The following is a 142,121-nucleotide window of genomic DNA, read 5'->3' on the forward strand; positions in this document are numbered from 1 at the left end:
GTTAGAGACGGGAACAAGCGCTGTTCAGCCAAAGTTTCATAATTTCATAAAAAGAACATTTTTCCAAGTGACACATCCCTCAGAGAGACCGGGTTTCCAGACTGTTTCAGTGGGAGGAAATCTTACCGCATGCGCCGTGGTTCTGCACTGCGCTGCGAACCCCTCAGATCTTCAGCCCACTGTCCACCGTGGGCGCTCCGAGCCGCACTGAACACAGTGTCCAGTATAAAGCTCTGATGTTCTGATGGGAATCAAGTTACCTCTGCGATGTGCGTATTAAAATGTCAGCTCATCCATGCGCATCAGTGTGCGTCGGGGTAATTCTTTCAAAACAACCAACATCCTTGAGTTTATCCGTCAATATGTGGCAAGGTGCAGAAACGAGGGTCCGGGCGGGATTCGATCCCCAGACTCCCGGGTGAGAGTCATACGCTCTAACCAGTCAGCCAAAGGGACATCCCCTTGGCCAAGTAGCAGGGCGCATTATCTATCAGGACACTGTGACAGGACACTCACACTGCCACACCTGATTATGAAACTTTGGCTGAATAGCACTTGTTCCTGTCTCCAATGTGGCGACGCATCCAGGAACCTGTCTGAGGAGAAGCCCAGAATCTCACATCCTCTTCAGCTCAGGAAGCGCCTATATGATTACGCACAAGCGTGACGCGTCAACCCGGTCTCACAGTAAGACCGGGTTGGACCTGTTCAGGTTTACGCAGACAATCTTTACATTTAGAATTGGCATACAGATGTAAAATTAATGCAGTAAAATATAAAGCTTTTTATTTAAATATCCATTCATTATTTTACAAGCACAGAGAGCCGCATCAGATGGATGGAAGAGCCGCATGCGGCTCCAGAGCCGCCGACCCCTGTGCTAGCCTACTTTATTGTCCCCAACAATTTTTAAACCCCACTCAAGTGTATGGTTATTGTCCCCAGCAATTCTGAAAACAAACTGACGCCCTTGGGTGGGGGGACCAGGTAGAGGGTTAGGGTTTTGGTTGACCTCTCAAAGGTTCGACCTACACAGCTTTTAACAAGTATAGGCTTGAAGGCGCAAGTTCCTTTGAGAGTTTTTAATTGACTTCTGTCCAGTGAGCACCTCTGTTAAAAATTGCATCTTAAGTAGAACAAATCGTTCTTCATTTTCCAACTCCCACATCCAGGCAGAGCCTCTAATCCTGGATTTACGCGACCTCTTCACGCTTATCTACGACATAAAACAGCGAGAGGAGCTGGAGAAGAAGGCCCAGAAGGACAAACACTGTGAGCAGGCAGTCTACCAGGTAAGGCTTCCTCTGAGCTGTTCAGCGCATTTTTTTTATGTGAACCATTTTGAGGTGAAATCACACAGAAATCAGCTCCTGATCGAGATAAAAACATTTTAAACATGGATTCAACAGTGCAGCTAGATGTAAAAAAAGATCTTTCACTTTTCTTCTGTTTTGTCTTTTTCACTTGAGGTTTTCAGATTAACAAACATGTTTCAGTATCAAAGATGACCTGAGTAAGCACAAGATTCAGTCTTCAGATAATAATTTTATTTATTTAAGGGAGCCTGTGTGTAACAGATCGCTAAACTTTATAGCTTAATAAGAGCCCTAAAGCAGAAAAGCAGACCGAACCATCATACTGCCACCACCGTGTCGGACAAAGGAAAAGACTGAGATGATCGCATGGTTTGGGTTTATTCGTTTTCTATGTATTTTCTGATGAGACTGAAAACCAAACGGTGTCATCTGTCCTTTGTTCCACCAACACAGACCATTCTGGAGGACGAAGTGGACGATCCCGTTTACCAGGTGGGTCTTTCGGCTCTAAGTAATTTTGTTATGTTATTAGTTCTTAGAGTTGCCTCTGTGTGTGTATATATAATTTAGACTGGGTTCACTCTTTATTTGATGTTTCTTTCTCCTGCCACTGATCTGCTTGAATTAATATTGCATAATCTTGCACCATTGCAGTAATACAGTAGATCACCCTATAGCGGACCGTTTTGTTCAACCATCCAATCTCATTTTGCAGTGTTGTAGAATCATATTTAAGTGAATCTGTGTCAGTGTTCCTATTTTTCCCAAAGACATGCCCTCTCTTTCCCTGACTGGATGTTACCCCCACCACCACCACCACCACCCCCACGTCCACTTCTTCTGCCCTGCATCTGTTTGGCTGACCATGACTTTGTGTTTTTTCTGTTTGCTCACACTGAATACAGACAACTCTAACTCTTACCCTGAGTGTTGGTAGGACAACTGCCTCCCAGATCATCAAGCGTGTTTCACGTGATGTCATTCCATTTGTAGCTATCAGATGATGTTTGTGTCGGTTGACAAAACTCCAGGAACTTTGAAAAAATACTTTGACATTTTGAGAAAAGACACTTCCTAAAGGGAATGTTGAGATGATCCATGCATTCCTTACATGTGGGTTGGATGGAAAAGATGCAGAAAGCCTAACAGTTTATAGAGCTAATACAGTATCTGTGTTTTCCTGCCCCCCATTCCAGTTTTGCGTGGCTGCAGTTGTCACATGAGTGAAACCTGGAGGGGGACCCATAAGTGTGTGTGTGTGTGTGTGGGGGGGGGGGGGGGGGGGGGTAAATATTAGGGTAACAATCGGTCACAGCAGGGGTGGGGAACCCTGGTCCATCGAGGGCCGCTATCCAGCATATCTTAGTTTCAACCCTGCTTCAACACGCCTGATTTCAATCAGCAGGTGATTAACAGGCTGCTGCAGAGCCTGATGAGCTGCTGCACAGGTGTATCAACCACTGAATCAGAAGTGTTGGAGCAAAGACGTGCAGGATACCAGGCCTTGAGGACCAGGGTTCCCCATGTCTGAGTCACAGGAAGTTCTATTCACAACTGGACAAACAGAAAGGCGTGCCCTAGGAGAGATGCTGGTGAAGGTTCTCAAATGGAGGCAAGTTTCCTTCATTTGAACCCCTTTGGGTTGTAGGAGACAGAAATGAGTGTGCATGAGGACGTGATCCGATGCTAACCCGCACAGACTGAATTAACCATCACCCGTCCATTTCCTCACTCTAAGACGACATGAAAACTTGTTGCTATTAACCGTACGTGAACATTAGAGATTGTTTTGTTTTGACTTTATAGTGTCAAGGCTGAATTCAAGGTTATTTACCAGTGGTAGTGTTCAGAGGAACCGGTGGTGCTGGTGCTCGGCAGCCTTGCTTCTGTCAGTGAAGCTCACCACCACCAGTGTGTGAACGTGTGTGTATGTGTGTGTGGGTGGGTGGATGACTGAGGTGTTGTGAAGTGCATTGTAGAACCCAAGCAAGCACTACATCAAATCCAAAACATTTACCGCTAAGCATTTATTTGTCGAGCCAACACCTCAACGTTGCATATTTTAGCCAAGAAAGAAGAGCAAACAGAGTCGTGTTAAGCCTGGTTTATGCTTCTCCGTCAGCTCCGCAAGGACAGACACGCACGGATTGACGGAAGCGTTTTGCTCTCATACTTCTCCGTCTCCTGGAGAGTGTTGCAAAGCAATTGCCCGGCAGGACAACAGAGGGCATAGCGCTGTTCTGTGGTATCCTGTCATGTATCGGTCCAAGATCGTGTGTTTATATTGTGTTTTTTTGTATATAAGAGACTTTTTAGCACGGACAAATGTGTCTCTCATTCTCCTCCTCCTCTTCATGCGCTCGCCACCCCTAAACCCACGTTTCCTGTCCTTTCCGTCCACAAATAAAACGCTTGCTGCGCATCGTTTCACTCCTCCAGTCACGGGGAATTAAACGTTCATATTTTTAGAGTTTTTTCGCGAGGTATTCTTCAAGCTATCTCCCTGTCTGCCGCTAGTTATTCTTGGCTCTCTTTGCAATGGCGGCGCTGTAAACAACAGCGGCGTCCTGACCAATCACAAGCTTGCGTTGTCCGTCTCAACTGATGGATGTTTAGAAAAGAGAGCTCGACTCCGTCCGTCCTTGCGGAGCTCTCCGGCAGGCACGCAAGGACGGATAATGGCGTTGCGTGTCTCCGCGCTGACGCAGACGGAGAAGCATGAATCAGGCTTTACTCTTAAGCTTGGTTTATGCTTGACACATTAACTTTCCGCTTGGTGATGCGGCTCGCGGATGGAACGCGCTTCACAACTTGCAGCGTTTATAGTTCATGCGGCTCGTCTCTGCAGTGAGCCAATATTCTCCCAAACTGTAGGGGGCAGCATGGAGCTCTACGGCATGCATCCAACACTACACCATAGTAGAAGTAAAAATTACTGTTGTTTACAACATGGCATTTCAGCATTTTTTAACAGCGTCCTCGTCTTTTCCGACAGTGCGAGCTATTTCTCTCCAAGAATTATTAACAACATGTTGATCGCGGTGATCTCTGAGAGCTGAATCATACAAATGTCTGTATTTACGAACCTCTGCCGTACTAGTTCTTGCTGGTCCGCCATGTTTTTCCGCGTCCGACCGTCCGCGTGGTTAGAAAATTTCCTAGGTGCGGAAAGTTTTGGCCGTGCGGAGGCGCGGTGGAGGGGCGTGGTTGTTAAAATGACGCAACTTTTCCGCGCGGAGCCGTGCGAACCTCGCGGACGCGTCAAGCATAAACCAAGCTTTAGACAGTCAGAGGTGAGATGTTTGCGTATCATGAAAATGAAAGACTCCTGCCATTTTCCAACCCAACACACTCCAACTATCTTCTACCTCCTGAAACAGGCATTTACTCACACTAGACCACAGCAACATTTATTGAAACGAATAAATGACTGCTTTCACATATTACTGGAAAACACGTTTTTTGGTACAATTAACCAATGTAAAAGACTATGTGGGTTATTAAACTGGTGAACAGCATCCATACACACATCTAAAAGTTTAACATTTCTCCCAGAATGTCAAACTATTTTGTTCTGCTTCATGCAAGATGTGCAAAGATGGTTTTCTCCATATATAATCCCATTGTTGAGACATAGTTGGAGAGAGGGCTTTAGGTGGGGAAACCTACTGCTGGGGTTGGAGGGGGACCTCTAGCTAAGACCTCCACGTTGCTTGAACTACTGCCTGACTTGTTGTACTTGTGCTCTTTTCTCTTTTTCTTTCTCTTCTCATCTTCCTCGTGTCCCACTCTTCACACCCGTTTCCTCCTGATCTCATTTCACTTCCCTCTCAACACAATTGGTGCTGCTACATGTTTTCATTTATTACTGTCATGTCTGTGTTTTATCCCCCCCCCGCTTCCCCCTCCCCCTTTCCCTCTCTTTCCCACACCTCCATGCTTTGTCCACACCTTCTGTTTTGTAGTATATAGTGTTTGAGGCCGGACACGAACCCCTCCGTGGCCCCCAGTCAGAGGAGAGCGTTTACCAGGTACCAGACAAGCTCTGCCCCGTTTCTTCCACCTCTTCCTGTAGCTGCTCCACCAGAAACACTAGCTCATGTTTGGGTAGCTGAATGCTTTTGAGTACCTCCGACATTCCTTAACAGTAGGTGGTAATCATGAGCTCTAGTGAGGCGATGATGGACACCTTCAGTAGTCTAACATGAGATGTGAGTAGCCAGTAATATAACAGATGTGCGACAATCATAGATAGCAAAACACAGTTTTATACATTTATTGAACCCCGCAGCGTATACAAGCTAATGTTAGAAAGGTTAAAATAATTCAGTTATGTCTAATATGTGTTTAGCAGAGAAGCACCAAGAACTGATCTCAGAGTGAAGCCAGATCAGGAGACGTGGGAGGAAACAACCAAATATTAAGCGGTTGGAGAGGTATCGGGGCCAGGAGCGACAGCTGTAGAAATAGACAGCAGCGTTCCAGAGTCATCTCCATAAGTCAGATGAAGCTGCTTAGATCGTTGCTGGGTAGACGTCTTCACACAGCACGTTGCTCCAAGCTTCGTTAGTGATCGATGCTGATTTAAGCAGAATCGATTCAGCAGCACATCGGTGGACTTAGCATAATCCCACTCTGCATCTAAAATCCTGACCTGGATAGGAATTGATTCAGGGAGACTTTTTGTGTTTTTAATAGACATGTCTTAATCCTCCTGTGTTTAAGTGCCCAGCCAGTAAAGCAAACCAAACAGTTGTTGATCTGTGACTTCATTCGACGTCTAATCTAATGCAGGTCCCCACCAGTCAGCAGAAGGAAGGGATCTATGATGTCCCAAAACGCCATTGCATGACTGTAGGTGTTTTCATTTTTATTATCATTTTATTTTCTTTACTGCTTGCAAACCTCTCTCTAGAATCCTCTGGAAGGAAGTCCCGTAAACCTTCCTTGACAGCTTCTATTCTGTTTGGCAGCCAGTGGGCTCAACACAGCAATTTCCGAACATTAGATGATTCCGATGGGATTTTTATTGGCTCTGTGTCATCCTGACCTGTGAAGAGTTAAAACCAGCCAACTGGTCTGCCAGTCAGACACATCAGTAATTACACAGAACATTAGATAGGCAAGCTTTGTGCACTAAATCCAATCTTGTGCAGAATTAGATGCATATCATCACCAGATGGTCAAGACAAAATAAAAATCTGTTTCTCGGTCCCACTGGACCAGAACACGGGACTGGTGGTAAAGGAGTGCCTGTTTCATCTTCCTCAGAGGATGAAGATGAGAGGTTTGTAGGTGGGGGAGCACTGACTTACGTTGCATGTGTTGTTCAAGGTCACTCCTTAAAAACTATGGCATGGTACGGGGGCCAAAATTATGACTACTGCCCAGCAGCAGGAGGCTATATAAATTCCGAAGCAAACTACTGATCCTATTGATGATAAGCTGGCGCCAGTAACTGAGAGGCTGGCACTGCTTACTGAGGAATAGCACCTTTACCGGCGTTATTACTAGATACGCTAGGGACTAGCAGCCCTCGGCAGGTCATTGATAGGTTCAAACGCTCCCTCTGCTGTCTATTAGCATGGATAGGCTAGCGTTAGCCTGGACGGGCTGGTGTTAGCAATGGAGAAGCTAGCCATTAGCGTGCCTAGGCTGGCCACTAGCTGGATTTCCTACCCCCTTGATGGACCATTAGCATGGATAGGCTGGCGTTAGCATCGGAGAGGCTAGCCATTAGTGTGCCTAGGCTGGCCACTAGATGGATATCCTACCCCCTTGACGGACCATTAGCATGGTTAGGCTGGCGTTAGCATCGGAGAGGCTAGCCATTAGCGTGCCTAGGCTGGCCACTAGATGGATTTCCTACCCCCTTGACGGACCATTAGCATGGATAGGCTGGCGTTAGCATAGGAGAGGCTAGCCATTAGCGTGCCTAGGCTGGCCACTAGATGGATTTCCTACCCCCTTGACGGACCTTAAGCATGGATAGGCTGGCATTAGCATTGGAGAGGCTAGCCATTAGCATGTCTCGGAGAGTCACTAGTCAGCTAGTGGCCAGCCTAGGCACGCTAATGGCTAGCCTCTCCAATGCTAACGCCAGCCTATCCATGCTAATGGTCCGTCAAGGTGGTAGGAAATCCAGCTAGTGGCCAGCCTAGGCACGCTATTGGCTAGCCTCTCCAATGCTAACACCAGCTCGTCCAGGCTAACGCTAGCCTATCCATGCTAATAGACAGCAAAGGGAGTGTGTGAACCGGTCAATGACCAGCCGAGGGCTGCTAGTCCCTAGCGTATCTAGTAGTAACGCCGGTAAAGGTGCTATTTCTCAGTAAGCAGCGCCAGCCTCTCAGTTACCGGCGCCAGCTTATCATTAATCAGGTCGGTAGTTTGCTTCAGAATTTATATAGCCTCCTGCTGCTGGGCAGTAGTCTTAATTTTGGCCCCCATACCGCGCCATAAAAAACTGCCATCAAAAACAACTTGAAGACAATTCAGTCAAACATTGACCCAAAGATAAACAGTGCCCAGCTTGTAGTCTCTGCTGTTCGTGAGCACATCAGACCGGCGGCCAGCCGCGGCCCAGTGCTATCTCACCTCAACAGCCCATGCCGGGTTAGGTTGCAGCCTCCATATCTCTAAGTGTTACTGCTTGTCTGTTGATTCAGTCGGAGCTTTCTGAGAACCTGGAGCTTCTCTGATCTGTTGTCAGTGTCTGCAAGGAGAAACCTGTGTACAATGTTTGCCTTTTGTTACCTTTTAAAATTTTGACTCGGTCTGTAATGGTTCAACGTGTCATGCAAGCAGAAACGTATCTGTTATGTCTGAGCCTTTTGGAGAAGAGCATAAAGCCCGTGTCAGCAGCGACTGCTGCCGTCCCTTTGTCTTTCTCTTTACCTGTTCTGGGTTTGTATGTTTATTCAGAGCATGCTAATGTGCTGTGTTTTGTCTGTTTCTGTGCTTTTGCATTGATTCATTGTCTGCTTGAGCATGGCCTCAAACATCCCATGCAACTTTTTCATTCCATGTCTTCCACAGCCACTCTGCTTTTGTTAAGTCTCACTGGGCTGCGACTGTTGGAAACAGACTCTTAACGACATCCACTGGGAAGTTTCCTAAATGTCCTGAAACTTTGGAGCTGTTCTCCATAGATCTTTGATCCATAATCGTTTACGGCAGCGGTAAACTAAACTTCTAGAGGTGGCGACCACGAGAAATTTAAATAGCCTAAAATAAAGGTTGTTTCCCTAATCAGAACCTCAGGGTAACTGTATCAAAACTTTGCAGCATGCACATGTCTCTCCACCCGGCTGCACAAGCAGGCCACCATAGGTGTTACCAGCATATGTTCTGTTTTTGTCACGTTTTAGTCGGTGAAAGAGCATACATTTCTGATCTAGTATGCTGGTTCTGCATCCCACAACCAGCGTCCCGTGCTGGACCAGCATACCAGCACCAAACACAACATATGCTGGTAACCAGCGGTTTTCTCCAGCAGGGCATTTCACCAGGCCAGCCAAAAGGACCCCAAGCCATTTCAGGACCCACAGGAGTGCCTGAACTGGGGGAGCTACTTGCCCAGTACAGCCACTGAGCACAACTTTTGGTAACCTGCTGATTGGTTGTAATTCAGCAGACGAGGCTCAAAACAATCAGTATTTGTACAAGTGGAGGAGTTGCTGGTGAAAAATGGAAGGAAAAGAAAATAGCTAGTGTTCACGCTGCTTTAATTGCTGTTGCTAAACTCCCAACAATGAAAAGTGCAGCAGAAATTTTCTCAAACAGTATAAGGCCAGGGACACACCGGCCACCGAAGCGCCACGAAACGGGGACCGCCGTCCTTTGGCGCCCTTGTTATCCTATTCTATAGACCACATGGGCTGCCGAAGCACCGTGCGCCGGCGCGTGCCGGCGCTCCAGCCCGCGCCGTGCAGCGATCGTTCGGCATCTGCTCTATTTTTTTCGCGAGCCGCGGGTGAACCGTGTCAATTCTGGCAGGAAGTCAAACCTAGACATAAGAGGCAGGCCGGTAAATTTAACAAAATAAAGCATTTCAAAATACAATTCCGCGATAGTCGAATGTGTTCGTAAACATACACTGCATAAAAAACACACACACACGTGAAGGGGGTGTGGTTTTGGGTGTCTTTCAAGCAGAGCAAACAGGACAGAGAGGCAGAAAGTCAGGACAGCTATTAATAACTGGTTCACATCATAGGATCACACACACACACACACACACACACACACACACAGCAAGGGGGAGGGGAGTGTAGAGGAAAAGAGCAGAGAAAAGGCAGAGAGGAAATGGAGGACACCAAGTGGTTAAAAGAAAAACTACGAGGCGCGCCTCGACCGGAGCGGAGAAACAAGCGTCTGGTCTGAACTGAGGAGCAGCGAGCAGCGAGCAGCGACCGAATTTCGTGAGCGCTTTGCGGCGCTTTGGCGGCCGGTGTGTCCCTGGCGCAGAGCACTGTAAAAAAAGACGCATCTTCTGGTCATTGAGCACCACATTTTATGTCACACAGCCACTCTCCCGGTCCTCCAAACTGAGTAAATTATGACGCATTTTGACAGAATAAAAGTTTTGATGTCAGTGGACATTTTTTAGTACTGATCAGTGACATCTCTCTCTGCCAAAAAGGCTGCGATGTGCTGATGTCTTATCAAAGTCCTAAAATGGCTGAATTTGTATGGAGACAAAGTGGCAGCTGAGAGGACCAAGCACTCAAATCTCCAGGCCAATTTTCCCCTTCCGAGAAATTTCCCTGCACTCCAATACAAGGTTTCACTGTTGGTGATTTATGTTATTAAGGATTTCATAATTCATAACAAAATAATTCTGTTCACCTAATGATGAAATAAAAAAGTTTAGAAGGAAGCTTTGTATCTAATTCTGATCATTTGGATCCACACTGGGGAAAAGGTTTGATCAGACTGATGAGCTAACGGCTAATTCTCAAACGTATCACATAAATGTTTTATAAACCCGTACACCAGCAATCAGTTCAAATTACAAGACAACCAAGTCCAAGTCGAGTCCAAAGTCACTGATGTGGAAGTCCAAGTCCTTAACTTTGAATTTTCAAGTCATATTCAACTGACCTGTCCAACTTCAATTTAATGACGATGATAAATAAATTCCAGAAATAAAGTTTCTTAAAGCTTCATTTATTTGCTCAAACAAGCAGGAAGTGCGACTGAAACTGATCATAAACAAAGTGCTGCTGCATTCAGCAGTAAACCAAACCCAGAACCAAGAATGATTCATGATTTTTGTCCATGTCGTGCCTGCGCTTTGTGTTGAAATATCAAATATGCTCGAGTCATCACCAAGTCAGCAGATGCAAGTCGCAAGTCATTGGCGTTCAAGTCCGAGTCAAGTCGTAAGTCTTTATAGATTTTGTCAAGTCAGAAGTCATTAAAATAATGAGACTCAAGTCTGACTCAAGTCCAAGTCATGTGACTCGAGTCCACACCTCTGTAGTGACGTGTCTCCAGCCAGTCGCCAACAGTCGCAGTTCTGTGAGACTTTAGGAGATAGCTATAGGAGACCACAGAGGGGACTGAAGCGGGGGTTACATGGGGTGAGGTGGCCTCATGGTCTCAGTTGGGCGGTTTGAGGAGGTGGACGAATTAAACACACCCCTGTGAGTTTTTATCAGCTGGCGGAGTCTCATCTCTCTCGTGACTGGCAGACAGAAGAATCATCAGAGTGGTTGATAGCCTTTTACCACCTCAATTAGAGAAAAGCATGACAGATCCATTATCTGCTAATAAAACGAGGGGATAGTTGTTGCATGCCATCCTCAGCAACAAGCGAATAGATCCCCTCCCCACCACCACCCACCTGCCACGCTGCCACCACGCCTGATGTAAAGGTAATTTGGGGTTTCCTGACTGGGAATCTCATGAATCACTGGACTTTGTCTTCTCTTTGTCCTACGGTTCACTTCACAGAATATCAACCATTTTGACCTGTTTGGAGACATGTCCACCCCGCCTTCGGTGAGTACCTCTAGTCCAACCTCTTTCGGTCTCGCAAAGATGCTGGTGGAGGTCTAAGTTGATCTTCCCTTCCCCCATGTGCCTCCCACTCAGATGCCCCCATCACCAGCCAACACGCTGGACCCAAGCAGGAGCAGCCGGCAGCAGCAACACACTCCTGCTGAGCTGTACGCGCCCTTCAGCCCCACCTCCGTGCCGTCAGGTACCAATCTGCTCGAAGCCTTACTGACAAACCCAAATATTCCATATTATGCCATCATTCTCTTTCATTTATGTCATATTTATGCTGGTCCCGACAGTAACTGTAATGTTTGTTATCCATGTTTTGGTGGTTTGTTCCCTCTGTCCCCCCGTACTCCAGGTTACATGACAATGGGTCCGGTTCAGGCAGCTCAGTGGGCCCAGCAATCGTTTCCTGCCCAGGCTCAGACGCTAGCCTTCCCCGTGCAGGGGCCCCTCCAGGTGGCTCAGGTCCTTCCTGGAGGTCAGCCGCTCATTTGGAGCCAGGCCAACATCTTCCCAGCCACTCAGCAGCAGTGGGCGGCCATGGCAGCATACATGCCAGCCCAGACGGTGGGCGTGGGGGGCCACGCCATCCCAGCTGCCATGCTCCAAGGCTTGGTACCCATCACCACAGTGTGTCCCCAAGCCTGTGACCTCTCAGCCCCCTCCTCAGCCATCACTAGCCCCCAGCATACAGCTGACCCCATCCTGCTCCAGAGGCAGCTCAGTCCTGGGAGAGAGGGACTCGGTGTGGACTCGGATGCTGGCGAGGTCCCGTCTACGTCAGGCGTAGGTGTGGCTGTGTCAGCAGGGCTGAGCAGGTGTGGAACCCCGGGTCTCATGGGTGTACCTGACACCCTGATCTGCAGCCAGCTGCTGCCTCCTCAGGCTGCAGCTCATCAGGAAGAAGAAGGGAGTTGTAGTGACCTTGATCTCTCCAGGATGACTCTAAGCCCAGGAGCGTCTACTTCGCCGTCTACCGAGTCCCGTAAGAACAATGATTACACATTTTTAAAGATCAAGTTCATTGAGAAATAGTTTTAATTGTCATTTTACAAATATAAAATACAAATACAATCGGTCACTCTGAGTTTAACGTGCAGGTTAAATGTGAAAACACCCTTATTTTCTTCATTGGCCGGTGATAGAAGATAAACGAGGGAATTACTCGGGTGCACTGACCGTTGCTTTGTCCAACTGCATGCAGAGACGGTATGAAAGACAACCATTGATTCCGGCCCACGACTGGGTGGTTTCAATGACTCGTGGCCAGACTGTGTATCTATACGTCTGACACATCCGCAGCGTGTTAGCGTGTCTGCAGCCTTTTGGCCCTGTTCTAGAGAGAGCAGGATGTGTGGAACCAAACTTAAAGAGCAAGTCACCCCCAAATAAACTTTTTTTTTGCTGATAAACTAAATAAACGAGTGTCTAATCGTGCTGCAGACACGTGTCGTCAATAATTTGGCACTTCAGTGCATCTTAGTTAAAATTTAAATATTCTGCCTAAAACTGGCAGTGTTGTGCCGTTGTCAGGTAAAAACTCTGCACTGTATTTGAATTTAAATCTGCCACCGCTATTGGCTAAGAGGTATGCTATGATGTAAACTGGTACATTATGATGTCACAATGCTGTCGTGAGCCTGAGTGTGTGTGTATTTGTTAGCGGCTCCGCCCTCTCGGTCTGCCAGGCAACAGCATGTGTTGCATTTTTCAAACATGAAGTGGGAGTGGAGTTAGACTCTGGTAGGGGTTGACTTGCTCTTTAAGGACAGATAGAGCCTTACTTCACCTCGCAGCTCAGAGCGCTTATTGTCAAGGCATGGACGTAATTTTCACTTTAGAAGTAGAGGGGGCACGGGGGGGGGGGGGTATCTTTACAGTATGTTCTAATGGGAAACAGGCTTCAACACAAACGGTCATTTTCCGCTTGGTCCTGGAGCTCAACCAGTGTCAATTTAATATGGCGTAATATAGTTGTTGGATGGTAAAAAGTGCAGGGGACAAAACTTGACTTTGGAAAGGGTGGGGGGGACATGTCCCCCCCCCCCCCCCCCCCCCCCCCCAAAATTACGTCCATGTGTCAAGGGCATCAGAACATCAAAGCTGGGGAGAGATGGGCATAAAGGTCGTGATCTAGATTTCAGTCCTTCTGTCCATACGTTTACTGGACATTTATCCTTCCTCCTTCACAGCATCCACTCCAGCCCCTCAGCAAAGCTCCTCCTCAGACTGCCCCCCCTCCCAGGCCAGTGACCCCCCAACAGATCACTCCCTCCCATTGGAGCAGGAGACCCAGCAGGACCAGTCGGTACGTGCCAGCCTCCTGAGATGTGTTGGACTGAATGATGTGTTCTCGTCTCTGGTTTCTTGAGTTTACACTTTTCTGTCTTAAAGATGAAATGTCAGATCAATCAGACGCGAAAGGGCAGCTGTGATTTTAGCGTGCTGCATTAATCATGCTTCATTTTCAGGGTGATTACGGCTGTGTTTCAGCAGCACGTGTGAGTCTCTTTTTGTCTGTCTCAGGGTTGTGTTGCTGCGGGGTCGGCGTCTCCGAATGAAGCTGCTGAGCCCGTGGATCGGACCTGTCCAGAGGAAGACCGCTAGAGACATGCCTTCATGGAGACGGTGAACATTTCATCTGCTCCTTCTGTCTCTTTATTTCCCACCAATCAGCTGTCTACACGCATGTCTCCGTTTGTCTTTCTGTCCTTTACCGGCTTCATGTATTTATCTGTCATTTCACCTCCATGTTTGTGTTCCTGGTATGAACTCTGGAAGGATCCAGAGTCTCGTGTTCAGTCAGCGATGGGCAGGCACAACGCTGCCACCTGGTGTTCAGATTTGGATCTGCGCTGACTGGAGTTCTTCCTGTTTGTCTTTCAGAGGACGGAACGCCATGAAGGCTGTGACTGGAGCTGATGTGAGGAGAGCTAACAGCTGCTGAATAACACAGACTTGCTCTTTTATCCAACCTTTAAAGGATATTTATGGCAGTTCTGGATTTCCTAGCAACTGATTTTTACCCAGAGGCCGCTCACTGTACTGTCCTGTCCTCAGCATCTCCAATCAATGACTCTTCAACCAGGAAGTGACCTTTTACCTCTGGCTGACCGGAGGTGTTTCGATCCTTAACCAAGGACACATCTGAGAGTGTGTTTGGAAAAACACGAACAATGCAAATTATTTTTTGGAAACTCTGGAGCGTTGAAGCGTCCCAGCGCGTACGGAGGAGGATGCTGTGTCATCACTTTGCATGAGCAGACCACGACCGGACTCGGCGGGCTGAACACGGCATCCTCCAGAGACCAGATCTATTCTTCTTCTCCTTTTATAAGCTGTGAATTTCCCGTTGATGATCCTGAGTCGTCACAGATATCAGAATGATTCTGAGGCATCGATGTTGAAATCAAAAATTTGCCAAACCTGTATTTTGTAAATAAGAACCCCCCCACCCCCCGCCCCACTGCCTGACCTGAGCCTCTGTGCCATAAGATCTGCTAAATAACACGACGCAGCACTCTACCAGCACCTCCACTTTTATTTTGATCCGGGCGTTTGTTTTTCAAATTAATTCATTTTTACTCACAACATTCTCGACTGGGTCGGTGAGGAGTGACCTGTGAAGATGTGTTACATGTTCATCCAGAAAAAAGCCCGCTCTCTGTCTTCTTCTGTTTAAACTCGACAAACAAGCGATAGCTTCGAACTGAGGGCTACCAGTCGAGGACACGTTGTTTACATTTTGCCTCCGAGGGTCATGCTTGTTTTCGGTTTCTCAAATGAAGGTGAGTGGAGTTCCCGTCATCGATGAGTCAACAATCAGAGGAGATTTGTGAGCATATTGGGTTTGTTTTTGTTGTCTAGTCACTGTTCTTGTTGGGTCGTTGTAAACAGTAACGGGTCATTGTAACTGAGCACTTATCACTGAAACGGTCAAAAGGACCACTGATCTGCCCCGCAGCGGCGGGCGACCCGGCTCCTGTCGGACTAAATGTGACGAATTGTCCAAGATATTTTGTAAAGTTTATTTATGGAATCAAGAACTGTCATTAAAACTAAAAAGGGATTTTTCTACGTCTGTGACGCCCCCAGCATACTGCACCCGTGCCACAGTTCAGTCACTAATGAATAAATAAAACTCCAGTTGGTTCCCACTGATGTCTCTGGTTTCATTTCAACCCTAACAGTGGCGTGTCCAGATCTTTTAAACTGGGGTGGCCCAGGTGAGGCACAACTTTGTGCTTGGGTGGCACCAATGGTTATGCTTTTTTTGTTTCACCCCCAAGCCTTATGTGGACAATGAAAAGCCTTTTTGAAGGTAAATTAGTGTGTTGGCACCTGGGGTGGCCAATCAGATTCCAAGGGTGACATGTGCTACCCCAGGTGACTCCCTGGACACGCCCCTGGACCCTAACACCCTCAATGGGACCAAGTTCAGAGAGTCACACTAGTTTGCTGCTCCTGTCACTTTATAGCTTTTTTCTAATGTTTCTATGGTTACTGAGACATAATTAGAACATTTCAGAAGGGTTTGTTAACGTTTACATGATATTTATCCAAAGAGTCCAAATCCACACTGCTGGTCCTCCTGCACCTCCATAGTTGGGCCTGACCTGCTGTCCACAAGCTTCTGATCCAGATCCTGACTGATGGAGCTCATTCTTCATCGTCCTTGTTGGGTTTGTCCTCCTGCCTCTGGAGTATGGACCACAGGTTCTCAGTGGGATCAAGGTCTGGGGAGGTTCCTGAACCTGGACCCAACATATTGCTGTCCTGTTCCTGATCCACTTAGTTCTGACTTTATCCTTCCGGCTCGGTGCTCCATCAAGCTGGAGAAGGCATTGTTCATCACCAACCTGTTGTTGGATGCTTGGAGGAGTTCCTCTGGGAGGATGTAAATGGCCTGCATTTGTATATCACCTTCTTAGGGTTCTATGACCCCCCCAAGGCGCTTCACAACACAATCGGTCATTCACCCAATCACACACTGATGGTGATGAGCTACGATGTAGCCACAGCTGCCCTGGGGCGCACTGACAGAGGCGAGGCTGCCGAGCACTGGCGCCACCAGTACCTCTGACCACCACCAGCAGGCAAGGGGGGGGGGGGGGGGGGGGGGGCGGTTAAGTGTCTTGCCCAAGGACACAACAGCAGAATTCTCTGGTCGGATCGAACCTGCAACCTTCCGATTACTGGACAACCCGCACTACCTCCTCAGCTACTGCTGTCCCGGATGTTTAGGTACCTGAAGCTAAACTGGAAGTGAGAACACTCCGTTAGCTCCCTTCCTCACACATATGAATGGTCTGAGGAGGACACAGGACTGATGGGAGTGCTCACCTGTTCTTCTCCAGAAGCTCTTAACAATCATGAAGGAGATCCATCAGAGAAGATGGCTTTCCTCTAGTCCTCAGCAGTCTGACCCCTGGGCCTTCAGCAGGACATCAGTCTGTTCCTGGTGAGTTGGAGAGAAGTGGCTTCTTTGCTGCCCTTCCTGAAACCAGAACATCCTCCAGAAGCTCCTCACTGAGCTTCTGATGCTCACACACCTGGTAGAGCCTCGAACCCACAGCTGGATCAGCTTTAGAAGACGGTGCTGGTGCTGCTAGAGGATTCCTCACAGATGCAGTAGAAATTGTGATTGATCTGACGATCCTCGGGAACATTCAGTTGGTAAAAACTGATTTGTGTTATTTTTTAAACTTTGGCCACAGCTGAGGAGCAGCATATTATGAGTTTGTTATCCTGATCCTTTCAGAATAAGGTGTGTTTTTATTACATTATGATGCACAATCAGACTGTTGCTCCTGCTGAACTCAGATCAGTCTTTCAGGGCTTTTGAACTCTTCTCTGAGAAAGAAACTTCTGCTTCTTTTTCTCTGAACCAAAAGAATAATTTTTTCCCTTAAAGGGTCATTATGGAAGTGTGACAGCCAAAACATGTATAGAAATAATAAATGTCTTCTTCATACATTCTCCTGCAATGCCCTGGTCCTGTAGAATGCGCCCTGGCATTTTTACTGTGATTGCCTGTTTTTCTGTAAAATCACAGAAAAAGAGAGATGCTCGGGTCGAGCAGGCTGCTTCATGCGCGTTCACGCTCAGGCATCGCCCGTAGCATTTGCTATCCGTAGCTTTAGCAGCAGAGAGAGAGGCAGTGCCACTTTGTCGCTGTTCCTAACGCCTAGTGACAAAGCTAGCTACATTTCTGAGGACCCTTAGCTACTTTCTGTAGAACTTTCTTCTAGATATTTCCTGCAAATTAGCAACAAAATAGCCATTTTCACTCCGAACCGTTCTTTGAACGTTGTTTCAGCTGTCATCAAGGATATAAATGTTACAGATACAAAATATGTCACTGGTGCTTTAGCTCACCTAGTAAGACGTTGGACTCTCATGCAGAAGACCTGGGTTTGATTCTGGATGTGAACATAGTTTATTTAGAGTTTCTTTTTTACATTAATGGTATATTTTTTTACAGTAAGATGCCCAAATTTTTATTTGAGACTCGCCGAACGGCATTGAATTCACAGATAAAAAAGATGTGGGTTCAACTTTCATTTTGGAACAATTTTTCAAGCAAGGGAAGGGAATGATCTGAGCATGCAGGAGGACTGACCCATCATAAACCTTTGTCGGCTGTGCTGAAGAGAAAGGTACAGAACCACATTATTTAATTACTTAGCTGCGCGTTCTCCTGTCCTCTGTCCTCCGGGCCCCCCCCCCACACACACACACACACACACACACACAAGGGACTGTCTCAGCTGTTATTTTCATTAAGGAGTGTGCACGTACAGCATGCGTGCCTTGTGCACGAGCCTACTATTGAAGCTGCCGTTACGCTTTTGGCCTGAGGGGGCAATCGCGAGCATAAAAATGTTAAACTCCGTAAAGTCCCTTTAAAGACAGAAAAGTCTGAAGGGATTACAGATTTTGCTGAAATCGCTAACAGCTCCTCTGGTTTTCCTGAGCAGTCGTCACAAAACGATACAAGTTGGCAGGAGGGCAGAAAATAATCGGACTAATGAAAAGATGCATTCTACCTGATACTTTTACCAGCAGCACTGCACACACCACTGAGTAAATGTCCTGCAGCTGAGTCATGCGATTGAGTCATTCTGTGATACCCCAAACAACAGGGAAGATAAAGTCTAAGGGTCAAAGGTCAAAGTCAGCTGGGTTCAGGAGCAGGAATTTACTTTCAGCTGAATCAAAATGAACTTTCCTCTCCCTCCCACATCCATACTCATCATACATGATAGATTTAGAGTAGATAACCTGGATTAAGCATCTGTAAATCTAGCTGTTGCTGTGGAGAACCCAGCAGAACCTGGGCACCTGAGCAGGTTCACGGCTCTCATGTATTCAGCCAAAGGCAGCCGTGAGTTCATATAAAGGCCGATATTGATCCGTGTGTGTTTACACGGCCAGCTGAACACAGTCCTCTGCTGCATCGCACTCAGCTGTAACACACAACCACGATGACACGGGTGAGAACGCTCGTTACTCACAGCTGCCTGCTCTGTGTGGCCCTGCTGCTCCTGAGGTAGGACGACATTAGTCTCCTGTCTGATATCAATAACGTTTCTTAGACGTTCACATTTCACTGAAAGACCGGCGTGAATTTGATTCTCGTGCCCACGTCACAGTGAAGCTGGTGAAACCACAGGGAGAGGCCGCGGCGCCCGCTCAGCCGATAACCGGGTCCTGGTCCACCCGGTGGACTGTGCTTTATCAGAGTGGAGCAGCTGGTCACGCTGTGACACCTGCACAAGGAAGAGAGTAAGTATGACAACACAGAGAAGTTAAAAGGCAGCACTTTGAACAACCTCAGCCTGGAGAAACAGAGATTAGTCCTGACTGGACAACGACTAGGGTGAGCGGGGCCAGATTACAAAGAGTTTCAATAGTTCTCTGATATCAAAAATGTTGAGTGAGTTCCTGCAAATGCTGATTTATACACCTTCATGTATTTATATGTAATTATGCGGTTAAAAGGAAGCTAACTGTTGTTGTATTTATTTCAGGAATTCCTTAAAAAATCTGCATAATTACCGTAAAGTATAAATGCGAAACAATGAAAAGTAAACACGCTGTTTTACGGATTATTCTCATGTCATGTTGTGTTCTCATATATTTATATTTTAGAGACTTACTTGTCCGTGAAAAGTTCATCAACTCTGCATCAGCCGAGGTATTCCTTAAATTTGAAGCAAGTAAGCGGTAGTCTAACGCTATTGGTTAGTTCTGGTCGGCGCTCGGTTTCCTGTTGCGGTTGTCCCTCTGCGGGGCAGGGGAGGTGCTCAGCAAAAAAAAAAAAAAAATGAAGACGTATTGCTCACATTATATCACGGTACATGATAAGATAATCACTTTTACGAATTTCTGACAAATCATACATCATTTCTGGAAGGGGAAAACTGCAGAAAGCTGCTTTAAAGTGACAGTGTGTATTTTCCCTGGCAATAAGGGCAGTAGATACCTAAATCCTTGCAAGCAAGCATTATTTTTGTGGTCAAGTAAGACCTTACCAACCGATGGCCATCCATGCATCCATCTATCGTTTTTCTTCCGCTTATCCAGAGTCAGGTCCCGGGGGCAGTAGCCTAAGTCAAGACGCCCAGACTTCCTTCTCCCCAGCCACTTGGGCCAGCTCTCCCAGGGGAATCCCAAGGCGTTCCCTGGCCAGGTGAGAGACATAGTCCCTCCACCGTGACCTGGGTCTACTTTTAGGTCTCCTCCCAGTTGGACGTGCCCGGAAAGCCTGATCAGTGAGGCGTCCAGGAGACATTCTGACCAGATGCCCAAGCCACCTCAACAGGCTCCTCTCGATGGGGAGGAGCAGCGGATCTACTCCGAACCCCTCCCGGACCACTGAGCTTCTCACCCTATCTCTAAGGGAAAGCCCATCCATTCTGTGGAGAAAACTCATTTTGGCCGCTTGTATCCACGATCTCGTTCTTTCTGTCACTGCCCAAAGCTCATGACCATAGGTGAGGGTAGGAACGTAGATCGACCGGTAAATTGAGAGTTTCGCCTTCTGACTCAGCTCTCTCTTCACCACGACAGACCGGTACAACGCCCGCATCACTGCAGATGCAGCAACAATCCGCCTATCGATCTCACGCTACAGTTTTCCCTCACTCGTGAACAAGACCCCGAGATACTTAAACTCCTCCACTTGTGGCAGGACCTCATGCCTGACCCGGAGAAGGCGTTCTACCCTTTTCCGAATCAAGACCGTGGCCTCAGATTTAGAAGAGCTGATTCTCATCCCAGCTGCTTCACACTCGGCTGCAAACTGGTCCAGCGAAAGCCGAAGATCACGTTCTGATGAAGCCAACAGGACCACATCATCTGCAAAAAGCAGAGACCTGATCCTCAGGCGACCACAACGGATGCCCTCCACACCTTGGCTGCACCTAGAAATCCTGTCCATAAAGGTTATGAACAGAATCGGTGACAAAGGGCAGCCTTGGCGGAGTCCAACTCTCACTGGGAACGAGCCCATCTTACTGCCGGCAATGTGGACCAAGCCCTGACACCGGTCATACAGAGACCTAACAGCCCGTATCAGAGGGCCTGGTACCCCATACTCCCGGAGTACCCCCCACAGGGCCCCCCGAGGGACGCGGTCAGACGCCTTCTCCAAATCCACGAAACACATGTAGACTGGTTGGGTAAATTCCCACGCACCCTCCAGGATCCCCCTAAGGGTATAGAGGGTACTCGGGGCAGCAGTAGCTCAGCAAGTTGAGCGGGCAGTCCAGTAATCGGAAGGTTGCAGGTTCGATCTCAGCTCCAGTCAAAGAATTCTGCTTTTGTGTCCTTGGGCAAGACACTTAACCCACCTTGCCTGCTGGTGGCAGTCGGAGGGACCGGTGGCGCCAGTGCTTGGCAGCTTTGCCTCTGTCAGTGCGCCCCAGAGCAGCTGTGGCTACATCGTAGCTCATCACCATCAGTGTGTGAATGTGTGTGTAAATGGATGAACGATACACTGTAGTGTAAAGCGCTTTGGAGTCCTTACTCTGAGAGGCGCTATACAAGTGCGGGTCATTTATTATTTATTACACATTGCTGGTCCAGTGTTCCACGGCCACGACGAAAACCGCATTGCTCATCCTGAATCTGAGGTTCGACGATCCAACGGACCCTCCTCTCCACAACCCCTGAATAGACCTTACCAGGGAGGCTCAGGAGTGTGATCCCCCTGTAGTTGAAACACACCTAACGGTCCCCTTTTTTAAATAGGATGGCCATTAGGGTAAAAAATCCTTGGGAGTGCAACCTCCAGCAAAATAACAAGAACATCAAATTCCCTCGCAAGGAGTGAAGAGGTAAATGTGTTAAAGAACAACTTTTATTAATGCTGAAAGTTTTGTAACCATTTGTTTCGGATCAGTAAATACATTCTGTCCTCATGGGCTTCCGTAGAAGGAAACATGGCATTCAATATGGCGTCACCCAGAGACTTAACGCTCCCGTGTATTTTAGACTCAATTTTTATGCTTACACGTTATGAAGCCACCAATATCTTTCAACAACTGGGCATCTTTTAATTCATTTACAACAACATTTCAATGGATATTTCCAGGGATTAACAGTCAAAACTACACATTGTCACTTTAAAACAGTTCATGTGTTTTTACAAACTGAGGCTGCTGAAAGCACTAACTACAACAGCTTTAAGTGTTTCTAACATTAGTACAGAGGTCCAACCTCTGGCCCCAGATCTGCTGTGCTTGTTGCCAAACTCAGCTCACACTGAAAGAATGACAGCTGATGATTAGACTAACAGATATACATATTTGTTCTGGAATTAAATTTTAGGGACAAAAATGTGAACATTTTCTTGTGGGTCTGAAATGTGATAAACTGGTTTTCTAATTTGTTTTTAGTGCATCGTCATCATCTAGAAAAGGATCTGGGCCCCACTTTCTTCAGTAATAATTTTACCTTTAACTTAAAGCCAGTGAGTGTTTGTGGTCCCATTTATCCTGATCGTTTGGATCAGACTTTACCTTAAACATTTTTAAAAAGATCTTAACTTGGTAAAAAATAAAAATGTCACACTTTGGACACGCCTGGCATTAAGCATCTGAATGTCTAATAAATCAGGTAAAAGCACAATCAGACACGTGCATTTAGCTGCTTTAGCTTGTGAATGGATGCAGGATTAAACCTACAGATCTAATATTGTGTCACCCTCCTGCTCTATTGTCACTGTTGTGTTATTGGTCCGGAACCATAGACATATGGTAATGTGGGCGGTCCACGTCTGAAACCGTTATGATGTGTCACAGTGGGAGCCAAGAGGAGGTTAGGACCCAAAAATGCAGAGATGCCAGAAGGCACGGGTTGGTAGAAATAACGTAAAATCCTTTATTAATGACTAAATCCAAAAAAAAAAATCAAAAAGTCCTAATAACAAAACCTAGAGAATTCAAAAACCAAAATCTAGAGGGGAGGGGAGGGGAGGGGAGGGGAGGGGAGGGTGACAAGAACAATGTCCCAACAACACACAGAGACGCAGACAGGGTTAAATACACCGGGACATGATGAGTGGAAGATCAGCTGCAGGTGCGTGGGGAGGGAAACCGAGTGAAAACAATTAACTAATCAAGGAGAGGAAACTAACATGACCTAAGAGCAAAAACAAAACCTAAAGACCAGAAGAGCAGCTAAATAACTAATGTTCTAAGGGGGGAAGGAAAGACAGGAAATCAGACGTGGAAACGGAGCGAAGCTTTCCGAGATTTTCAGAATAAAGAAACGTACTGCCTTCCGGTTGCTTTACTTAAAAAAAAAGTTACTAACTGTGTGGCCCCGTGAGAAGTTATCACCTAGCTAGCGGTCTCCTTTGTTTTTCAGGTCCGTATTGGCGATTATAAAACGGACAGAACATAAAACACAAACCTTTTGGAGCCATGTTGTAGTTTTCTCCTGCTTGTTGTTGTGTTTACTGACGAAGTCACTCGTGTGGCTTCGTGCTCGGTCGGTGACAGCTGCTCCCCTGCCGCTTCGCGTCTCGTGGGAAGGGCCAAGCAGCAGCTTACGCGAGCAAGACGTGCTGCTGCAGTAATGTGCTGCTGACGGCTCCTGTGGAAAGAAGGGGTTAGAGGGGGGTGGAGCACACAATGAGACACACGAGGGAGACGCAGACGCAGACCATGACATGGTGACCGTGGGTCCTCCCAACAGACAGAAATTAGATCTTATAAAACACACACACACACACACACACACACATACAGAAGACATATTTAAAACATAACATCAATAATAACATTGGGGCTAAGAGCTACATTATAAACTTTACAAACCCAACCAGTGTTTCTGGTCTTCATGCTACATGTGTTATCAAACTGGATTTTGGTATTTAAACAAAAAATGTTCACCCATTTCTTGCCAAACCCCATTTCTCTTAATAAAGCAGACTTCTCTGATATATGGTGCTGTTATTTTGTTAAATTACTAATCAGTTGTGGTTAATCTGAAGACGTTCCACTCGGATGGAGGCAGATTAGATAAATAATCCTCACAGAGAAACACTTCACGGATAATTCAAGGCTTTTAAACATTTAAGAGCTGCTTTTCTCTGTGGACTGTAAAGAGCTCCTCTGCTGCTGATGTACTCCAGCCCTCCATCTACCCACTTTACTAGAGGGGGATTAATAAACTTGACATGACAAAGTGAAAACAGCCCACTAATGTGATTTCAGCTCTTACAGCTCCCTGGAGGATGGTGGTTGTGTGACCCTTCTTGTTTTTATGTCCCTGCTCCCATCCAGTACCGCTATGCTAGACTGGACCAGCCTTCCCAGTTTGGAGGGGAGCCGTGCAGCTTTCATGGCAGGCAGAAGGAGGCTTGTGAGGTTGCAGCTCGCTACGCCTGTGATAACATTCCTGTGTGTGAGGGGTTCCTGTGCACTCAAACAGGTATCTCCAAGCCAATCCATCCCTCGATGCAGGAGCAGCAAACATTAATGCTAGCTAAAGGCTTTAGAGATGCATCTGGTAGGGATCTGTCCCATTTGTTGAGAGAAACATCCAAGGACGTAATTTGGGGGGGGGGGGGGGGGCATGTCCCCCCCACTTTTTCCAAAGTCAAGTTTTGACCCCTGCACTTTTTACCATCCAAAAACAATATTACACTATATTAAATCGACACTGGTTGAGCTCTAGGACCAAGCGGAAAACAACCGTTTGTGTTGAAGCCTGTTTCCCATTAGAACATACTGAAAAGATCCCCACCCCCACCCCCCTACCCCGTGTCCCCTCCACTTCTAAAGTGAAAATTACGTCCACGGAAACATCAGATCTAAGCGTTTGCTTTCAGGTCGCTGCATCCATAGAACTCTGCAGTGTAACGGTGAGGATGACTGTGGGGACATGTCTGATGAAGCTGGCTGTAATAAGGTCCCCAAGCCCTGCAGGGTGGAGGCTGAGGAGTACTGGGGAATCGAAAACCTTGCCAAAGGGTGAGTCATTTTCCCTTTGCGCTGACGCCTGTGTAAGTCCAGCATGACTTTTACAAAATGTAATTATAAGAACATGTTTTCTCAAACCAGCTGCTGTACCGCTTCCTTCCCTGCTGCGGCTCTTTCAGGATAAACGTGCTGAACAGTAACCTGGAAGGTGTGGTGCTCGACAACAGATTCTACGCAGGCAGCTGTCTGCCTCAGTATATCCAGGATGTCCCTTTCAGGAAGCCGTTCAACCTGCAGCAGTACACATTTGAGGTCAAACGAATAACTTCAGTAGATATTCTGAAGAGTGTTTCTGAGTAAAGTTGTAAATAACTGTAGCTTCACCTGTTGTAGATGCATGGCGGTACCAGGGTAGATGTGTTCACCAGAAATATTAAGCAGTTAGTTTAAAGCCCACAAATCCACCTTGGGAATGTCTCCCAAAAAATTCTTAGATTTAAATATTGTAATCTGTCCTTAAGAGGCTCAACAAAAGGATAATCCCTCAGAATGTAAACTGGTGAAGAGTGAACCAAACCAGAAGAGGGGGAAGCAGCAGCATCATGCAACAGGGTATAGATGGGGTTCCTGTCGGGCCACGCTTCTGCTGTGGGTACCCGAGAAAAATAAATAGATTTATTAGACAATGCATGGTCTCTCCTACTACATATTGTAATGAATTAGATTATGTGTTATTTAATGAGCCTTGAGGCGTGGGATTCCATAGGAAATATGAAATCCACCTTACAGATCTGTGAGGTTATTTAAACCAGAAGATTGGATCTTTTTATTGCAGGGATTAGATAACCGCTTCGTATTCACTCAGAGACAACAGAAGAGAGAGAGAGTCAAGTTCAAAAGTTAAGAATTGTGTTACAAACAAATTAAACTAGACTGACTTTAAAACTAGTGATGGGAATTACGGCTCTTTTTAGAGAGCCGGTTCTTTTGGCTCAGCTCACCAAAAAGAGCCGGCTCTTTCGGCTCCCAAGTGGCTCCTCAGATTTTCTGTTGCGTAGAGTGCATTTATAACCAAAATAATACTAAACATATGTAAAATAATTTACTAATGTAAAAAAAGCAATATATCAACTGTTTATCATTTCTATGGATTTAATAACTGAACACTTTAAGAAATCTCCACTTCCCTACTGCTGGCGCTCATTTTCTCACCGTCTTCGTCGCACTCTCCTCTCTCTCGCTCGCCTTTTTCCTCCTCCTCATTCCTCTCGTCTCCCTCCTCCCACATGTGCTCTGCTGTGTGTCTGTCTGAGTCTGATCCTCCCTCTTCCCCACCCCTACTGCTCTGTGTGTGGACAGTCTGGACACGCAGTTACACATGTTGACCAATCGCCTGTAGCTTTCACCAAAGCGGGGGGGGTGGGGGGTGGACGGTTCCCAATGATGAGCTGGCTCCCGTCGTTCACTTCAAAGAGCCGGCTCTTAGAGCCGGTTCGTTCTCGACCGACACATCACTATTTAAACTAAATGTATGGTCTAACTAAAGTGGATGAGATGGTGAATGGATGACGTGTGATGTTAATCAGAACCAGCAAATCCGAAGAAGCGATTAGTTCTGACAGGAACTGAAGGTGATGTCTTCGCATTAAGCTTTGGTTAGGAGGTTCATAAACACATGAGACACCATTTGCCGGTCTACCTACCCTTCAGGAAGTCCCCGTTAGATCAGGAATGTCGAGGTCTAGCTTGACCCTCTCTGGAACCGAGCCGGTAGGAAAAGCAGCGGTTCCGATCAGTCCAGTCTGTGAGTTACTTCCGGGTACACGACAGGTTGTTGGCATCTGGTGAGACCCAAGCCTGGGTCTTGATGGTTCAGCTTTTATTCTGAAAGGAACTGTTGCCGCAGTTGGTATAGCAACGAAATTTTCAGCTTGTCGTTGTTCTTTCGGTTCAAGAGTTTAGATCAGGATCGACCACTCCGTCACTTTCTCTGGAACGCTTTGAACTGGCGTTAGAGCTGACGTGGCATAGTTTTATACTTCGGATGTTTTGGTTTATTGTCAAATGAAAAATTACCAAACACCATCAGAACCACGCCTCCGTCAGATCTGTAAGATTCTGATTGGATCAGTGAAAGTAATATGTCATGTCTTTTAACGCTACGTGAAATGAGTCCTGTAGGAACATTTAAAGTCATAGTACCGTTATATTTTATAGGATTATAATAAAGTAATTAATATTTTGATTTCACAGATTGGTCACATGTTATTTACTGACTAACACTTTGATGGATTAGCTTTATTAAAATAGAGTTCTTTGATTAATTAAAAGAAAAGAGTTCATTCTTCGTTCTTCTGTTGAGCTGAAAATAAGCAGGTTAGAAGGAATGCACGAGACCTTGAGACCATATCTCATGCAGACTAGTCCTGTACAGAGGAGGGAAAAAAACTGTCATTCCGTTCCGTTGCAATATGCAGAGTGCTGATTGGCTGGCCAAATAACTGCCACCGCTCAGTTTGGAGAAACTTTTTGTCATTTACTTTCTTTAATAATGAAAAGTGAACCAAGATTCCTCTGCTCCAGTTTTCACGTTGAAGACTTTATTTTGTTTTCCAGACAAAAGGCTCGTATGACTTCACCCTGCAGGCGTTTGAGTCCTACGCTGACTACATGGACTACACTATGAGTCAACGTACTTCCAAAACCTCGTTCTCCATCGGCTTTGGCGTCCCAGGTGTTTTCAATTTTGGGTTTAACTTCAGTGAAGAAAAATACAAAAAGTCTGTTAGGAAGATTCGACGTTCCTCTGGCAACGTGAGACGCCATCGTCCTTCTGCTTTTCTTTCCTGATGCAGACGTTTTTGAAACAGGATGTTCCTTTAAACTGTTGGATCTGTGTCCTCCAATCCTTAGACCAACAGTTTCATCAGAGCCAAAGCAGAGCTGCAGCTGGCCAGGTACATCCTTAAATCAGAGGATCTGGTGCTTCACCCTGAGTTCCTGCAGCGCCTGCGCTCCCTGCCTCAGGTTTACGTTTACGGAGAGTATAGACAGATCTACAGAGACTATGGCACCCATTACATCACCGAGGCCACCCTCGGGGGGGACTATGAGTACACCATCATCATAAATAAGCAGAAGCTGGAGAAAACAGGTTGGATGAGCACACTGGTGCTCCACATTTTGATCAGATTGGCCAGGAATTACTTCTGTCATCTGCTATCTCTGTCCTCCTTCTGCATGCGTGGTTTCCAGATTACTCTTTGGAGGACTTCAAGAACTGTGTGCAAGCCGGCCTCAACGTTGGAGCAAACATAGAGGGTGTTTATGTGTCTTTGGGAGTGAAAGGTGGTGGATGTGAAGGTCGTCTGAATGAGATGGGAGGTGAGGGTTCCTCTGGTTGACTCTCAGTTTGATGTTCCACAGTTTCATACCCCTAACACATCCCTCTGTCTCCTGTCAGAGGACACAAAGAAAGGCAGCGCGGTGGAGGACTTTGTTGCCGTTGTCAGAGGTGGAAGTAGTGAATCCATCACTGCTCTGATGTCTAAGAAGCTTCCGACGCCTCAGCTGATGAGGCTGTGGGGTGAAGGTGTTCGCTTTAACCCTGACTTCATCCAGAGCACGGTGAGTTCGGTCAGAGCAACAAAGGAAGGAGAGAGGAATAAATGGAAGGAGGTGCAGCGCATACAAAACACTGACCTGGTCTTCACCGGGGGTAGCATCCAACATGAAGTAAGCAGGTCCCACCACAGCATCTCAGTCAGATTCAGGTCCACTGATCCAGAACCTTGATTCTGTTGTAGACTAGTTGCTCACTTTGGATCATGGTTCTGTTTCATGTCCCAGTTTGGTTCAATCAGCTGTCAGACAGATGGCCTCACCACAGAATCTAGATACTTTGGTCTACAGGAGTTCATGATGGACACAGAGACAGTTAGGAGCCCAAACCATCAACCCTCCACCTCTTGGCATAAAGCTGGGATCAGATCCCAGAATACGGAATGCAGAATATCAGCAGGGGGGCAGATTGAGACAGAATGTCCTGTCACTGTGACCCGATTGATCATGCGCCCTGACTACTTGGACAAGGGAGATCTCTGTTTGGGTGACAGGTTAGCGCGTGTGACTTTCACCCGGGAGTGTGGGGATCGAATCCTGATTGGACCATTTTTTTTTATATCCGCCACAGATCCCTCTGAAGAACTCAGTATTGACGGCTTCAGCAACGCTGCGCCACTCCGTGGATTTTCTCTTATTTGTTTAGCAAAAGCACTTCCTTTCATTTCTCCACCTCACCCGCAGGTTTCTCAATTTCTGCTTCTGTGAAATTGCACTTCCTTGATCTGCCTTGATCTACAGTCGCCATCGTCATTGGCGGAGCGCGGCAACAGCCGGCTTATGTATATGCATGAGATCCACAAGGCACTTTGCATTGACTATTTATGGCAGTAAGTGGGCGTGGCGAGGGCGGGATGTGACTAAAATGCAGCTGAGAAACATTCTCGTTAGTCTACGATTTACGAAGCGGAGATTGCGTGCAGCTGTGCGTACTCCATGTTTGATAGATCACTAACCTGCTTGGTGTAAGTACATTTTTTTGGCTGAGCTTAAGTACGGTTTTAGTAAGGATTCTACGCAATGTTTGATAAATGAGACCTCAGATCTCTAAAAGTCCTGACTGGGAGAAGGTGGTCGTTTTGTTTTTCCTGTTATTTTTCCGCCCATCTCCTATCATTTCATGTGACAGTACTCCCGTCAACACACAATGTTATTATTTGTCTCTTCTTAGTTTCCAGTTATAATTAAGCTGCGCAGAAGGAATCAGAGCAGTTTGCCGTACCAGGATCACACAGAGTCAAAGTACAGCTGAGCTAATCAAAGGCAGTATGGAGAGCAAACCGCTAAAAGGTCCAAATGGTCAACGTGCCAAAAACCAATCTGCAGCTTTCAGTACCACGAGAGCTCTCCAGTCGGCTCAGTGAGAAAAGAGCTCATCCTAAGAGTGGAAACAAACCGGTTAGTGGTAAAATGTGTGTGTATCATCAGACACGGCCATTGTATGAGCTGGTGACGCCCAGAGACTTCACCAACGACGCCAGCCTGAAGAGAAACCTGAGAAGAGCTCTGTCCGAGTACCTGGCGGAGAGCAGCTCCTGCCGCTGTGCGCCCTGTCACCACAACGGGGAGGCTGTCCTCAAAGGTGCTTCTTCTTTCTCATCACCTTTAATAAACAATACATGAAGCCAGTAACATTATTAAGGCGAACTGCTGGGTTTTGAGGTTTTGGTTGCTTGTTAGGAGCATCTCCAGGCTGATATCTGATAGCGGCTTCAGCGATGTTAACAAAACTGTTCCTGGGTTAACAGGCAGTAGGTGTGAGTGTCTGTGTCCCTCTGGCTTCACTGGGCAGAGCTGTGAGATCAGTCAAAGGCCAAAAGGTCAGCCAACAGAGTGATTTTATTCTTGCGATCTCTGAGGTTCTGGCACGACCAAAGATATGCTCCTCTGTTGTAGACATGGCCATTGATGGCAGCTGGAGCTGCTGGGGAGCCTGGTCATCGTGCAGCGGGGAAAGAATGACGAGAAGTCGGCAGTGCACCAACCCGGCGCCGGCCAATGGAGGCCTGGCATGCAGAGGGCTGCAGCAAGAATCTGCTGAATGCTTTTAAATTTCTATTAAAGGTTTTATAAAGCTCCACCTGAGCAGCAGAAGATGTGTTGTCGGTTAACTGATATGGTGGAGGGGGTGAGGGGTCTTCAGAGGGGTCCTAACCACGTGTATCACATTTCTTGAAGCAACTTGCTATCATTTGAGGTATTTTTTTTTTTTGGGTAAGAGTCACAAGAAATCAAGAACTGCTTTATTTTAGATTTTCAGTTCATTGTTGCAACAAAACCCAACCGGAACAACAACAGACCATCAGTTAAACACGTGTCCCTGCAGCTCTGAACACTGAATCCTTGTGAACAAAGCTGTGAACATTAATTATACTGCAGAGGCGAGGTGTCAAACTCAAATTCACACTGGGCCAAAATGAAAAACTGGGATGAAGTCACGGGCCAAACTCAATATTTATTGGAAAGTGACAGAAAATGTGCACATTTTCCACAGATGTGTTGTTGAACCTTTTCATTAGGAAACAAACTTGTTTTTGCATGAACACTGAATCTGGTATGACCAAATTACACACGAGTAAGTACATTTCAATCAACCAATCAATCAATACTTTATTAATCCTGGAGGGAAATTAGAGTTTCAGTACACACAATTCAGAGATCAGACGTACATGGGCAAGACACATGACAAGAATTGGTGACTGTGGTCATTCGCAACCTGAGTCGCGCTACCTTAACAGAGATAAGAGGGTAACATGAGGATTGGTTCAGGTAGAGGGAAAAAAAGGCTCTTCAGAGTTACCCTCCACCGGGAGGGCAGCTTTGCTCTGCAAAAAAACACCTCAAACAAATATGCAACAGACTTCAGACAACACAACTTAACATGAGACTCCAATAGGAAGGCGGGGGGGGGGCATCTACGGTGCTTATCTCCAGTACAGTCAAGCCAATTTTGGGTTTTTAAACCTGTCCATACCGTCCGGTGACTCTCTCCGAGATGACATCCATTTTGCACACTAATACCGGTATCGCAGCTAGAACATTGTCCAGCTTACGATTCACCTCGAGTAGCGTCCCAGTCTGTGAAGTCTCCACACGGACGGTGCTTTCCGCGGGTGCGGGTCGCCCTCCAATCGCTTCCGTCTTCCCAAATTTCCAGAAAACCAGATATCCTCCCACTCCAATCAGGAGAAATCCAGTGATCATCAGGCCGAATATCCACACGTCTTCGATGTCCTCAATGGACAGCTGGCTGAGGCATATGATCTTCCACTCCTTCCGGGAATCCAGCATATATCCTCCCGGGTGTGTCCCCTGTGGACATGTGGGAGCCCCCTGCTCCGTTCTCATTGTTGAAAAAATGTTATCAATCGCATTGAATGACGAGTTTATCAAATCCATGGTTAGTAAAAATAGGGTTTTTCAGAAGAAATGCAGAGAAGCGCTCTGTGGGCAGACAGGACAAAGAGCCTTGGGAAAAAAAGATAAGGGAGCGAAAGAGAGAAGCGTCTGTACTCCTCGAGCGCCAGAAGAAAACAACACATCAGTCGTTACTTATGTCTCTTTTTTTAACTCCTATTCATTAAAATGTGTGTATTTTCAGCAGCTTAGAATTTTTAGCCCTTTGAATCTCTGAAGTATTTTTGCTTTCTTGTTGTTTACTCTTTATTCTTATTGTTTACTGTCCTTTTCTGCTGCTGTAATGAATGGCATTGCTGCCGTGACATCAAAGTTTCCCCACTGAAGAGATTTTCGATTCTATTAACTGTGGCCTTTCCAGTTCCCATTTTAGAATAGGTTTAGTCTTTTTAACAGACCAACAACACAAACCAAAAAATAGCAATGCTTTTGAAAATGTCCCATCTATTAACTTTCATGCTTGGGAGCAGAAAAAGTGCATGAAAACAAAATATTTCAAGTTCAGTTTGCTCCTCTGATTTACTGTGATGGTCACCAGGGGTGGACTGGGACCAAAATTCGGCCCTGGCATTTTTACCAATCGTCGGCCCTCCCCATTGGGAGAGCAGTGGGGGTGGGAGGTGTTGCCGCCCACGGAGTCATCTCTAGGCCAAATGTGAGATCTAATATGGACAAGGACTGTTAAATGCCAGACCGCTGAGACCAGGAGCCCTGGCCTTCCAGATCTGCTCGTTCTCCACGGGCGGAGATCAGCGGGACATTAGCTACATGCTAACACGGTAAAACTAGTCCTACGTCATTGCTCTACCGCGTTTTTCTTGCTAAAAATGCCTGGAAAAACTGTTAGCTTCGGGTTACCGTGTAGCTAATGTTCTGCAGATCACCAGCTGTGGAGTAGTGTCGGCCCAAGCTGGGCAAGCAGCCCACTTGGCTAAGCGGCCCACCGGGACAGTGCCAGAATGCCAGATAGGCCAGTCCGCCCCTGATGGTCACCTGTCCAGCCAGAAACCTGCATCCCTGGGGCTGGGCTCTGAGCTGAGGAAGGAGTTCATCAGTGAGACTCCGGTGCTGTTCGGTTCATCTTCATCACAGACAACAGCAGCACACGTAGATATGTAAGTGCTGCTCAACATGGAGAAAATCTGAGTAGCTAAGGCTGGAGTTGGGTTGGTGTGTCGGTGAGGAGAGTTAAAAACTGCAGCCAGCTGCAGATAAAGATGCTCAGTTTGGATCATGGTTCAGCTGTAAGACAGATGGCCTCACCTCAGAATCGGTGGTGAGCTTACCACGTCAGCTGCTAGCGAACTACTGAGTGGTTAAAATCTCAATTTCTGGGCTTCAAAGTCGCTGAGTAGACTCGGTGTTTAGAGGAGTATTTTGTTTCAGACTGAGGGGGTAACGCTGCAGATGCTGATTCTAGTGTGGATGCTAATAACTGTAAACGGAAAGGAGGGGGTGCTTCGAGTGACGCGCTAACGCCGCAAAATCTACCAGCGGTCCAGTTTTAATATTTATTTGATATTTGATTTTGTGGGCCAAATAAAAATATGCCGTGGGCAAAATTTGGCCCACGGTCCTGAGTCTGACACCTGTGCAGTAGAGGGTTGAGCTAACAAGCTAAAAGGCTATAAGAGCAGCCAGAACCTACGTTGTTGCCACCTTCAAGCAAAGAGCATCTCCCACGTATGTTGTTTAAATGTATTTTATTAACTTTCACAACACCAATTTCTCTCACTATCTGGTTATTTGCATGGACTTCTGTAGTTGTTTACAAGTGTAAAAATCAGAAGCCGCAGCAAAATGCAAGACTTTCTGTGCATGCAGGAGCCAAATCTGGCAGGAACTTCCGTCTGCTGAACGTTCTTCACATGCTGTGACACTGATAGCATCAGTCAGGTGATAATTAACACACAAAAACATCTAAACTCACTCTTCAGTTTTTTTTTTATGTTTCATATGCAAGTTTTTTTGCTCATTCTTCACAGCTTTTAGCTGAGCAAAAAACCCACTAATCTTCAGCAGTGTAGCGACTGAGTGGATGAGCCCAAGCAGGTGGCTCCGCCCCCTTCAGGTGCAGGATTGTTACAGAGTCTGGTCCTGGTCTTCCTTCTTGATACACAGGAAGACCACACACCCCAGCAGGACCAGGAACCATCAGTCCGGATATCTGTATGAGACACACGTGGTGGAGCCTTGCAATGTTCAGATGTATTAGCTTGTCTGACTGTTAGCATGATCTGCATTTTAGCTTCAAATAAAAACATTCCATTTTTACGACTACATGGCTAAATAGAGGCTTAAAAATGTGTGTGTGTGTGTGTGTGTGTGTGTGTGTGTGTGTGTGTGTGTGTGTGTGTGTGTGTGTGTGTGTGTGTGTGTGTAAGTATTTGTCTGTGTGTGTGTGTGTGTGTGTGTGTGTGTGTGTGTGTGTGTGTGTGTGTGTGTGTGTGTGTGTGTGTGTGTGTGTAAGTAAGTATTTGTGTGTGTGAGTGTGTGTGTGTGTAAGTATTTGTCTGTCTGTGTGTGTGTGTGTGTGTGTGTGTGTGATCTATCTATCTATCTATCTATCTATCTATCTATCTATCTATCTATCTATCTATCTATCTATCTATCTATCTATCTATCTATCTATCTATCTATCATCTCAGCTTATCTGACAAGTCGAAGGTCTACTATGAGGTTCCGTCCCGGAAAAACTTTGCAATCTATCTATCAACCTCCCACCCCAACATAGATCCTTCTGGTGGTGCATGGTGGCGCAGTGGTTAGCACTGTTGCCTCGCAGCACGAAGGTCGCAGGTTCGAAACTCGGCTGCGGCCTTTCTGCGTGGAGTTGCGTGTTCTCCCCATGCATGCGTGGGTTTCATCCGGGTACTCCGGTTTCCCCCACAGATCACGACATGCCCTATAGGTTATAAATTGTAAGTCGCTTTTGGCTAAAAGCATCTGCCAAATAAATAAACATAAACATTCTGCATCGGGAGCAGTGGCTCGTTCCTAACACAGATTGTCCATTAGAAATCCACCCTCTTCCAGTTACAGACCAAGGCGTCAAATTTGGAAAAGCTGGTTCTCATCCCAGCTGCTTCACGCTTGGCTACAATCTCTTCTAGAGCTAGTTGAAGGTTCTGACTCAACGAGACCAAGAAAAGCTGTGGAGCAACCTGGAGCACCCCGTCTGAAGAGCTCCACAGCAGCAGATGCGGGTGGCCACTAAACTGATCTTTTTTTATTATTATTATTGTACAAACCCCAAATAGATTCAGCTTGGATTATTTGTTTCCAGGATCTGCATGGATCCAAACGGAGGAGGTTTTGCTATGTTTTTTAACCGTAGTCTCACCTCTGCCGAGCGTCTCCTCGCATGCCTCTCCCCAGTAGCCAGACTTACAGATGCAGCTACAGGAGGTGCCCGAGAGGACGGGGATCCCATTATTTCTGCAGGGGGCGCAGCGACAAGGATTGAACATCATCAGATACTCATCCACAGCCCTCTGCAGGTTGGCCACTCTGGCTCCTGCGTGGTCAGCAGCTGTGCTGAAGCGCACTAGCTCATAAATGGGCATGACCTAGAAAAAAAGGAGTCAAGATGAGCAGCGCAGGAAATGATGGAGACCAGCTGACCAAATGTGAAGTGTTACCTCAAAATCCGTCAATGCCGGGTTGTACTTGAGAGAAGCGCCCCACTTTTTGTACGTATCAGTGCTCCTGATGACCTTCAGCCCAGAGCCGGTCTCCGTGACGCCCCCCTTCACCAGAGTGACTACATCCTCAACAGCACTTGAACTGGAGGAGGACTCTAGAAAAGCCAAATCCAGCAAGATTCTGATCTTTGACACCAGTTGCACGGATGAACTCAGTAATGCTAGAAAATGAGAATTTCTCACCATTTTTTGAATTCTTGTCATTGTCACAGTAAGTCCCTTTGACCCTAGCACCAGCTGTGAATCCTTCTTCAGTTGGAGGACCAAAGCCAATAGAAGCACCGAAGCAAGATTTGAACCTGTCAGCGCTCATTTCTGCAGGAGTTCAAGGACAGAATAAAGGATTATTGAATAATAAATGTCACTGTTATGGCCGCCAGCCTGGCCTCTTCAGATGCAGGAGCCATGATCACCCAGCCCCTCCTCCTCCTCCTTCTCCTCTCCTCCAGGCAGCTGAGGTGAATCCCTGTAATGAGCTACACCTGGGATAAAAGGCGGTGCCATCCAGCAGTCTAGGAGGCAGCAGTGCAGGGGTTCCGCTATCCTCAAGGCCTCGTTTTGTCAAACGCCTTTGTTTTGATGAGTTTAACTATTTGAAATGGGTTTAATTGTCATAAAAAGGTTTGAAAAACAAGTGAGCAAACAGATGGAGGGCATTACAAGACTAATGCCAAACAAAAACATCACCAAAAGTTTAACATTAAAAGACAACTCATCAACAAATAAAACACCTGGTTAAAAGTTTTACTGAAACTAGAAGGTGCTTTAAGATCCACAGAGTTGACACACGTTTTAAAACCAGAACAGAGATCACTAAGATCATGACTGCCGTAAATCCTCTAATACAGGCCCGGGCCTGTATTTGACTCAAGCTCATCAAGCTCCAGGCCTTTATTGGAAGGAGGGCCAGAATTAGAGGCAGGCCTCAATTTCTATTTGAGCAAAATGAACTAATGGTTTGCTGGAGTTTTTGACAATTAAAAGTGCGCCCACATTTTCAAAGTTAAACACATTTCTTTTAACAACGGTAGTTTCTGCTTCAGCCCCCTCCCCCCTCCCCCTGCGCAGCGGCCGCAAACTCACTGATGCGCCCGCAGCCTCTCGGAGTTCCTGCTGCTCTAAACATTAAAATAAGTATTTCATTTTCTGTTCCTCACTTCTGATTACCTTCAGTGGTGTCTGTTTGTTGCCACCACCAGGTACAAAAACTAACTTGTTTTTATTTGACTATTTTTCTGTCCTGCCTGTTTATTATCTTCCTGCATCTCCTCTCAATCCTAAAGAAAAACTGCTACCTGGGTTCATATATATTCACCGTATGAGTTACCTTTGGACTGCAGTTCTAAAAGATCTACTGACCACAAAAACAGCAGAGTGCTCGCTGCTTGGCAGCCGCATCAGTGATCGTTGCGTCACCGGAGGACAAGGTGATGCGCCCCGCTCCACAGCAGCGAAACGCATCAGGCGCAAATAAAAGACAGAAAACATTAAAGGAAATGAACCGACATGAACGATCGCATGTCGGTACCGATGCTCTGGCACAAAGCGTTGCCCCCCCCCCCCCCCCGAGCGCAGGAGCTTGTCACCAGCTGACAGCAGGCTGGTGTCTTTTCCGAGGGCTGCATCTTGCCGGTCATTATCACGTGACAGCGACTAGTCGACGACAGGCATAAAAAGTCACTATAGTGAAGTCGACTAGTTCATACAACCCCTGCTACTGCTCCCCAGTGTTCTGCAGCATAATCAGCACGTTCTCTTTGAACTTGATGTCAAATTTTCGCCGCCTCTTCGTCTCCGCACCTGCCAAATCGCGGTCTATCGCTGGCAAATCAAAAGTGAGACAGATGACACAACCGCCCCCCGTACTTGCTTGTTACCACATTCCACCCGGCCACAATAACAAACTGGTCACTATTCACCTCCGCCGACTCCGACACCGGCCAAAATATGATACCCGGCCGTTAATTGAATACCAATATTAGAGGATTTACGGTAAGTCAAACATGAGTTGACATCCAAGAGGGAATTACCCTCACCAAGACCATCAAGTGGTCATGCCAAAAGATCCTTCTGAATCATCTGAGTTCTACTGTTTTTAGTTAAAACTCATCGCTCTCAGAGTTAAAACCGTTACAGTTAAAACGCTGTGCTCCTGATCTATGGCGCCGTATGGGGGCCAAAATTAAGACTACTGCCCAGCAGCAGGAGGCTATATAAATTCTGAAGCAAACTACCGACCTGATTAATGATAAGCTGGCACCAGTAACTGAGAGGCTGGCGCTGCTTACTGAGAAATAGCACCTTTACCGGCATTACTACTAGATACGCTAGGGACTAGCAGCCCTTGGCTGGTAATTGACTGGTTCACACACTCCCTCTGCTGTCTATTAGCATGGATAGGCTAGAGTTAGCCTGGACGAGCTGGTGTTAGCATTGGAGAGGCTAGCCATTAGCGTGCCTAGGCTGGCCACTAGCTGGATTTCCTACCTCCTCGACGGACCATTAGCATGGATAGGCTGGCGTTAGCATCGGAGAGGCTAGCCCCTAGCGTACGTAGGCCGGCGCCAGCTTATCATTAATCAGGTCGGTAGTTTGCTTACGAATTTATATAGCCTCCTGCTGCTGGGCTGTAGTCTTAATTTTGGCCCCCATACCGCGCCATATTCAGCATCCTGGAGGAGAGGAGGAGGAGGGGCGGAGTCTGGTTTATCACCGGGGATGGGTGATCCCGACTCCTGCATCTGAAGAGGCCAGGCTGGCGGCCATAACAGTCACATCACCTGTTTACTTAACCATAAAGGTCTCATTACCTGACTTTGCCATAGCTTTTTTGTTGATGATGAAAACATATTCCATAGTCCCGCCCATGGTTCCTTCTGTCACATAGTGAGTGCCAAATGTGTTGAGGAAGTGGGAGTACATGCCAAAGTCATACTGCTCAGGAAGCTCCATGAGAGTCATGTAGAAATCTTCATGAAGCATCAGCTGGTTTGTTCTCATCTTGAAGTGAGCCGTTTCCACTTTGGACCAAAGTCTGACAAACCCAACTTCCTGGAGGGCAAAAGAAAGATTGTATTGTTGTTACTGTTTTCTTGTATCTATCTAACAACTGCAGGTCGCAAGTGTCAATTTCAATGCTTTATTTGTATACGTGATACACATGCGTGAATATGTATTATTCACCAATATTTTCTGACAGGTCACTTTATTAGGTACAGCTGTTTGACTGCTCATCAACACTAAAATCCTATCAACCAATCAGATGACAGCAGATTCATGCATTTATTCGGCTAGACGACCTGCTGATGTTCGAACCAAGCATCAGAATAGAGAAGAAAGGAGATTAAAGGGAGTTTTTGGTACAAGATGGGCTGGTCTGTGTATTTCAGGACCTGCTGACCTACTCGCATTTAAATCATAAAATGGCCTGTGAGTTTATATGAATTAAAAATATATCGTATAGAATAATATAAAACGTACATATATTACCAAGAACATTTAAATTTTATATCAGGTTCATACAGAGAAAATAATAAAAATAAGTACTGAGCTTTTGAATCAATTTAAGCCCTCTCCATACCCAACAAAGATTAGAGCCACCAGGCAGGAGGCTGAGAGTGAGATTTATGGATGTGGTGATAGAGGACATGAAGTTAGTAGGTGTGAGGGCAGAGGGTTAGGGTTAGAAGATAGGACTAAATGGGGACAGATGATTGGATGTGGAGATGCCAGAAAGAACAATCCAAAGAAAATGAGTAGATCCAAGAAAGGCAACAAGTATTTATAAACTCTCATTCCAACAAATATTCGGTCATTAATATGCATGAAACCAATATCAAATCATTGCCTTTGGAGGTGCATATTTACCTTATTTTGATATTTTGTTACGTTACTCAGAAACTCTGATTCCTGGCTGCCTTCCAGTCCGAGTTTTACATTCTGGATGCCTAACGTGACCCCGGCATTGAAGGACGACAAGGATTTTCTAGCTTTCAGAAGACTTTGCATGTCTTCAAAATACTCCTCTGAGCCCCGGGAAGTGGCCTCAGCCTGTAACAGATACCACTTAGGTTACAAGGAACATTTAGTGCAGTTGCTTCTAAACAAGAGATAAGTTGGTACCACGAAACGGTAGGTGTGGTAATTGTACGGTTTCCTGTAGTTTTTCTCATCTTCGTTGTAGTGTAGACTCTCACAGAAGGCATCATATTTGAACTTCCTCCATTCACCATTGTAGACGTATTCACACTCTCCACCAAAGTATTTTGGGTCAAGAACTTGATTCATAAAGTCTCCAGTCAGGATGTTGAAGCTTTAGAAAACAAAATGGTAAAATGGTTCTCATTAGTCCGTTCTCATGCAAAACAAAAGTCATTTTCATGTGTTATTTGTAGTTTTCTCTTAACCCAGAAATCTAGACCAACCATAGAAGAATTTGCTCTGCAGGTTGGTCTAGCCACGCTCTATTGCATTCTCGGCAGGTCTGCCATTGGCCTGAACAGTATTGTGTCAAACCAATCACAGAGCTCTATTTTTGTTGGGCAGGCTTCACGCTAGATTTGAGACAAAGAAAAACTACAAAGATGGTGGCTGCTCAGGAATGACGCTCATTTGAAATGGCTTGGGCATCAACTTTGGATGATTTAGGCTTTAGTCTTTGAGTACTTTATTTAGATGTCTTGCTAAGCTAGTTTTCTCTTGAGCATGAGCAGAATTAGAGTAAAACTGTTACGGACGATATTTCAATGTTTGCATCACGAGATCTTGGCCTCTTGTGAGGAAACGTTATTAGAACTCGTTTTAATTTGGATTCACAGCCGTGCAACGTTTGCCCAGCTTTACCCCTGTGTGCCTCGTTCAGATCCAGGAATGGTGATCAGCGTGGAACACTTATCCTCTCGCCGGTTAAAACTTTCACAATTATTTTCATCAGAAAAGTCATCACAGTCCGGTTCTCCATTACAGCGAAGGGATGGTCTGATGCAGCGGCCTGGAAGGGAGAGCAAACGTGGCGGGTACGGTGGTGGGAGCTGAGATGGTTAGGTGTTTTCTGGGACCTGGATGAGACTCACCTGTGCCTGTGCAGGTGAAACTCTCTCCACAGTAATCAGGTACCAGACACTGTGTGGCGACTGTTGGACATGCCAGCCTGTCCCACAACAAATCCACACACTCGCCCCCGCCAAACTGTGAAGGCTTTTCTAAGCTTCTCCAACGAAACTAAGACAGATTGTAAAAGAGGGTGAAAACAGAGATCATCCCTTTTCCTTCTACATAATTAGGACTCAGATGTTAGACCCAGTATAAACCGGTAAAGCTGAGAGAGGAAAGGGGTGTGCATTCCCACATCCTCACATTTAAACTCAGATCTTCTTGTGTAGAGAAATGATGGAATTACAGCTGTTTTGGTCAAACTGTGAAGGTCACTTTACGGTGATCTACCGTATTTTCACGACCATAATGGGCTCGACACACGGGAGGCGAATAACGACCGCGATCAGCGAAATGTGTTGCTGTCGCTTTTATTACCTGACACATGGGAGGCGATCCGCGGCAGCGACAAAGCCGTCTACTCGTTCTGTTCCATGGCGAAATCGAAACTTCCGTTGTTTTGTTTGGCTGTGTCAGGTTGGAGGGAATTAAGGTTATTTAAGCGGTTCAGAGTTAATAAAGTGGTAGATATGATGTTTCACAAGGTGCTGCTAGAGTTATGAGAAATCTTACTTCTGATTTTACTATAAAACATAATAATGATCAACTTCTCCTCCATGTTTGCTCGGAGATGTACGGAGCATCCTGCCCGCCCATTGGTCAGTGAATGAAACCTTCGTTGATTGGTCCTCGTCCGAGCGACAGCGATGAAAAGTTGAAAATGTTTCAACTTTCTGGGATCGCGTCGCTGGGTCGCCTGTGCATGACACGTGCACAAGCGCAAAATTTCACACGCACGTTTTTCGCGTTTCGCTTGGTAGGAGGGAGACCTGCGATTATCGCTTTGTCGCGCATGTCTCGTTGAAAATGAATGGAGGAGAGGCGATGTCGCCTCCCGTGTGTCGAGCCCGTAAGGCGCACCTAAATGTCTTACATTTTCTCCTAAATGTACGCAGCGCCGTGCGGTGCGCCTATTGTGTTGTTTTGAAGACGTGAACGTAGTTGAAGACAAGGGGTGTGGCGAGAATGGCAATGGGTGTGGCGTGAACGTGCGGACGTGAGCGAAGGCAGACCTCGAATAGTTCAAAAGGGCAGGTATGCGCGGTATGCTGAACATTGTTCTGACAACCCTGAGAATGGCACCTGCTAAGAGACACGCCTGTGAAGCACAGTTTAAACTGCAAGCGATCAGCTACGCGGAGAAATACGGGAATAGAGCAGCGGCGAGAAAATTCAGCCTTAATGAGTCCATGTGTCATGATCCGCCCCGGCCTCCCTGACTGTGTCTCTCCTGCCTTGATTAACCTTATTGTTCTCACCTGTCCCTCATTACTCTGCCCATGTGTTCCTGATTTCCCTGTGTATTTATACCTCCCTCCATGGATGTAATTTTGGGGGGGGACAGGGGGGACATGTCCCCCCCACTTTTTCCAAAGTCAAGTTATGACCCCTGCACTTTTTATTATCCAAAAACAATATTATTTATATTAAATTGACACTGGTTGAGCTCTAGGACCAAGCAGAAAACAACCGTTGGTGTTGAAGCCTGTTTCCCATTAGAGAATACTGTAAAGATACCCCCCCCCCCCCACCCTGTGTCCCCCCCACTTCTAAAGTGAAAATTACGTCCATGCCTCCCTCCTTGTTGCTGTCTTCGTCGGATCATTGTTTGTTGTTTGTGCATGCTTGTTTTGTCCTGTCGCTCCCGTTCTACAATTAAACCATTTTTATTTTTTCATCCGTGCCTGCTCTTCTGCCTCCTGGAACCCACCACCACACTTGGTCCACCATCTCCACCCTCACAACATGACAGAATGATCTGACCAACCTGGACCTGTGGTGAGCTAACATTCTGTTCTGGAGGATTATATTTTCTTTTTTGTCCCTTTTAGCGGAGGGAGATTTCGGCCTGGAGTTTTTGGTTTTTCGGCGCATCCTACCTGTTCTCGGGGTGGTCGAGCCCTCTGGGAGATTCCGGCGCATCCTAGCTGTTTTCGGGGTGGTCGGGGTCATTCTCCTCTCCTGCTGTTTCGCCCTGTCCTGTTCTTCATGGAAGCTGCTGTTCCTGGAGTACTCTGATGGAGGTAAAACCCCCTACGCACGCCATCATTCTCCGGGGTGGTAGGGCTGGTCTTCCTGCTCCGTTGTCTGCTTCCCTTCACCCGAGACTGCCTGAGGATCCTGTCGAGTCACGGTGTGCACCTGCTCAGAACCGTGGTCTAGTACCTACTGCCGCTCCTGGTTCCCTCGCGTCGCTCCTGCGGTTTTTGTCCCACTTCCTGGTCCACACCTGCAGGGTCTATGCCTGCAGGTCCTTCACGCGGCAGTTCCTGCTGGGTCCTATGCCTGCTGCTGCAGTTCCTGCTGGGTCCCACGCCTGCTGCTGCAGTTTGTTTCCTGTTCAAGTCAAGTGTTCGTGGTTCAAGTCAAGTGTTCGTGGTTCAAGTCACGTGTTCGTGGTTCAAGTCAAGTGTTCATGGCCCAAGTCAAGTGTTCGAGTCTCCTGGGCCCAGTCTTCGAGTCTCCTGGGCCCAAGTCAAGTCTTCGAGTCCGAGTTTCCTAGTTCGAGCTCAAGAGACCCTTCGTAAGTCGGAGTTGTGCCGCCTGATCCCAGAGGCCCCTGCTCCGCAGCCCCGGACTGAGTTCTTTGTTCCCTAGTCATGTCTTCTGTGTTCCCTAGTCATGTGTGCCCGAGTCTACTCTTCGTTATTCCCGAGTCTCCTGTGCTATGTGGCATGTAGGCATCTGTATCCGCTCCTTAAGGGGGGGGGGGGGGTACTTCATGATCCGCCCTGGCCTCCCTGACTGTGTCTCTCCTGCCTTGATTAACCTTATTGTTCTCACCTGTCCCTCATTACTCTGCCCATGTGTTCCTGATTTCCCTGTGTATTTATACCTCCCTCCTTGTTGCTGTCTTCGTCGGATCATTGTTTGTTGTTTGTGCATGCTCGTTTTGTCCTGTCGCTCCCGTTCTACAATTAAACCATTTTTATTTTTTCATCCGTGCCTGCTCTTCTGCCTCCTGGAACCCACCACCACACTTGGTCCGCCATCTCCACCCTCACAACATGACACCATGGTTCACAAGTGGAGGAAGTTGGAAAACGAACTCCGACAAGTAAAGAAGACGCAGCTGTGTTTCCGCGGGCACAAAGCCAGGTGGCCTGAGCTGGAAGACCGCCTCGAGCAATGGTTTAACGAGCAGAGGACAGCTGGGAGAAGCGTCTCTACCGTCACCATTCGTCTGAGAGCAGTAACTCTAGCCCAGGTGTTCTTATCAGATACAGAAGATACTTTGATGGATTTGACGATTAATTAATAGCACTCAAATAAAGCACCACAGAACTCATATTTGCTCCCGCTGCTTTTTTAATTCAACACAATTCAAATCACACTAATCTCTTAAGCCTATTAATAACACACATATGATTTTGTTCATGTGGAAAGTTTATGTGGTTAAATCCACCAACTACCGGTGAACACATTCTGAACTTCAACACAGCGCATAAGAAGAGCACGAGCCGTCAGCGCACGCAATGAGGAAGTGCACGTGCGCTCTAAACCAGGTCTGAACCAGGACTAGACCAGTAAAGTGAAACATGCTTTTGGCGCCATGTTGTCGTTCTTTTTTAAAACACAGAAACGGTTTTGTTACCTGTTATTGACGCTACAGTTTCGCGTCAGCCTGAAGAAGCCGGCAGCCGTCGGCGAAACTGTAGCGTCAATAACAGGTAACAAAACCGTTTCTGTGTTTAAAAAAAGAATGACAACATGGAATTAGAAATAACACACAGCAAGAACACACCTAAGATGCTTTTGGCTGTTTATAATTTTCACAATGTCTGGTTTGCAATGATATGTTCCGAGTTCCGAGCCCGCACAGATGTTTTACCGGTACGTTTTACCGTGCCCGCGCCCGCGCCCTATAACCCGGTGCGCCTTTTGTGTTACATACCAAAAAGACACCCGTAACTGAAGCTGCGCCCTATAACACAGTGCGCCCTATGGTCGTGAAAATACGGTATATTAGAAGAATACAGTTCAGAATGTGTGCGGTGGATGACTCTCAGCTACACCAAGCTTTAGCTCAGCATCAGTAAATGCAACTGGATTATTTTTTGTGCTGATGATGCCGATTGGCTCTGGTGGCCATCATGATTCAGGTTGATCACGTTCCCATCCAAAGGCTCCAGAGTTAATATGTTAGCAGACTGGCACTGGTGGTGGGTAATAATTATCAAGACTGTAGCTTTTTTTTCCTTTGACCTCCAAACATTCCTGGATTATAGAAATTAGTTGGGAGGGAACAGCATTTATGGAGCAGAACTTCATATGTATTGATTGTTTTATATGTAGTCTGATGGTTTTCTACGTTTTGTATTGATCTGATTACATGCTCGTGCTCCGTTCAAGAGATTAGAGAGCATTGCATCTCAGCATCTCACCTTTTCGTCTGTACATGAGTCACACGGTGTCCAAGATGACCAGCTCCCCAGTACACAGTTGATGGGCACCGGTCTGCTCACAGCTCTGGCTCTTCTGAATGTGGACCAGCAATAAATCAACATCTCATTTTATTTCGTCAGTTACTCTTCAGGCACCATGCTCCATACAGCTGAGTTACCAGAGTGAACGATACTACACCTAGAGTTAGCTGTTGTCCATGGTCTCCTTGATGCGTCCACATTTGTGTCTTCGTTCACAAGCACATTCAGCATCCACATACCAAGAAGCACATTATTGAATAGAGCCATTATAAAAACGAGGAGCTACCTGAAAAACCTCAAATGTACCATAAAGAAAGCAGCTGTTGTGATCCTGAGAGGACTTTTGACCCAGCAGTCCAAATGAATGATTGATAAAGAGCAAATACAAACTCTTTCAACAGCTGGGGAAGGTTTGATTATTTTGGAGGTTAAACTCTCATTATTTCCTCTTCAGAAACAAGCAGAGCATACTGTCCCAAGCATTTACTAGAAATCATCATCGACAGCAGCAGCATCATTGTTATCGTCATTGTGATCCTCATCGTAATCATCATCATCGTCATTATCACTATTGTAGTCATCATTGCTAACATCATTATCATCATCAATCATTATTATTATGATAAACATCATCGTCATTGTTATTATTGTCATTATCATCGTTATCATTATAATTACCATCATCGTCATCATCATCATCATCATCATCGTCATTATCGCTATTGTAGTCATCATTGCTAACATCATTATCATCATCAATCATTATTATTATGATAAACATCATCGTCATTGTTATTATTGTCGTTATCATCGTTATCATTATAATTACCATCATCGTCATCATCATCATCATCATCATCGTCATTATCGCTATTGTAGTCATCATTGCTAACATCATTATCATCATCAATCATTATTATTATGATAAACATCATCGTCATTGTTATTATTGTCGTTATCATCGTTATCATTATAATTACCATCATCGTCATCATCATCATCATCATCGTCATTATCGCTATTGTAGTCATCATTGCTAACATCATTATCATCATCAATCATTATTATTATGATAAACATCATCGTCATTGTTATTATTGTCATTATCATCGTTATCATTATAATTACCATCATCGTCATCATCATCATCATCATCGTCATTATCGCTATTGTAGTCATCATTGCTAACATCATTATCATCATCAATCATTATTATTATGATAAACATCATCGTCATTGTTATTATTGTCATTATCATCGTTATCATCATCGTTGTCGACATCATGATTTAAAAAAACTGTGTGGGAAATGTTCTTAACATCAGTCTCATGCTGTCAAAGATCAAGTCCCGTTGATTTTAGAGATTTTTGAAAGCTTTGTGTCAAAATAAATGTGACATTTTCCTTTGTTATCAGTTGTTTAGAATACAAAATTCTGCCTAATGAATCAGTATGCCAATAAAATAAGGAAATGGACAAATGTTTTCACAGACTGTCAAAAAATCCAGATGAAAAACCAAAACTACACACACACCAGGGGCTATGGCCCATCCACTGTGTGCTAGGGCCCACCCAATCAAACGGCTTCCTTAAAAAAAAATTGTGTATATTTATCTTATTTTTGAGAGGTGCCCTTATGCAATAAAACGAAACGGAATAAAATTCCAATGAACAGTATTTCTGATACGTCATTCTAAACAATGAAGTCAAAATCATCCCCTTTACTTTTATTCTTTAAATAATAATTATTAAACATTGAATACCATTGTATTTTCATTTAATTTCATTTTTAAATTATATTTGCAGTTCCCTGCAAATATAAACTGTTCCTCATCTGTTTTATTTACTAGCATGGCTGTGTATAAACACTGCAACTTAACAATTCCAATTAAAGTTTTGCTGTCTGTTGCCTCGGTAGACAAAAGCTGAAACTGCCAGCAAGAAAAGTATAAACAAAGCTTTTACAGTTCTGCATATATAAGAACCAAAGTAAAATGGAAATGGAACAAAAATCATTATAAATATCAATCGCAGCATGGTGGTCAGGATAAAAAAATGCTCTTAATGTGACAAGTTAACGGGCTGTCTAATCCAGCCATCTAAAACTTCAGCAATTGTCCAAAATCGGGCACTGGAAATATCTTGTTTTCCATTTGAGCAGTAAGAATGCAATTTGGACCTGGATAATGAAGTTATTGATGTGTAGAATTAAATGTTAATTAAACGTCAATTTGGCCTACCATACTTTTGATCAGTCAACGTCACTGATTCGCTGATTGAAGTAGCAGAAACGTAAAGGACGCGCAGTAAGCGCATGCGCGGCGGACAATTAGCATGCATAATTAGCATGAGCGGTTAGTGGGTCACTTTCAGTCATGAAAGACAGTTGTTGCGTCGCGTTATCTGAGTTAAACGGCGTTTCTGAAATGGAGCCACAACAGTGATTGAGAAAAGGAGTGAGAATGGAAGAGGTAAAATTAAACTGTTCCTCATCTGTTTTATTTACTAGTATGTTGGTGAAATACAAGCTAATTAGCCGTTCTACTTACTATGCTAGCTTGATATTTAACGTTATCTCTTCTAGTTTTAAAGGTTGAATGCTCTTTAGTCACTTTTGTTGTTGCTACAATATCAATGTGTTCAGCTGCTCGACAGATCGCTTTATTTGCCATGGCTTAAATATTTATGCTACTATCTAAACCATTCATTTACAAATCTGACGGTTGCAATTCTGTTTTATCTCGTTTAAGGACCGAGCTATTGACTTCAAAGCCCTGAGGGCTAAATTCCAGGATGAAGGCCTCCAGGGTCGGTCAAAATGCAGTCGACCAGCTGTTGCTGAAAAACCTAAGCACGTTCCACCTTCTGGGGGTCACTGCAGCGCTGTGCTCTGCGGCATCAACATGGCGGTAGAAAGCAACACACCAGTGGTACCCCGAGTCTTCTTCAGAGACAGGCTCCGCGCATCTGGAGACAAGCGGCCGACTTCCGTTCCACCTCAGCCTCTTCAGACTTCTCCCTCTTTTGAGCTTGCAAATGGAGACAGAACAACCAGGCCTTCTCTCAAAGACCGAAACATGCCTTTGGTACTCCCTGTCCCATCAGTTAAAGAACAGAGGTTGGGTGCACCTTCTGAAAAAGAGCTCAAACTGGAATTAGAGTCAGGAAAAGAAGCCCCTACACACGATATATCTGAGAAAAAGGCAATGCTGCTTCCATTCAAGTCAGTCCAGGCGCCACAGGTTGGTGGAGAAGATGGAGAGGATCTTACGGATGCTGATTTGACAAACAGGCCTCTTAGTGCTCCTGGTGAATTGCTCTCAACAGAAAAACAAACAGAAGATGGGGTCTCCCTTCAAAGTGACCAGTCTGCCTCCGAGCACCCCCTCTCCAGTCCTGAAATCTCAATAGCTTCTTCCTCAGAGTCTCATGCAGACTCTGACAACAGAATCACTAGCACATTAGAGAAAGCCATGAAAACGTTCTCAAGGGGGCAGATGTTCATTTCCACCAAAACGAAGACATTGCTTTCCCCTGACTTCACTTATAGAGACAAGATATTCCTGTCTCCTCGTAAAAGCCCAGAGGGCCTCACATCCCCACCGCTGGGCCTTTCACATCTGGCCTGCATTTCTGCTCGTCCTTTTTTCAAAACCAGCAGCTCTTCTCGGAGTAAGTCTTAAATGATCCCTGCAGTCTTAATTTGTTGTCATTTCTATGTTTTCCATTATTTAGATAACACATTTTCATGATTTTGTTTTTCCCCTAAAGAGTCCGCATTTGATAAGCAGCTTGTAAGAGATAAAGCTGACGGGCCATCAGTGAAGTCTGCTGGACGTAATCCATCATGTGTTCCATTAAAAAAGCCATTACTGGACTTGCAGAAGCTTGGACCCGCTCCAGCGAAGCCCCCCAGACCCCCTGTAGTCGATCTAACATGTTATCACACACTCACAGTTAAAAGCACGTAATTTCCTGATCTTTGCTTCACTTATTGCATATCTGTCTTTGAAGCAACGTTGACAGAAGTCTCGTTTGTCCTCAGACAGTTTCTGTTTGCCCTCCGTAGATGGATCACCTGGTGAAACGTGGAGGAAAAAGGAACGTCTCGAGGGCCCACCAGCCTCCAATCCCGTGCTGGATGCTCCTGAGTTTCCTGACTTTGAGAACGTGGAGGTGGATGCTGCTGCAGGTGACGCTGTTGACATCTCTGCATTAGAGCTGGGAGCGTTGGACAGAGTTGGTGCTGAAACACACGCCGAGTTTGAGGTTACAGAACCTGCATTGTCAGTTTGTGATCCTGCAGAGAGCAGTAAGAGCTCCATCGTGCACGGTCTGAACCTCGGCAGTCCACACATAATACCCCTTGATCCAGCCAGCTTCCCTGAACCTATAAACCTGTTTGAGTTTCCAGAGCTGCCTCTAACGAAGCAGCAGTCCCACAGCCAGGAGGCAGCTGTAGACTCTTACGAGGCTTACTTAGGGGTTGCTGAGAAATCGTCTTTCTTGGAGGAACCTGAGCTTAGGAGCCAGACGACATCAAATGACGAGAGTCGCACACAGCCGAGGTGAGTTTAGAAGGAAACTCTTGGCTCAGATGTTGTTTCTGCTCCAACAAGTGGATTTCTTCTCTGCCTTCTAGTGACCACCAACAGGACAGCTACTATGAAACATCTGATGTGTATGAAGATGTGGGAGGCATCAACAGATTGGTCTCAGGTCAAATTTCAACTAAACGGAAAAGCAAACTTAAAAGTAAGAACATTTCATTCTGAACTAAAATCCTTGCAGAATTTTACTGTTGTGGTTAAACGTCCTCTCGTCGATGTCTTCCAGATCCGTATGCAGACAGCCGCCCAAAGGTAACTTTAATACAGATTGAAATAGTCGGAGTAGTAGGAAAACCGCTCCAAAAGCATTTCTTAAAGGGACATTATGGAAGTCTGACAGCCAAAACATGTATAGAAATATTAAATGTCTTCTTCATACATTCTCCTGCAATGCCCTGGTCCTGTAGAATGAGCCCTGGCATTTTTACTGTGATTGCCTGTTTTTCTGTAAAATCACAGAAAAAGAGAGATGCTCGGGTCGAGCAGGCTGCTTCATGCGCGTTCACGCTCAGGCATCGCCCGTAGCATTTGCTATCCGTAGCTTTAGCAGCAGAGAGAGAGGCAGTGCCACTTTGTCGCTGTTCCTAATAGGGCTGCAACAACGAATCGATAAATTAGATGAAAATCGATTACTAAAAGCGTTGGCAACGAATTGCGTCATCGATTCGTTGTGTTGCGCAACTCTTCCAAAAGCCCCCCCCCCCGCTCCCCGGCCGCCGTTGCGCACAGACCGGAAGCAAGTCAGATCAGCGCGAGGGAGAGCCGGGTGAAGCAGCGAGACCCAAAAAAGTAAAAACTTCTAAAGTTTGGGAGCATTTTCAGTTAAATCAGGCGAAGACATTCGTTACCTGCAACATTTGTAGGTCAGACTTAGCATGGCACGGGAGTACTACAGTGATGCAGCATCTTAAACGCAAGCATGCCGAATCGGCGAGGAGGGAGAGCTCTGTGTCCGGGTAAGTTAAAAACTTTTCAAAAGTGATTCACCCAAGCCCCGGATTATTACACAGGCTAGACATGCCCTAAGCTCGTAAAAAAAAGTCTATAAAATCGTAAGCGCGACGCTATTAGATAGGCGGGGGGGGGGGGGGGGACTCGCGCTGCTGCGAGCCGGTTCAGCCATCACATTCCCGCAGAAACTGGTTGATCACTCCGGGGCCAGACTACTAGTGTGACAGTGTGAGCATCTTGTCACGATGCCCGATTGATCATGCGCCCTGGCTACTTGGCCAAGGGGATGTCCCTTTGGCTGACTGGTTAGAGCATATGACTCTCACCCGGGAGTCTGGGGATCGAATCCCGCCCAGGCCCTCATTTCTCCACCTTGCCACACTAGCACCACAATGTCCTCAGAAGCGAAAACGTTTTTAAAAGGGAGGGAGTACTAACTCTCGCTGCAGGCGTGTTGTGAGAGTGTAGTTATTTACTGGTTAATATATTTTTGGGTTCAGTTGCTTTCATGTGGCCTAATGTGAGTCTATTTGGGATCATTGGAATGATCAGCAGCATTTCTTGATGTGACTTATGGCGGTTGCCCAGGGCATCATCACAAGGAGGGTGGCATTCATTTACTTTTGTTTTATTTGGTATTTTTTCAGTCATTTTTGGAAATAGTGATTAATTCACAGCCTATGTTTAATTAGATTTAAAAATTAGTTGTTTGACATCTCCAATTATAATGTTGATTAGAGGATTAGATGAGATCAAACAAAACAGATGAGAATTGCCCTTAAAGAGCAAGTCACCCCCAAATAAACATTTTTTTTTTGCTGATAAACTAAATAAACGAGTGTCTAATCGTGCTGCAGACACGTGTCGTCAATAATTTGGCACTTCAGTGCATCTTAGTTCAAATTTAAATATTCTGCCTAAAACTGGCAGTGTTGTGCCGTTGTCAGGTAAAAACTCTGCACTGCATTTTAATTTAAATCTGCCACCGCTATTGGCTAAGAAGTATGCTATGATGTAAACTGGTACATTATGATGTCACAATGCTGTTGTGAGCCTGAGTGTGTGTGTATTTGGTAGCGGCTCCGCCCTCTCGGTCTGCCAGGCAACAGCATGTGTTGCATTTTTCAAACATGAAGTGGGAGTGGAGTTAGACTCTGGTAGGGGTTGACTTGCTCTTTAAGCTGTTTAACTTGGACCAAGCATTTTAGGTCACAGATAGGTGTAGCTTAGGGTCTCTGTCTATACACCTTATAAGACAATTTAGGTGATGGCATGTTGTTTTTCTGCTATTGAACTGTTTTCTAATAATGTTGTGTTTAATAAAGTGAAGGAAGGAGAGAAATAACGTTTCCCTAGCAGTTTTTAACAATGTCCCCATGTAATCCGATTAATCGATTAACCGTGTCGAGACCCCATCCGATTCATCGATTATCCAAATAATCGTTAGTTGCAGCCCTAGTTCCTAACGCCTAGTGACAAAGCTAGCTACATTTCTGAGGACCCTTAGCTACTTTCTGGAGAACTTTCTTCTAGATATTTCCTGCAAATTAGCAACAAAATAGCCATTTTCACTCCGAACCGTTCTTTGAACGTTGTTTCAGCTGTCATCAAGGATATAAATGTTACAGATACAAAAGATATCACTGGTGCTTTAGCTCATCTAGTAAGACGTTGGACTCTCATGCAGAAGACCTGGGTTTGATTCTGGATGTGAACATAGTTTATTTAGAGTTTCTTTTTTACATTAATGGTATATTTTTTTACAGTAAGATGCCCAAATTTTTATTTGAGACTCGCCGAACGGCATTGAATTCACAGATAAAAAAGATGTGGGTTCAACTTTCATTTTGGAACAATTTTTCAAGCAAGGGAAGGGAATGATCTGAGCATGCAGGAGGACTGACCCATCTTAAACCTTTGTCGGCTGTGCTGAAGAGAAAGGTACAGAACCAAATTATTTAATGAATTAGCTGCACGTTCTCCTGTCCTCTGTCCTCCGGGCCACACACACACACACACACACACACACACACACACACACACACACACACACACACAAGGGACTGTCTCAGGTCTTCTTTAGCTCTGTGAAGCTGACCCCCAGCTTCAAAAGTGCAGGCAAGTAGGCTGCTCGGTTAGTGCTTTCGTTAAGGAGTGTGCACGTACAGCATGCACGCCTCGTGCACGAGCCTACTATTGAAGCTGCCGTTACGCTTTTGGCCTGAGGAGGCAATCGCGAGCATCCATCCATCTTCTGAACCCTCATGTTCATGTAGGGTCGCAGGGGGTCTGGTGCCTATCTCCAGTGGCCAACGGGCAATCAGGCGGGGTACACCCTGGACAGGTCACCTGTCCATCTCAGGGCAGCACAGAGACACACAGGACAAACAATAATGCACTCACACACACACACACACTCACACCTAAGGACAAGACAGACCAGTTAACCTAACGGTCATGTTTTCTGGCTGTGGGAGGAAGCCGGAGTACCCGGAGAGAACCCACGCATGCACAGGGAGAACATGCAAACTCCATGCAGAAAGATCCCAGGCCGGGAATCGAACCCAGGACCTTCTTGCTGCTTCTTGTGCAACCCGCAATCGCGAGCATAAAATTTCAAAACTCCGTAAAGTCCCTTTAAGAAAACATAACGTGGTTAATGACATCATGTGTTTGTTCCTAGAAGGAGGGGGTGTATGTTAACAAATGGCCGCGGCATCCATGGTATGTTCCTCCCAACATGCAACACCCGTGTTTCTGTTTTTGTCTTTGATGTTGGCCAGAAGAAAGTTGTCATTGATTTTAGTTTTCTACCGTGGTAATTCCGCTGCAGGATCAACACTTCATTAGAACATCCCGCTCATCTGGCCCACAGGTGTGTTGCCCTCCGGTCACACGTTCCATCCCCTTTGTTCTCACCAACACTGATTTGTTTTCCGGCAGGGAACACCTGAGCCCCAGCACGGCTGACCATAAAGAGCAGAGGAAGAGGGAGAAACAGCGAATGGAGAGAGAGCGAAAGGAGCAGAAAGAGAGGGAGAAGAAAGAAAATGAAATGAAAAAGAAGTTCAAAGTGAGAAAAGTGGTTGCTTCATTCTGGTAGAGCTGCTAAATCTCAGATCTGCCTTCAGCTTCAGTGACTAAACTTGTCTCAGAAGGTCACCTCTAGGCTCTGATAAACCCAGCTCCTGCTTTAAGCTGGAGACTTTTTCTCTGTCTGCTAAAACGTCACTCGTAGGTGAACGGAGACGAGGAACCGATGTACCACGCCAGGGTAATGGTGGCCAGTAAAGTTCGCAAGAACGACCTGCCGGTGAAGAGCGGAGATACGGTCGGCATCATCCGGACCACCAACTGCCCCAAGGGCAGGTGGCTGGCCCGGGATGTCAACAACAAGTGTGAGTCGTTTACCATTTTGTGTGTGTGTGTGCGTGCGTGTGCGTGTGGGTGTGTGTGTGCACGCGCGCGCAGCACTGTTTAACACCAATATACTTGTTTCCTCTGCAGCTGAAAACTCCCCAAAAAGCATTTAACACACATTCTCTGTGTTCAGTTTACCAAAGATTTCCATCGTTTTATGATAAGTCGTTGAAAGATCTCCTCACCGTTCTGTTTTAACTACAAACAGGTTCTCATCTTCAAAATAAAACGTTTTAATGTTTTAATTTAAACTATTTCTGATTCTAGAAAGCCTGAACATCCAGGACTACAGTTGCCCACCTTTGTCAGCAGGGGGCAGAGCTGTGCTGTGCTGTTGTGATTTAGATCAGTGGGCCTGTCTTTGTTTTACAGGAAGTTTTCACTCACACACACTCATACACACACTTGCTAGGCTTGAACATGCCCGCTTCGCACATAAACATGCAGACACATTTTGTGTTCTATGACCACTAAAGGTTATAAAGCACCTCAAAGCTTTTTTTGAACAAATAATAAAAACAAAATTCATCTGAATAACAAAACAATCCACCATCACACACATTTGCACCACTGGCCCGAACAGCTTTGGGTCCAGCCACCCAGTGTTCTGTTTGTAGAGAGACACTGGGCGGGCCTGGCACCATTACGGCTGTAGCGTGGTTAACTACATACTAGGATATAACGCTGTTTGCTGTCAGCTTTGTTAGATCCTGAGAAAGATCGAGCAAATTAGCATATGAAGCTTATATCATGTATAAATATCCACGATATCTATTAAAATTATTATTGGACTTGAAGTGTCCTTCAGCCTGGGACGGAACAGCAGCAGATGAAGATGATTTTCAGCAGACATCACGGCTCCTCGCTTGTTTAACCTGTGGGGCAGAGTTACAGTCGACCCAGCTTGACCCAGCCGGGAAAATGTGACCTTTGTCACAAATTAGAGGCCATTCATGACGCTACACGGCAGAGCTTAAAGTAGAGCTGGGACGGACAAACTTGCATACAGGTGAAACTCTAAAAATTAGATTTTGTTATAAAAGTTAATTTATTTCAATTCAACTTGAATTTAATATCTGAGACAGACTCGTTCCATGCAAAGCCAGATATAACTGTGAATATGGCTTACTAGGGGTGTAACGGTACGCTAAAATCGTATTCGGTTCAGTTCAGTGTTTTGAAGATCTCGGTCGATTAATTTTCGGTGTATTATTAAAGTTAAAGTCCCATTAGCTGTCACACACACAGGTGTGTGTGCGAAATTTGTTCTCCGCATTTGACCCATCCCCTGGGGGAGCGGTGAGCTGCAGACACAGCCGCGCTCGGGAACCATTTGGTGGTTTAACCCCCCAATCCAACCCCCTTAATGCTGAGTGTCAAGCAGGGAGGCATTGGGTCCCATTTTCTCTAAGTCTTTGGTATGACCCGACCAGGTATCGAACCCATGATCTCCCAGTCTCAGGGCGGACACTCTACCACTAGGCCACTGAGCTGGTTATTGGTTATTGTGGTTATTATTATTACTATTACTATATTTTTATTATATTTATTTATTTAATATGTAAAGCGGCTTGCATAGTGAGCAGAACCAGGCGTCATCACAGGCTGCTGATCTAGCGTGATGTCTTTAACTATTTCCCAGGTTGTTTGTGCAGCTATGAGTGTCACGCTCATACAGACAAGTGTTCTTTGAAATTCGTATTAAATAACGAGATTCCCCCGCTCCGTATTTTTCGTCATGGGATGAAAACTTTGCATCCGTTGTCCCAGGGGAAAATTCAGCAGTCGTGTTTGTTTACCGTTTTGCCGCTGCGTGCCTGCGGTGTGAGAGAAGGGAGGGAGGGGCGACGCTCCGTTCAGCGTCTCTACAGGCTCCACAGTAGCAGCGACAGCCAGCTGGTTTGGTCCGCTCTGAAAGACGTTGATCAGAATTTGCGGATCGCATTTATTAAACGGAGATCGGGCACATGCAGCCATCATGCTTCACTCAATACAGCGTCCGAGCGGAAACTCGCCGAGGAACTTTTATCCGCTGCTCTTAAATCACGAAAATATAAATTCATTAATTAACATTGCCTTTGGTGGTGCGTCAGTCGCCCTCATTGGGGGGTTTTAAGACTCGCCTTAAGACCCATTTTTTTGTCAAGGCTTTTCAGGTTTAGCAAATTTTACCCAGTTTCGATACCCCGGCCTCTAAATCTTTTTCTGGATTTTATTTTTTGCTTTTACTCTCCTCTTTTAATTGATTTTATGCTGGTTTTACGGTTGTTATATTTTATTCTGATGGTTTTATGTTTTTATTGTGTTGTGTTCAGCACCTTGGGCATTGGTCACAGAAGGGGCTTTATAAATAAATGAAATTAAATAACGTGAAAAATAAACAAACGGTACACAAGTGGACCGAACCGAACAGGCCGAGCCGAAACGGTTCAACACCCCCTGTGATCCGTTGCACCCCTATGGCTTACAGCTTATGACAACCTCACATTCACAATCTCAGACAGTTAGAATATTGTGGAGAGTAGGGCTGGGCGATATGGCCTCAAATCTATATTGCGATATAATCTGAAGCATGTGCGGTAACGATATTGTCAGGGACTTGCATAAACCAGCCAGGAGAGCACGGATGATTTTCTTGACGTCTTAATTCATTACTTTTTTTCTTTTCTCTAAAGAGGGTTCCAACCAGCACTTGACATTCCATAACAATGGACGTAGTAACAAAGGAACCCAAACTCAGGACCTGACTACAGACATGTACAAAAAATAACCTCCTACAGACACAACAGGATCATCTTAAAGAGCAAGTCACCCCCTACAAGAAACTTACTTCATTCCTTCTTCATGTTTAAAAAATGCAACAAATGATGTTGCCTAGCAGACCGAGAGGGCGGAGCCACTAACAAATACACACACACACAGGCTCACAACGGCATTGTGACATCATAATGTACCAGTTTACATCATAGCATACCTCTTAGCCAATAGCGGTGGCAGATTTAAATTCAGCTGCAGTGCAGAGTTTTTACCTGACAACGGCACAACACTGACAGTTTTAGGCAGAAAATTTAAATTTTAACTGAAATGCACTAAAGTGCTAAACTATTGACTACACGTGTCTGCAGCACGATTAGACACTCATTTATATAGTTTATCAGGGGAAAAAAAGCTGATTTGGGGGTGACTTGCTCTTTAAATAGTGGCTGATCAGACCACTGCCAACACCATAGGGTGGGGAGACATCAGTAAACGAAGAACATAAATAAGCTACCCCTAACAAATTCATACTAATCAGTCCATGCTGTTTGAGTTACTTCAAATGAAAACATATTACTGTTAAAACCCAACTACTATTTACAAAAGAGAATAACTAAATACACAAACACAGGAATCTTCTCCCTTGAGAGTTGGTATGACCCAATGGTGCTGATTAGGCCAAGTGATCTGCTACAGCTGCTCCAACTCCAAGGCCACTGGCAACTCAAGGAAAACATATTAATCATACTAACCCCTACAGACTAAAACCGATGAGTAACTGAATGTGTGCGCTTCATACAGTCACCCAAACAGTCAATCCATAGAAAAAAACACCTTTATTCAAAATAAAAGAAACATTAACAATCATTTACTTGAAGTGTGACAGCAGGGCAGCTGTCACAGATATTTATTGCGATTTATTTTGTCCTCTGTTTATATATGTCAAAATGACTTGCTTTAAAATATCCTCATGTGGCAAATATATGCCACTTGAGGCATATAGGCCTCTTCCTCCACCCACCAAACCTTCCGTCAGGAGTCTTGGCGTGACCTTTGACCCAGCTCTCACCCTGGATTCTCATGTCAGTTCTCTTGTTCGCTCTTCCTTCTTCCATCTCAGGAACGTTGCTAAGCTGAGTCCCATTCTGTCCCGCTCTGAACTTGAGACAGTTCTCCACACCTTCATCTCCTCACGCTTAGACTACTGTAACTCTCTTTTCACGTGTCTGAGCAGAACCTCCCTGAACCGTCTACAGGTGGTTCAGAACGCCTGTGCTCGGCTTCTGACCAAGTCCTCCAAACACACCCACATCACCCCGCTTCTCCTCCAGCTTCACTGGCTGCCAGTCAACTTCAGGGTTCATTTCAAGATCCTGGTTCTGGTCTTCAGGGCCTTACATGGACAAGCACCATCTTACATTGGTGATCTTCTTAGTCCCTACACCCCCAGCAGGTCCCTGAGGTCCAGTGATCAAAGCCTACTGGTTGTGCAGCACCAGGCTAAAGGTCAAAGGTGACAGATCATTTGCTGCTGTGGCCCTCAGACTCTGGAACTCTCTCCCCCTGAGCCTGAGATCAGTGGACTCAGTGGTCTCCTTTAAAAAGCAGCTGAAGACTCGCCTGTTCAAGCTGGCTTTTGTATGACCTTCTTCACCTCTCTCTCTTTATTCTGCTCTCCCCACCTATTCCACTTTCCTCAGGATCCACCGATTTCCCTCTTTCCTGTTCACTCTCTCTCTTTCTTAACATTTTTTCTTTTAAATCGCAATTGCCTATTTTTGCTAATTTTACATATATTTTTAAACATTTTCTAAATGCTTTTTTATATTTTTACATTTTTATTTTTTGTTTTTGTGAAGCGCCTCATGGTTTTTATCTTGAGAGGCGCTATAGAAATATTTTCTTCTTCTTTTTTCTTCTCCACGCTTGCAGTCACTGCCATTCTGTTGCCCCAATGTCAGCAGGGTGCACATCTTAGTGACGTCATGTGTTATCGCAATATAGCCAAAAACTCTTATCATTACCCAATTTTATATCGTTTGTACCTTATATCGTTTATAATGCCCATTCTTAGTGGAGAGGTTCAATATTCTAGGATCAGTGTTATAATCTGAGTCTGTGTGGAGCTAATGCTGCAGTGCCGGCATGTGTAATCCGTCAGCCAGCAAAAACGCAGTAGTGTTTAGCAAATATGGTGAGGAGCGACCCAGAAGAAGCCACGGCATCTTTTTGGTTTACTCTAACATGTCTAATAATGTCGGCTCTAAAATAATCTAAAACTACTTTTTCTGTTAGCAACAGCTCAATGTTGCAGTGAAATGTAATGATCCACTGTGGTTGACTGGCTAGGGTCATGAAAAGGACAGAAGCCTTCCCCGATTTTTGTCTTTCATATTAAATATAATGCTGCTGTTTTTCAGACGGATATATTTCAGTGATGAACGTGGAGCTGAACATACAGGAGATGCTGGAACTTGGTAAAAAGGCTCAAGCAGCTGGACGGGGGGGGAACCTGGACGCTGATACTATCAGCATTGGGAGCAGGTACCAGGAAAGTCTAAACTGGTGTTCTTGGATTTCTCGGTGAAACAGCAGATTCTTCTGTTTTCTCTCACAGATCCTCAACCCAGCCGTTTCTCACAAGCAGCTGTAAGTGTTCCTGCATCAGCTTCTGGTTCCGTTTAACTAAACGCCAGAGCTAAAGGCTCTGTGAAACCTGACTGACGCTGCCCAGTTCGTCTCGCCAACATGGCTGCTGGTCATCTGCTTCCCAGCCATATTATTTTTAGGGCCCGACCGATATGCTTCTTTGGGGACTGACACTGATATTAAACTTTTAACAAAGGCCGATAGCCGATATAATGACCGATAAATCTTCGTCTTCGTCTTCGTCTTCCTCCGCTTATCCGGGTCGCGGGGGCAGCATCCCAATTAGGGAGCTCCAGGCCGTCCTCTCCCCGGCCTTGTCCACCAGCTCCTCCGGCAGGACCCCAAGGCGTTCCCGGACCAGATTGGAGATGTAACCTCTCCAACGTGTCCTGGGTCGACCCGGGGGGCTTCTGCCGGCAGGACATGCCCGAAACACCTCCCCGGGGAGGCGTCCAGGAGGCATCCTGACCAGATGCCCAAACCACCTCAACTGGCTCCTTTCGATCCGGAGGAACAGCGGTTCTACTCCGAGTCCCTCCCGAATGTCCGAGCTCCTCACCCTATCTCTAAGGCTGAGCCCGGCCACCCTACGGAGGAAACTCATTTGGGCCGCTTGTATCCGCGATCTCGTTCTTTCGGTCATTACCCAAAGCTCATGACCATAGGTGAGGATTGGGACGTAGATCGACCGGTAAATCGAGAGCCTGGCTTTCTGGCTCAGCTCCCTCTTCACCACGACAGATCGGCTCAGCGTCCGCATCACTGCAGACGCCGAACCAATCCGCCTGTCGATCTCCCGATCCCTCCTACCCTCACTCGTGAACAAGACCCCGAGATACTTAAACTCCTCCACTTGAGGTAGGACCTCTCCCCCGACCCGGAGTTGGCAAGCCACCCTTTTCCGGTCGAGAACCATGGTCTCAGATTTGGAGGTGCTGATCCTCATCCCAGCCGCTTCACACTCAGCCGCAAACCTACCCAGCAAGAGCTGAAGGTCAGAGCTGGATGAAGCTAGGAGGACCACATCATCCGCAAAAAGCAGAGACGAGATTCTCCTGCCACCAAACTCGACACACTCCACACCACGGCTGCACCTAGAAATTCTGTCCATAAAAGTGATGAACAGAACCGGTGACAAAGGGCAGCCCTGGCGGAGTCCAACCCTCACCGGGAACAGGTCCGACTTACTACCGGCTATGCGGACCAAACTCACGCTCCTCTGGTAAAGGGACTGAATGGCCCTTAACAGAAAGCCACCCACCCCATACTCACTTCCCTTCCATTGCTTTATGCTAAAACAACTGGCTACAAAATGTTTTTTCTGACTTGGCTAACTCTGGGGAATCTAACAACACGCACAAGTTTAGGGACAGAAGATCCCTATAAGAATATTAAAATAATAAAAACGCAGCAATAAATAAAACGTAATATTTGTGCTTCGTAACTAAGTAACACTCTGTGGAAGTTCACTTGGTGAACTTATTCACAAAACTTATTCATAAAGCTGGCGCCATCTGCTGGATAGGTAGCGCAATATCGGCCGTCTTTTTGGCCGATAGTGTTAATGACCCGAATATCGGCCGATATATCGGTCGGGCCCTAATTATTTTATGACGGTGGAGGAATTCTGTGTGTGCTGATGGTTCTCATCAGTGCTCAGGCTGACCTGAATCACTCCCGTTTGCTTTTCAGTCACAGATGACAGCGAGGAGTGGGCCTGCGAGGACGACACCCTCTCACCCCCCAGCAGAAGCCAGTAAGATGTTTCCTTTATGGAGTCACTGCTTTAAAATGTTGGTTCTAGATGAGGAGGTCGTAATGAGTGAAAGGATTTCATCTGAAGATAAATCGATGTTCTTCTGTCTGACGTCTCTGTGCTGCAGCATTCCTCAGCAGACGGCCTCAGAGCCAGAGATGGGTGAGTGTTTTATATCTGCTCCTTTTAAAGTGGGGAAAACACACACACACACACACACCAGCTGCTCCTAGTGGTGGTTGGATCTGTGTCGACACTTCCCATTCTTCTAGCTTTGCTAATCGAAGCTCCTTCATCTGTTCACAGCTCCAGCATGTGTTCACGTGGAGACCCAGCCCCCCCTGAATGAGTCCAGCTTGGAAGACCTGCACACACAGTGAGTCTGGAGCAGAGGAAGCTCTTCTCCTCTAAAGGGTGGGGGGTTGGAATAAACAACGCTCCGGTCGGCAGCCACTCTAAATAATAAGTCACAAAGGCTAAATGCAAAGTTTAGAGCAGAACATGAAATTTGCTCTGTCATGCCAACAGGAGCAGACTAGCAAATGGCGAGACTTGGCTGAGAAAAAATGGGCCGGTAGACGCGTCCAGAAATAATGGGACGGGTGATGGAACACAAATAGACGGTTCTCCGGGCTTTGGTAGATCGTCATCACTTTATAATTCTTAATGATCTTAGATCGTCAGATCTCATGGCCCTAGATGCGCCCCTCGGGGGGGTAAAGCTTGGTTTATGCTTGACGCATTCACTTTCCGTGCGGTGATGCGGCTCGCGGATGGAACGCGCTTCACAACTCGCAGCTTTTATGGTTCGTGCGGCTCGTCTCTGCGGTGAGCCAATATTCTCCCAAACTGTAGGGGGCAGCATGGAGCTCTACGGCATGCATCCAACACTACACCATAGTAGAAGTAAAAATTACTGTTTACAACATGGCATTCCAGCATTTTTAACAGCGTCCTCGTCTTTTCCGACAGTGCGAGCTATTTCTCTCCAAGAATTATTAACAACATGTTGATCACGGTGATCTCTGAGAGCTGAATCACACAAATGTCTGTATTTACCAACCTCTGCCATACTAGTTCTTGCCGGTCCGCCATGTTTTTCAGTGTCCGACCGTCTGCGTGGTTAGAAATTTTCCGAGGTGCGCGTCGCGGAAATTCTGGGCCGTGCGGAGGCGCGGTGGAGGGGCGTGGTTGTTAAAATGACGCAACTTTTCCGCGCGGAGCCGTGCGAACCTCGCGGACGCGTCAAGCATAAACCAACCTTTACTCATGATAAAATACCAGGTGATCAGTAAACAGTGAAAGCTAACCTGTATGCTCCACAGAAACAAAAGGCAAAAGCTCCAATGCCCCCTAGCCAATCAGCATCCAGAATCACGGTGCTGAATGATTCAGCCTTGCCAGGTACCTCAACAGAGCAGGGACTAAACATAGAAGAGAAAGTGGAGGTAAAATACCGAACCGTGCCCATGGGAACAGTGGTGGGCCGAGCTGCATCGGTCAGAGTTACTCTTGAGTAGTGCTCCTGGGAAAACTACCATAGCAGGGTAGCTGAGAACTGAGCTGAGGGAGCTGCTGTCCATCTTGATTCAGTCTCCTTTGGGAGTACCAACCCCACAGGTAAGAAGGTTACAGGGAACGGGTATATAGGAGGTAGGACTACAGTGTGGGGGTTATTGCTGAACTGACACTTGTGTGAGATTTAAAATGAGATAATTTCATTCTGACAAGTTGCTGCTGTTAAAAATGACTGGAGGCAGATCTCTCCCACTTGAAGATGCTGTGGGACCTGTTGGCGCTTGGAGGACACTTTGGGATTGATTCGACTACACGTGATGGTTTGAATTTTGACAAGCCTACAGTTAATTAGCATTAGCCATGTCGTTGTTGTCCTCTTCCTCCGCTTGTCCGGGTCGCGGGGGCAGCATCCCAACTAGGGAGCTCCAGACCGTCCTCTCCACAGCCACCTCCATCAGCTCCTCCGGCAGGACCCCAAGGCGTTCCCGGACCAGATTGGAGATGTAACCTCTCCAACGTGTCCTGGGTCGACCCGGGGGCCTCCTGCCGGCAGGACATGCCCGAAACACCTCCCCAGGGAGGCATCCAGGAGGCATCCTGACCAGATGCCCAAATCACCACAACTGACTCCTTTCGATCTGGAGGAGCAGCGGTTCTACTCCGAGTTCCTCCTGAATGTCCGAGCTCCTCACCCTATCTCTAAGGCTGAACCTGGCCACCCTACGGAGGAAACTCATTTCGGCCGCTTGTATCCGCAATCTCGTTCTTTCGGTCGTTACCCAAAGCTCATGACCATCCTCAAACCGGTGATAAAGGGCAGCCCTGGCAGAGTCTAGCCCTGACCGGGAAGAGGTTTGACTTACATCCGGCTATGCAGACCAAACTCACGCTCCTCTGGTAATGGCCCTTAACAAAAGGCCACCCACTCCATACTCGTGGAGCGTCCCCCACAGGGTGCCCCTGTGGACACGGTCATAAGCCTTCTCCAAATCCACAAAACAAATGTAGATTGGTCGGGCAAACTCCCATGCCCCCTCCATCACCCTTGCAAGGGTATAGAGCTGATCCACAGTTCTACGGCTAGGACGAAAACCACATTGCTCCTCCTCAATCTGATATTCAACTATTGATTTGACCCTCTTCTCCAGTACCTTGGAGTAGACCTTTCCAGGGAGGCTGAGGAGTGTGATCCCCCTATATTTGGAACACACCCTCAGATCACCCTTCTTAAAGATGGGGACCACCACCCCGGTCTGCCACTCCACAGAAACTGCCCCAGATGACCACGCAATGTTGCAGAGACGTGTCAACCACGACAGCCCTTCAACATCTATAGCCTTGAGATACCCAGGACAAATCTCATCCGCCCCCGGGGCTCCGCCGCTGTGTAGTTGTTTGACTACCTCAGCAACTTCTGCCCCTGAGATTGGACAGTCCATCCCCAGGTCTCCCGGCTCTGGTTCCTCCTCGGAATGCGCGTAGGTGGGATTGAGGAGCTCCTCAAAGTATTCCTTCCACCATCTGACTATAACCCCAGTTGATGTCAGCAGCTCCCCATCCCCACTGTAAACAGTGTGAGCGAGTTGCTGCCTCCCTCTCCTGAGGCGCCGGACAGTTTGCCAGAACCTCTTTGGAGCCGATCGATAGTCTTTCTCCATGGCCTCACCAAACTCCTTCCATGCCCGAGATTTAGCCTCGGCAACTGCCACTGCTGCACCCTGTTTGGCTGTCCGGTACCTGTCTGCTGCCTCCGGTGACCCACAGACCAGCCATGCCCTGTAGTCCTCCTTCTTCAGACTGACAGCTCCCCGATCCTCTGGTGCACACCAGCGGGTACGGGGGTTGCCACCACGACTGACAGCGGCCAACTTGCGACCACAGCTAGCAACAGCCGCCTCAACAATCACAGAGTGGAACAAGGCCCACTCGGAGTCAATGTCCCCCACTGCTCTCGGGACGCGGTCAAAGCTCTGCCGGAGGTGGGAGTTGAAGACCGTCTTGACTGGTTCTTCTGCCAGGCGTTCCCAGCAGACCCTCACTATGCGTTTGGGTCTGCCAGGTCTACGCGGCATCTTCCCCTACCATCTGATCCAACTCACCACCAGGTGGTGATCAGTTGACAGCTCCGCTCCTTTCTTCACTCGGGTGTCCAAAACATACGGCCGCAGGTCAGATGATACGACTACAAAGTCTATCATCAACCTACAACCTAGGCTGCCCTGGTACCAAGTGTACCAATGGGCATCCTTATGTTCGAACATGGTGTTCGTTATGGCCAAACTGCGGCTTGCACAGAAGTCCAATAACGAAACACCACTCGAGTTCAGATCAGGCGGGCCGTTCCTCCCAATCACACCCCTCCAGGTCAAGCTGTCATTGCCCACGTGAGCATTGAAGTCCCCCAGCAGGACAATGGAGTCCCCTGATGGAGTACTATCTAGCACTCGTCCCAGGGACTCCAAAAAGGGTGGGCACTCTGAACTGATATTTGGCCCATAAGCACAAACAACAGTCAGGACCCGTTCCCCAACCCGAAGGTGCAGGGAAGCTACCCTCTCATCCCCTGGGGTAAACCCCAACACACAGGCAGAGAGTCTTGGGGCTAACAAAAAGCCAACCCCAGCCCTCCGCCTCTTACCCAGAGCAACTCCAGCAAACGAGAGTGTCCAACCCCTCTCAAGAACTTGGGTTCCAGAGACAATGCAATGTGTCGAGGTGAGTCCGACTATATCTAGCCGGTACCGCTCAACCTCTGCCACAAGCTCCTGCTCCTTCCTCGCCAGAGAGGTGCCGTTCCATGTCCCAATAACCAGTTTCCTTGTCCGGGGATCGGACCGCCAAGGTTCCCGCCTTGGTCTGCCACCCGATCCACACTGCACCGGACCCGTCATGTTCCTCCTGCGGGTGGTAGGGGTTGTATGAACTAGTCGACTAGTCGACTTCACGGCTCTGTAGTGACTTTTTATGCCTGTCATCGACTAGTCGCTGTCACGTGATAATGACTGACAAGATGCAGTCCTCCAGCAGGTGATGAGCCCCTGCGTCGGGAGGCGGAGGCGACACGCTGTGCCAGAGCGTTGGTACTGACACCGGCGGTAAAACAGACATTTAACCAAACTGTGACCTTTTCCCTCTTGCAATTTTACCTTCCCCTCATCCCCATCCTAACCTTAACCAGCTTGCGCATGCAAAGCTCTGATCGTTGACGCGCTCCAGACATCTGCGTCCTGAGCACCGCCAAATCAGGTGTCACCACCTCAAAAACAAATTAAACATGCGATCGTTCATGTCGGCTCATTTCCTTTCATGATTTCTGTCTGTTATTTGTGCCTGATGCGTTTCGCTGCTGCGGAGCGAGGCTCTTCACCTGTTTTTTTCTCCGGTGACGCACCCCCAAGATTCCACTATCTCCGCTCCGGCACGAACTCCGCAGCAAAAACGGTCCCGTTGTAGTCGGCCGGCGAGCAGCGGCACTCCGCTGTTTTTGCGGTCGGTAGATCTTTTAGAACTGCAGTTCAAAGGTAACTCATGAGGTGAATATATATGAACCCAGGTAGCAGTTTCTCTTTAGGACTGAGAGGAGATGCAGGAAGATAATAAACAGGCGGGACAGAAAAATAGTCAAATAAAAACAAGTTAGTTTTTGTACCTGGTGGTTGCAACAAACAGACACCACTGAAGGTAATCAGAAGTGAGGAACAGAAAATGAAAAAATTATTTTAACGTTTAGAGCAGCAGGAACTCTGAGAGGCTGCAGGCGCATCAGTGAGTTTGCGGCCGCTGCGCAGGGGGAGGGGGGAGAGGGCTGAAGCAGAAACTACCGTTGTTAAAAGAAATGTGTTTAACTTTGAAAATGTGGGCGCAATTTTAATTGTCAAAAACTCCAGCGAACCTACCGACCCCCCCCCCCCCCCCCCCCCCGCTTCAGTTGTATGACGTCATCGACGACTGGTCGAAGTCGACTCGATTTTCATTACTTGACTGTCGACTTTAAAAAAAATTAAGTCATGCAACCCCTAGCGGGTGGTGGGTCCACAGTTGGGTGAGCCCATGTATGCGGTTCGGGCTGGACCCGGCCGGGACCCATGGGCGAAAGGCCGGCCACCAGGCGCTCGCTCACGGGCCCCAACCCCAGGCCTGGCTCCAGGGTTGGACCCCGGTAACCCTCCGGGCCGGGTACTCCGACTCTTTGTTTTTACATCCATGAAAGATCTTCTGAACCAGCTGTTTTTGATTACAGTGAATTGGTTGTTGATGAACACCTAGACGTAAAACACATGAAGTCACAACACAGTAATGCTCCCCATGGTGCTTCAGTATAAGATGTGGCTGTGATGTGGGTGCAGCGTCTACTCGATTAAAGAGAAAACGAGATGAAAACGCTTACGCTTGTTTGGGCCAATAAATGCTGTAGCCAAATGTCCCGGTTTAAATGAGTCCGTTGGTTTATTTACACGTTTTCTTCATCATTATAAATATCTCAGATTTTCTTAGACTATTGTGATAATTTGGAAACTATACCCCCAGACACACACACACACACACACACCAAACTCCGATGCAGTGAATGACTGCTAACAACTGCTAGCTTTAGCTATTATTAATAATGTGAAGTAGCTGCACTGACCGTGTTCAGTCAGCTCAGTTGTAGATCTTCAGAACAGGTATTTAGTTATATTTGTTAATGGTTATTTTAAAATATTCAGATTTATGTGTATAAAACATGTAGGGTTGCTAGTTTAACTCTTAACTGAAGGCAGAGAAGCTCACCCTTTTGTCTTTATATCCTGTAATCAGTAATAATCTAATGAATTTACCCTGCAGAACCAGACATGAAGCTCTGCAGAAACTGGTCTCCTTCTTCCAGCTCAGCAAAGATGAAGCTGATGGAGGAGCGACTCCGACCAAGTACGACCTCCGTAGCCGCACATGGATGTCTCAGGCTGTTTGTTTACTTCATTAATGTTTTTATTCCTTGTGTTTTTGTCCCAAGTTCTGAGACATCACGTAAGTAGATGTGTTTGTCTCTTTCCATGACTCCAGTGCTCTATCATCACTGATAACCGTTAAGCTAATGGTGTGGGTGCTTGCTGACCACTTCAGGGTGTTGACGGTCTAAACGTCACTCGGGTTCAGAAAATGGAAAATCCCTGGAGCCAAACTTTTATCTGCTCTTAAGTAATCTGGAGACGAGCTGGTGTTGCATATTTTACAGACAGCAGTTGAACGTTGATGTGATGTTTGTGTCTCCTGGTCTTTATCTAGACTTCCTGAGCTCCGTGGAGGAGCCTCTGTATCCGTAAGTGTTGAGTTTCTGCCTGCTCAGCTGGAGACGCTTGGCTCACTCAGCATCATTTGTTATTTCCATTCAAAGGAAGCTTTCATCTTTCTGACATCCTCTCCTTTAGCTGATGTTCTGTTTTGTTTTAAGTGACACTGAAGAAGAGGTTGACTTCACTGAGGTGGAGCTGCTCCCCCCACCACCACTGTATGCCGACTACTTCTGATCGACTCCCGTGAATCCTGCCGTGTATTAAATGAACTTCCTGTGGGGACAGGAAGTGATCATGACACCTGAATCAAACGATTGCACCACCAGTGTCCACTACTCACTAATTCTATCTTTGTTCACTATGAAACACAGACGCTGCACTGGAGCTGTTAAAAAGGGAGAAGTTGGCGATAAAAGTTCTGATTCTGTACTAAAATGTTCTTTGCTGTTTCAAATAAATATTTGACTTGATGTTTTTGCCACATTCCCGGTGCGTGTCTGGTTTTTCACTCAAACTGATCGTGTTGAGTTACTCAAAGTGAGGAAACGGAAAGCCATGAGTTATTCAGGCAGGATGGTGCTGCTGGGGTTTCTGGGGAAGAGGAGGAGGAGGAGCAGGAGGAGGGGTTTGTTACTGCAGGACTTAAAGCAGCTCAGCGAGGAGCTGGGAAAGATAGGAGGGCTGACCCAAACCGAGACTTGCATGAGTGAGGACTCATGTTAAAGCAGACTCAGCAGAACTAGTGGTTTATCTAGTTAGAGCTGAACTAGTGGTTTATCTAGTTAGAGCTGAACTAGTGGTTTATCTAGTTAGAGCTGAACTAGTGGTTTATATAGTTAGAGCTGAACTAGTGGTTTATCTAGTTAGAGCTGAATTAGTGGTTTAGTTAGAGCTGAACTAGTGGTTTAGTTAGAGCTGAACTAGTGGTTTATATAGTTAGAGCTGAACTAGTGGTTTATCTAGAGCTCAACTAGTGGTTTATCTAGTTAGAGCTGCACTAGTGGTTTGTTCTGAGCTCAACTAGTAGTTTTACTCCCCGTTAGTTGGAAACCGAGCGGTTTAAATGCAACGCTTTCTGATTTATAAGAAGACGATGGCAGCAGAGATGAAGAGCGGCGGGACCTCCTGCAGCAGCAGCAGCTGTAAGGAGCAGAGGAGCAGCAGGCTGCTGGTCACTGTGGATCTCTTCTGCCTGTTCTTAGGTAAGAACATCCTCACACACACACACACATCTCTACAGCCGCTCAGTCACGTTTAACCTGAACCTAAAGGTTTTATTGTTCTTTACTCATCATGGTCTCCACAGCCAGGACATTATTCTCAAACGTTGCACTGAACTATTGAAATGTAACCCCTTAAAGCCGTAAACTAATCCTCTGTAACATGTTCTAGCGTTGGATCAATAACCTGATGTCGTAAACAAAATCACAGCGAACCACTCGACATTCAAAACCACTCATTTATCATATATTAGTACGGAAACGATATAGACTAAAACAGTCTTGTAAAATATTCTCAAATATTGAACAATTAACAGTTATTGAAGTATAAATATTTAGTTTATTATTAAATATGTTGCCAAACCAGCTTCAAAAGCAACAAAAACGACATTTAAGTTACAGAAACAGTTTAGGACTAATAAGAAATATGTTGAGCTAATGCTTTCAGGTTTTTAAATTTAATTAGCAATGTAGTTGTAACTGACTGTTAGAATGGCTGAATATAATACTTAAGCTAAATAAGGATTTTTCTTTTTTTGTTTGTTTTTAGGAAGGCTTTGTGTTTTCCACATCTGACATTATCCTGACTCCTGGTTTTCCTCAGTAGGAATGTGTCTACTTAGTGGAAACTAATAATAATAATAATACATTTTATTTAAGAGCGCCTTTCAGAACACCCAAGGTCACTTGACAGAAAATACGTTCAGAAAATACAATAAAACAGCAATAATACAGCAATGAAACAACAATAAAAACGCAAAGAAGAAAAAAAGAAGAGAGAAACAGTTCAATAAAATCAGAGGTCATTGGCAGATTTAAACATATGTGTTTTGAGTCTGGTTTTGAAAAGGGTGAAACTGTCAATGTTCCTGATGTCTGGGGGGAGTGAGTTCCAGAGACGGGGAGCAGAGCGGCTGAAAGCTCTGCTCCCCATGGTAGTGAGACGGGCAGAAGGAACAGCAAGATGGATGGAGGAAGACGATCTGAGCGAACGGGAGGGGGTGTGAATACTTATAAGGTCTGAGATATGTGGAGGAGAGAGGTTATGGATGGCTTTGAAGGTATGGAGGAGAATTTTGAAGATGGACCTGAATTTAACTGGGAGCCAGTGAAGCTGCTGGAGAACCGGGGTGATGTGGTGAAAGGAAGGGGTTCTGGTGATAATACGGGCTGCTGAATTCTGGACCAGTTGCAGTTTATGAAGGAGTTTGTTGGGGAGACCATAAAGAAGTGAATTGCAATAATCGAGACGGGAGGTGACGAGGCTGTGGACGAGAATGGCGGCAGTGTAATGAATGAAGTAGTCCTGGGGAGAGGCCATGACTCCCTCCTCTCCACCCACACCTGTACCTTATGAACCTCTGTTTTGACTTATGTTCCCATGGCTCACATTCCTCAGCAGCAGGAATTCTTCTGATGTGAACATCTGGCCTGGTATACTAGAGTGCAGCTTAATTAAGGGAAGTGGTCAGAGGTTTGGACCGTGTGTGTGTGTGTGTGTGTGTGTGTGTGTGTGTGTGTGTAGTTGTAGGTGAAACACTTTTATTCTGGCGGTCTGCGATCACTCAGACTTTGTACTTTTTGTCGTGTTTTTTCTGTGGTATAATCACACATTTACAGTAAAACTTGAGTATAAAACCTGAATACAAGAAGTAGCAACTTTGCCACATAACTAAACATGTGGCAACATCATAGGAAATCCAGTTATTGTCAACAGTCTCGTAGAGGAGCCACAGAATAAACTATCTGTTTCTGACTTGTTATATTTAGGTTTGTTCCAGTTTTCATCTCTGGAAGGTAAATTCCCATCCTTTGTTCTGTAGACGTCCCATGGAGAAACACTAACAAACCAACAGTGTTTGTCTAAAGAGGACAACCGCCTGTCCGCTTTTCATCTGCGTTTCCGGGTTACTGGGGCAGCAGCTCCAGCTTGGAGGCCCAAACCATCTTCTTGGTGACCTCCACCAGTGGGATCCTAAATAGTTCCCTGGCAAACTTCTTCCACCAAACATGTCACCCTCCACCCCATGGCAGCACCCAGAAATTCTGTTCATAAAGGTAAGGAACAGAACGAGTGACAAAGGACATCCCTGGCTGAGTCCAACCCTCACCTGGAACAGGTCTGACTTGCTGCCAGCAGTATCCAGACTCACTTTGTACAGAGACTGGATGGTCTTTAACAGGACCATCAACCACACATCTCCAGACTCCAGAGTAGTCCTCCGCCAGGACCAAAACCACATTGCTCCTCGTTTGAGATTTTAACTGTCAACCAGACCCTCCTCTCAAGTACCTGGTAGCAGAGACGAACTGGCAATCTGAGTTCTGGAAAATCCCAGAAAAATTGTCCAGCCCCCCATCAAAGATTCCCCGTCATAGGATCAAACAGGCTGTAACAACGTCCAGCTGCTCAGACAGTTAGTTCATGAAAGATCTGCGACGGTCAGACACATGGAGATCCTCCAGGACTGAATGGTGCATGGTGGCGCAGTGGTTAGCACTGTTGCCTCACAGCACGAAAGTTGCAGGTTCGAAACTGCTCGGCTGCGGCCTTTTTGCGTGGAGAAGTGGGGATCTTTACAGTATGTTCTGATGGGAAACAGGCTTCCACACAAACGGTTGTTTTCTGCTTGGTCCTAGAGCTCAACCAGTGTCAATTTAATATAGCGTAATATTGTTTTTGGATGGTAAAAAGTGCAGGGGTCAAAACTTGACTTTGGAAAAAGTGGGGGGGGGCATGTCCCCCCTGTCCCCCCCAAAATTACGTCCATGGAGGAGAGACCCCCTGCGGTGTGTCCTCAATGGAATTTGTGTCTAGTGATTGAGGAGCTCCTCAAAGTATTCTTCCATCATCCAAGGTGACTTCTTCCATCTCTATAAACAGTGTGGGTGATTATTTATTGAAGCCCCCCCAACCCCCACCCCACACACACACACACACACACACACACACACACACACACACGAGTTTTGCAGACACATGAAGTATGAAGTAGAAACAACCACACGCGTGTGCACGGCAGCCTCAGACATGTTGATGTTCACATGTTCCCACAGCAGACGGGGAGCCATCCCCGCGAGTGGAAAATGAGCGCAAGTTTGTTTTAACAGTCACACTTGGTGTTTTGGCGAACGTCCCCAGAAGACGGCGAGCATTTAACTGTGCATGAGGTGTGTTAGTTTCCACATGCTGCAGCAGCACGAACACGCCACGCTGCTGAGAAGGTCCTCGTCGGGCCACCTTTGCTTGTTGCGTGTGGAGACTTTAGGTTAATGAAGCAACCCATAAACAGAACAGCTGTTGACGCTGAGCTGAAGCTGAACTGGGATCAGGACCACCAACATCACTGCGTTAGATGTGGCCTGAGCAGGGCGAAGGTAGGAGGGGGAAAGTCCCATGATGCCGCGGTGCTGAGGCGGATGCTGGAGGTCAGAGTACAGAGCCGGGAAGAAATCCCCGTCCGAATGCCTGGAAAACAGGATCTGACTGTGACTTTCTGCTCCAGGTCATCATATCTTCTGTTTCCAGAGTCGTGTGAAACATCTGACCCTCTTTAGGGTTTAAAGCCACAAACACTAGTTTGCTGTCCCTCCGTCTGTGCTCATCTCTGGGCCTGTGGTTAGTCTGTCAGACGGGGGGGTCCAGGCTCGTGTTCTCCAGCATGGGTTCCCGAGTTCTGCTCTCGGACCAGATGAACCAAACTGGGTCAGAAGTTCAGGACTGAGTCCAGGGTTGGAGTATGTTTTTACAGTTTTGCAGTGTCTGTGGTCTTGCTTCAGAGTGGAACGCACCCCCGTTTGGGCGTTTATTTAAAGAAGGAATCAAAGCAGGAACGTTAATAACGGGAATCCTGCTGAATGTTGAGGAACGCATAAATCCTGGACTTCCCAGAGCACCAGGACTTAGTCTGTAACATGAGCTCAACCCAGCTGGATGTTTAAAGACCCAAGTCAGCCATGTGTGTGTGTGTGGAGGGGGGGTGTTGACACTTCGTCTCAGAGCTGGTTCCCCCTGCCCCCGCCACCTCTTCTGCTTGTTTTTCTAATATCTGCACATCGCTGACGAGTTGAAGGCTCCATGTGGCTTTGAAGTGATTTGAAAGTGGGATTTCCAGCTTCTGTCTGGAGTTTGGAGACGTCTCCTGGGTCCGCCGTCCACCCTCACATATCCAAGTCCTCCATCGTAAAAAGCTGTTGGTTTTAGCTTTTGGGTTCTGTTTGTCTGGAGATGAGAAGATCCTTGTGCTACTTGAAGTGGTGAAAGACCGATCAGACACAAACGCCCCAGAGACGTCCAGAAGACGGCCTTTTGAAGGAACCTCAGAAGACAACAGGGCTCACAGGTTTTTCTGTTCAGCAACCTTCAGTTTTCAATCTCAGCTGAAAATGTTAATTAATCCTCATTTAGTCTTTATTCACCAAGCAAGATCTAATGTCTATGACTTTGTCCCTCTGTAAGATGTCCACCTCTGACCGTACTGGACGTCCACAGGCTCCTCACATCAAACATCCTCGGGTGCCCGACTGTAACCCAACCCGGATTTGGTTGTTCTAGACTAAAATTTGAGATTTAAGAACAGTTTCAGAACAGTGATTTTTCTCCTGCTTCTGGTGAGGTCCTGCTCCGAAGCTCCGAAGTCTTCCCGTCAGGACCTCTCACGGTTCTAATCCTGTTTTACACAATTCTCCTATACTATAGAATAATGAATCTGTCTTTCCTGAACTAGAGCAGATCAAAGATGGAAACATTCAGTAGAATTTTGTATCTGAGACTAAGGTTGTCCCAAAGTGGTCACCATCCTGCCTTGACCATCGACATATAAATATTGGACAATGGGTTTCCATAGGCTCCAATAACACGTTTTTGAGGACAAATGGGAGAAATGGGAGGTGGCCACCACCGCCATTTTGACCGTGTCACAGGTTCCGTCAAGCCCAGACAATTACACAAAAGGGAAGAGAGGTGGAGCTGAGGGTGGGGCTGTAAGGCTGGGATCAACTGACGACACCCGGTCGAACTAGCTACAAGCTAACCTGAAGCTAACGTGGAGGTGGGAGCTAACCTAGCTGCAACCGGAGTTAACTGTGCACAACACCAGAGCTTCTGAGTCAGAGATACGCCGGGCTGGCCACTGGGTAAAACCAGGTGGAACACAGAGGTCTCCTGAAAGCTGCTGAAAGCCGGCAGCCGCGCAGTAGACAGAAGCCGCGATCAGACAGAGATGCGCTGAGCTGCGGGGAGGGGAGAATCGGGTGGAACACAGAGGTCTCCCGAGAGCTCCACAAGCCGATAGTGGGAACCCAGCTCCACCAACATGTTAGATTTCAACCCATTTTCTAAAGTGCAGCATTATGTTAAATGCACTGGGTTTTACCCTATTACATTTAAATTTCATGGTTAAACAGTACATGTTAAAATCTAAGCTCAGCTCGGCAGTGACCTAAAATACATAAATATAATTTTACTTACCGAAAAAAATGAAGTGGAGACTCCTTGGACGCTCTATTAGTGCAATTAATGCCACAGCAAGTCATTTTGTCCAACAATTGCACAAAAAATATCCCAAACAGAATACACACACAGAGACTCAAAATCCCGGAACAGTTTCCAGGCCAGACCGAGGCTCTACTGAGGCCTTTCCACGGAGCTAGCTCTGTGGTCACGTGGGTCTGATGCTCATTAATTACACAGAATTTTAGGCTTTTAATACACTTAAACAGAAGAGTGAGAAAAAAATTCACCCCCCTCAGAGTTGTCATGAGTGTAAACTAGATCATTTAAACCAAAAACATGTGTTGGTACCAGGCTGTAAACATGTTTATTTCTGCTGTGAAATTGGTATTTTTAACATGGGAGTCAATGAGGATTTGCTCGCTTCTGACACCAGCCCCTAGTGGATGAGCGTGGAACTGCAATTTTTGGTACTTCCGGGATTGCTTCAATTTTTGAGCCGCATTGTGGGGGCTTGGCCTTGACCCAGATGAATTCAGAACTTTCCGCTGTGTTCCTGAGCTCCTGCCTCATGTGTCTGTCCAACCACACAGTGATCCTTGTGGGAGTGTTTTTGCACAAGTCTCCCTACCCACCCTACCAGAGAGGGTTCTTCTGTGACGACGACAGCATCCGTCTGCCGTTTAAGAACAGCACGGTGTCCACCGCCGTGCTCACCGCGGTGGGCGTCGTCGTGCCTGTGGTCTCTGTAAGTCCTGGTGTGGGACAGCGGCAGGACAGGACGAGCATATGCTGGAGCGCACTCGGTTCATCAGTGGCTGGCTTTCAACACACAATAATCAAACCCCCAGAGGCCCTCGCCTACTGCACCCAGCATTCAGACTGAGCCACGACACTTCAGGCAGCCATTGTTTCACCACTTTTCCACAATAAATCAGCCTCTAATTCACCAGGACGCACCAATGAAGCGTAGCGTTTCTGTTGGCTCGGGGTCAGGTGTGACAGGTGTGGTTCCTCCAACTTTCCACATCAGCTGAACAGTTCTCTGGCTTTCAGGAGTGTGGAGCATCCACAATCCTCAGCTGATGGAGAGCCTCACATCCAAGAACAGCCACAGAACAAACCGAGTCACTCCCAGATGTTCTCCTGCCACCTCCTGCTGGTACCACCTCCTCTGTATTCTGCGTTTAATTAACCCACCACCTCCATCTCTCTCTCCTTCACCCCCTCCCTCCCTCCCTCACTAACTAGCTGGCCTGCCTTTCCTGGTCATTGAGACCTGTGCTGTCCCACCCTACCGTAGAGGCTTTTACTGCAGCGACCAGTCCATCCGCTACCCGGCCAAAAACGGGGACACCATTAGCGACGGTGTGCTCAGCGCTGCGGGCATTCTGATCACCATCCTGTCTGTAAGTCACCTCACTCTGATCACTAATGTTCACCATCACCGCCTGTTTCAGCAAGCCTCACAGCTACTAGCAGCACCTTAGATCACAGGATGGTTCCTCCTCATCCCTCTAGGTGTCGACTCTTAAACCAGCTTCATTTTTTTTGTTTTAACTTTCATCCTTTCTTTAATCTGACAGCTGATGTGTAGAAACTAGGATTATTTTAAAAGATTAGTAGACCGTCTCATCTTCATACACGGACCATCAGCCCGTGTTTCTGGTTTCAGCAGGTTCTAGATAAAAACCTGTCATTAAAGGGTTCATCCGGAGGAGCGAGATGATTCATCATTGGGTGAATCTGAAGGAATTTTCCTCTCAACATCGTCACACACAGTCATCACCAACGTTTTGAACTCTTCTCAGTTTAGTTTGAGTGAAAATGTGTAACAGATGTGAGCCAGCCGCGAGAAGGGCTAGTGACCACGTTAAAGTAAACATCAACTTCAGACGAGCTGAGACCCAATTAGACAAAGTCTCTAACATCCAGAACAGATCTAGGTGGTGCTCTAAAGAGGGCCGCATTCCATGTAGAGGCTCTGCTTGTCATCAGTTTTCCTGAAAACCCAGCTGCAGGAGTGGAATGCAGCCCTTGTTAGTACACCTGTGCTTTCTTAACCTGTCTGATGAAAGTAGAGCTCGAGTCGGCTTTCTGTTCTATTTTCTTCAAACTAGCCACCCATTGGTCTGATTACTGCTTTACACACTCTTGGCATTCTCTCGATGAGCTTCAAGAGGTAGTCGCCTGAAATGGTTTTCATCACTTATCAGGGTTATTATTAGAGGTGCTGAAAAAAATCAATTCAAGTGTGAATCGGGATTCTTATTTATAAAGATTCAGAATCGATTCCAAGAACTCAAACATTTGGCATGTTACAGGTCTGAGATGCACTTTTTTATCTTTGTTAGGAGAGCCAGTACTGCGTTTACTTTTGTGCTCCCATAAATTGAGATGATTTATGTTTGAATCTGCTGATAAGAGGGCAATTGAATGTCATTTTTTTCATACTCAGAAATTTGAGATATTCTCTTATTTATTTTCTAATTTGATAAATGAGTACTCAGGATTACTCATGTAACTTGTTTCTACACATACTTGATAAGTATTTGACCGTATTACTTTCAAAACTACCGTTAGGTAACTACAGATTTGCTATATTTTACAAGGTAAGCAAAAATAAATGTTGCCTTTTGGTCAAAAGATTGTTTCTGTTTACAGTTTTAGAATCACTTTAGTTTACATTGTAAATTCACATATTTGGAGCACGACCAGTTTAAAGTCAAATAAAAACGTCCCATAGCTTTAACTAACTTGTACAACAAAGTAGTTCATCCTGGAGCTGACACTCTTTGTTAATACTGATTGTGAATCGATTTAAATAGAGAATCGAATCCGAATTGAATCCTAATCGAATCGGCACTCCAAGAATCGGAATCGAATCAAATCATAACTTGCTCTAAGATTCACATCCCTAGTTATTTACATATATATATACATGTAAATATACGTATTAATGTATATATATGTATATATACATATATTTACATATATATGTATATATATGTAAATATATGTATATATATGTATATATACATATATTTACATATATATGTATATATGTGTATATATATTAACATATATACATATGTAAATTATATATATATATATATATGTATATATGTATATATATATATATATATATATGTATATATGTATATGTATGTGTGAATATATATATATATATATATATATATATATGTGTGTGTGTGTGTGTGTGTGTGTGTATATATGTAAATATATGTATGTAAACGCACGTAACACGCAACTCCATGCAGAAAGGCAACAGCCGAGTTTCGAACTTGCAACCTTCGTGCTGCGAGGCAACAGTGCTAACAACTGCACCACCATGCAGCCCTATATATATATATATATATATATATATATATATATATATATATATACAAGCACTTGTTTAAAGTAAAGCAGAATAGTTGATTTGGAGATTTTGGAGGAAAACAAATTGTTAGTCGCCATTTGTGGTTTATATCTCACTGACTTTACTAAAAAACAGACATCTGATTCCCGAAACGTGACTAAATCCATCAAACATGACTGCAGGAAGAAAGGCCCAGAAATTAGAAAACGGTCCACCTATCAGATCAGGGAGTCTGACGCTTCCAGGTTGCAGCTACACAGGTTTGCTTCCACTTGAACACTAAATACAAACTCTTTGTTCTTTTAGTTTTAGCATTTTTTTTATTTGAAACTTATTTAATGGTGATTAAAAAAAGAAAGAAGAACAGATAAGCTAACTTTTAGCCACAGAAACCAACTAAACTCCAGCCATCACAACTTTGGAGCAACAACCTAAATGTGGGCTAACAGCTGATGCCCTAGTAACAGCCTAGCAACCGTGTAGCTGTGCTTTCAGAGCCCTCTTTAACACCTCGGTAACCACACAGCGACGCGTTAGCAGCACAGATGGCTAATTTGTGTGCAAACAGATCCCTGCAGCATGCTGCGGGCATCTGGCTGCCTTAGAAGAAGTGACTGTTTACCTCCTGGTGGTGTGTTCAGTTGTCACCTGGACTGTTGGATCTCCAGACTGCTACACACCCCACAGAGCTTCTCCCTGGTGAGAAGCTGTAATTATGGTTGACGCAATGCTTGTTTGGTTAAATGCTGTAATTTCTGGGGTGAGACTGCGGTTTTGGGCCCAAACATCGAGAGTTTACCAGAGATCTCTTTTCCCTCTCCTCACCGCCTCCGGCTCATGGCTCGCCGTTCGAGCTGCAAGACCCTGGCGCTGGTTTTTATTAGGAGGCAGAATAAAAACACGAGTGAGACTACAGTCCACATTCACTCTTTCACTCACGAGGAGATCCAGACGTGTTGTCCCCCCCTCCCGTCCTCCCTCTACCATGAAAATGTCTGGGTCATCTGGAGCTGGCTCCAAAGGCCTGGATGGGGGGGCTATCCTGCCTCTCTGAGCGTTTCCCAGCATCCAACTGGCTCCTGATGAAATCTAGAGACTAGGATGAAAACAGTCAGACGTTCCTGGTGAAACCGGAGCTCCTTCAGAGAAAACAAACAAGGGCCTGGTGGAGTCTGGCCTCCAGAATCTGACACGGCGCCCAGCTCAGCAGTTCTGCTGATTGGAACCAGCAGTTCCTCCCACACCCTCCCCCACTCCTCTCACTTTCTACCATAATTGCACGCTGCTGATGTGTTTTCGTCCTCCCTGCTTGTGATAACCTGTCTTCTGTCCCTTCTCTGTGTCTCTGGAGGACAACAGCGGGCGATGGGGGGGCTGGGTAAAATGTTTTTGAGCTTGAACAGCTGTTTTGAGTCTTGGTTACTCGCCTCCCCCTAGATGTGCCCCCTGCCGGTTGGCTGTCGGTCTTTAGAAGTCTGCAGGAACTCCGTCTCTGTGCTTAAAGGTTCTCCTTACTCCGTGTTTGCTCAGATCATAATCGGGGAGAGCTACAGGATCCACTTCCTGAATGAGGGATCCAAGTCATTTGTGGGGAACCCCTACATCTCTGCCCTCTACAAGCAGGTGGGGGTGTTCATCTTCGGCTGTGCCATCAGCCAGTCCTTCACTGACATCGCTAAAGTCTCAGTGGGCCGCATGCGACCTCACTTCCTGGACGTGTGCAAGCCGGACTTCTCCACCATTAACTGCTCGCTGGGCTACATCACTGACTACCAGTGCCAGGGGCCGGAGGGCAAAGTTCAGGAGGCCAGGTATGGCAACATCACGCACAGAAGTTGGCTTGTGTTCAGACGTCTGGTGCTTTAAGTCTTTGTCCCCCTCAGGAAGTCGTTCTTCTCTGGACACGCGTCCTTCTCCATGTACACCATGCTTTATTTGGTGGTGAGTCAGCGTCCGTGTGTCCTTGTGCTCTGTTCTCCTTCACAAGTATAAACCTGGCGTCTGTTCTTCAGTTCTACCTGCAGTCTCGCTTCACCTGGCACGGCGCCCGCCTGCTGCGCCCGCTCACCCAATTCACCCTCATCATGATGTCCTTCTACACCGGCCTGTCTCGAGTGTCTGACCACAAGCACCACCCCACTGACGTCCTGGCCGGGTTCATCCAAGGGGCCCTGGTGGCCTACTGCATAGTGAGTGGACCCTGTCAGAGTTACACTTGTAACTGTAACTGATTACTGCTGGTGCTAAGAGTACTGTCATCTCCTCTCCCTGCAGGCGTTTCACGTGTCCAACTTGTTTAAACCCAGAGGACGACGCTCCACGTTGTGTCCAGCAGCTGTGAGGAAAGATCTCCTCCCTACCGCAGACATCAGAGAGCGTGGGAATCCCCTCATCATGGCCTGAGCCTGAACGCATCACGGACCTGCTCAACATCTCTGCAGCCGTTCGTCTCGTCTGGAGCTGCTGAGGAAGAACAGGGAAACACTCGGGCAGGTTGTTTGTCTCAGAGACGTTCCCATCTCGGAAAAGAGAGATAACGTTCTGTTTTATCACGTGAGGGCTCTTTGACCTCCTCTCCTGTTGTGAGGATCGCTGCTCAGGAGAAAAGGCGGCTGTTAACAGAGCTCACCTCACAGGGCTGCCTCTGACGCTGACTCACTTCGACAAATCAGGACGATACAAATTCCTGTTTCAGGAAGGATGTTTTCATTTGCTTTTTACTTTATTTTATACCGGCTTTTAGTGTTTGTCACCACTCCACCGACCCGTCAAAGCGTGTGTGTGTTCGTGCTGCGGGCCTTGTTCTGCTGGCTGGGATGAGCCCCCGCTGAGCCATTTAATGAAACAACTATCTTTTGTAAGCTGTGTGTGTGTGTGTGTGTGTGTGTGTGTGTGTGTGTGTGTGTGTGTGTGTGTGTGTGTGTGTGTGTGTGTGTGTGTGTGTGTGTGTGTGTGTGTGTGTGTGTGTGTGTGTGTGTGTGTGTGTGTGTGTGTGTGTGTGTGTGTGTGTGTGTGTGTGTGTGTGTGTGTGTGTGTGTGTGTGTGTGTGTGTTAAAGTCCATATATTACAGGGATATTGTTCCATCTCAGGAACGTTGTTAGGCTGAGTCCCATTCTGTCCCGCTCTGAACTTGAGACAGTTCTCCACACCTTCATCTCCTCACGCTTAGACAACTGTAACCCCAAAATTCCACTACCTCCGCTCTGGCACGAACTCCGCAGCAAAAATGGTCCCGTTGTAGTCAATCAGAGCTGTTCCACTACTGCGGCAGTGCAGCGCTGTGCGCCGACCGCCGTTCCGCCATCCGGCAAAAATAGGATCGATTCTATTTTCGCCGGAGCACCTCCGCAGTCAATGGACAGAAATCACAACCGCCCAACAGGAAAGGGAGCAAGCATAACTTCCGTTATTTCACAATAAATCGATAAACAAAAAGCGTTTTTTGTTTCATATGCACAGGTTTAACAACTTTTAACAACTATCAATGGCGGCTGAACTTTAAATGCACAAAAGTAAGCCATAAATACAGTTTCCACTATCAAAGTAGTCACACTTTGTTGATCCAAACACTGCTGATCTCTCAACACAAATGATGGGCAGATTAAACAGTTCATTTCGATGCTTCTCCCACACAACGGGTGTTTGGATCTAACTTCCGCGTTTATTGCTCGGACTGTATCGCAAGATCTCGAAAATCCCGCGCATGCTTGTTTACGCACCTCAGGTCTCCGTACCGGAGCGGAGCCGTTGTAGAGCGGGTACCAGTAAAAATTGAATTCGGAAGTGAGCGGCTGCGGAAGGCGGGGGCGGAGCGGAGATAGTGGAATCTTGGGGTAACTCTCTTTTCACGTGTCTGAGCAGAACCTCCCTGAACCGTCTACAGGTGGTTCAGAACGCCTGTGCTCGGCTTCTGACCAAGTCCTCCAAACACACCCACATCACCCCGCTTCTCCTCCAGCTTCACTGGCTGCCAGTCAACTTCAGGGTTCATTTCAAGATCCTGGTTCTGGTCTATAGGGCCTTACATGGACAAGCACCATCTTACATTGGTGATCTTCTTAGTCCCTACACCCCCAGCAGGTCCCTGAGGTCCAGTGATCAAAGCCTACTGGTTGTGCAGCACCAGGCTAAAGGTCAAAGGTGACAGATCATTTGCTGCTGTGGCCCCCAGACTCTGGAACTCTCCCCCTGAGCCTGAGATCAGTGGACTCAGTGGTCTCCTTTAAAAAGCAGCTGAAGACTCACTTGTTCAAGCTGGCTTTTGTATGACCTTCTTCACCTCTCTCTCTTTATTCTGCTCTCCCCACCTATTCCACCTTCCTCAGGATCCACTGATTTCCCTCTTTCCTGTTCACTCTCTCTTTCTTAACATTTTTTTAATCACAATTGCCTATTTTTGCTCATTTTAAATATATATTTTTAACATTTTCTAAATGCTTTTTTATTTTTTTTTTAGTTTTTGTGAAGGGCCTCGTGATTTTTATCTTGAGAGGCGCTGTAGAAATGATACTTTCTTCTTCTTCTTCTTCTTCTTCGAGTGTGCTACTCCCAGCCAGAAAATGGGTACCTGTCCCATAAACATGTGGAGCGCTATGGCAACAGAAATGATCAGCATAAATAACCATTATTCACCCTGTTTGGTTATCTGTAATACCTGTAATAGTTAAGTAAAATATCTTTGTAACTATAACGATTTTCTATATTTTATTAGATGAAAACAAGATTGAGTTTGTGATTTTGTTTAATGAACTTTGATGAACCACTGCGACACATCACAGCTCTGTTTGATGTAACTGAGACTTCTGTGCATTCTTGTTGTAAATTGCTGCAAAGTGTGTGTGCGTGCGTGCACGTGTGTGTGTGTGTGTGTGTGTGTGCGTGCGTGCGTGTGTGTGTGTGCGTGCGTGTGTGTGTGTGTTCTAACGCCCACTATGACTCTGTCCTGTGTAACTGAAAACGTACCTCTCGATGAGGCAGACATCTTTGACCACGCTGTGAAGTTTTACTCCTAAAACACAAAGCTGTCCAGAACTAACAGCTCCTGTTCATAAAACTAGAAAAGTGTTTTAAATATTTTTGTAATGTGAATTTATACGCGACCTAATAAAACCCAGAAGACTGAGTGTGTTTTGTGATGTTTTACCTGTACCTGCCAGGGTTTTCTGCTGAGTCTCTCCAGCCCAGCAGCGTTTGATGGAAAGATTTGGGTGTGGGGCGCTGCTAGACTTCCTGTGGGGAAATGGTGTACATTCCAGGTTTAACCCCTGTCCTTCTGGAATAATATAGACTCCGCCACATCCACATGCGAGTATGCTTAGACGATAGGGATGGTGTTCATGCACCGCCCTGTTGACCTCCGGCTCTGGCTTCAGTTGGCATCCTGAGATGATGGACTGCTGCTGTGGATCAGGCTCAGATCCTTGCTACGGGTCTGCGCTATCCTGGTTGTGGATGAGCAGCACAACAATGGGCCCCAGGATCTTGTCATGGTTTCTCTGTGCATTCAAAATGCCATTCAGAAAATGCACCTGTGTTCATTATCCATAACCTACACCTGCCCATACCATAACCCCGCCTCCACCATGGCCGCTTCATCCACAACGAGGATATCAGCAAACTGCTAAACCACTCTACTTACCGTAAAGAAATGAACATTTAACAAGCAAAAGAGCTGGTAGACATTCCTGCAGTCAGCATGCCAATTACTCCCTCGAAAGTTACGACACCTGTGGTGTTGTGCCGTGTGATCAGACCTCACATTTCAGAGCGGCCAGTCTGGGGCACCTTTCACAGGAAATGACTACATTTATCTGTGACTTTAATTTTTTTAAGTTTCTGAATGTTTCTCACTGCTTTCATGTCTGGTCCAATCTGAACTGTTTTTGACACGTTTGAGACTTAATGTTTTAAGTATGTGAGCATCTAATCGCTGATGATCTGTTAGAGGAATTTCAGTCTGGTTTTAGAGAGTATCACAGCACTGAAACTGCGTTAGTGAGAGTTACAAATGATATTCTCGTGGCCTCAGACAGGGGCGGCGTTAGGCCCGGCTACTTGGGCTGAAGCCCCGGATGTTTCATAGAAAGCCCCGGATCTGAATCGCGGAAGTAACATGCAGTACCAAAGTCCAACAGAGAGGGAGCAGCTGGCAGTAGTTTGTATACAGCCTGCCTGAGCCTCCACCACTGAAGAAGAAGCCCTTCAGCAGCCGGCTTCTTCTGCAGTCTCTGCCTGAAACGCATGAGTGAAGATGGACATAAGGACGTTTTTAGACCAAAAGTACCGCAACAGAACCCCAGCTTTGATGAGACTGGTGCTGACTCAGGTTTGTGAGTCTTATTTGAAAATATTTGTTGTGCTGCTGGTTTGCCTAAAGTTAGCTTACTATCAGGTAAAGTTGTTGGAGAAAGAAAGGGAATATTTACTATCATCTCACACTAACAGGAACAATACTCTGCCCTGAAAATGCTTAATATGTAGCTTCAGATTAAAAATTATGTGGTACAAGACACATATGATGTTGACGCGTGTCACGTGTGTGTGTGTGTTAAGCCCCGGATGTTCTTCAGTCCTTAATCCGCCCCTGGCCTCAGATAAGAATCTTGTGTCTGTTCTAGTCTTGTTAGATCTCATCGTTGTTATTAAAATCAATTAACCTAAGAGGTATTGAAAGAAATCACATAAATTTTCATGAAAATCTTAATAAAAAAGATCAGATCTTGTGAAATGTGATAAAAACTGCTGTGTCTCATCGGTCTGGTTTAGTAACATCACTGAGAAATGGTTTTGGGCGTCTAGAGCAATTAACATAGGGCCTGTTGAAAGAAATCACTTAATTTTTGATACAAATCTTAATAAAAAATGTTGGATCTTATGAAATGTGATAAAAACTGCTGTGTCTCGTTGGTGTAGCTTAGTAACATAATTGAGAAATGGTTTTGGGTGTTTTGACTAATTTACCTAGGAGCTATTGAAAGAAATCACTTTATTACTAATAAAAATCCAAATAATTCAATTAAATTCAATTTTATTCAAGTTTATTTATAAAGCGCCAAATCACGACCAGAGTCGTCTCAAGGCATTTCACATAATAAACATTCCAATTCAGGTCAGTTCATTAAGCCAATCAGAAATGTTTCCTATATAAGGAACCCAGCAGGTTGCATCAAGTCACTGACTAGTGTCAGTGACTATACAGCAATCCTCATACTAAGCAAGCATATAGCGACAGTGGAGAGGAAAACTCCCTTTTAACAGGAAGAAACCTCCAGAGAATCCTGGCTCAGTATAAGCAGCCATCCTCCACGACACACACACACACACACACACACACACACACACACACACACACACAAACCAAGCAGTGTTTCTATGGTTACATTGTGATTGCTTAGTAAATATTCTATTTGGTGAGAGATAAACTTTATTGTATTTATCCTAGTGAATCTCTAATTAAACGGGTAAACTAGTAGTAGCACATCCAACGTCAAGGAAAGCAAAAAGTTATTATCAGGAGAGGGAGAAAGTTTAAGTGGTTAGCAGCAGTGTGCTAGACGATGCCCCCCTCCATGAGGCCACCGCAGATCAGCAGAACATCGTTGTAGCTTCTTCTGGGGAGAAAAACAGAGAAAAAATAAAGTTAACAGCTGAAATAGCTGGAAATAATACAGTTAAAGAGCAGATTGTAGAAGAAAGTAGTCGAGTGTGGAAAGTGGTCAGTGTGTCCTCCAGCAGTCTAAGCCTATAGCAGCATAACTACAGAGATAACTCTGGATAGCCTAGCCTTTTAGATGGAGGCATGTTGGAGGCAGGGCAAGGGAGAGCCGTCTTTACCGACTGTACACTCCACCTCCCTATTTGTCGCTGAGCTCTCGTGATTCAGAAAAGTCTTGACATTGACTCTCGTTTGACTCCTATTCTGGTTGGACATTCCGTTTTTAGTTTCATTAGATAAATGTTCTCTTCTGTGGCTCCACCAGGATAAACACGTTACAGTAAATGCTAACCAGGTACAGCTCTGTTATAGTCTGTTCTGAGGTGTAAACATGGGTTGCCTAAAGTGTTTCTGCTTCACATAAGATACATGACTTTGGGGAGCGATCTGGATACTCTTAAGTTGCAAGTGTGGCATTCTGGCTAGTGGGGGCTGGGTGACCTTTCATTAACCTTGTAAAGGGTCATTTAGATTCAAAATGTGTGTGTGTGTGTGTGTGTGTGTGTGTGTGTGTGTGTGTGTGTGCGTGCGTGCGTGCGTGTGTGTGTGTGTTTAAGAACAGAAATTTGCAGGATTTTGATGCTCATTCGCAAAGGACTAAAAGTTTTTTTTAATACTGAACATGTTTACCTGATTAAAAATCTAATTACTTTTGTTTTGTTTTTGTTTTTTTGTTTGTTTTGTTTTTGTCGTATCTAAAGAGATGAAAGGTCTCCGTCTGAGACTGCAGAACCTTTCAATTAGGTCAGAAGTCTTAATCTGTTCCAACTAGTTCACTTATGAACCATCAAAGAGCTGAAATATCAACAGTTATAGTTGAAAACATGCAAGATTGGGATTAAAATGTTGGTGTTTATCAGATAAATGAATCAGTCATGCGTTTGTTTGTTTGTTTTCCTCTGGTTCTCATTTAGACCTCATTTCTGGACCTGATCCCATCGTCTTTCTTTATCAGCAGCTTCAAACACTCAAATACCAGAAACGGCTTCATGTGGTTTCTGGAGGAACAGAAAATGTGTTCCTGCTGCAGTTTCAGCTCCGTTATTTGTGAGCCGATTACCCGACGTGATTTACGAATTCCTCACAGGAACTCGGCAGCACTGTTGTGGTCCCTCTGAAGTCATTTGTCCCTCCCTCAGTCACACACACACACACACACACACGCACACACGCACGCACACACACACACACACACACACACACACACACACACACACACACACACACACGCACACACGCACGCACACATCTGTGATGCCACAGATATGTGATGATTAAGCTTGTTTCTTTATTTTACTCCAGAATAAGAGATTAAATTATTACTAAAGCAGTTCAGTGTAGTTAAATTAGTCATTCAAAAGATTCTAACATGCTGCAGTGTGTGTGTGTGTGTGTGCGCACACACACACACACACACGAGCGAATTGTGAACTGGCGTTGTGATTTAGCACTACTTAGATGTAGCCATCCTTACGCTGACAAAAATGTAACTAAGTAACTTTTACTTTGAGTACATTTTGTTACGATACTTTTTACTTTTACTTGAGTAAAAATTTAGGCAAGTACTTTTACTTGTAATTGAGTAAAAAATTATCAAAGTATTGGTACTCGTACTTAAGTAGGAAATTTTAGTACTCTTTCCACCTCTGTTTGTAGGTCATGTTTGACTGCGAAGCAAAATTAAACAGATCCTTTTTTCAAAGTGAATACTGTTTGAATACCAAACATGATATTTATATATCTGAGAGCTTTATCCTCGCCCTTCAGTCATCTCGGTCCTCCTCTTGGAGTCTGACATCACATTAACTGCAGAGGTCATCCGTCCTCTCTCTGACAGGAGGGATGCTGGGAGGAGATGTGGCACACCCTCCTAACACTCAGACTGATGAGTGACCTCATTACAGCTCTGTCGGCCATGTTTTTTTATTGAAGCAGCAGCACGATGATGGCTTCCTCTCCTGAGGTCTTTGGTCTTTGAGCAGTACAAAGGTTTGGAGCGTGTCTCTTTTTTTGGCTCGCCGTGGGTTTTTGGGACGGTTGATGAAAGGCTGGTAAAGTAGAAATAGAATACATAAACATTTCATCTGCATGAGCTGTAAATGTTTATCATGACTAGAATTCATGAAGTTTTCAGCTGGTTGATGACGTTCTCAGCTCCCCTCACTGAGAGCATGCAAATGCATCAGCTTCATCTGTGGAGCCTGTGCCAACAGTCTCTGTCTCCCGGGTGAGCTGCAGCTGGGAGTCTGTCTGTGCTAACATTTGTCTGGACTTTATAAAGACCAAGAGGACAGCCACACCGCTGATGTGTAAAGATTCTGCTTACAGGGTGTGAGGTGTGATTTGGGCTCTATTGTTAATGGCAAAGGGGTTACAGAGTTAACACTTTTTTAATGTCCTCCAGATAAACGTCTGAGATGCAAATCGGCTGTGAGTGGTCAATGATCCTACAGCAGGGAGAGAGCATATTCTATAAATACATCTATCCGTCCATCTATCCTTCCATTCTTCCATGCATCCATCCATTCATTCTTCCATGCAACCATCCATCCATCTATCCATTCTTCCATGCATCCATCCATCTGTCATTCCATGCATCCATCCAACCAACCATCCATCTGTCATTCCATGCATCCATCCATCCATCCATCCAACCATCCATCCATGCATCCATCCATCCATCCATCCATCCATCCATCCATCTGTTCTTCCATACATCCATGCATCCATCCATCCATCCATGCATCCATCCATCCTTCCATCTGTTCTTCCATTCTTCCATCCATCCATCTGTTCTTCCATGCATCCATCTGTCCTTCCATGCATCCATCTATCTATCCATTCATCCATCCTTCCATGCATCCATCCAACCAACCAACCAACCATCCATCCATGCATCCATCCATCCATCCAACCAACCAACCAACCATCCATCCATCTGTCATTCCATGCATCCATCCAACCAACCATCCATCCATGCATCCATCCATCCAACCAACCAACCAACCATCCATCCATCCATCCATCCATCCATCTGTTCTTCCATGCATCCATCCATCCATCCATTCTTCCATGCATCCATCCATCCTTCCATCTGTTCTTCCATGCATCCATCTATCCATCCATCCATCCATCCATCTGTTCTTCCATGCATCCAACCAACCAACCAACCAACCAACCAACCAACCATCCATCCATCCATCCATCCATCCATCCATCCATCCATCCATTCTTACATGCATCCATCCATCCTTCCATCTGTTCTTCCATGCATCCATCTATCCATCCATCCATCCATCCATCCATCTGTTCTTCCATGCATCCAACCAACCAACCAACCAACCAACCAACCATCCATCCATCCATCCATCCATCCATCCATCCACCCTTCCGTGCATCCATCCACCCATCCACCCTTCCATCCACCCTTCGATACATCCATCCATCCATCCACCCTTACATTCATCCATCCACCCTTCCATGCATCCATCTATCCATTCCTTCATTTTCTGAAACAGGTGCCGAGTCCTAATCCTGGAGGGCCGGTCCAGCAGATTTTGTGGTTTCTCACACACTTGATTCAGTAGGTAAATCACCTGTGCAGCAGCTTATCAGGCTCTGCAGAAGCCTGTCAATCACCTGCTGATTGAAACCAGGTGTGTTGAAGCAGAGTTTTAATTAAATTAATGTTTTGTGAGGAAAAACCTTCAGGCGGCCCATAAAAGCGTTCAGGCAGCTCACTTTGGTGTTATTTAACATTTCAAGCCGAGAGGAATATTTAGAATTGATGTTGGTGAGAAATATTAATTCATGAGGATGTGTATTGGTGAAATGCTGGCGATACGATACGTATCATAATCCAACGGATACAATACAATGTATCACGATATTGTGAAACATTCAGTCAGTCGTTATTAGCTTTTTGATTTTTACTGAATTTATTGTAGGAAAATTCAATAAAAAGTCCAAACTGGCACTTAACATGTTTAACATGAGGAATCTGAACATAATATGGGCCATTCCCATCTGTACCGGGTCGGCCCGGGCCGGGTAGCGTAGGTTGTTTACATATCTGGGTGGCCTGGTATTTTTCCGGGCCAACCAAGGCTCATTCTCAGCCCTCTTCTCGAGGGGGTCTGCTTCAGGCCGACCAGGGCCAACACACCCACTGCTGGCAGCAAATTCACACCTTCCATTAGAGCAAGCCTCTGATTGGTGGGTAGAATCAGCCCACATGGGCTTACGACAAAGATGTGTGGAATCAACCGGGCCAGGCTGGGGCCGTCTGGGGCTACCCGGCCCGGGCCGACCCGGTACAGATGGGAATGGCCCAATAGAGGGATTTACATTTCAATGGTGGAAACAAAACCCATTGCTCACTACTGCCAACTAGCAGTTGGTGTTTGAATTGCACCAAAAGAAAAGAAAATACACAGATGTTTGCATGTAAGTTCTTCCAAATATTAGACATTAGCCTGTTTGAGAAGTGTCTGATTATTGGCATGCATCAAGCAGAGAAAACATCTAAGGAGATGCAGAAAAGACTAAAACTGGGTTAAGAAGTGCCCAACGCTTTATTAAAAACTGGTCTGATGAGTCCAGATGGACACTGTTCCAGAGTCATGGTGCATCAGGGTAAGAAGAGAGGCAGATGACGTGATGCACCCATCATGCCTAGTGCCCACTGCACAAGGCTGTGGAGGCAGTGTTATGATCTGGGCTTGCTGCAGTTGGTCAGGTCTAGGTTCAGCAACAGAATGTGCTCCAAGAATGAGGTCAGCTGAATACCTGAATATACTGAATGACCAGGTTATTCCATCTTCCCTGATGACACGGGTATATTCCAAGATGACAATGCCAGGATTCATCGGGCTCAAATAGTGAAAGAGTGGTTCAGGAAGCATGAGACATCGTTTTCACACATGGATTGGCCACCACAGAGTCCAGACCTTAACCCCAGTGAGAATCTTTGGGATGTGCTGGAGAAGGCTTTGTGCAGCGGTCAGACTACCATCATTAATGCAAGATCTTGGTGAAACATTAATGCAACGCTGGATGGAAACAAATCTGGTGACATTGTAGAAGATTATCAAAACAACGCCACAGCAAATGCCTGCTGTAATCAAAGCTAAAGGAGGTCCAGCGAAATATTAGAGTGTGACTTTTTTTGGTGGTGACTTTTTTTTTGGCCAGGCTGGTTACAGAAATATATCAATTCCATAAAACTGTTAAAGTAACAGGTTGATTCACTCCTCGAACATCTGATTCATTGCCCTCCAAAGCTTTTGCCACAAACTTGTTCAGGCCTCTCTAAGTGATTTCCAACTCCTACCCAGGAGCTTTACTGCCTCTCTTGTTTTCTTTGCTAAAGAATTTCCAACAAATTACCTCCATATGTATCTTGAGGAGCCCTGCGGGAAGGGAGCCAGGAAGAATGTACTGCTGACAGAATGCAAACGCTGACTTCATCAAACATCTCGGGCTGATGCTCTCCAAAAGCTTACCTGGCTCTGGCAGCACACAAACATCTCATCACTTGAGCCCTTGATCTCTTTCTGCCACATGTTGGATGTATGGGAATTGTCACCAATAAGGCAAGACGTGGTTGAACTTCTAGATAAATAACAACTAATGTCCATCAAATGTAGGTGTTTCTTGTGCGCAAAACAACAGAAGTAAAATTCCTGAGCCCCTTCAGCGGGCTTCACTGATTAATGGGAGGAGCAGAAGGCAAACGGAGACAGGGCAGGAAAATGAAGAAAAAACAGGAGAGAGGAAGCAGGGGTAACATTTTCCACATGAGTGAGTTTAAATCTCTGTTACCATGGTCGGCAGTCCTTCTGCAACACGTGTTTCCATTGGCACTAATCCACGGGCTTTGGACCTTGCTCAGGTTCCTTCTCATGCCTTGGCAGTATGCTCGGTGGCAACCTTTAAGGAGGTGATCACTTCTCTCTGGAGAAAGATCCCTTACAAGACGTCATCGCTGACCTTAACAGAGAAAACCCATTTAAATAAGCATGGCCATAGTTCATGAAATCGTCAACATGTCTGGAGTTACACACTAAAACACCAAGATACAGGAATGTTCTTGAGTCGTTCCAGCTGCACATAAATACATAACATAACACCATGCACGCTCAGTTTAAGCCCACCAGGTACCTGAGCGCCCAGGTTCTTGGTGGAACTGAAGTACACAGATAACAAACCAACAGGCATGTGAAGGACTCCCAGCGCTTCTCCAGAAAGATCCCAGGAATGTTTGAACATAGGCCCAGTCCCAAAACTTGCACTGCACCCTACGGTTTTCGGCTAAGTGCACGTGGAGGAAATGCACAGTAAAGCTTCGAGTGCATCGTACACAAGTGTGCCGAATTGGCACAGAGAGCATTGCGTCATCGACCGCAACGCATGCCGGTTGCTGTTTGTGCTACTTTTTATAAAATTTTTGTTAACTCTCAAACGTACAATTTCTTGACAAAATTTCAACAAAATCTTGACAAAATCAATTGCAAATGGTTGGGACTGTGTTTGGACTCATGCACCTGAAGTGGCCGAGTTTACGAGTCTTTTAGTTCCAAAATCTGTGTTAAGTCAACAATGGATAGAAAACAACACAATTGTTGTTGTTGTTGTTTATGTTCTTAGCAGACGCTTTTACCCAAAGTGACTTACAATTTTTTTTTTTTACCTATAGGGCATGTTGTGATCTGTGGGGGAAACCGGAGTACCCGGAGAAAACCCACGCATGCATGGGGAGAACACGCAACTCCACGCAGAAAGGCGAGTTTTGAACTTACGACCTTCGTGCTGCGAGGCAACAGTGTTAACCACTGCGCCACCATGCAGCCCATTATGAAATATAATACAATTCTCCCTGCAGGCCAGGAAATAGAAACACCAAAAGTTTTAATTTGATTTTTCTCCCTTTAGCTTTGACCAAAATTCACCTGAACTTAAGCAGAAATGGAAAAAAGACAATTAAACTTTTTTCATGGCTACATTTGCATTGAATATACAAAACAGAATGACAATGACAAGTAAGGGCTAATCATATCATTTATGTTAAATGCAATTTGGTACAAAATGTTTCTAAACAAAATCTAAAAATGTAATTGCTTAATTTTTTTTAGCCAACAGCTTTGTCAGCTTGCCTACTACTTTATTTGTGCTGCTTTCAGACCTTTAACCTTCTGTCATCTACAGAAATACTCAGATGACTCTGCAGTTGTCGGGTGTATCAGAGAAGGACAGGAAGCCGAGTACAGAGAGCTGGTGGAGCGCTTTGTGGCATGGTGTGGAAACAATCATCTGACCTTGAACATGAACAAAACAAAGGAGATGATTTTAGACTTCAGAGGAAACAGGGTGGAGTCAAACACTGTTTCCATCATGGGAGAAGAAGTGGAGGTGGTTGAGGAATACAAATACCTCTGAGTTCACCTGGACAACAGACTGGACTGGAGAAAGAACAGCGAAGCCGTTTACAAGAAGGGGCACAGCAGACTGCACTTCTTGAGGACACTTAGGTCCTTCAATGTCTGTAGCAAGATGCTGCAGATCTTCTACAAGTCTGTTGTTGAGACTGTAATCTCTTCAGCCATCGTCTGTTGGGGTAGCAGCATCAGAAGCAGGGACCTGAAAAGGCTCAACAGCCTAATAAAAAAGGCTGGTTCTGTTCTGGGGACGACTGTGGAACCGAGGAGATAATGCAAAGAAGGATTCTCCAGAGAATCAAGAAAATGATGGACAACCCTGAGCATTCTCTTCACAAGACTGTCCGACAACGGAAGAGTGTCTTCAGTCAGAGGCTTCTTCAGTTTGGCTGCAACACTGACCGCTACTGGAGATCCTTCCTGCCAACAGCCATTGTAATATACAACAACTCTTTGATGACTTGATTATTATTATTATTATTCTGAGCTACTACAGCAATCAGTTTCCCTCTGGGATTAATAAAGTATTTTTGAATTGAATTGAATTAACATTTTTAAACGTACAGGTCTGTCACAAGTTGGTTTAGGAGGAAGTTTAGGACCCAAGATGCAGATACCAGATGAATGAGGCAGAGGTGGAAGATGAAATAAAAATCCTTTATTTAGGAGTAATCCAAGAAGGCAGGGAGCCAAAAACCAAAAATCCAAATGACAACAACTAGAGATCCAAAAACACTAGAGAACTAGAGACACTAGAAGCTAGAGAGCAAACGAGACGAGACTGACATGAACAATGAACCGATAAAACACTGTAACACAGACAGGGTTTTATACACTGGGGAGGATGAGAGGGAGATGAGCTGCAGGTGTGTGTGGAGAGAGATCAGGTGAACTCAATTACTAATCAGGGAGAGGGTAGTGAGTTGAAGAGGATGAAAAATAGCATGACCTAAGATTGAAGACAAAACCTAGAAACAAGAAGAGCAAAATAACTAACTAATAATCTGAGGAAGGAGAACTAAAGAGCGGGTGGGGGGAAAGAAACACACTAAAAGAGACCAATAGATGAACAGCTGAAACTAAAGGAAAACACTACAGAAAGAAAAACTACAGGGGCGTGACTAAGGGGGACCACGGGAGCACAGGACCTGGAGGGGGATACCTGGGGGAGGGGAGCCTAGAGGGGCTGCAGATCTGGTGACACATGAGGAACACAAGGAGAGAAGAGGTGACCGGACCCTGAGGAAGATTGTGGAGAAGGACCAATTCCAGACCTTGGGGGACCTGCGGAAGCAGTGGACTGAGTCTGGAGTAGAAACTTCCAGAGTCACCGTGTACAGCCGTGTGCAGAAAATGGGCTACAGGTGCCGCATTCCCCAGGTCAAGCCACTTTTGAACCAGAAACAGCGGCAGAAGCGCCTGACCCGGGCTACAGAGAAGCAGCACTGGACTGCTGCTCAGTGGTCCAAAGTACTTTTTTCAGATGAAAGCAAATTTGTATATCATTCAGAAATCAAGGTGCCAGAGTCTGGAGGAAGACTGGGCAGAGGAGAATGCCAAAATGCCTGAAGTCCAGTGTCAGGTACCCACAGTCAGTGATGGTCTGGGGTGCCATGTCAGCTGCTGGTGTTGGTCCACTGTGTTTTATCAAGGGCAGGGTCAATGCAGCTAGCTATCAGGAGATTTTGGAGCACTTCATGCTTCCATCTGCTGAAAAGCTTTATGGAGATGAAGATTTCATTTTACAGCACGACCTGGCACCTGCTCACAGTGCTAAAACCACTGCTAAATGGTTTACTGACCATGGTATTACTGTGCTCAATTGGCCTGCCAACTCTCCTGACCTGAACCCCGTAGAGAATCTGTGGGATATTGTGAAGAAAAGTTGAGAGACGCAACACTCTGGATGAGCTTAAGGCCGCTATCGAAGCATCCTGGGCCTCCATAACACCTCAGCAGTGCCACAGGCTGATTGCCTCCATGCAACGCCGCATTGAAGCAGTCATTTCTGCAAAAGGATTCCTGACCAAGTACTGAGTGCATAACTGAACATAATGATTTGAAGGTTGACTTTTTTGTATTAAAAACACTTTTATTGGTCGGATGAAATATGCTAATTTTTTGAGACAGGAATTTTGGGTTTTCATGAGCTGTATATCAAAATCATCAATATTAGAAACAATAAAAGGCTTGAACTACTTCAGTTGTGTGTAATGGATCTAATATATATGAAAGTCTAATGTTTATTGTACATTACAGAAAATAATGAACTTTATCACAATATGCTAATTTTTTGAGAAGGACCAGTATTTCAGATGTTAACGCTGATGTTTGGGACATCCTTTGCAAAAGACTAGATTTTTGTATATAAGAAAAAGTGTTGATTTTTCTCATCGACATATAAATATATGGACAATGGGTTTCCATAGACTCCAATAACACGTTTTTAAAGAAAAATGGGAGGTGGCCACCACCGCCATTTCGACCGTGTCACAGGATCCGTCAAGCCCAGACAATTCCACAAAAGGGAAGAGAGGTGGAGCTGAGGGTGGGGCTGTAAGGCTGGGATCAACTGACAACACCCGGTCGAACTAGCTACAAGCTAACCTGAAGCTAACCTGAAGCTAACCCAAAGCTAACGTGGAGGTGGGAGCTAAGCTAACGGAGGTGGCAACCTAGCTACAACCGGAGTTAACTGTGCACAACACCAGAGCTTCTGAGTCAGAGATATGCCGGGCTGACTGCTGGGTAAAACCAGGTGGAACACAGAGGTCTCCGAGACCTCCACAAGCTGGCAGCCGCACAGCAGACAAGTGCCGCTGCGATCTGAGATGCGCAGAGCTGCTGCTGGGGAGAACCGGGTGGAAAGGTTTCCATCCCAGAGCTCCACAAGCCGGCAGCCCGTGCAGCAGTCGGGCCGTGGCGATCAGAGATGCGCCGAGCTGCGGGGAGGGGAGAACCGGGTGGAAAACATCGGTCTCCCGAGAGCTCCACAAGCTGATAGTGGGAACCCAGCTCCACCAACATGTTATATTTCAACCCATTTTCTAAAGTGCAGCATTATGTTAAATGCACTGGGTTTTACCCTATTACATTTAAATTTCATGGTTAAACAGTACATGTTAAAATCTAAGCTCAGCTCGGCAGTGACCTAAAATACATAAATATAATTTTACTTACCGAAAAAAATGAAGTAGAGACTCCTTGGACGCTCTATTAGTGCAATTAATGCCACAGCAAGTCATTTTGTCCAACAATTGCACAAAAAATATCCAAAAAAAATGAATAAATGCACAAACGCTACAACTAATGGTCTAAGTTGAGGACTGAAAATGACGGAACAGTTTTCAGGCGAGACCGAGGCTCAGACTGAGGCCTTTACCCGGAGCTAGCTCTGTGGTCACGTGGGTCTGATGCTCATTAATTATACAGAATTTTAGGCTTTTAATACACTTAAACAGAAGAGTGAGAAAAAAATTCACCCCCCCTCAGAGTTGTCATGAGTGTAAACTAGATCATTTAAACCAGAAACATGTTTTTGTACCAGGCTGTAAACATGTTTATTTCTGCTGTGAAATTGGTATTTTTAACATGGGAGTCAATGAGGATTTGCTCGCTTCTGACACCAGCCCCTAGTGGATGAGGGTGGAACTGCAATTTATTTCATTTCCGGGTTTGCTTCAATTTTTCACCCGCATTGTGGAGGCTTGGTTTATCTCTAATTAGAAATAGAAAACAAACGTTAAGACCTGCTATTAAAAATGTTTGGTTACTTGGTTTTGCACAACTGATACCCATTTATTGTAATCTAGGAATGTGCTATAATGAGTTTTCACCCAGAAGGATTATTTTTACAGTGTTTGCAAAAACACCTTAGACATTACTGGCGTGGTCTGATATTGTCAAAGGAACAACAAAACTGTCAGATATGCTGTCTGGTCTGCTTCTTTTCTAAATTTGCCACAATCTGTCAATAACAAAAACCTTTTGAAAGCCATATCTGCGGGTTCTCTGAAAGCTTCCAGGGAGTTCATGACAGACTTTTCTTTTAATAGATCCGATCATCTAATCTTGCAGTTGACACAACTCTTTCTTATTAATCTGCACACTGGAATCTTTAACGGTGCTGTAGTACAACGTGAGGTAAGATTATCTCTTATTTATGTAACGTTAGAAAATGATAACTAGAAAAGTCCTGATGAAATTTTAAAAAGGGACCTGCTACCTGGCACAAGACAGAGCTAATGCAAATGCAAAACGTACAGCGCACTCAAAGTTTGAAAAGCCCTGACGTCGTTAGGTCCGTTTTAGGGGGGCTGAAGCCCCCCTAAAATATTCACAAGCCCCCCTATCATTTTGAGTTTTTTTAGGGCTGGACTTTAACGCATTATGATTAATTAGAAAAAAACGACACGTTAAAAAAATTTCACGCATTTAATCGCAGCTTGCATTTCGAGAAAGGCGGAACCGTTGTCATTGCACAACTTCCCTGTAGACAGAATATCACTGACGCACACAACAATGCACAGTGCTAATGGCTACTAACGGAATAAAAACGGAAAGAAGTTGCCTTGCTTGGACTGATGCAGGATTTTGGAAACACGTCCACCTCTTTTCTTAACTTGAAAAAAACAAACTTCCAGACAACAACGGAGTCCGTGTCGCGGACATTTTTCAGAGATCGTCTCTGCTGCGGCTGCCCGGTGGCAACGGGAACTTTACAAAAATTGCGGTCAGCTATATTTTTAACATTTACGTAACATCTGTGCAGCGCTGAAAGCACCAGACAGAATAATTCTGTGTCCTAACAGTAGTTTATGAATGTAGTCAGACAAACGAGAGGCTGCCGCTGGGAGAACGCTCCGTGTCCTCACTACTCTGTAAACAATCACAAACAACGTGTCTTAAAGTTGAAAACAGAAGTTTAAGTTAAAACAGAAACACTCTGAAACTTTTCTGATGATTTTCTAAACAATTCTGTCGGGGAATTCTATGTTTCTGAGACGAGTCTCTTGTCTAACATCGCATGCATTACTATCATTAAGCAGCGAGGTGTGCTGAAGCTGTCATCAGCTAAGGGGCGGATGCTTAAGTGCATCAGGGGCAGCGAGGAACGAGAAAGTTGTGTTCAGGCTGGAGATCACACCAGATTCGCTGCTGCAGGCGTGAATCTGCGGGGCTGCAGCATCCCCTTCTTAACGTGACAGCAGGACTTCCCATGTAAGGAAGGTCCGCTCACCTGTTCGTCACATCATTATTTCCTCGCCATGATCTTTTATCATCCCATCATCCTCCAGTCATCCAACTGGAACCAGTTAGTGTTCCTGATCATTCTCAGAATATGCCACGCCTGCTCTGGTGTTAAAAGTTAGTACATTTAAGTCCTAGATCATATCTGTGCCTGTTCTACTGTCATTTTGAAGGATTATTATTTATTTGTTTTTACTACATTATGAGTAGAAATGCTAATAAAAACTCCCAATTATACAAACAAGTGAAACTGGAAAAATTAGAATCTGGTGCAAAGTAAAATTTATTTCAGTCATTCAACTAGACAGAGAGACTATTCAAAGGCTCAGGAACCCTTTGCAGGTGTTTTCTATTTGTAATTATAAATTTTAGTTGATTTGGGTCTTGTTTCATATCACACAGTGACATTTGATTAATTAAAATGCATTTTTTTTATTAAAAGCTTTAGTTTTACAGTAATAACTATGTCTAATGTTTAATTCTCTGTCTCATAATTTTAATTAAGTTTTGCTTCGAGAGGACATTTTCCTGAACGATTAAAATGTGATTAATTTAGATTAATTAATTCCAAAGCCTCTAATTAATTAGATTAAAAATTTTAATCAAGTCCCTGTCCTAATTTTATATATACTGTTATTTTGTCTTGTAATTGTTAATTACATACTCCTTTATTCCATATCATATCAGTGTTATTTACATATTAAAACTGTCAACTGCACACTCATTTGGCAGAATAAAAGTTTGACAATTATTAATTTGTTCTTTGTCATATTTCAGTAACATTTATAATTAAGCAAGTTGTAATTAAACAAATGACTGCAACATTTCCCCATGTTAAGTGCAGTAGACTGAAATGAATAGCTTTATTTGGAAATATAACATATCTAATTTTTAATGGACTTATATAAAATCTTTCTTCAACATAGACCCCACTAATTAAATGATTAAGTGTTATTTTTTTTATAAAAAGAAGAGAGAAAATGCACAAAGGTAGGAAAGGAAAAGAAAGTGATAAAATAATAGGTTTTGTTAAATGTTCTTCAGATAATGAATTAATTGACAAAGTTTTTGCAGGATGTGAAAAAAATGTTCAAGGTCAAGCTCCTGGGCCTATGCCCCCCCTATATCTCAATCCTAGTGACGTCCATGTTGAAAAGGTAGCTAAATCTGCCCGAAATTGAGAAATTCTTTGATGTTTCTTGCAAATATTTTTTCCATGGTAAATCTAATTGTTTAGGAAAGACATAGCACACCTCCCACTGCCAAGCCGCTCGTTTTGATGTATAATATGTGGGGGTGCACGCTGTCGTTTGAGACGTAATGTAGCTGAAAAAGAAAATTAAAGGAGGTTAACACTGAAAACTCCCCAGGTGCAAAACAATAAGCACCCTGCTTGCAGCAGCAGGTGCCTTTGTTATGCAAATCGCACACACTGTCTCCATGGAAATGGAAGCCCAATAAAATAATAGATATTAGAACACAAAGCTTCAAGGGGCTGGGGCTTGTTTGATGACATCATAAAGGAACTCATAGTCTGCACTCTGTCTGAAATGTTTACAGTGATTCACCAGCTGCTATATTAGCTAAACAAAATGGTATGAACAAGAGCAAATCTTACTCTGTTCAAAGTTCTCCACAACAGCCAGGATCTCTGCAACCCAGTAGCATAAGCTAACGGTGACTGATTCACTCTCTGCCTCTCGGACTTCACTTCAACAAAGGACTCTGAAAGACTCAAAGGAGACCAAAACATGCCCAAAACGTTTGGAAAATGACATGCCCACACTTTAATGAGTATATTTCTGCAACCACAAGGCCTATCGGATTACATTCGGTCTCATTCTAAGGAGTTCTGGCTTTTAATCAAAGTGTTTGAACCATTCTTAGTCTGACCCCTCACCTGAGGCAAAGTTGCCCTGGACCCCTTCTGGAGCTAACACCCTGGCAAACCAGCCTTAGGAATCATGGGGTACGCAAACCCATCGTTAAAGTGGTGATTCAACGGATGAGATGTTTATTTTATTTATTTATTTATTGCAACACCGGTACACACACACACACACACACAGGACCGCCACTGACTTCTGTTCAATTTAGTGACTGGATTGTGTCTAACCCTAACCCCAGCTCTAACCATAACCAGTCTACTAATAACCCTAACCCTAACTAAGAGTTAATTCACCCCATGTCTCTTAAACTAACGAGCAGAGCTCTGTAACACATGGCCACCATCTTGCTTGCCACTTACAAAATTCCTTCAGGAATTTTCTACTTGTAGTTCGTTTTCCCAACATCCTAATGATTATAACGACAAAACAATAGATTCCCTAAAAATATACGTAATTTCTTTTACCCGTGCACGGTGTATGATGAAATATGCTAGCTAAGATGTAACCACCTTCCCTGCGTTTAACATCAACTATGTAAGGCTTTCATAATCCTACCATCATTAGTTTTACGAACGCGACTGTAAACAGGAAGAGAGACTGAAACAAATGAAGGCAGTTTACCGGTTTTGTAGAGATAATAATAATTGTCGCGTCATAGATCCACGCTGGATGTCCGTGGCCTACGCCCAGCTACTCCAAGTCAGCTCATCAAAGCGACTGTGTAGTTTATACTGTTAATTTCTGGAAATATCCATCAAATTCTTGCTGATAGTAAATGAAATGATGCCCAGTTGTTGAAAAGTGTTGAACTGGTTAACAAACCGTTGAATGCACCTTCTAATGTGCTGGAAGTCTGTCTGACGGCTTCTTATTAAAGCGAATAATGAATAGAGTCACAGTCACCATCTGTGTTTGAAGATGTTAACTGAGAGGACTCAGTAGGCACAGGTTGACTCCGCTTGACTGCATTTTCGCCATCTTCAGTAAATGTAGGTAGGTCGCTGTTCTCTGGCTCTTGAAAAGTCACCTTGCATATCTGGGGATCTTCGGTCCCTGTTTTCAAATTCTCCATCTGTATTTTCACTTTAGTATGAGCCAGAACTTCTTTTATGAGTAAATCCTCAACATATCGAGCATGTTTCCTAAAGTTACGAAGTTCCATCTTATATTCACCCTGGAGTTTTTTCTGTGACTGAGTTAGTTTCTGTGTACTGGGAGGTCCCCATGGACGCCTGAAAATCATCTCCAGCGTTAGCTCATTTCCTTTCTGGCAAGGGTTTCTTTCAGCTTTCAGTTCCTCAGTCACTTCTTGAGTCGCTTTCTCTGAGCTTTCAGAATGAGCTTTGTTTTTATCCGCTTCGGGTTTAAAAACCATTTTCTTGGCCGCAGCCAGTCCAGACCTGAGAGACCTGAAAGTCCCCAACCAAGATTTAGGTTCTTTGCAAGCCTGGATGTCGTTTTTGTTTTTCAGATCTTCAGATTTGGCGCTTGCACCAGCAACGCCGGTCTTGTGATTCATTTCATCACATAAAGTCTTAACTTTGTCAACAGCGACCAATAATTCTTTCTCTGCGTTTTTAAAAGTCCTAATGTGCTCGTGTTCCACTGGCTTTTGTAGTTTAGTCTGTTCTGTCTTATAAAACGTCATCAGCATAAACGTGTCACCATGAGCCTTAACTTCTTCATCCAGTTCGACCTGAAGTTTTTCAGCCTGCTTCTCAGCACGCTCACATCTTTTTTTAAGTTCCTCGTTTAAAAACTGCATATGCTCTAAAGATTTCAGTAAGTCTGACTTTTCGTCAGCAAAAGCTCTTTGTTCAGCAGCTATCAATTCACAGAGGCCGGCTTTCTCAGCTTTGAGGCATTTGATAAGGTTCAGGTCATTAATGTTTGCTTTTCCACGAACCTCAGGATTTTTACCAGGGTCCGGCACAAGGACCAAACACTGCCTTGTAGGTTCTACTGTTTCGCTTTTTAAAGCATCCTGTTGATTCGATTCACGGAAACGGTCTCTCACTGATTTCAAAGCCTTCATCAGTTGCTGGTACTTTACCTTGCTTGATAAATACTCCTTTATTCTCATTTCAGGTATTTGTCCTAATAGTCGAGCACTTTTTATCATAAAATGAATATTTGTAATTCTTTGTCTGGTTTTCTGGAAGAAAGTTACCATCTTGCTGCTTGTTTGAAGTTTAAGAATCTCACTAAGAGTTAAATCAGTAAAACTGTTTCTATCCGTTCTCTTAAACTATAAAGGAGAGACCGTATGTCTAGCTGTACTCACCGCAACGTTCAGGTCAGTAATGACTTTGTCTATGTGACGTCACAGACGTATAGGGCCAACGCTGTCCATACGTAAGTTACGCTGAATGCGTAGGGTACGCAGAATGCGTAGGGCGTCGGTACCTGCGTGGGGGTGGGGGTGGGGGGGTAGTAGTAGCAGCATAAAGCTCAGAAAACATACAAATTAGTTTCCCACCGTTTGAGCCGTTGAGCGTTTTCTTAAATATGAGGACTGTCAGTCAAAATTCGGCCTAAATAGCTAATCTTATTATTTACAAACATTAACACCCCCCGGCAGAGTAATGGTACAGCCCAAAGTTTTGTTTTTAGCTTCATGTTATATGTCGATGGTTGGCTTCACCGGTTATTTGATACCTCGCGGCGCTGCTGAAGGTCCGACGATGAAGAGACAACACGAATCTGGAGCAGAGGAAAGAAAAAATAGAAACAGAGATGACGCCCGTACGTCCCTGCTGGTGAGCTCGTCTTTAGCTACCTGGGCAGCCCGGAAGGTGACAGTTAGAGTCTGAGCTTCTGTGCTGAGGCTCGTAAACATCCCGGTGCTACTGAGCAGAGACTAGCTCTAGTAACGGCAGGTTACTTACATGCACGTCTTAGTTGAGCTTTGGAGACATGTCAGTCAGAAAATCTAATTACTGGATGAAGTGAGTCATAAATTCAATGTTCTAACAATAGTGTCTCATCTAATGATGCACTGGAGGTTTTACATGTATTAAAGGCATCTTTGAGAAAACAGAGACTCATTTATGTATCTTGAGACAGAGCCAAGTGTCCTCTTTTTTATTATCCAAACTATGCTCACCCTAATTCAATTATCTTCCCTTTTGGTCATGTACAAAATGCCACCATTGCTTTGTTTCATGTGTATAAATGGAGGATAGGTTTTGTCCTTGTTCCATAATATTAATATAACATAGTTGAATATCCTTTTACAGTGTGATTAAATTAAGGGCTTTACAGATAAACTGCAGACTGATGATGATTCATATTTGTAGTCACCTTTTTATCCCACTGTAAAACAAAATAAAAATAAAATCATGAGATTTGAAGTGTTGCTGCCTTTCACAGACACTTTTTCTGCAAGTGCTGCAAACAGGATATCCGTCTTCTATCAACTGGCCCTCGTCATTCTTCAAATATCCAAAAGATGCCCGTACTTCCCACTTTGTCTTCTTTGAGGGATAATAAATGTCCTGAGCGCTGCCGTCTCCTCCTTTGGCCATTATTTCAGCTTTAGCTTCAAGAAAGTTTTGGTTGTAAACAACAAAGTGCGCATGTGCCGCCGGCAAGTTCAGCAGATGATACGGTGGCTGGTAAGGGTCACCGCACCCACACCGCAGCCACGGTAATCCACCGAGATAATATATGTTTTTAAAAAACAAGACGGTTATTATTATTGTCAACTTTTTTGCCGGGGTTTACCACTTCACCAGTTACCGTGACAACTAGGGCTGAAACGATTCCTTGAGTACCTCGAATAATTCGAGTACAAAAAATCCTCGAGTCAAATTCTCTGCCTCGAGGCTTCGTTTAATTCATGTTTAATTAATTCATGGCTTTGCGATCGCCCGTGGTCATGTTTCACCCGGACCGAAATAAGTGACACACATACACACTGCACTGAATGCACACGCGAGTAGCGAATGCAACTTAACTTTCTCTTAAGCCATGGCGGACAACGTGGACCCCGGTGGAGTGAGAAAAAGACAGAAAATGTCAGAGGTGTGGGACCATTTTTCACGTCGTAAGGCGGAAAACGTAGTCCAGTATAAATACTGTAAAATGGATGTAGCCTCCCACAACTCCACATCCTCCATGCTGCAGCACCTGACCAGGAAACATGCACATGTAAATGTCACTTCTGCAAGAGGACTCGGAGCGTCTACAAGATAATGCATTTTAGCCTGTATTTCTATATATTCTGCAGACACTGTGTGACTTTTTCATTTGTAGCTCTCAGTTTCAGCTCACACCGTACATCTGGTAGCAACACGTTGGTCTTAAAATGTGCTAAAAATAGCAGTTTTTACACAACACGTCAGACTTTTTATTGTGTTATTGATGTCTGTTGTCCCTCAGGATTGCTGCAGGAGGACACGGGTGTTTATGAGTGGCAGAGGAAAATGAAAGAAAGTAAATAAATGTTGTGTGATCTGTATAATTTGACATAACCACGGCAAACCTGCTTTCTCGACAATCCTTTTTATTGTGTGAGAAAAAAGTGTAGAAATTAAAACGGACGTGTGTTAATAGGGAAACAGCTGGCGAGCCATGTCTGCGCATGCGCCGTGAGCGGTTCTGGTGCTGTTTGGGCCGCAGCCGCTCGCATTTGTTTACTGTGAAGTAAAGTCTAAGTGCGGAAGTTTTGAAAACTAATTTTGAATAAAATTTGAAGAATAACTGGCAATTGCTTTCTCATTTCAAGAAGTCTTTCATATTTTATAACATGCTATTTGATGTAATGGTTTAAAAACACAAAAGAGTAATTTATTAGAGTACTCGATTAATCGATTAAAGATTCGATAGAGTACTCGATTACAAAAATATTCGATAGCTGCAGCCCTAGTGACAACCCTACTCCCTACACACAAAACTCTGCAGCCGGGAGCTCAGTTAGCTCGGTGCAGGCATCCACACGCACACACACACACACACACACACACACAGACAGTAACGGATCTCTCTGTGCTTGCTTCACTGTTGCTCACGTTTCTTCAGAACTCCCTAGGTTTTCTTCAGCTCGCCTCTTTTTCAGTTCAATATTTAAAGTTACTTTTTTCGTAACGTACGTGGTGCATTTGACAAGCCGGAGCTGAAAACGGCTCGTGCTGCGTCAGTCACTGCCTCCGCTCCGGTCGGGTTTTAAAAATTATTTTAACTCTCTCTCTCTCTCTCTCTCTCTCTCTCTCTCTCTCTCTCTCTCTCTCTCTCTCTCTCTCTCTCTCTCTCTCTCTCTCTCTCTCTCTCTCTCTCTCTCTCTCTCTCTCACTCACACCTCAATCAACATTGTTTTGTTTAACTGTGTGTGGGGAAAAATGCCAACAACGTTAGGAAAAAATCAGTTTAATCAAATTAAAATAAAACGGTTCTAGTATTTCATATTTCCTTGTTCCTGCTGCATGAGTTCAGATGTATTAATTCATGCACTTAAACATTAATGTTCTGATTTTACTGAAAAACTTGTTCTGTAATAGTTCCTTTACTGTTGTGATCATAATTATTTCACCTCAGTTCTGAGGCTGCTCTGTAAATAGTTTTCAAATAAACAATAGTTTATGAATATGTAACCCAGAAGCTAGAACCTTAATGAGGTATTAACTAATTGGCTTACTAATATGATCCATCCTCAATTTAGATAAAATATAAAATATAAATTAAGGAAATTAACAATACTAATTAATAGATATCTAATTAACTAATAGATAATTTCATAATGAATTATTGGAAGGGTGAATAACTAAAATAACGAGTTTAATATTAAACATCGGTTAAAACAAGAATCTTGAACATCACTAACAGAAACAGAAGAGGAAAGCTGTATACTATTGGTCCAGGTGGGAATCTGAAATTTCATTGGCTGAGAGAAATAAGTCCCGCCTCCGCGAAATAAAACCGTGCGACGCAGCTGAGCGAGAGGAGAGACAAACGGCTGTGCAGCACGCAGATACAGAAAGCAAAGACTGAGCGGTTAGAGAGAGAGAGAGAGAGAAAAAAAAACAACGGTCGAGGCCGTGAAGAACCCTGATTTGGGTGCCGCATAGATAGAGGGAGAGGCGGACTTGACTCCTTCTAATAAGAGCTAGGAACTTGGAACCAACGCGGTGAGTAAAGAAAAAAGAAGAGAAAAAGCTAACGATGCAACTTAAAAAAAAAAGGAAACTTAAATAGCTTATCAAATTAATTCCATTCTTATAGATTTGTGTGGAGACGACAGAGTGAACCAATCCTCTGTAGGAGGGAACCGTTGGAGCGCGTTGGTGAGTGAATGAGATTAAATTCAGTAAATTATTAAATTCAAAAAGCTAATTACAGCAACCGAGGTGACAGCAGTGGGCTGCTAGACGTTAGATCCCAGGAGTTAACATCTCAAACTACCAGTTAACGGTGGTAGGGCATATAGGAGTTAACGGCTCAAACCGCCAGTTAATGGTGGTACGGCCTAGATGTACAAGGTCCTCAGGGGCGTTATAGCTAACGCCATAGAATTAGCAATGCGTCCCTTAACCAAACATTTAATAATAAAAAAAATAGATAAATAAAAATAAATAAAAGCTAACTGATTAGGGAGGAATTATTTTACAAAGGTGGACCAAAGGACCAGAATTTATATTTTGTTGAATTTTGTTATAGAACATATTTATTTATTTATTTATTTATTTATTTATTTATTGTGTTACAGATATACAAGGTGTCACAATGCTGTATAGAAACACAACTAAATGTATCCTTGTTGTCATGAATGTATTTCTTGTTGAATAGTGTAGAGTAATAGAATCTAACTGAGCCTATTGAGCTGAACAATTGTTGTCATATGTAATTATATTTCCAGAGCTACTGAGAATTATTTTAATAGACAATCAAATTGATGTTATGTTAGTTGAACTGTGAACCCAAACATGATTGGCTATGCCAATAGAGTGAAGCATTTGTTTAAGTCTGTAAGACTTTATGCTGTGATGTGACGAGAAGGGTCGATGCCAACTCGCTAACAGTCCTGTTGTTTACAGGCTGGGTTTTTTTTTTTCCTTGGGTTTGATCCCGACTCCTATGATCACTCACTTGGAACGAGAACTGGATTTCTTCCTGACGAGGGAGATGGCGAGCCTTAACCACTGAACGAACCAGGACATCTCAAGTAACTGAAGAGCAGACTGCTCTCTTCTGTGAACAATCTCAACGGTGTGGTAGGAAAAAATCGCACCACCGGACTCTGACTTTCACCCCAAGCGTGGGGATTTGACTTGACGCCGGCTGACTTGTGACTCATATGATCAAATCTCATACCGAGCATTTTACTATTGTCGATTGTTTTCATCTGTTTTTGTGTGTTATCTTTATGTGTTATATTTCCCATTATTATTAAAATTTAGTATATAAACCGTTTCATGCTATACCCGTGACTCCAGTCATTCTTAAACAACCTCCAATTCTCCCCGAACCTAATTATTGGCCCATTTGTTTATTTTTTCTTTTAATTATCTTATTGTATCCTGTAATCCGGTTACATAAAACTTGGCGAGCCAGCCAGGAGAATTGTAGAGTTGTTACCTTAGCTAACCATTGACTGACATCATAAGAGTGCCTGGAGGTCACAGTGGTTTGCCATTTTGGCATTATTGGTACTTTTGAGTGTTTTAAAATGGAAGTTGTGAAAACAGAAAAGGTCAAAGTTTCAAATGCTGTTTTAATCAGTGGGTTAACTGATACAGACCTTGATAACGAAGTCTTTGGGTTTATGGAAGGATTCGGACCAGTTAACAGGCGCATTAAGTTACCAAACTGTGATCAGATTATTGTGGAGTTTCAACATGAAGCCACTGTTAAGGAATTAAAGAAACAATGTTTACCCTATGACAAACCTTGTACTAGGAACCCAGATGTTTTCTTCCATATTCAAGACCTAGCCAGCGCGTACAGTCTAGAAACTAGCACATCTGCCACTGATGCCTATCTGTCAGAGCTCAGGGACATAGCTGCGCGTAGCAATCAATCATTTAAAGACCTTCTAATGGAGGAACTGGCAAAAATTGGGGAATCTTTAGGAAGGGATACCCATGCATCTGAACCAGTCACTGAACCAGAGCCAATGCTCCATAGTGACCAAGTTACATATTCCCTGCCTTTAACACCAGAAGTTAACTATATGAACAACTCAAAGGACAATTGTCCACCTACAGAGACTGGAAAACAAAACCCTTGCATTCCACCAAATCTTTTAAACACACCTGAGGTTCAGCGAGTTATTGTGGAACACATTGTTAAAAGCAGTGAGGTTATCCCTCCGCCTACTTCACAATACAGACTAAAACCGTTCTCAGGGCGAGTTCCACACCCTTCTTTTGAAACTGACTATGATACTTGGCGTAGTAGTGTAGTGTTATGCATAAATGATCCTTCACTCACCAAGTCCCAAATTGTACGAAGAATCGTGGAGAGTCTGTCAGCCCCAGCAGCGAGCATCGTTAAAGCTCTTAGTCCAAAATCCGACCCGGAAACGTACCTTGAACATCTCGATTCAGCTTACGCAGCTGTCGAAGACGGCGACGAGCTCTTTGCTCGCTTCTTAAACACAAACCAGGACAGTGGTGAAAAACCTTCCGATTACTTTCAGAGGTTATACACCTTGTTAAACCTAGTTATTCAGAGGAATGGAATTTCCTCCAGTGACGCCGACCAGCAGCTGCTCAAGCAGTTTTGCAGAGGCTGTTGGGACAGCTCGCTGATTTCAAACCTGCAACTCGAACAAAAGAAAGACAACCCGCCTCATTTTACAGCACTTCTCCTCAAACTGCGCACTGAAGAAGACAAACAGGCTACTAAAGCAGCACGCATGAAACAACACTTAGGGGCACAACGAACTAGAGTGTATTCAAATGTGCAAACAACATGCTCTCAGAGTAAAAACACTTGTGAACTGGAAATAGATGATAACTGTGATGACTTACGCAAACAAATCGCTGAGCTCAGGAGCCAAATTGCACAGCTTAAGGTTAACAACACAGATAAAAAGGCAAAGAAAACTCAAAAAGAGTCAAAACCCCGTGTGGGGACTAAAATTCCAGATGAGCCCAAACAGATTCAGCAGATAACAGCAGTGGTGCCCAGACCAAAGCCTGGATACTGTTTTAAGTGCGGAGAAGATGGGCACATAGCTTCTAGCTGTAGCAACGAGCCAAATCCAGCACTAGTTGCAACTAAAAGACTTGCTCTTAGACAGAAGCAGCGCGAGTGGGAGATGTCAAAGCCAATTGCTCAGTCTCCTCCTTTAAACCGGTAGAAGCTCCTATCGTGGGACAGATAGGTGCTAAAGTAGAACCAAGTCCCTCTAAGGAAAGGACAGAGAGACTTTTTTGCAAGCCAGTTCATGCTCATTCAGTGCCAAAACTTCCCAAAAGATTAGTGGGTGGGCGATGCACAGCTACAGTCTCAGTTAACAGTGTTGAATGTAATTGTTTACTGGATTCAGGGTCCCAGGTAACCACCATTGCCAATTCTTTTTACCAAGAACACTTACCTGACCTCTCAATTAAACCCATCAGTAATCTGTTAGAAGTCGAGGGCGCAAACGGTCAAGCAGTTCCTTATTTAGGATACATAGAGATAAGTGTCACATTTCCAAAAGAGCTCGATCAGTCTGGACTTGAGTTACCTACCCTTGCGTTAGTGGTTCCGGATATAAGCTCAAACTCTGATACACCACTACTCATTGGCACAAACACACTCGATCCTTTGTATGAGCAATTGTCTGCCAATAACTTACCTGATTCCAAGGCACTCTCTTATGGGTACCAACACGTGCTAAAAGCCTTAGCAGTCAGAAAAAAACAAAGCAAAGATGGACGAGTTGGTGTGGTGAAGCTTCGAGGGAGAACCCAAGAAGTTCTCCCTGCAAATAAAAAACTGTTACTAGAAGGGTTTATGCAACCCAGCCAAAACAAGCATGAGCCTTATGCACTCATTGAACAACCCACCAATGGTTCTCTACCAGGGGGTATAATTGTAGACTGTTGCCTCATTTCCTTACCTTCACATGGTCCATACAAAGTACCTGTTGTACTAAGAAACGAAACTAACCATGACATCACATTACCCACTAACTGTGTGATCGCTGAGTTAGTTAAAGCCGATCGTGTTATGCCATATCCAGAACCTGACAAAAGTGATCAGAAAGTACTTGCGGCGTGTAGTTCGCAGCAACAGACTTCACCTTCAAACCCTCCTCTCAGTTTTGACTTCGGTACTTCGCCCTTGTCCGAAGAATGGAAAGGGAGGATCACCAACAAACTTAACACTTACTCCGATGTGTTTTCGCACCACGATCTTGATTTTGGTCATACACAACAGATAAGACATCACATCAACTTAAAAGACGAGACCCCATTCAAACAGAAATCTCGGCCGATCCATCCACATGATTATGAAGCCGTGAGAAAACATTTGGAAGCCCTCTTGGAAACCGGTATAATAAGAGAGTCGGAGTCTCCATTTGCCTCACCAATAGTGGTAGTTCGGAAAAAGAATGGTGAGGTACGTCTATGTATAGACTATAGAAAGCTTAATCTGCAAACCATTCGCGACGCATATGCCCTGCCTAACTTGGAGGAGTCCTTTTCTGCTCTCGCTGGATCACAGTGGTTTTCTGTGATGGACCTCAAGTCAGGTTACTATCAAATAGAGATGTGTGAAAAGGATAAACCTAAAACTGCTTTTGTTTGCCCGTTTGGGTTTTATGAATTTAACCGTATGCCACAAGGAATAACAAATGCTCCAAGCACTTTCCAACGGGTTATGGAAAAGTGTATGAAGGACCTTAATCTGAAGGAAGTGTTAGTTTTCCTAGACGACTTGATCGTCTTTTCCAACTCCTTGGAAGAACACGAAACCAGACTTTCTCACGTTCTTGAACGGCTTAGAGAATACGGACTCAAGCTATCACCAGATAAGTGTCGTTTTTTCCAGACATCTGTGCGTTATCTTGGACATATAGTATCTCGAGATGGCATAAAAACCGATCCAGATAAGGTGGAAGCACTCAAAACATGGCCGAAGCCTCAGACTTTGAAGGAACTCCAATCTTTCTTAGGATTTACCGGTTATTACCGACGCTTCATTAAAGATTACTCAAATATTGTCAAGCCACTAACATCTCTCACGGCTGGTTATCCACCCAAACGGAAAAACTTTAAAACACCACCATGTAGATCAAAGTACTTGAACCCCAAAGAACCCTTTGGGAATCGTTGGAGCCAAGACTGTGAGAAGTCCTTTCAAACTATTATTGAAAAACTTACCACTTCGCCAGTTCTTGGCTACGCTGACGCAAAACTCCCATATCTAGTACACACAGATGCTAGTACGACCGGACTCGGTGCAGCGCTATACCAAGTGCAAAACGGTGTCACACAGGTAATCGCTTATGCAAGTCGCGGTTTAAGCTCTAGTGAAACTAGGTACCCTGCGCACAAGTTGGAGTTTCTAGCCTTAAAGTGGGCCATAACAGATAAGTTTCATGACTATTTGTATGGGAACACATTCACTGTCATTACTGATAATAATCCGTTAACTTACCTCTTAACAACGGCAAAACTCGATGCAACGAGCTATCGTTGGCTAGCTGCGTTGTCCACCTATAATTTTGACATCAGATACCGTGCAGGTACACAGAACGTTGACGCGGATGGCCTGTCTAGGAGGCTGCATGATAAACCTGAAGACAACTCAAAATTCACTGAGGAATGCCAACGACTAGATGAGTTCCGATCTCATCTTTTATCCTCTGTCAAAGAAGTCGAGCTTCAACTTCAAGCCGAAGCAGTGAAGGCAACATGCCAAAAGCACATGGTCTTGGATGAGACTGATTCTCCTTGTGGTTTAGTTCAGTCACTTGCCATGTCTGCAGCGGCCATTCCAGACCTATTCCAGTTGGAAGACAATAGTGACAGTTTCTTTGCTGTGCCCAAGTATAACCATGCTGACCTTGTCTCCTTGCAGAGGAAAGATCCAACCATTGGCCGAGTCATTCAGCTGCTTATGACTGACAATAAACCGCCAACTGATACTATTGCAGAACCCCCGGTGGTTCTTAACCTTTTGAGAGAGTGGAAACGGTTTGAGTTTCAAAATGATTTACTGTACCGGAGACGCCAATTAGGACCAGAGACATCATTGCAGTTAGTCTTGCCTGATTCATTACGTTCAACAGTCATGCAAAGCCTACATGATGATATGGGGCATCTTGGGGTTGAACGTACGACAGATCTCATTCGGTCCCGTTTTTACTGGCCAAGAATGGCTAGTGATATCGAAATCAAAGTTAAAACTTGCGAAAGATGTATCCGTCGGAAGGCCCTCCCTGACAAAGCTGCTCCAATGGTGAGTATTACCACCACCAGACCTATGGAGTTAGTTTGCATGGATTTTCTCTCCATAGAACCAGACAGTAAGAACACTAAAGATGTCTTAGTGATTACAGACCATTTTACAAAGTATGCAGTGTCCATCCCAACCAAAGATCAGAAAGCCACCACCGTCGCGAAGAACCTGTGGGAACATTTTTTAGTCCACTACGGGTTTCCTGAGCGTCTTCATAGTGATCAGGGACGGGATTTCGAATCACGTACAATCAAGGAACTTTGTTCTTTACTTGGTATCCGTAAAGTCAGAACGAGCCCTTATCACCCTCGTGGCAACCCCGTTGAACGGTACAATCGTACATTACTCAGCATGTTGGGAACTTTACAAGCCACTGAGAAACATCACTGGCGCGATTTTGTAAAACCACTTACTCACTCGTACAATTGTACAAAAAATGACATGACGGGATACTCTCCCTACGAGCTAATGTTCGGTAGGCAGCCTCGGTTGCCTATAGATATTGCCTTTGGGTTACCGCATTTGAACAAGCCCTCTATAACTCATTCTCAGTATGTTAAAGAACTGAAGAGTCATCTGGAACAGAGTTATGACATTGTCATAAAAAACTCTCAAAAAACAGCGAGGAAGAACAAAGAACGGTTCGACAGAAACATTCGTGAGTCCACACTAGGTGTGGGAGATCGTGTTTTAGTCCGAAATCTTCGCTTAAGAGAAAAGCATAAATTAGCAGACAAATGGGAGCAAACAGTGTATATAGTTCTCAAACAGATGGAAAACTTGCCAGTATACACTGTAAAACCAGAGAACGGAGAAGGACCCAACAGAACACTCCACAGAGATCTTTTACTGCCTTGTGGTTTTCTCTCTTCATTAGAAAATGAAACAGAACGCGTTACGAAACCTAGCAGACCTCATACAAGACAGAGTTCAGCCTTAGAACCTGACCCAGATGAGCCACTTGACGAAGAGGTAGATGAGTTTTATTACTCTGATCTTCCACAAGTGCTAAACCGACCATCCTATCAAATAGCGGTCACCTTGCCAAATAGGGAACTCATAGCAGATTCAGGACCGGTAAATAATATTCAACAACAAAACACACTATCCTTACACACAGGGGATCGCAAGGAACCAACCTTAGCTGGTAATGAAAATGCTGAATTGTCCTTACTTGACAAAGGCATCAACACCGAAACATTCTTACCTGACAGAATGAGTGAAACTGCGACATTCTTACCTGAAAGAGTGAAAGAAGCAGCAACATACTTACCTGAAAAAACGAAAAAAAACGAAGTATACTTACCTGACGTAGAAACGGGGGATGAAACTAACACAAACCTACCTCAATTGGATGGTGTCCTAAAGTCGCAGCAACGTGATGTAAGTTTTGAACCCATCATACACGATCAGACACATACATCTGAAAAGACCAAAGTCTTAGAGAATAGCTCATCAGCTCTGTCGGAAACAGAGAGCTCACTTCGTCCTGTCTCAGTTGAGAATCAAACAGAAACGGATGAGCATGATACTGTGCAACCAGAGATGTGTGTCAGGAGATCTGAACGAAGTAGTCAGCCTCCTCAAAGACTAACTTACTCTCAATTGGGCAATCCACTAGTGACCGTAGTTAGGTCCCTTTTCCAAGGACTTAATAAAGCTTTTATTGACTCTCTTACTCAAGAAGTTGTGTACCCCGTAGAAACAATGCACAGGGACGTGCATGATATTTAATGGGGGAGGATGTAACCCAGAAGCTAGAACCTTAATGAGGTATTAACTAATTGGCTTACTAATATGATCCATCCTCAATTTAGATAAAATATAAAATATAAATTAAGGAAATTAACAATACTAATTAATAGATATCTAATTAACTAATAGATAATTTCATAATGAATTATTGGAAGGGTGAATAACTAAAATAACGAGTTTAATATTAAACATCGGTTAAAACAAGAATCTTGAACATCACTAACAGAAACAGAAGAGGAAAGCTGTATACTATTGGTCCAGGTGGGAATCTGAAATTTCATTGGCTGAGAGAAATAAGTCCCGCCTCCGCGAAATAAAACCGTGCGACGCAGCTGAGCGAGAGGAGAGACAAACGGCTGTGCAGCACGCAGATACAGAAAGCAAAGACTGAGCGGTTAGAGAGAGAGAGAGAGAGAAAAAAAAACAACGGTCGAGGCCGTGAAGAACCCTGATTTGGGTGCCGCATAGATAGAGGGAGAGGCGGACTTGACTCCTTCTAATAAGAGCTAGGAACTTGGAACCAACGCGGTGAGTAAAGAAAAAAGAAGAGAAAAAGCTAACGATGCAACTTAAAAAAAAAAGGAAACTTAAATAGCTTATCAAATTAATTCCATTCTTATAGATTTGTGTGGAGACGACAGAGTGAACCAATCCTCTGTAGGAGGGAACCGTTGGAGCGCGTTGGTGAGTGAATGAGATTAAATTCAGTAAATTATTAAATTCAAAAAGCTAATTACAGCAACCGAGGTGACAGCAGTGGGCTGCTAGACGTTAGATCCCAGGAGTTAACATCTCAAACTACCAGTTAACGGTGGTAGGGCATATAGGAGTTAACGGCTCAAACCGCCAGTTAACGGCGGTAGGGCATATGGGATTCCCAGGAGTTAACGGCTCAAACCGCCAGTTAATGGTGGTACGGCCTAGATGTACAAGGTCCTCAGGGGCGTTATAGCTAACGCCATAGAATTAGCAATGCGTCCCTTAACCAAACATTTAATAATAAAAAAAATAGATAAATAAAAATAAATAAAAGCTAACTGATTAGGGAGGAATTATTTTACAAAGGTGGACCAAAGGACCAGAATTTATATTTTGTTGAATTTTGTTATAGAACATATTTATTTATTTATTTATTTATTTATTTATTTATTGTGTTACAGATATACAAGGTGTCACAATGCTGTATAGAAACACAACTAAATGTATCCTTGTTGTCATGAATGTATTTCTTGTTGAATAGTGTAGAGTAATAGAATCTAACTGAGCCTATTGAGCTGAACAATTGTTGTCATATGTAATTATATTTCCAGAGCTACTGAGAATTATTTTAATAGACAATCAAATTGATGTTATGTTAGTTGAACTGTGAACCCAAACATGATTGGCTATGCCAATAGAGTGAAGCATTTGTTTAAGTCTGTAAGACTTTATGCTGTGATGTGACGAGAAGGGTCGATGCCAACTCGCTAACAGTCCTGTTGTTTACAGGCTGGGTTTTTTTTTTTCCTTGGGTTTGATCCCGACTCCTATGATCACTCACTTGGAACGAGAACTGGATTTCTTCCTGACGAGGGAGATGGCGAGCCTTAACCACTGAACGAACCAGGACATCTCAAGTAACTGAAGAGCAGACTGCTCTCTTCTGTGAACAATCTCAACGGTGTGGTAGGAAAAAATCGCACCACCGGACTCTGACTTTCACCCCAAGCGTGGGGATTTGACTTGACGCCGGCTGACTTGTGACTCATATGATCAAATCTCATACCGAGCATTTTACTATTGTCGATTGTTTTCATCTGTTTTTGTGTGTTATCTTTATGTGTTATATTTCCCATTATTATTAAAATTTAGTATATAAACCGTTTCATGCTATACCCGTGACTCCAGTCATTCTTAAACAACCTCCAATTCTCCCCGAACCTAATTATTGGCCCATTTGTTTATTTTTTCTTTTAATTATCTTATTGTATCCTGTAATCCGGTTACAAATAAACAATACACATATCAACTTCTGATCAGTCCATATCAATTTCAGATTTAAAATAATGTATTGATGTAAACAACACCCACTAATTTCCAAATAATAAATAAGAGGTGCATTCATCTGTGTATCTCCTTTGATCCGCATTAGTGATATTTTCAGCACCAGAACAGTGAAGCAAAGAAACGGATTCCTGAGTTTATGTTAGTAATTTTATTTATTAGGTGCATCTGACCTGTTCCATTTTTCTCTGAAATGAGATCAAATCAGTGCTTCTATGGGTTGTCTCCTCTCTGCACTAGAAACATGTACTTTATTATAATGTTCCTGTAATGCATCTTGATGTTCTTAACAAATAAATTAAATCAAAGATATTGGTCAATAATGCCAACTATGTAAATTTGTGTTTCAGTCATTTTTATACTGGCTTAAAAATACTTCATTAAGTCTACTAAGCAGGGGTGTAGAACGTGTTTAATAGGGCCAGCCCGGTAATGATCTTGGACCAAAATACAGGGGGCAGAAAGAGATGTTTTTCCAGACGCAGAAAAAAATTAAACGCCACCCCCCCCCCCCCCCCCCCCACACACACACACACACACACACACACAAACCCCTGCAAAGTGGGTCACTGAGAGTTTAAAACAAAAATAATTTTGTGCAAATTTTGGTGTATTCACCTTTAATTCTAGTTATTAACGTGCAGCAGTTGCTGGATTGGTGCTGTTCAAAGTGGAGGTTTGTCATAATTAATTTACTTTCTTTCGTTTTCCTCTGCCACTCATAAACACCTGTGTCCTCCTGCAGCAATCCTGAGGGACAACAGACATCAATAACACAATAAAAAGTCTGACGTGTTGTGTAAAAACTGCTATTTTTAGCACATTTTTAGGTCCGACATGTTGCTAGCAGACGTATGGTGTGAGCTGAAACTGAGTGCTACAAATGAAAAAGTCACACAGTGCCCGCAGATATAGAAATACAGGCTAAAATGCTTTATCTCGTAGAGGCTCCGAGTCCTCTTGCAGAAGTGACATTTACATGTGCATGTTTCCTGGTCAGGTGCTGCAGCATGGAGGATGTGGTGTTGTGGTAGGCTACATCCATTTTACAGTATTTATACTGGACTACGTTTTCCGCCTTACGACGTGAAAAATGGTCCCACACCTTTGACATTTTCTGTCTTTTTCTCACTCCACCGGGATCCACGTTGTCCGCCATGACTTAAGAGAAAGTTAAGTTACATTCGCTACTCGCGTGTGCATTCAGTGCAGTGTGCATGTGCGTCACTTATTTCGGTCCGGGTAAAACATGACCCCGGGTGATTGCAAAGCCATGAATTTATTAAACATGAATTAAACAAAGCCTCGAGGCAGAGAATTTACTCGAGACATTTTTGTACCCGAATAATTTGAGCTACTCAAGGAATCGTTTTACACGTGAGGTGAGAATATTTGTGCCGCCAACCTTCATAGTAACATTACCAATGCCAACAGAAGGGGATGTCATAATCATGGGGTTATTTGATCTGAGCACCGGCCGGCAACAATAATCAAAACATAAGTAAACATTAAGAGTCTGCTTTGCTTTTGTTAGCAGGACCAGCTGAGATGGCAAACTGGAGTGATGCAGAGATCTGGGAGCTTCAGACCGTTAGAGCTGAAGAACAGGTAGATATATAGTTCATGGGGACTGAGAAGGACGGCAGACATCTTTGAGAGCATGGCTGCAATCAGGATAAAAAACAAGTTACTTCCACGCTAAAAGGATGTCTGCAACAACGCATCAACAGCAAAGACACAGCCCCTTGTTTCTGCCATTGCATAATCTTTAGTGGAAAACACACGACTGCATGCAGTACCACCACAGGCTGACATGAATCTGAATCGTTTGAATGACCAAAGGGTCCCTGATGCCGCCTCCACGTTGCAGGAAAGTGACACCACTGTTTTATGAAAAATTATTTTGTGACCGGCTGCTGGGCTCCACACTTGGTTGCTTTGAGTCAAAACATCTCTTGAGTCTCTAGGAGTCATTTAATATCTCAATTATCCATTAATAATGAGAAATGGTAAAAGGTCTGTATTTGATATAGTGCCTTCTAGAGTCCTGGATTGGGATACATTAATGTCCATTATTGGGATTTTGAGAGGTTGAGGACCAACAAACTGTAAGACAGAGAGGAAATGATCTCTGTCTGGCCCCAAAACAATTTCTAATCGGAATCTGGCGCCCTTGAGCCCGCAAGACTCCAACGAAAACTCCCCCCTCAGAAGATATGTGGAATGTGCCGTCGCTATGGCAACTCAACTCTGTCTCCTTTCCCAGCCTGGGCGGGACTGCGGGAAGGCCGCTGAATCGTTCCAGGGTCACTGCAACCCTCCAACCCTAAATGCTCCTCCCCCATCCACACCGAGGTGACATGCGCTGCTTCATCATGGCTGCAGGAACTGAAGCGGGGATAGTCCCAACCCACCTCCCCACCTAGTGGACACTTACTGTATGTTGTGTTGTCTGAAGTCTGTTGCATATCTGTCTGAGGTGGGTTTTTTTTTTTTGCAGAGCAAAGCTGTCCTCCTGCTGAAGATTGGCCTCAAGTCAGCATGTTTTTGTTGTTTCTGTGCTCACACACCTGATTAAACGCCTGATCAGCAGGTATTTAAGCTCTGCAGAAGCCTTTTAATCACCTGCTGATCAAAACCAGGTGTGTTAGAACAGAGGAATAACTCAAATCTACCACATTCTCAGCATCCTCAGTCATTGTGACTGCTGTTTCCTGTCCTTCTATCCCACTGCTCTCAGATTTCCACACCTGGGAGTTTTATTTTCCTGGGAAACTTGAACAACTGAATAAAAGTCAAGAGGTGTTTCACCGGTGTGATGGTTTGTGTGCCTGTGAGCTCCTTCCACAGGTCATGTCGATTAGAGGATTTCCTGACTGAGGGGCCTCATTTATATTTCTCTCTCTCTCTCTCTCACACACACACACACACACACACACACACACACACACAGATGGTGACACATCTAAAATGTTCTCCATATGTCAGCTGACCTGAAAATGAAACCAAACAAAAAGCAGCAGCTAGTAAAGGTTAGGGAGTCCCTTTGGTCCCAAACTCCACAACCTCTTTAGGACCCACAGTAAATCCTGTTTAATTACACTGACGGATGCTGGTAAATTTTACTTGGGATTTCCTTAAACTGGACATTTGATGCCCGAACTCTTAAAAAGCTATTTTATTTTTGTGATTAACCTCCACACAGTGTAACAGGTCCATCAGCACCTAAACTGCGGGGCGGGGATCCAAACGTCCCATTTACACATTTTATTGGCTCCTTCCAAAATGCTTAAAGAAGACTTTATCAAACATCACAAACATATTAATGAAGTCACGAGGAGTGCACACACCATGCTTGTAGAGACTCGGGTGGAGTTACTACAACATATTCCTCAGGTCCATTCGGCCTGACGTGACCTCAGTTTTCTGGATTTTTGAGGTCCAATAGCCTCGCTGGTGAAACCTGATCTAAAACAGGTCCAATGAATGTAAGAATCTGTCCTGTCAGCCACAGAGGAGCCTGCAGCTGTTAAGCATCAAGCATCTACTTCCACCTGCTGGTGTCTTTGGTCATTACAGAATGCCATTCATGTGGTTTAAACTTTTAAAGGGACTGGATTCGTTTTCCATAAATATAATTCCAGCTGGAATTCACTAAGGTTTAGGAAATCAAAATGTCCCATAGATTTACCAGATGCATACTCTCAAAACTCCTTAAATCAGAGGCCCACGGAGCACTTTATTTTTGGTTAATTTTTCAAGTCATGAATATCATTTTTTTTTAGGTTTTTAAGATGTTGGGATGCAACTTGATGCATAATTTACCTCTGACTGGGTACCTGATTCATCGGTGCATAATTCTTAGTGTGTTCATTTATTTCTCCTCAGGCTAAAACTTAAAGGACGAAGAACTTTGATAAATGACCCGTACTTGTATAGCGCCTCTCAGAGTAAAGACTCCAAAGCACTTTACACTACAGTGTAATCCATTCACACACACATTCACACACTGGTGGGGATGAGCTACGATGTAGCCACAGCTGCCCTGGGGCACACTGACAGGGACGAGGCTGCCGAGCACTGGCGCCACCGGTCCCTCCGACCACCACCAGCAGGCAAGGTGGGTTAAGTGTCTTGCCCAAGGACACAACAGCAGAATTCTCTGTCCGGAGCCGGGATCGAACCTGCAACCTTCCGATTACTGGACAACCCGTTCTACCTGTTGAACCACTGCTGCCCCTAAACTTTGTTCTGGAACGTAAATGCTCAGCTAGAGTTTTCAACTCTATGAAAACTATAATAACGACAGACTGCTGTTCTAGGCTAATGGATTACCCAGGTCCAGTTTTTCATCAGTTAATTTTATTTCAGATTATCATTTTCATTCTGCTTTCATCTGACCATAATCATGGATTTGGTCCCAAAACAGCAACTACTAAGTTGAGAGACTGAAAATGACGGAACAGATTTCAGGCGAGGCTCTACTGAGGCCTTTCCCCGGAGCTAGCTCTGTGGTCACATGGGTCTGATGCTCATTAATTATACAGAATTTTAGGCTTTTAATACACTTAAACAGAAGAGTGAGAAAACAATTCACCCCCTCAGAGTTGTCATGAGTGTAAACTAGATCATTTAAACCAAAAACATGTTTTGGTACCAGGCTGTAAACATGTTTATTTCTGCTGTGAAATTGGTATTTTTAACATGGGAGTCAATGAGGATTTGCTCGCTTCTGACACCAGCCCCTAGTGGATGAGGGTGGAACTGCAATTTATTTCATTTCCGGGTTTGCATCAATTTTTGACCCGCATTGTGAGGGCTTGGTAGCCTGGCAAGCCAGACTAAATAAATGTATTGTTTAGTCTGGCAACGCTCCATTGACGGCTCTCGGTTGTGGGGCGGGTTCTACCGTTGTCTTTCAAATGATCTCAGAATCAGAAAAGGTTTATTGCCATTGTCAGTGAACAAACGATTCACAAACTAGGAACTTGCTTCGGTACTATGTGCTACATATAACATGAATAATAAGATTTAAAATAGAATAAAATATACAAAAAAAACTAGAATAAAACTTTCAGCGATAAAAAATGGCAGGTAATGGTAACATGGCCGATAACGTGACTTTGTGTCGAGTACAGAAGACGAGCATGGTTGTGTGTTTATAAGCTGTTCACAAGTCTAACGGCAGATAGAAAGAAGCTGTTCTTATGGCGGGAGGTTCTGGTCCGGATGGACCGTAACCTCCTGCCTGAGGGAAGCGGCTCAAAAAGTCTGTGACCCAGGTGCGAAGGGTCAGCTGCTATCCGACCTGCACGCCCCCGAGTTCTGGAGACGTACAGGTCCTGGCGAGATGGAAGGCTGCAGCCAATCACCTTCTCAGCAGAGCGCACAATGCGCTGCAGTCTATTTTTGTCCCTCACTGTGGCTCCAGCGTACCACACAGCGATGGAGGAGGTGAGGATGGACTCGATGATGGCCGTGTAAAACTGCACCATCATCTGGGCTGGCAGTTTGGCCTTTTTCAACTGCCGCAGAAAGTACATCCTCTGCTGGGCCTTTTTGATCAGGGAGCTGATGGATGGCTCCCACCTAAGGTCATGTGTGATGGTGGTTCCGAGGAAGCGGAAGGAGTCCACAGTGGTGACGGGGGTGTCCGTCAGGACGAGGGGGAGAGATGGGGCTGTGACTTTCCTGAAGTCCACAATCATCTCCACTGTCTTCTGAGCATTGAGCTCCTGGTTGTTGCTGCTGCACCAGTACACCAGCCGATCCACCTCCCTCCTGTAGGCTATCTCCACATGCTACTGGACAATGAATGTGACATACTCTTGCTTCACTCTGTTGCATCATCCCACCCACCAGGCATGTAGAGTTCCCTGATTGGCCCACAAAGCGGATAAAGCTATGTGATTTGTTCACTAAGCAGATAGAGCACTATTGGCCCACCATTATGGACCAATCACAGCTCTTTATGTGTTTGAAACCCCCTCTAGAGAGCTGTGATTGGCCCACCATTATGGACCAATCACAGCTCTTTATGTGTTTGAAACCCCTCTAGAGAGCTGTGATTGGCCCACCATTATGGACCAATCACAGCTCTTTATGTGTTTGAAACCCCTCTAGAGAGCTGTGATTGGCCAGCCAGAATGCTGTTGGGGCTGCAGAGGTTCCAGTGGAGCATTCCTAGACCAAACTTTGCAAAGCAAGAATTTGGTCTAGTTCACTAGGCTAGGGGCTTGGTGTAGAAGCAATTGCTATTTTTATTTTTTTTTATTCTGTTTTTTACCAACTTTTTTCTTTTCATGCAGTTGGAGGCCTGGTTGGAGTGGTTTTGGAGGGTGCTTGCAGCAGTGGCGCCTATTTCAGGCTTTAGCGTTTTGTAAAGTTTGGGATTTTGGTTTTCATTTCACTGTGTGTGTGTGTGTGTGTGTGTGTGTGTGTGTGTGTGTGTGTGTGTGTGTGTGTGTGTGTGTGTGTGTGTGTGTGTGTGTGTGTGTGTGTGTGTGTGTGTGTGTGTGTGTGTGTGTGTGTGTGTCGGTAAGGGTTGGGGTTAGGGTCAGGGGTGGTTCTTTTTTAGGTGTCCACAGGCCAGTAGGCTGCAGTAGGTTGATCCCGGTGTTGCCACACTACCCACTGCGCCATGTTTACGTTTTGAACAACACAAGTTAGAGTTTATTTATTTATTTATTTTCAGAATTCGGATTTGACCGCTGTTTGTCTTTGTTACTGTTATTTCCGACAGTCCTCGAATGTAGCATCTACCGGCTAGATGAATTACGTCACATATTTACACCAATACCCGGAAGTGTGGAGCACCTGAATTGTTATTCTGTACCTTCTGTACTAGCGGCTGGTAGGCGTGTTAAAACCGGTTAAAATGGGTAGAGACGACACTATGTAATGGTTTGGACGGTCGGAGGAGAAACATGGAGGCTTGTTTTCTGCGTCGTCTCCTTTTTGTTGTCCTGACAGCGGGGGGGACATTAGCAGATGGTGAGTGATACGTTAACGTGTTTGCTAGCAGCTAGCCTTCGTGTTAAAATTTGTCTATTAAAGACGTAGATAACACCAGCCCTGCTGTCTTCTACATGTTAACTCGATTAGAAAGTAGAAGTGGAAAGCAAATCAAAATCGGTTTACTAATAGTTTCGATAACCCAGTCTAACCAGGTGAGCGTTGGGGGAGGTATTGTAATTTATATTGCCTCTCCACCTTGCCACAACAGAATAGTCCATCGGTACTTTATGCTGTGGAAAACAACGTTTTTGACGATACTGAAGTTGGTTTCCGATTCGGTAACGGGCTAAAGGGCAATTACACTCAATACTTCTCTACTCTGCCTATCTTTAATCAGCTCTAGCTCAAAAACTACAACACATACCTTCTTCGAACCTGAACTAGATTATTCTAGGCGAATAGCAGATTGCAGCAAACGTAGTTTGTGATTTGCGAAACTTCAAGAAAGTCAGATTTGTCTAGCTCAAAAACTACAACACATACCCTCTTCGAACCTGGACTACATTATTCTGCACTACTAGTAGAACAAATAAAACCACCACTGGGATTTGTGAAACTGTTTTTTAATTTGTGGAACTTCTATAAAGCCAGATTTTGGCGTGTTTCCTTCATCTAGACCACATTAAAACAGCTGTAATTTCAAAACTGCAATACGTAGACAGTTCACACCTGGACTAGAGTATTCTGCACCACTAGCAAAACAATTAAAACCAACTTTGAGATTTATGAACACTTCACATAAAAGGTCATTTAATACCTTTTCATGCATGTTGAATACACAGCAGGGCAGATTTCATACAACTGTCCAATTTTTCTTTATTGCCTGTTCGTGCATAATTAAACTTTTAGTTTTTTGTTTTTTCAGTTTTTCTGTCTTCATAGAAGATACCATACATCTGAAATTAGGGATGCACCGATACCGATACATCGGTGCAGATACCAATACAATACTGGTATCGGTATCAGTGAAAGTTAACCGATACCATTGCAGTTGCTTGAAAATGGCTTCACGGTAACTTGTCATTTCTGTTCACCTAATATTTTAGTTTTGTGATGATTTCTATTCATGTATTTTACTTTTTATCTACCTCACAGTCTTCTCCTGATGAAAGCAGAGAAGAAAATAAAATCTGTATTCCAAATCATTGCATTTTTTTTGTGTGGTAGAAGTACAGGTATCGGTAATCTGTATCGGCGAGTACTCAGATCCAAGTATCGGTATGCATCGGTTTGGGAAAAAGTGGTATCGTTGGATCCCTATCTGAAATGGCCTTCTGTAAAGCTGTGATACCTTCATAGAGGGGACATCCACTGAGGAACTGGGACCAACAACCATAATGTTGTCATTCACCTCCTCTCCACTTTTTAGTTGTTTCTAACATAGCAAGTTTTCCTGCTGTAGTTCTTCCGTGTCTTTGTTGTGGGTATGACACGACATTTTCACTCCTTTTCTTTCACTCAGTTTTCAATTCCTTTTATGTGTCTTTAAAGGACTTATTGGTTCATTAATTGTGTGGCACGCACGCTACAGCACATCTAAACTATAAACTGCACAGATGCAAACTGGGTTTCCGTGTAAGTTAGTTAATGACTCCTGCAGGTGCGCACAAAGTGGGACATCTGGTCAACCTATTGTACGCTGGTCTGTCACAGATGCGCACTGAGCTCCTTTTCAGCGCGCAGCTCGCTTGAGTTCCAGTTCCAGTGTGGATCAGATGCTAAAAATATGCATAAATCTGGCTTTCTTGAAGTTTCACAAATCAGAAAAATGTTTCACAAATTACAAACTATGTTTTCTGCAATCTGCTATTATCCCGGTTTCACACTGCAAGCATCAGCGGAGCGGCTCACTCGCGAACTTCAAAGCGGTCCTTTTCACACCGGGAGAGTCTTGGCTGCGGCACGGCTTCCTCACTGCGCCTCTCTGTACCCGCGAGATTCTGAAATCTCTCGAGACTTCCGACACCGTCCTCATCGAGAGATCACAACCCCCGCGAGGAATCACACCGTTGCGCTTCTCGAAAGAAACTGGTGGTAAACCAAGCTGTTCGGTCACACGTACTGACGTAAGTCACGTATAACATCGCAACCTTGCATTTTATTTTTAAAATACCCGGGGATTTCACACTGAAACTGTGTGGTTTCCTGTCTCGCACTATGTGAATTACAGAAATTGACGTGTCCCAGCAGTGGCTCTGGGAAAAAACAACTCGATCCTGTCTTGCGCGGCGCGGCATGCCGCTTCTGGGACGCGACTGGAAATTGCAGCGTTGCGGCTGGTTTTAAACACGCCATTGACTATAATTGGATTCTATTTGAAGCAGTGCCGCTTCGCTGCCGTTCCGTTCCGCTGATGCTTGCAGTTTGAAACCGGCTGTAGTCTAGAATAATCTAGTGCAGGTTTGAAGAGGGTAGGTGTTTTTGAGCTAAAGCAGATTAAAGATGGTAAGAGTAGGGGGAAAATTGGTTGTAATTGCCCTTTAGCCATTTCTCGAAACTAAAGCTAACTTCACCCTCGTCGTTTATTGTTTTATTTGTTGCTGATTATTATAAATCCTCTCTAAAAGGCATTTCAGTGGCACACAGCATTCAATCACATTCTAAAAGTTATCACATTAACCATGTTCTTTAAGGGATTTATTGAATTGTATTAATGCGTTTGATTTTAAATATATAAAAAAAATTCAAATGTCAAGTTTCCACGTTTATTTAAAAATGATGTTCAGTATCACTTGAAACTTTAAACAGCCTTAAATTCAAACTAATTCAATAGGTGAGGAGCTAAACGCCTCCCGTCCCTTCCACTCTTACTCAGGTCTGATGAAGTCCACCTTATCCAGTTTCCTTTTATTGTCTCTGGACCTTAGAAACAGAACAAAGGTGGAGCTAACCAGCCTGAACAGGCTCCTTAAACAGGGCTTTAAGATCCATGTAAGCTAGAGTTGAGTGCAGCAACATACTTGAAGTCTTTCTGGCATTTGTTAATGTTTGGATTGTTCTTAGGGGTGGTATTTTCCTCTCCTGCCAAGATTCTTTTTACCAATACCAATACCAATTTTATTTATAAAGCGCATTCAACAAGGCATTACAACCAAACAAGGCACTATACACTAAAAATGTTAGTTAATTAAACCGGCGTTATACATTCATGTAGAACAGAGATAAACTACAGCACTTTGTTTGTCCATTTTGGCCATGTGAAAGCGCTCTATAAATAAAGTTGATTTGATTTAAAAGATAAAAAGGAAAAACAACAAAATTCCTAAAACTAACAGTTAAAAATCAACAAAACACAGGGAGAATAAAAAATAAGAACAACATTTAAAAAAAGAACCTCAGTAATACGGAAGTTGATATTGTGAATTCCATTTTTAAACAATGTAGCTGTAAGTGAGGTTCATAATTATGCGGTATACGCTAGGTTGAAGTAGTGAGTTTTCATGCGTGATTTAAAAATGCTAGCTGTTGGTTTTAAGCCATCTCTGTTGTCCCAACAACACCTGCATCTGTTGTTATTGCTGCAGTTCTGTATGTAAACACGAACATTTCTACTAATCCTTCCCTCAGATGGCCAGGTGACTTTTGTCTCCGAGCTTTTGTCTAAACCTGCTCAGAAGTTGTCCAAGTATGGTTGGTATGCCAACGTCAGGCTGCAGAGGTTCCACATGCCAGAGGAGACCGCCATCGCTCGCTGGTTGTTCTCCGTGAAAAAGGGTCACACCTTCCACTGTGGACAACACAACGTCACCATGTAGGACAGTAAATAAACGTCTAACCCATAGCTTTTGTATCTCTGTCGGTCTTCTTTCCTAAACCTCTCTGTTTGTTTTCTTTAGCCATATTCGATGGGGTGCCCCTCCCGTTATAAACCCAACAGGATCAGTGTTTCCCAATTCAACACTCTGGAGCCCCAGTTTGTCCCTGACTCTACCAGTTACCTCACAGAGCGTCACAACCTTTAACCTGTCCGACCCTGCTGCAGGTGATTGGTACGTTGCTGCCCACCTGCCTGAGGATGACGGGCGTATAGAGCAGAAGGTTTGTTGATGACTTCAGTTATGTCTAGGTGTCTCTGTCTCTTTCTGTCCCTGCAACTGGGACTGGATACTCTTTGTCGTTTTATTGCAGCTGTCCTGTTATTCAGCTCCAAACACAAAACAATATAATGGGTAAAATACAGTTATAATTAAAATGGTCGCATTTTGCTTTGTAAGAAGGCTCTCATGTCTCCTGATTGATGCCCAACTTACCTGGGTCTTGTTAGTCGCATCATTAAAATTGACAGGACTAAAGGGAACACCAGTAGGACGTGACGGACTTAAAAAAATTGCCCCCTCATGTTTCCAACAATGTCCCCTATCGTCCTTTACGATGTGGCTTACATTCACATTTTTCCACATGGTTCTGTTTACAGCTTGCTCTTGAATTTGGACCTTCAGGCTCCTGCAGCGTCTACTTTCTGCTTTTAGAGCAGTGTTGTCTTTCCATGTTTACTTCAGGTGGTTTTCCAGGAGCACTACTCGGAGCAACTTGGACCGATGCAGCTCGGCCCGACCACTGTTTCCAAGGGCACGGTTTCGTAATTTCCCTCCACTTTCTCCCCCATTTTTAGTCGCTACTCCGTTGAGGTACCTGGCAAGACCGAGTCAGGCCAGCATCATGGTTCTGGCCGCTGATTGGCTAGAGGGCAGAGTCACTGGTTGCTCTGGAGATCTTGCCTTCTGTTTCACTGCCTGCAGCCATTCCTGGTTCAGAGTTTGACAAAGTCATAAAGCTGAGCAAAAGGTCCAGCAACACCACCATTTTTCAGCTGAGTTGTTTCTGTGGAGCATACAAGTTACTACAGGCCGACCAAAATATCGGGCCGATTTATAAAATTTTTCTATATCGGCCATCGACCGAAATTATTTAAAAATAAATAATAATAATAAAATCAGGCACCTGTGTGGGCACTACTAGACTGAAGAAAGGACCCGAAGAACCCCAACTCACCGTTTATTTAAATGTTTATAGTTAGTTTTACATTTATAAAATGGCCTGTATTTGATATAGCACCTTCTAGAGTCCTGAAACCCCCCAAGGCGCTTTACAACACAATCAGTCATTCACCCATTCACACACACATTCACACACTGATGGTGATGAGCTACGATGTAGCCGCAGCTGCCCTGGGGCGCACTGACGGAGGCGAGGCTGCCGAGCACTGGTGCCACCGATCCCTCTGACCACCACCAGCAGGCAACATGGGTTAAGTGTCTTGCCCAAGGACACAACGACAGGGACAGACTGAGCGGGGCTCGAACCTGCAACCTTCCGATTACGGGGCGAGCAATTAACTCCTGTGCCACCATCGCCCATTTGAAGTTCAATGAATATTAAGAGATTTATTTAATTTATATTGCACACAGTGAGTGTTCTGTTGTCTTTCACAATAAATGTGCTGCTAAAACATAAATTGGGGCAGCAGTAGCTCAACAGGTTGAGCGGGTTGTCCAGTAATCGGAAGGTTGCAGGTTCGAACCCGGCTCCGGACAGAGAATTCTGCTGTTGTTTCCTTAGGCAAGACACTTAACCCACCTTGCCTGCTGGTGGTGGTCGGAGGGACCGGTGGCGCCTGTGCTTGGCAGCCTCGCCCCTGTCAGTGTGCCCCAGGGCAGCTGGAGCTACATCGTAGCTCATCACCATCAGTGTGTGAATGTGTGTGTGAAAGGATTACACTGTAGTGTAAAGCGCTTTGGAGTCTTTACTCTGAGAGGCGCTATACAAGTGCGGGTCATTTATCATTTATAAATATATCGGCTAGGGCTGCACGATATTAGGAAAACCTGCGATATTCGATAACAGTGCTTAATATTGCGATATCGATATTACTTGCGATAAATGAACAAATACTAAAGTATGCAGTGTTGATGTCGTCTGGCGTGTGACCTCTGCTCTGGGTTCAAAGCAAACAAAAACTAATGCATGAATTCCATTACAACATAACATTTTTATTGCAAAAACATGCAGCTGCACCCGCTACTGTATTAGCAGCTACACCTGCTACTGTATTAGCAGCTGCACCTGCTACTGCATTAGCAGCTGCGCCTGCTACTGTATTAGCAGCTGCACCCGCTACTGTATTAGCAGCTGCGCCTGCTACTGTATTAGCAGCTACACCTGCTACTGTATTAGCAGCTGCACCCGCTACTGTATTAGCAGCTGCACCCGCTACTGTATTAGCAGCTGCACCCGCTACTGTATTAGCAGCTGCACCTGCTACTGTATTAGCAGCTGCACCCGCTACTGTATTAGCAGCTGCACCCGCTACTGTATTAGCAGCTGCACCCGCTACTGTATTAGCAGCTGCACCCGCTACTGTATTAGCAGCTGCACCCGCTACTGTATTAGCAGCTGCACCCGCTACTGTATTAGCAGCTGCACCCGCTACTGTATTAGCAGCTGCACCCGCTACTGTATTAGCAGCTGCTCCCGCTACTGTATTAGCAGCTGCACCCGCTACTGTATTAGCAGCTGCTCCCGCTACTGTATTAGCAGCTGCACCTGCTACTGTATTAGCAGCAAAACAACAAACTGCATGCATGCAGTTTCTCAGTGACTTTAAAACGTCACCTCCACCATAAAACTTTTTCTGATGCTCCAAATACAGAAAAACATCCCTTACCAGGGTTTTAGAATAAACAAATAAAAATATCAGAAAATAAGCTTAAATGTTAAATAATAGTTAACATCACTTAAATGCAACAGCAAATTCTCTCATTGATACTGAACATTTTCTCCACTTATGTGGTTATGATATAAGGCTGTTGCTGTAACTGGGAAGTGAACTGTGCTGGGCCAAACTAGGAGAATATTAAGATTTTCTGAGGGAAAGAGAAAAACAATTGTCTACCTTTCAGAAGAGGAACTGGCAAAAAAAAACTACATGGAAAATATGTGAAAACGTTTGTTTTTAACCCCAAATTGAACAAGTTTACCTAGATCTTAAAAAGCAGCTCAGAGGATGAAACTGCAACTATGATTCTGATAACAAGCTAACAAATTGAACTAGCTCCTCTTAAGATAACCGGCTAGCAGAGCTTCTGACTGACAGTTTATGTGCAGCAGCAAATTAACTATCCTGATTAACAAGGTTATAAAAGCTCATAAATGAAAAATCACTTTGATGTGTGGGGGAACTTTTCCAGGCCCTCTTTAGCAGGGTGGGACTGGGAGGAGAGTGCTGTAGCCTTTTAGCTGGAAGCTAACCGGAGCCTGGGGCTAACACTAGCGACATGAATGAGGGTTGGTCCACCGGCACATGTTGGAGTCAGCCCGGTAAAAATGATTAACGACACCGAGCGGACTCACGTTCACGTTTGAAAGCAGCGCTGATTCCAGAAACCTCAGCACAAAGTGCGTTCATTGCTCTGAGCCAGCATGACGAACAAGGGAACGGCACCGCTAACTCAGTTAGGGTGTTGCGTTCCATCCTAAGGGTCTACGTAGGGGGCGGGCGTATTTCGTGAACGGAACCATCTGATTAGCCGCATATCAGAAGGACTACATTTGATAGGTCAAATAACACTTCCGCGTAAAAAACAGAGCTGGTTTACAAAAAGTTGATGTATGACATGGATGGAAATGTTTGAACTAAACATTTATCGCTGTTTTTGCCATGTTTTGCGATGGGCCTATCGCACGTCCTGTTATCGCGATGACGATAATTTTTCGATATATTGTGCAGCCCTAATATCAGCCCTAATAATCGGCTTTAGATATCGGCCGCTGACAACAAAATTCTTTAGAAATCTGCATCGGCCTTCAAAAAACCATGTCGGTCTGCCTCTACAAGTTACCTTACACGGATTGACACCCACTTTCTGTCATGGAGCTGGCATGGGAACAAAATTACACTCAGGTGGGCTGACTCAAGCCACGCTGTACAGAGCTGTTGTAGACTGAGTAGGGTTTCCTTGAAAACCACCTTTTGTGGCTGCTCAGTCAGACCAGCCTGAAGGGTACAAAAATATTTGTTTTGGTATATTTCGGTAATTAATTCCACTCATATTCAAGCAGCCCTAGACTTTTAAGAACCACTTTAACCATCAATGTTGTTGTTGTTGTCTGATGAGAATTAAAAAGAGAGACCATATCTCTCCTGTCTTAGCTTCCCTACATTGGCTACCTGTTAAATTCAGAATAGATTTTAAGATCCTTCTTCTCACATATAAAGCTCTTAATGATCAAGCTCCATCATACATCAGTGATCTGATTGTTCCATACGTTCCTAACCGAGCACTTCACTCTCAGACTGCAGGTTTACTGGTGGTTCCCAGAAGATCTAAAAATAGGATGGGAGGCAGATCTTTTAGCTATCAGGCTCCTCTCTTGTGGAACCAACTCCCAGCTTTAGTCCGTGAGGCAGACACCTTGTCTACTTTTAAGACTAGGCTTAAAACATTTTTATTTGATAGGGCCTATGGTTAAAATCTGATGTTAGCCTAAATCTGGACAAGTGGGGGAGTAGAGGGAGGTGGAGTGTACAGTCGGTAAAGACGGCTCTCCCTTGCCCTGCCTCCAACATGCCTCCATCTAAAAGGCTAGGTTATCCAGAGTTATCTCTGTAGTTGTGCTGCTATAGGCTTAGACTGCTGGAGGATACACTGACCACTTTCCACACTCGACTACTTTCTTCTACAATCTGCTCTTTAACTGTATTATTTCCTGCTATTTCAGCTGTTAACTTTATTTTCTCTCTAAGTGTTTTTCTCCCCAGAAGAAGCTACAACGATGTTCTGCTGATCTGCGGTGGCCTCATGGAGGGGCCATCGTCTAGCACACTGCTGCTGACCACTTAAACTTTCTCCATCTCCTGATAATAACTTTGTACTTTCTTTTACATTGAATGTGCTACTACTAGTTTACCCGTTTAATTATAGCTTCACTAGGATAAATACAATAACGTTTATCTCTCACCAAATAGAATATTTACTAAGAAATCACAATGTAACCATAGACACATTGCTTGGTGTGTGTGTGTGTGTGTGTGTGTGTGTGTGTGTGTGTGTGTGTGTGTGTGTGTGTGTGTGTGTGTGTGTGTGTGTGTGTGTGTGTGTGTGTGTGTGTGTGTGTGTGTGTGTGTGTGTGTGTGTGTGTGTGTGTGTGTGTGTGTGTGTGTGTGTGTGTGTCTCTGCTCTGTCCTCTCCATCTCCAGTGAGTCATGGAGGATGGCTGCTTATACTGAGCCAGGATCCTCTGGAGGTTTCTTCCCGTTAAAAGGGAGTTTTCCTCTCCACTGTCACTAAATGCTTGCTTAGTATGAGGATTGCTGTAAAGTCTCTGACACGCTATATAAATAAACTTAATTGATTTTTTGCAGAGCAAACAAAGTCAGTGGTAGAGTCGTGTTGCTGTTAGCCAATCAGTGGCAAGATGTCCAAATATCAGAAAATAAGATTCCAAATCCTGTCGTCTGGTGCCACCCTCCTCTGGCTGACTTGTGCATTCTCCAAATATCTGATTTCTTGTTTCTGTTTCAACAGCAGCGACTCTAAGCCGGGTCTGCTGGTAATCCAACACTATTTAGAGAGGAAGACATTTGAGCTGTGTCTTGTGTTTTAAAGGATTTGGATGTGAAGAAGTATTTTAGAACATACAAGCATTGCTGCAGGGGCAAACACATGGGTGTGACTCATTACCCCAACAATACTCGGTGACATTTAAATAGGCCATGTTTGGAAGAGCCTTTGTGCAGCTAATAGCCAGCTGGAGTGTTGTATCAGACAGAATCAGTGTTCCAGTAAATCTGTTGTAAACATCTTCCTTTCTCCAACCTGCCTAACCAGATCGTTTGGTCCAACGCAGCCCAACCACATTTATTTCTAGTGAGGTTGTCTGCAGACCCTCGGACCTTTTCTGAGTAATCTTTAGCTGATATGGTCTTCTGTCCTTTAGCTGTCTGTGGTCCATGTTCAGTGTGGTACACACCCTGATACCAAACAGCACTGTGTCTACCTTCCATACTGGAGACAACTGTGATGCTGATTACTGGACACACCTGAAATGAGTGTGTCTCTGTGATCACATTCTGCTCAATTTTCTTTTTAATATTGTTGTTTTTAGGGTTTCCCATCCTGCTCCTACTTCTTCCAGCCTCAGCTGTCTATCAGGAGAGCGGTGGACATGCCCGTCCTACAGCCAGACGCGTTCCTAACACAGACCGCAGCCCCTGACGGACCTGCACGCCTTAAGTAATTCACATATTCATGTTTGCTTCCATGTGTGCTGATTGAGTTGAAGTAGACCCCTGAATGGAGTTGTTTGTGTCCTAGGTTATATGTTCCAGAGTTTGCCTCGTCTCTCTCTGTATCCGTGGCTGACTGCTCATCGGGGGAGGCAGCAGAGAATGAAAACTGTTCACTGGTCCTCAGACTTGGCTGTGCATCTCTGCAGCTGGACCCTGTGAGGGTAAACTGCTCTGGGATCCGCTGCTCTGCATCCCTCCCTAACCCACCATGGAACACCTGGTTACGTGTTGTTGTGGAGAGCAGCCAAGCAAATCGCACTGTGACCTTTAAAGTAGTCTCAAACTACACAGGTGAGCTTAGGAAGGCTCAGACTGAAGCTCCACACACAGCTTCACTCTAATGCTCTGCTGTGCAATTGTCTTCTACTTTCTCTCAGTGGGATGCAAGCCAAAAAGTGTCGGCCTCGAAGCAGACGACGACTTCGCTAAGCTCCGTGGCAACAGCAGCCCCGCTAACCCAGTGAGCAACATCTCGGTGGTTTCAGACACGGTCACCGTTAGCAACCATTCCTTGGCTCAGGTGTCACAGCGGCCGGTGTCTGCGTGTGTGGGGACTGTTCCCGTGTTGTTCGAGGAGTTGGATGTTCTGTCCCTCCGCTTCACACCCGTCAGTGGGCCCAACATCAGCATCACTAACACTCACCCGATGCTGCTCAGCTACCCGCTGCACACACACGCCAGCGGGGGAACTCTCAACCTGCAGCTCACACTCAACTCTGTGAGTAACGCCGACTCGCTAAATCACATGCAGCTCGATCCGAGAGCAGGATGATAAACTGTCATGGTTCCCTGTTTTTTTAACCCGTAGACTAATGCAACCGTGTCCAACAGCAGCAACGTGGTGGCCTGTTTCTCTCCCTGGACTCCAGTCCTTGAACTCAACCACTCTCAACGCTGTCGCACAGGTAAACCGCCTCACTGTAATGTTTTATCTGCCTCGTCCTGCCGACTTTCAGTAAAGCACCCCCACCCTCAAACTGGCTAATTAGACGTGCACCGCCCAGTTCAGATGCAGGCTGATTAAAACAATCGACGACCTTTGATTAATTTAATCAGCTTAAATCTGCTGCAGGTTCCACCTATCGAGTGCATGTGAAGATGGAAGATGTCATCAAATGTTCAATTCAGTTTATTTATAAAGCGCCAAATCACAACAAGAGTCGTCTCAAGGCGCTTCACATAATAAACATTCCAATTCAGGTCAGTTCATTAAGCCAATCAGAAAAAAGTTTCCTGTATAAGGAACCCAGCTAATTGCATCAAGTCACTGACTAGTGTCAGAGTCTTTACAGCAATCCTCACACTAAGCAAGCATAAAGCGACAGTGGAGAGGAAAACTCACTTTTAACTAGCGATGGGTACCGAATTCTGTACTTTTTAAGGTACCGACGGAATTCCATAGTACCGACTGAGCACCGATTCACGTCATTTGAAACGGTGCCTCGTTTCGGTACCCGTCCTTCATAACGAGAACTTGCCTAGACAGCTGCGCATGCGCAAGAGCGTTATGTCGTCGGTCGCTGCGAGCCAGTTGTAAACAGAGCAGCATGGTAGAAAGAACGCACGCTAAAGCTCGGGTCCACTTCACTAAATGTGATGGGTAACTGGGTGATGATGAAACCAGCGACAACGATCTAAGTGAGACATCCTCATCTTAATCTGCTGTTAATGTTAGCTTCGGTTCCGCTAATGGTGCGTTCGCTTTCTCCTCGGAACTCTGAAATTTCCGACTAGAAGAACATGAACGCGCTCTAAAGTTTGGCTTCACTTTACTAAATGCGACGGGTGATTGGGTGAAGATGAAACCAGCGACAATGATCTAAGTGTGAGGCATCATCGTTTTAATCTGCTCCAGCAGCTAAATAAACTGTTTAAGATAACGTAGCTTGATATGTTAGCTTCCATTGCTACCATTGTTATCAGCTAATGGTGCGTTCGCTTTCTCCTCGGAAATTCTAACTTCCCAGTAGGAAAAATCAAATGAAAAAAGACGGCAAAAGGAATGAAGATACAGTAAATTTAGTTCACAGTAAAGATGTTTGCTTCAGTTTAATTATCAGCTTATAAAACTACAAGGACGATGTTAAAATACAAACAGTTGTATGTTGTTTATTGTGATATTTATCAAATATGGTTATATATTGAGAAAAATATATATTTAATTATAAAAGAGAATTAAAATAATAAACACTCAAAAGTATCGAAAATTGGTACCGTTAAGTACCGGTATCGATTCCTAGGTACCGGGAATTAGTACCGAATCGATTCAAATGTCAAAGGTACCCATCCCTAGTTATAACAGGAAGAAACCTCCAACTTTCAATTGCAACAATATTGTGATGATGGGGTTAGGGTCCCTAAGGCCACGTTTATCTCGCCTTCTCCTTTTGTAGTCTCTCGGTGATGCCGCAGTTCAGTTAATCAGAGTGGCACAACAACAATCTGATGATCGAACTGTGATCTCTTGCAAGTCTGCATTTAAAAGGACAGAAGTAGGGGTGCCGATACCGGCGTCGGGTGTTGAGTCGATACCACATGTGTGTATACTTACTCATCAATGTGCTCGAGTCGACAGGACCAGTTTTCTGGGAACTCCTTTCCTTGTTATGGAGGAGGCTGGACATGGTGCATTTATTGTAGACAGCCACTAGGGGGCGTACGTTTTGTTTCAGGTTCCTGTTGTTTAAGCTGATGGTAAAAACCCAGATTTATTAAACGAACCTGAATAAATGTGATTTTTACCCGCAGCTCTGTTTGGAGGATTCAGTATTGGTGTGAACGTCAGTGCTCCAAAAGCCGTGGTCAGGCTGCCCTTTCCTCAGTCCACAACATGGTACCTCACTCTGCAGCTCACCTGCAACAGGTAACACACACAGCCCTGCTGCCTTAGTGTGTTGCTGGCTTTTATTTCTGCAGACACTCTCCTCTTCTGAAAAAATTCATTTTATTTTATACAAGCTCTGATATTGTGCGTTTCACCCCTCCCCAGCGGTGACTGTGGCAACACGTCGGTGGTGTCTGTGGTCCCAGAGGTGTTCCTCAGTGCCTGTGTGGAGGACTGTGGGCCATATGGTGAATGTCGCCTGCTGAGGTCCTACAGCTATCTGTACGCCGCCTGCGTCTGCACGGCTGGTACCACACACGTCCACACTTTGATCTGTCTGCGTGTGATCGTGGACACGAGTTTATTTCATCTGGGTTCCTGCAGGCTGGAAGGGCTGGGGTTGCACCGACGACTCCTCGGCCCAGTCGTACGCACACCAAATAACTGCGATCCTGCTGCTCACGCTCAGCAATCTGTTCTTCCTTCCCGCTATCGTGGTGGCCGTCAGACGCTCTTACCTCACAGAGGCCTCCATCTACCTCTTCACCATGTTCTTCTCCACGGTAAAACACACCATAACATTTGTACGCCTGTGCATTTCCGCCGTCCTCACCTTTCACCTGTTTTCTCTAGTTCTACCACGCCTGTGACCAGCCAGGTGTAGCGGTTCTGTGTATAATGGACTACGATACCCTGCAGTACTGTGACTTCCTGGGGTCGATCTGTTCCATCTGGGTCACCATTCTGTGCATGGCTCGTGTCAGAGACCTAATTAAATATGTAAGAGATGGATCCCCCTTCTTCACTCATAATCTTTGATTTACATGAAATGTATAAATCATTTGGCTCATTTTGTTCTCCATCTGTGTGTGTGTGTGGCGTTTTAAACAAGTAGAGATGGCAGAGTGAGGGCAAAACACACTGGAAGTTTATGTCTCAAATGAACAAAATTTGAAACGACATTTTATGCTCCTGTGAGGTGGGGGTGGGGTCACTGCTGAGCTTCGGGTCAAACAAGAATATTTAATCGGTGCAGATAAAACAACTAATGTTTTGACAATATCCAACGTTTGTCTTTAGAGCTAGTCTTGTGATGCTGTAAACGAGCGCCAGAGCTTTTTTATCCTCATAGATACAGTGATCCCTCGTTTATCGCGGTAGATGCGTTCCAGACCTGGCCGTGATAGGTGAAAATCCGCGAAGTAGGGACTCCCAGCATGCCCCTCGCGGGGATTCCCTCCACGTCGCACCTACGTCACAAACCGCGGCTATAAACGGAAGTCGCCTTTCCAGCTCACCACTCAGTCATCGTTTCTTCAGATTCATGATCAGAGTTTCCAACCTACCGATCAATCCAACGAACTATCAGCTCATAGTAAGTTATCTTACTTACTACTGGAAAGCCCGGCATTTCCGTGTCACTTCGTTGACGCTCGAACGCTCGGGGGTTTCCTATATCAGCCGGCATTTCACCGACGCGAATCAGTGAAAAATACCGCGAATCTGCGAATTCCCCCTGAAAAATGCTCCAAAGAAAAAATCCGCGAAGCAGCGAATCCGCGATGAACGAACCGCGAAGTAGCGAGGGATTACTGTAATAAAGTAACTTTTATTATTATGATTTCTTATATTAAACAGACCTGACCCAAACCCTCCTCTACCTTCTCATAAACTTTAATCGCCACTAAACTGCTAAATCCTGCCACCTGCTGACACAATTCAGAAACTGCAGCCTCATTAAAAGGTGAACTCTGGATGTTTTAGGCTTTACAGCATCACGAGACTAGCTCTAAAGACAAATGTTGGATATTGTCGAAACGTTAGTTGTTTTATTTGCACCGATGAAATATTCTTGTTTGGCCCGAGTGCTCCAGCCCTCTTCTTCTACCTCAGCTGCAGCACTGGTGTTCAGTTGGATGATGCGTGTTTACCATGGTGTTTACTCGTTTATTGCTTAATGTTGGATATTTTTCTGTAGCTCATTCAGAATCTGTAGAGTTCAAACGTGTGTGTGTGTGTGTGTGTGTGTGTGTGTGTGTGTTTTAACAGGAGTTTGATCTAAAACACCTCATTGAAATATTCATATTGAAGGGATTTCTGTTTTTCTAAGTATTTATATTGGCTATTTCTTCCTTGTGTGCTTGAATGCATGAATGAATGAATGCATGAATGAATGAATGAATGCGTGCGTAGACCCTGTTTATGCTCGGGGCCTTACTCATAGCCATGTCGATGCAACTGGACCGGAAAGGCCTGTGGAACCTGCTGGGCCCCATCCTCTGTGCCATACTCTTCATGGTCATTACCTGGGTAGGAGACTCGTCAGAACCAGATGAAGTTCTTATTCCTGATGTAACAAACCCGAACCTGTCCTTTTGTGTCTGGACGTCTCAGGTGTACCGAGGGGTCCGTCGCAGACGCTGCTACCCGCCTTCCTGGCAGCGCTGGGTCTTCTTCCTGATCCCCGGACTGCTCTGCGCTCTAGTCGGGGTTTGTTTGTACATCTTTGCTGAGACGGAGGACAACTACTACTACACACATTCGCTGTGGCACATCCTGGTGGCCAGCTGCGTGGTGTTCCTGCTACCGCCCAAGGAGAAGAACATTGAGGAGCTGGGCTGGAGCAGAGGCTGGAGCTGGAGCTGGAGGCCTCGGGTTTGTGGATATACACTCTGCCAGAGCAACAAGGAGGAACTCTATACGGTCACATAGCAGGTCAGGAGGTTCTGGAAGAGAGCAGAGGGACTGGTTATCGATTATCTGGTTTTTGTCCAGTAGACATTCACAAGCAGTGTGGAAACTTCACGTTTCTTTATATTATCACAGGTCTGCGGTCTTTGTGTTCACATTAATCAGATTGTAAGTGTGGACGGTGACACGGAACCACAACCTTCAGTTAGAGCTTCAGGTTCTACGGATCAGGATTACATGGACACTAGTCTCTACCCACAATGCAACATGAGATTACCCGCCGTATTGTTGGAAGCGTGATGCTGGTTTGAGGAAAGCTCTGATGCATGATTTTATCCCAATATATCAAAATGTTTGTAGTCGTTTTTCTGTGATTTGCAGCAGATTTTTAATTTGCTTTGACTTAAATGCTCACAAACCGAGTTTCGTGTTTTAACCATTTAAACCAGTTTTTAACTTGTGGTTGAGTTGATCAGAACGTGTTCAAGCACACTGATCGCCACCGTCGCGCTTCTCTGCTTTTGATCCTGATCTGTAGAGCTTGGACCTCACAGCCAGGACTCTGCTTGTTTATGTATGTATTTATGAATTTCACCATGTGGAACACGAACGTTTGAAATGTTTATGATGAAAAGCTCTCTATGGAACTCTGAAACGGGAACTCTTTTAAACGCTCTTGTGTTTTTGCTGCAGGTCCGGGTGGACTTGGACTAGTTTTACCCAAGTCTTTAAACGTGCTTCCTCTTTTAACTGCTACATCCTTTGTGTCCCGCTCTGACTTGTTTAGGTAAAATAACGTAAGCCTCGTAGAAAACACCCGAAACCACCGAGTCACTCTTAGATCATCTCATTTCTCCCAGACGCTGCACATGGCGGCTCTGGGTTGTGATGACGCTCGTATCTCAGATCAGACTAATGTTTTAAAAATGGCCTAAAAAACGCACATCTGTGTGTTCTTTCTTCCTGGTGTGATTATAAAAGGGCTTCTACCAGGTGTGTGTCTTCAGGTAAAGGATCTGCTCGAAGGCCGTTTGTATTGTAATGAAGGTTTCAGTGGGAGCACGGGCAGAATGTCTTGCCCTCCAGCCAGAACCTGAAAACAGCACCAGTAGGCAACAACTTATTCAAAAGAGCCTTTATTCACACCGGCAATAATAAAACACGAGTCCTTCACACTAAAAGCCAGCTGATCAGCATGTATAAAGACGAGCAGAGGTACTTAGCTGTCCCAGTTGATGCGACCCCCCCTCCCCGGGGTCTGAGCTACCGACACCGTCCAACGCCCCGGGGCTCAGCTTGCGAGGACGGCGGGTAAATCCACATCTTGGGTCCGGCTGCCAGAGTCTGTGGCGGCAGATGTCGGCGTGGTCTCGGCACCCAGCTACTCCCAGCCCTCGCTACCTAAAGAAGGCGTCAAGCCTTCCCTCCTAGCGCTGGAACACTGCCCACCTGCTCAACTGTCTTCATCGCCGGCAGTCCTAAACGACTGCGATTGACCCCACCCCCCAGAATCTGGTGCCACGACGACAGGTCGACCACACACACCACCTCGGTAGATCTGCCGCCCTCTTGTTCTCTCCGGCCTCGTTACCCGTAACAAGGACCAGCTGGCGTCCAATCACCACGCCCTCAGAATCCGGCAACTCCCGTCTTCTGTCTTCCACGGCACGGTCACCCAACATCAAAACAAACTCCGTCCATCATGACCAGTTTGAAGCAAACGGAAACTGACCTGAGTCATGACTCTTTTCTTGACCCTAGTCGGTCAGCTGCAGCAGCAGCAGACATGATGATGTCATCTTTACACATTCAGACCAAAACCAGGAAGTGGTTTTCACATGGATGATTCCACCTGAAGGGCTTCTTAAAAATTAATGTCATTTACATTTGCTTCATCTCTAGCAGTGGTGTTCAGTTGGATGATGCATGTTTACCGTTTATAGCTAAATGTTGGATATTTCTCTGTAGCTCTGTGTGTGTGTGTGTGTGTGTGTGTGTGTGTGTGTGTGTGTGTGTGTGTGTGTGTGTGTGTGTGTGTGTGTGTGTGTGTGTGTGTGTGTGTGTGTGTGTGTGTGTGTTTACAGTAGGAGCCTGTGGAGCTACTGCCAAATGCGGGACACAACAGTTTATGTTTGCTGTTATTTTTGCACAGAACTTTCAGCCTTTTTTGTTAAAAAATAAAAACCTGTCTAACGCTTGTTACCACTACTGTAAGTTGTTCTTATTCTCAGTAAAAATGTACTCTATAACCAGTTATATGTTGAACCAGGAAAAATAAATCAGCTGTGCCAGTATTAATGCCTCATGTTTGATGCCGGTATCCGTGCGGGCAGTTTTTATCCTCACACACATGAACACACACACACCTTTTGGCCCCACAGAGGCCGGAGTGGGGGCGTTGTGGGGGAGGAAAGCAGATTATTGTAATCCTCTGACACGCAGAAAGAGGTTATGTTGAAATGCACAAACCTCTAAGTGTGTTGCTGCGTTTGACCCACCTCCATTAGGAAATGTGATGGTGAAAGCTTCCAGATCAGACGTGCTGAAGCTTAATGGTCCTGCTGTGACTGACGTGTGGGAGGAGTAAAACACACTTTAGGTGAAAGCTTGCTTTGATGTTGCAGCTTCATGAGAACAACCCCAAAGCATATTCAGAGTTTCATTTGTCTACTCCATATTCTGTT

The 142,121-nt window shown here is 44.9% G+C and overlaps 7 protein-coding genes and 1 long non-coding RNA gene across 17 annotated transcripts in view; 6 read left to right on the forward strand and 2 right to left on the reverse strand.

The window, feature by feature from the left end:
- Positions 1-15,487, forward strand: part of dab1b (DAB adaptor protein 1b) — an 86,356-nt gene extending 70,869 nt beyond the window's left edge. For 5 of the 6 annotated variants that reach the window (XM_054742713.2, XM_070541770.1, XM_054742565.2 and 2 more), the window contains exons 5-14: positions 1,173-1,292; positions 1,770-1,808; positions 5,282-5,347; positions 6,111-6,170; positions 11,277-11,324; positions 11,418-11,526; positions 11,686-12,315; positions 13,523-13,638; positions 13,857-13,958; positions 14,217-15,487. In XM_054742713.2, coding sequence (XP_054598688.2) covers positions 1,173-1,292; positions 1,770-1,808; positions 5,282-5,347; positions 6,111-6,170; positions 11,277-11,324; positions 11,418-11,526; positions 11,686-12,315; positions 13,523-13,638; positions 13,857-13,937 — 1,269 coding nt within the window. In that variant the 3' untranslated portion in view covers positions 13,938-13,958; positions 14,217-15,487. The remainder of the gene's footprint in view (positions 1-1,172; positions 1,293-1,769; positions 1,809-5,281; positions 5,348-6,110; positions 6,171-11,276; positions 11,325-11,417; positions 11,527-11,685; positions 12,316-13,522; positions 13,639-13,856; positions 13,959-14,216) is intronic. The other variant, XM_054742689.2, reaches the window with a different exon arrangement.
- Positions 15,488-18,669: 3,182 nt separating this feature from the next.
- Positions 18,670-30,481, forward strand: c8b (complement component 8, beta polypeptide). Its single transcript, XM_015957636.3, has 12 exons — positions 18,670-18,882; positions 18,986-19,118; positions 24,128-24,275; positions 24,676-24,817; positions 24,946-25,078; positions 27,383-27,580; positions 27,680-27,920; positions 28,022-28,150; positions 28,230-28,393; positions 29,816-29,969; positions 30,136-30,207; positions 30,284-30,481. The coding sequence occupies exons 1-12, from the start codon at positions 18,818-18,820 to the stop codon at positions 30,436-30,438; spliced, it is 1,734 nt and encodes a 577-aa protein (XP_015813122.1). The 5' UTR covers positions 18,670-18,817; the 3' UTR covers positions 30,439-30,481.
- A 3,009-nt stretch (positions 30,482-33,490) lies between these two features.
- Positions 33,491-45,497, reverse strand: c8a (complement component 8, alpha polypeptide). Its single transcript, XM_015957638.3, has 11 exons — positions 45,304-45,497; positions 45,105-45,198; positions 40,581-40,728; positions 40,351-40,498; positions 39,631-39,820; positions 39,376-39,558; positions 38,319-38,559; positions 35,692-35,823; positions 35,446-35,603; positions 35,148-35,373; positions 33,491-33,971 (listed from the first exon to the last, which is right to left on the reverse strand). Exons 1-11 carry the CDS (start codon positions 45,411-45,413, stop codon positions 33,820-33,822), a joined length of 1,782 nt encoding a protein of 593 aa, XP_015813124.1. The 5' UTR covers positions 45,414-45,497; the 3' UTR covers positions 33,491-33,819.
- Positions 45,498-47,451: 1,954 nt separating this feature from the next.
- On the forward strand, positions 47,452-68,562 carry si:ch211-188c16.1 (uncharacterized). Of its 3 annotated transcripts, none has more exons than XM_070541768.1 (19): positions 47,452-47,616; positions 47,896-48,817; positions 48,917-49,112; positions 49,195-49,713; positions 49,788-49,900; positions 49,982-50,007; positions 53,390-53,430; positions 53,540-53,581; positions 53,650-53,779; positions 53,945-54,104; positions 59,304-59,427; positions 59,501-59,532; positions 61,225-61,288; positions 61,416-61,450; positions 61,595-61,664; positions 67,631-67,714; positions 67,800-67,813; positions 68,072-68,105; positions 68,238-68,562. In XM_070541768.1, exons 1-19 carry the CDS (start codon positions 47,608-47,610, stop codon positions 68,311-68,313), a joined length of 2,691 nt encoding a protein of 896 aa, XP_070397869.1. In that variant the 5' UTR covers positions 47,452-47,607; the 3' UTR covers positions 68,314-68,562. The 3 variants fall into 3 exon arrangements, with proteins under 3 accessions (XP_070397869.1, XP_070397870.1, XP_054598160.1); XM_070541769.1 differs by having other exon boundaries at positions 53,393-53,430; XM_054742185.2 differs by having other exon boundaries at positions 47,453-47,616; positions 48,917-49,108; positions 49,215-49,713.
- A 168-nt stretch (positions 68,563-68,730) lies between these two features.
- Positions 68,731-83,257, forward strand: LOC107372722 (phospholipid phosphatase 3). Of its 2 annotated transcripts, none has more exons than XM_015940923.3 (6): positions 68,731-69,281; positions 75,345-75,499; positions 79,664-79,944; positions 80,017-80,074; positions 80,146-80,322; positions 80,408-83,257. In XM_015940923.3, the coding sequence occupies exons 1-6, from the start codon at positions 69,143-69,145 to the stop codon at positions 80,534-80,536; spliced, it is 939 nt and encodes a 312-aa protein (XP_015796409.1). In that variant the 5' UTR covers positions 68,731-69,142; the 3' UTR covers positions 80,537-83,257. The 2 variants fall into 2 exon arrangements, with proteins under 2 accessions (XP_015796409.1, XP_015796408.1); XM_015940922.3 differs by lacking the exon at positions 75,345-75,499 and adding an exon at positions 76,003-76,160.
- Positions 83,258-87,797: 4,540 nt separating this feature from the next.
- Positions 87,798-93,189, forward strand: LOC139061876 (uncharacterized). Its single transcript, XR_011515515.1, has 3 exons — positions 87,798-87,899; positions 92,546-92,631; positions 93,055-93,189. It is a non-coding gene; the product is annotated as an uncharacterized lncRNA (long non-coding RNA).
- LOC107384383 (uncharacterized) lies at positions 91,857-103,158 on the reverse strand. The gene is made up of 2 exons (XM_070541773.1): positions 103,082-103,158; positions 91,857-102,829 (listed from the first exon to the last, which is right to left on the reverse strand). Exon 2 carries the CDS (start codon positions 102,594-102,596, stop codon positions 101,295-101,297), a length of 1,302 nt encoding a protein of 433 aa, XP_070397874.1. The 5' UTR covers positions 102,597-102,829; positions 103,082-103,158; the 3' UTR covers positions 91,857-101,294.
- A 20,172-nt stretch (positions 103,159-123,330) lies between these two features.
- Positions 123,331-141,731, forward strand: pgap6 (post-glycosylphosphatidylinositol attachment to proteins 6). Of its 2 annotated transcripts, none has more exons than XM_015957639.3 (13): positions 123,331-123,610; positions 127,202-127,385; positions 127,471-127,672; positions 133,739-133,866; positions 133,948-134,213; positions 134,300-134,640; positions 134,731-134,827; positions 136,671-136,785; positions 136,912-137,054; positions 137,131-137,309; positions 137,380-137,526; positions 138,940-139,056; positions 139,141-141,731. In XM_015957639.3, the coding sequence occupies exons 1-13, from the start codon at positions 123,544-123,546 to the stop codon at positions 139,456-139,458; spliced, it is 2,304 nt and encodes a 767-aa protein (XP_015813125.1). In that variant the 5' UTR covers positions 123,331-123,543; the 3' UTR covers positions 139,459-141,731. The 2 variants fall into 2 exon arrangements, with proteins under 2 accessions (XP_015813125.1, XP_015813126.1); XM_015957640.3 differs by lacking the exon at positions 123,331-123,610 and adding an exon at positions 123,634-125,700.
- The last annotated feature ends 390 nt before the right edge of the window (positions 141,732-142,121 follow it).

Source organism: Nothobranchius furzeri, chromosome 11, assembly GCF_043380555.1.
Source record: "Nothobranchius furzeri strain GRZ-AD chromosome 11, NfurGRZ-RIMD1, whole genome shotgun sequence".
NCBI classification, from domain to species: domain Eukaryota; kingdom Metazoa; phylum Chordata; class Actinopteri; order Cyprinodontiformes; family Nothobranchiidae; genus Nothobranchius; species Nothobranchius furzeri.

What these genes read in the sequence shown, in the direction of transcription:
- c8a (XM_015957638.3), bottom strand. Translation starts at nt 45,413, where the DNA reads ATGGCTCTATTCAATAATGTGCTTCTTGGTATGTGGATGCTGAATGTG. An exon ending in TCTGAACGAGGCACACAGGG is followed by an intron (nt 39,821 to 40,350) that starts GTAAAGCTGGGC and finishes TGTTTTCTAAAG; the next exon opens with CTTCAACATCCTGACTGGAG. An exon ending in CGGCATTGACGGATTTTGAG is followed by an intron (nt 35,374 to 35,445) that starts GTAACACTTCAC and finishes CTTTTTTTCTAG; the next exon opens with GTCATGCCCATTTATGAGCT.
- LOC107384383 (XM_070541773.1), bottom strand. Translation starts at nt 102,596, where the DNA reads ATGGTAACTTTCTTCCAGAAAACCAGACAAAGAATTACAAATATTCAT.
- pgap6 (XM_015957639.3), top strand. Translation starts at nt 123,544, where the DNA reads ATGGAGGCTTGTTTTCTGCGTCGTCTCCTTTTTGTTGTCCTGACAGCG. An exon ending in TGCAGCTCACACTCAACTCT is followed by an intron (nt 134,641 to 134,730) that starts GTGAGTAACGCC and finishes TTTAACCCGTAG; the next exon opens with ACTAATGCAACCGTGTCCAA. An exon ending in CGCCTGCGTCTGCACGGCTG is followed by an intron (nt 137,055 to 137,130) that starts GTACCACACACG and finishes GGGTTCCTGCAG; the next exon opens with GCTGGAAGGGCTGGGGTTGC.
- c8b (XM_015957636.3), top strand. Translation starts at nt 18,818, where the DNA reads ATGACACGGGTGAGAACGCTCGTTACTCACAGCTGCCTGCTCTGTGTG. An exon ending in ATCGAAAACCTTGCCAAAGG is followed by an intron (nt 24,818 to 24,945) that starts GTGAGTCATTTT and finishes CGGCTCTTTCAG; the next exon opens with GATAAACGTGCTGAACAGTA. An exon ending in GATCAGTCAAAGGCCAAAAG is followed by an intron (nt 30,208 to 30,283) that starts GTCAGCCAACAG and finishes CCTCTGTTGTAG; the next exon opens with ACATGGCCATTGATGGCAGC.
- si:ch211-188c16.1 (XM_070541768.1), top strand. An exon ending in ACACTCACAGTTAAAAGCAC is followed by an intron (nt 49,113 to 49,194) that starts GTAATTTCCTGA and finishes GTCCTCAGACAG; the next exon opens with TTTCTGTTTGCCCTCCGTAG. An exon ending in GTGGAGGAGCCTCTGTATCC is followed by an intron (nt 68,106 to 68,237) that starts GTAAGTGTTGAG and finishes TTTTGTTTTAAG; the next exon opens with TGACACTGAAGAAGAGGTTG.
- LOC107372722 (XM_015940922.3), top strand. Translation starts at nt 69,143, where the DNA reads ATGCAACGCTTTCTGATTTATAAGAAGACGATGGCAGCAGAGATGAAG. An exon ending in TTCTGATCACCATCCTGTCT is followed by an intron (nt 76,161 to 79,663) that starts GTAAGTCACCTC and finishes GTGTTTGCTCAG; the next exon opens with ATCATAATCGGGGAGAGCTA. An exon ending in GGCAAAGTTCAGGAGGCCAG is followed by an intron (nt 79,945 to 80,016) that starts GTATGGCAACAT and finishes TGTCCCCCTCAG; the next exon opens with GAAGTCGTTCTTCTCTGGAC.